A 144,179-nucleotide genomic window follows, 5' to 3' on the forward strand; every position below is an offset into this window, starting at 1 on the left:
GCACAAATAAGAGAAACAAAATATATGATAGGGATAAACTGTATTCTATCAAGATGCAAAATATGATCAATAGGATCATTACAAGATGTTCAATGATTTCCTGTACAGACAAAGTAGATGAGACTGCTTATATAGGCAAGGCTATATGGATATGCGAGCACACAAACATGACATGTGGCTCAATAAGAAACAAGGGTAGGTAGGAATATAGGTGTGGGTAGGTAGGAGAAACAATAAAATATTCCACATGAGGTGGAATGTAACAACAAGATAAGGTCAACACCATAAAAGGTGAAAATTATCCTACACACACTATCCCAATGTGGCAGAAACACACAAGTGTCTCATACCCAAACTACTATTAAATGCATGTACCTAAGTAAACTTAAGTATAGTGCAATAATATTCAAGATGAATAATTGTTTACACCAATAGTATTTAAGCCCCTATAATTCCATGTAATGAGCTTCATGGCTCTTCAGTAAGGAGTATCTCCTTCCCATTTTTGAGCTTCCTATTCCCCCTAACATTCCCAACTATTTCTAACTTTACCTTATTGAACTTTCACCCTCTCTATTTTTTCCCCTCACTGTTTGGTTTCTTTATGTTAGATCATGTTTGTGCTATGCTCTTTTATGCCATTATTTGTGTAGGGTAATCCCCATAACTTCTTTCAGTCTCAAATTCTAAATCATCAGAAACTGGATCTACCTCTTCATGTTTTGTCTCTTCATTATCAATATTCATTATGTTCCCATCATCCTTTCCGCATATATCAACTACTGGAAGTTCTTCTTCCTCCATATTAATGTTCTTAGTTATTGAAACAAGATCTTGGTTTATTTCCACTTCTATGTCTAAGCTTATCTCCTCAGAGTTTTCCACATATTGAGCGCTATGTTCATTTCTTGCCTCGCTCTCCTTTGGTTCAAATTCTTGCTTTCCCGTAACTTCCTTCTACTCATTAATAATATTTTCTACCATCTCCACCTGATCAAAATTGAGCCCTTAATTGATCAAGGTATGCTCTTCAATTTTCTGATAGGATTGGGTGTAACACATTTCCTCCAAAGTAAGATGTTTTAGGGAATCCATCTTGTGCCCTTCTCTGTTAGTGAAATCCACCATCATGTCCAAGTCTTGATTCATTCCTGTGTTCTTGTTATTTGTCAAAGCACTTACCTCTTTTGATAGGCATTGGATTAGATTTCAATTATATTGGTGGCCCTATCAATTTCATCTATCCCATTGAAATCTAACATGTCATGGACCATTGATTTGCATTTAGGGCAAAGGATTAAAAGATCTTCCCTTTCCAATATCTTTGAGTATCTCATTGCTGCAATATTCTGTAGGAATGTTATATAGTCTGGTCCACACCGAACCTTACTCAACCTTGTGTTTCCATGGGTTGAAATGTGGATACCATTCAATTAAGTACATTCTAGAGCTTTCTAAATAGTGTGGCCCACTATTTAAAGCTTTTCCCTTTTCAGTTAGATTGGTAAATTCTACCAAAAACAAACCATTGGGAAGTGATTTCACACATATATGGGAACCCCATTTCTAAGAACATCAGTTTTCAATAGTTCCCGCATCCTCCATCCCTCCACCCCATTTAATAAAAAAAGCCTACATTTTTAAGTCTTTCCCTGTCCTAATTGATTTAATTTTCATCAATTTGAACATGAGGAATAGAGGACATACTGGTTTTATTTAAATTGAGATTCGATTTGACTTCACCGTTGATCTTATTATTGTTGTCTTTCCACGGTTTGCTAGTTCGAATCTTAACCTGTTTCCCTTATTTTGTCAATTATTAGATGAATTTGCATTCAATGTGCCAATTTTCCTGGACCACCCGTTCCTTCATCTTTTAAACCCTTGTCTATTAAGGATTTCCAATAATCTATTTTTTTTTCCCATGAAATTGTTGTTGCCTTCGATTGGTGTTACTGGTATGATCCCTTGAATGATTCTACCAATGTTTGTGCATCCATGGAATATCCCATTTGCCTCAATTTTGGTTTGGCCTTTGAAATCCTCCATAAATGAATTTGGATTGTTTTTATTTATACCGTTCTACTTCAAGATTTGCCAATTCTCCTTATGATCCATACGAAATCTACCCTTGTCTATATATTGATTTTCCATGCTTATGATCGGTGCACATTTGTCAATCCATTGTCCTCCTTCATAGACCCATTGTGGATTATGATTACCCTACATCCTCGTTTAGATTTTCCATATTTGTTTTGGCCTAGTTGCGTAAATCTTCCACAGGAATTTCTTTTCCAAATTCATCATTCCATTTGTTATAGTTGGATTCTCCATTCCATGAACACTCCTACCCTTCACCTCTATTGAATGAGATGGGATCTTACCTTGTTCTATGCCTCGAACCCGCTCACACCTGCTCCTCTCTGCTCTAGCACTCCATCTTTTTTTCTTTTTATTATATCATTTTATTTTATTTTATTTCTAAATGAAACATAGATATTATATATTTGTACAAGGATACATTTGTGGCTCTAAACCCTTTGACTGTAACTTGATTTCAAAAGGGCAACCTTGAACCTATAAGTTAGTCGTGAACCTTTTCTCTCTTTCTTATTTACATGCATAATTATGTAGGAACACGCCCTTTTAACTCACTTAAGTTGATAGAAAATAACTAAAACTAATAAAGGAAATTATTTTGATTAAGCATGTCAATGGTACTTAATTTTATTACACACACACACACTAGATTTAAATAATAGTCTTGCAAATACCTAATTTGTTCTTATTGATGTTAATTTTGATTTCATTCTCTTAATTGAATTTCTTTATTTTTTAAGTTTGGAACTTTAGCAAATATAATTATATAATTTTGTTTATGTAATTATAAATTTTTTAATTGTATTGAAGTTTAAAGTAACAACAAGAAATGTATTATATATTAAATCAAGAGTAAATTATAACATGTTAACTCTCTACCAATCTAATATTTAAAGATTGATAATCAGATGACAACAAAATAGTATAAAGACCATGATAGTATCACAATATAATACATATATGTATTATAGAAAAATAGTAATATAGTAGACTTGAGAGTCATTATAGTAGCAGAAGAAAATAGTCAAAACACAATAAGTAAATAGTAACATAATAATAGTATAAGAATTTGTCAAAAATAGACAAGATAAAGAGCTCAATGAATAACACAATAAGAGAGACAAATATTCATAAGAATAAATTGTATTCTAATCAAGATGCAAAATACTAATCAACGGATCATCACATACAATGTAAGATGAGTCTACTTACAAAGGCAAGGCCATATGAATATGCGAGCACACAAATATGACATGTGGCCCAATGAGAAACAAGGGTAGGCGAGAGTAGGTGGGAGAAATAATAAAATATTCTACAAGGGGTGGATCATCCACCGAAGGTGGAATGTGACAACAAGATAAAACCACAAAAGTTGGAATTTCTCCTACATACATCATCCCTATGTGCACACTTCCCCAAGTGTCTCATTCCCAAACTACCATGAAATGTATTACCCTAAATCAACTTAATTAAAGTGTAATTATGAGACATACTTTACACTAACACCCCGTCTTAAGTGCAACTTAGGGGAATATAGACTCAAATTAATAATGCAAGATGGGTCTCGACTATTAGGCCATGTTAGCTACCCATGTACAAATGCAAATGCAAGCAATGTAATGCAATCTCTCACAAACGGAGAAAAGGGAGAAAACCACGTGGGAAAAAATCCCCTCAAAAGGGAGATGCAAATACAAAAGAAACTTCAAAGAATTATGAGAAAGACAAAACCCCATGTGAGGAAAAAATCCCCCTCATGTTGTTGGAATATGTGCAAAGTTTGATGACATGATGATACTGTATGTTGTCATTGATGTCAATATGCTTAAGTATGAACCGGTATATTGAAGTAAGCAAACTGGCAAGAGAACCGGTATGATGATGTGAACCAGTATATGTGAAAAAGTGAAGCGGTATGTTGGAATGTGAACCGGTATGTGAAAGTTTTGTATCGGGGTTTCATTTGGTATGACTACCGGTTGGTAGTCTCACCTTCAGGGTTTCCGGTTGATGCATTTCAAGTCTGTGTGATTCAACCGATGACATCTTGTGATGGGTTAGCATTGAAATGAAGGTCAGATCGTGTTGCCACGTCAGCCTTGTGCGCGTAAAGGATTTCTTTGAGGATCTTGCATGAAGAAGATTGATCCTATCTACCTCGGGAATGTGCGAAGTCTCAGTAAACGGTGGAGAACGCGTGATGGGTTATCAACTTCCAGAAGCGACAACGAACGAATGATGGAGAACGTCTTGAGATTTGTTCAAGACTATTTTATTCAATGCAATGTGTTTGAACGGTCAGGATTGGCCCGACTATATTGATAACCTAAATGTTTAGGGTTTAGGGTTTATGCTACCGACCTATTTGTTTCCTATAAGGTCGATGATGATTTGCATTGAGAAGTTGTTGGCAAATGTTATGTGTGTATCCAAGTGAAGAGATACTTGACTCTTGCCAGACCGGAGAAGTGTGTTGATACCTGCAGAGTGTGATTGCAGAATTAAAGGAACGAAAGTGGATCTGCCTTGGCATTTTAGTGTTGTTATCATATCAGTGTATTACCTGTTGACTTCTAACCATTTCAGCAGTTGGAAAATCCCTTAACCGGGTAGCTTTAACAGGTTTTCTGTAAATCATTTAATAGGGTGACTCAAATTCATTGAGTTCTTCAAATCCTCTTGCGAGGTAACCTTTAACAGGGTGACTCAAATTCATTGAGTTCTTCAAATCCTCTTGCGAGGTAACCTTTAATAGGGTTCTAACCTTTACCAAGTAATGGAAGCTCTTATCAATAGTCTATCTGATGTTGAGTTTATTGATGTTCAGGAAAAAGACAATCCCAAAGATGTATGGGATACTCTGGAGTCTATCTATGGCGGTGATGAGCATGTGAAGCAAGCTAAGGAAGAAAGCCTTAGAGGAAAGTTTGAAGACATGCGAATGGTTGAAGGAGAGACCATTCAACAATATGGGAAAAGGATTAAAACTATTGTTGGAGACATCAAGAGTGCAGGAGGTACAATGGATGATTCCACCATTGTTAGCAAAGTTTTGGGAACCTTATTACTGGTCTATGCAATAAGGGTTGCTGCTATTCAGGAGTTGAGATCTATTGACAAGACAAAGGTGTCCCTTGATTCTATCATTGCTAAGTTGACCGCATATGAGCTAAACAGTTATGATGGCAGTGTTAAGAAGACTGATTCAACCTTTAGAGCATCTGCTGCACTATCCAAAAAGGGTAAAGAAGCCAGTACCAGTTGTGAACCAAGACAAAGAAAAGATATGGATGATGAGAAGATCCTGATGGAATTTGAGGCTCTTTTGGCTAAGAGACTTCGTAAGGGAACTGGAAAATATAGAGGTAAGCTCCCTTTGAAATGCTTTTCTTGCAATAGGATAGGACACATTGCTGTAAACTATCCTAATGGTGATAATAAGGACAAACCAGAGAGGTTCAAAAACTTCAAAGGAGGAAAAAGGAGAAATTGTCTTGTTGCAGTTGATGAAGGTGTCACTGATGATGAATCAAAAGATGAAGAAAGAGAAGACATAGTATTTGTAGCTGTTAAGGAAGATGTGTCAGACAAGAAGGCTCTTGTCTCCCACTTTGATAATTCCAATGAGTGGATTATTGACAGTGGTTGTTCTCACCACATGACTGGTGACCGGAGAAAGTTTCTATCTCTGGAAGAGTATGATGGAGGTGTAGTCTGATTTGGTAATGATGCACCTTGTATGGTAAAAGGAAAAGGATCGATTTCTCTAAATAGAAAAAGCAGTGCTAATAATGTGTATTGGGTAGAAGGTCTTAGGAATAACCTTTTGAGTGTTGCTCAGCTGAATGATAATGGACTCACTTTGGAATTCAAAGATAGGGTATGCAAAATAAAGGGAAAGAGTGGTGAACTGATGGCCACTGGTATGCAGACCAAAGGTAAGTTATTTCAGTTGAATGCAAATATCAGTCAATGTTTATTGACTAAATATGATGACAGTTGGATAGGGCATAGGAGACTCTGCCATGTAAATTTTGATAACATTGTGAAGGCCAATAAGATCAAGGTAGTTAGAGGATTGTTTGTGCTGAACAAACCGGAGAATCCTTTGTGTAGAGAATGTCAACTGGGGAAAATGTCTTCCTCAACCTTCAAAGGTAAATCTTTCATAGCAGATAATTTACTTGATCTTGTGCATACTGATTTGTGTGGTCCTATGAAAACTAGGAGTGTTCAGGGAGATAGGCACTTTATGATTCTTACTGATGATTGCTCAAGAATGATGTGGGTCACATTCTTGAAAGACAAGTCTGAAGCTTTTGGAAAGGTTAAAGCCTTTAGAGCACTTGTTGAAAAAGAAAGTGGTAAGAGAATCAAATGCCTTAGAACTGACCAAGGAGGTGAGTTCACTTCTAGTGAGTTCAATAAGTACTGTGAAGAAAATGGCATCAAGAGGCAACTGTCTGCCCCCTGGACTCCACAATAGAATAGCCTAGCAGAGAGGAACAACCGGACTGTAGTTGAAGCAGCCAAAACAATGTTGATTCAAGGGAAGGTTGCTCACACTTTTTGGAGAGAAGCGGTGAGCATTGTAGTCTACACTATGAACTGGGTACTCATCAAGAAAGGTAAGGGTAAAACACCTTATGAGTATTGGACTGGTAAGAATCCTGTAGTAAGCTACTTTATAGTGTTTGGTAGCAAATGTTATATCAAGAGGAGTGAACACCAAAGCAAGTTTGATGCAAAATGTGATGAGGGAATATTCCTAGGGTATTCCACCAAGAGCAAAGCTCTCAAGTGTTTTAACAATAGAACTCAGAGAATTATTGAAAGTATCAATGTTAGAGTTGATGAAACCACTGAGAAACCTGAGGAAACTGACAGTGAGCAAGTGGTAGATGAACCGGTTCTAACCTTCTGGGAACTGGTTGCAAAACAACCTAGTACCAGTAACAGTGCTCCTACACCGATAGATGCTAATGCTGATGAAGATGAGGATGAAGAGGAAACGCAAGAGGAAATAGTTAAGATCATTCCTAGGTATGTAAAGCTGAATCATGATCCAAAGCAGATCATAGGAGATAAGGATGCAGGAATTCTTACAGGAAGAAAGGTCAAAGAAAATTCTTGCATGATCTCTGAATTTGTGCCTAAAACATTTAAAGAGGCACATAAAGATGAAGACTGGATCAAGGCTATGGAAGAGGGACTTGACCAGATAGAAAATAATGGTACATGGTCTTTGGTACACAGACCTGAGCACAAAAATGTTATTGGCACCAAATGGGTTTTTAGAAACAAGCTGAGTGAAGATGGCACAGTGATAAGAAACAAAGCCAGACTGGTATGTAAGGGATATGCTCAAGAAGGAGAAGACTATGGAGAAACCTTTGCTCCAGTAGCTAGATTGGAATGAGTTTGAATGCTTCTTGCATACGCAGCCTTCAAGGGATTCAAAGTGTATCAGATGGATGTAAAATCTACATTCTTCAATGGAATACTTGAAGAGGAAGTGTATATAGAACAACTAGATGGGTTTGCCCTATCAGAAGACAGTGATATGGTGTGTAGGATACATAAAGCCTTGTATAGATTGAAGCAGGCACCTAGAGCATGGTATGTGTAGACATCTAAAAATGGTCAACGCTTGCAGAGTCATACTTTAACATTTGCGCATTGCCTTGTTTTAGGGTTTTTGCATCGCATTAACAGTTCTTCTATGTTGCGCACTTGGTCTTTATCATTTGCGAACATCGAGTCCTTCTTCTGCATTCTTCATTTGTCTCGCTTTCGAATTTGGTCTTGTCGATAATAATCTTCAGTCATGATTTTTGTCAATCTTATCCTGTCATATCAATGTGCATGCTCATTTGTCATCATTTTGGACATCGTCAATCCTAATCGATGATAGAATTAGGGTTTTGTCCTCTTTTCAAATCTCGTCAATTTGTCAATCGATCGTTGTCCTCTTGTCAATCTTGTCATTTTGCAATCGATTCGTCATCGATCCTTGTCCTTGTCAATCTTGTCATTTTGTGATCGATTTGTCATCGATCATTGTCCTTTTCAATCTTGTCATTTTGCGATCAATTCGTCATCGATCCTTGTCCTCTTGTTGATCTTGTCATTTTGCGATCGATTCGTCATCGATCCTTGTCCTCTTCAATCATGTCAATTGGCGCCTTTCAATTTGGTCTCTTTATCAATCTTGGTCAGTTTGTCAACCAATCTCAATCGTTCGTCAGCATTGGTCCTTTGTTAATCAGAATCATGATCAAATCGACATCAATTATCTTTTGTCAAGACCTAATTGTTGTCCTTGCATTTCTAATTCATCTTCTAAGGTTTTATGATTTATTCATTTAATCTTGTTTGTCATTTTCCCTCTAGGTTAAATAATTTATTTATTTATCCTAAGTCTTCTTGTCACAATTAAATATTTATTTAATTGGCTAATTAATTCCTCCCTCTTTTTGTGAATTAATTAATGAATGAAAAATTATTAATTAATTTACCTAAATTCCATCAATTTCTAATTTCCTAATTTCCAATTCATCTAATTTTCTATTTTCTCCTATTTTTCTAATATTTCTCCTAATTTCATGGGAATGACATTTCAATCTTGTCATAATTTGTCATAATTTGTCAATCAATCAATTTTGCATAGAAAGTGTCAATTTTGTCATAATTTGTCATATTTGTCATTCTTCATTTGAAATTTCCTTTCAAATCTCTTCATGCTAATCTTGTCTTTTCTCCAATTTATCTATAAATTGGATGAATTTCTTCAATCATGGCTCCCGATCAATCAATCAATCACGCTTCTAGTATCGTTATGTTGTCTTGTCAATCTTGCTTTCATCTCATGCTTATGCACTTGTAGGTGAGATCCACAAACAAAAGCAATTTGAAGGAGAAAGAAGGACAATGGAGAATTCTTGAGGAGACATTTCACATTTGTGATGGTTTGCATTTGAATTGAATGTCTTGTTTTTCATGTATCTCTATTGAATGTTTTTAGGATTGTTATCATTGCAATCTGGTTTTGTGATTGAGCTAGTTTAATTTCGATTTGCTTTGATGATTTCCAAATTCCTATCTATAGTATGAATGCTTACACTCACATCTTGTAAAGATTGGATTTGAAAGAACAAGTGAAGATAGCAATATCTATCTGAAGTCACAAGGAGATCGTATCTTGATCTGTGAAGTGTTTGTTAATGACATAATTTTTGGTGGAGATGACAAGATGACTCATGCATTTGCAGATGAGATGAAGAAGGAATTTGAAATGTCACTAATTGGAGAGATTAAGTTCTTCATTGGACTATAGATTCAAGAAATGAAAGATGGTATCTTTATCACTCAGTCCAAGTATGTCAAAGAGGTGTTGAAGACCTTTGGCATGGAAGACAACAAACCAGTTGGTACACCGATGGTGACCAGTTGTAAATTGTCAAAAGAAGATGACTCGGCATTGGTGAATGAGAAGGAATACCGATCAATGATTGGTAAGTTGCACTATGTAGTACACAGCAGACCGAACATTGCACATGTAGTGGGCATTACTGCACGTTTCCAAAAAAGTCCAAGAGAATCCCACTTGGTAGCAGTCAAGCGAATTCTTAGATATCTGAAGGGAACTATAGATTATGGATTGTGGTATCCATACAGTAATGATTTCAATCTCAAAGTGTTTATAGATGTCGATTGGGGCTAGTAATGTGGACGACCGAAAGAGCACAACTGGTGGTGCATTCTTTCTCAGTGGTAGACTAGTTTCATGGATGAGTAAGAAGCAGAGTTGTATCTCTCAGTCTACAATAGAAGCAAAATATGTAGCAGCATTTATGAACTACACTCAGACAATTTGGATGAAGCATGTATTAAGTGGTTTCAAAGTCCCTGTATCTGAACCGGTAAGTATATTTTTTGACAACACAAGTGCAATTAATATTTTCAAGAATCCGATATTGCATGCTAGAACTAAGCACTTCGAGCTCAAGTATCATTTCTTGAGGGAGAAAGTTTAGAACAAAGAGGTTATATTGGAACATGTTTCTAGTAAGGAGCAGTTAGCAGGCATATTCACCAAGCCTCTACCAAAGGCTACATTTACCTATTTAAGAGGTGAATTAGGGGTGCTGCCCCTTCAAGAGGTGAACTAAAAGTATGTGCTCCACATCAGTCAGGTATTGCATTGTTAAATATTTTCAGGATTGGTGTGTTGAAGGATGCTACTCCTCAGGGGGAGCAGCATAGTGGAACATGGATGTCTGTGCCTCCACTTTGGCATTGTTGTCAAAGGGGGAGAAGATGTGAAGCAGAGAAGATATCTACAGTTTTGAAGACATAATATGGGAGAGATTGGGGAGAAGATGTGAAGCAGAGTGATATCTTTATATATTGCCATCAATGCCAAAGGGGGAGATTGTTGGCATATGTGCAGAGTTCGATGACATGATACTGTATGTTGTCATTGATGTCAATCTGTTGAAGTATGAACTGGTATATTGAAGTAAGCAAACTGGCAAGAGAACTGATATATGTGAAAAAGTGAAGCGGTATGTTTGTTCAAGTGAACCGATATGTTGGAATGTGAACCGATATGTGAAAGTTTTGTATCGGGGTTTCATTTGGTATGAATACCGGTTGGTAGTCTCAGCTTCAGGGTTTCCGGTTGATGCATTTCAAGTCTGTGTGATTCGATCGATGACATCCTGTGATGGGTTAGCATTGAAATGAAGGTCAGATCGTGTTGCCACGTCAGCCTTGTGCGCGTGAAGGATTTCTTTGAGGATCTTGCATGAAGAAGATTGATCCTATCTACCTCGGGAATGTGCGAAGTCTCAGTAAACGGTGTAGAACACGTGATGGGTTATCAACTTCTAGAAGCAACAACGAACGAACGATGGAGAACATCTTGAGATTTGTTCAAGACTGTTTTATTTAATGCAATGTGTTTGAATGGTCAGGATTGGACCGACTGTATTGATAACCTAAATATTTAGAGTTTAGGGTTTATGCTACCGACCTATTTGTTTCCTATAAGGTCGATGATGATTTGCATTAAGAAGTTGTTGGCAAATGTTATGTGTGTATCCAAGTGAAGAGATACTTTACTCTTGCCAGACCGAAGAAGTGTGTTGATACTTGCAGAGTGTGATTGTAGAAGTAAAGGAACTAAAGTGGATCTGCCTTGGCATTTTAGTGCTGCTATCAGATCAGTGTATTACCTGTTGACTTCTAACCATTTATGCAGTTGGAAAATCCCTTAACTGGGTAGCTTTAACGGGCTTTCTGTAAATCCTTTAACAGGGTGACTCAAATTCATTGAGTTCTTCAAATCCTCTTGCGAGGTAACCTTTAACAGGGTGACTCAAATTCATTGAGTTCTTCAAATCCTCTTGCGAGGTAACCTTTAACAGGGTTCTAACCTTTACCTGGGTATTTAGCCATCCCTTAACTGGGTGATCCTTAGCAGGATCGGTTCCTAGCATAACTTATTGTAAAGTCCTTAACCAGACTAGGCTCCTAACAGAGTGGACTTCAGAAGAGTTCAAGAACAACTTGTGGGTATTCATCCCCATCGTAGTTTTTTCTTGTTGGGTTTCCACGTGAAAAATTAGTGTGTTATGTGTGATGCTTTTTCATGTGATGTCTTAGTGTTTTCTGTCAAGTGGTAAAGCATGCTGATCCAGTGATCATAATATTTCTGATGATGTATTACTTGTCTAATCATATGGGTGAAGTGGAAGTGAAATATTAGGTTGTGTGAAGATCTAAGTGTTACCGGTTTATGTGTTTCACAGTCTCACTATGTTTTACTGGTAGTGCCTTGATTTAGATCGATGATATTGTTTACTAGTTAGTACAGTCTTTGTACTCATAGTGGTTTAAGGAAGTTTTTGTCTATACTAATTCACCCCCCCTCTCAGTATTTGTTGAGTACTTACTCCATGCTTCAATTTTCCATGATGCATAATTATGTGGAGTTATAAGTGGAAATTTAGGAGAACCCATGGCAACAAAATGAAAGAGCACAAGATAAAGAGAGAAACAATCACACAAGACAACCCCCCAAATTCACTCAATCAAAGAACCCCCCCAAAAATAAATAAAAATAAAAAAAATAAAAAAATGATGATTTGACACTTTATACTTAGTGCATGTACAATGGACCACTTGCAAAAAATGGTAAAGTTGACTTCTAATTTCAATTTTACAACTACCTCAAATAGGCTATAAGAGACTCAAACCAATACTGCAAAAGATCTAAACCAAGATCCAAGAATATTACAAGTACCAAATAGACCAAAAATGACCAAATAGTGAAAGTATAGTTTCTACTCAAAATGGTGAAAATTTGATAGTACCATGTGAAAGTAGATAAAAAATTATGCACTTTAAAAAAAATGGCATTTGAAAAGGAGGTTGTATGAGCCCGAACGAAACCTCTAAAGTTGCAAAATCAAGGATTAGACAGGTATAATTATGAAAAATTTGTCCACCAAAATTAGAAAATAACCTCACCACTACGAAGAGTGCAAAAAATTATCCCCCCCCCAAAAAATTTCATTGAAAAAGGCCTCAAAATGCCTAAGTTATGGCCCTCCAAATTTTGCTTGCAATATCAAAAAGCTCATTGAAGAGGGGGTAAAATTTTTCAAAAAATGGCTGATGTAGTGCTGATGTCAACTTTTGAAGAGCTTAAATTTGATGGCCATATGACTGTCATGAAAAAAATTCACCACCTTTCTCGCATAGCGTCCATACAATATGAATAACGACATGGCATAATAAGATGACACATGTCAAATGATAAATCCAATGTGACCTGTTGATTGGATGATGACATAGCATGAACAGATGAATCAATGCTTGACACGTGGTAGTAGAGGCTGGGTGGACTGTTGACTGTGCAATTTGTATAGTGACTTGACCGATGATGTGGTAGGCCATACTCTATCATGGATTCTACATGGTCAAATGAGATTCTGCTATGTGGATGATGACTAGGCGTGCAAAAAAGTCTACATGGACCAATTTGTGTTGGACATGTGTCTTTGTCAGTAATGTTGCGTGGCGGTTGAGCTGTCAAACAGATAGAGAGAGTGGCACACAGGTGGTGAGCCAGGTGTATAATGCTACATGGGCAGATATGATATGCCAATGGAGAAGAGCAAGGACCAAAGCGGCGGGGCCTGACAAAAGTCGAGGTAGTTGGCTATTAGCAATAGAGAAAGAACCCGACAAGGGAATGAAGATAGTGCCGACATTGATGTGGAAGATCCGCTATCCAAGGAGAACATGGGAGCCGCTAGGAGGAGTACAACATGGGTGGAGGGATAAGGGTGGTGGGTACCAAAAAATTGCAAAAAGATAATGTTGCGGTATGGGGTTCGGAGGGGTTAAACTCCCCTATAAACAATAATAACTTTTTTGATTTTTTTTTAATAAATAAACTTTTTCAAAAAACTTTTACAGTAACTATTCAAAAATCTGTGAATATAATAATGCAGAAATAAATATTTCAATGAAAATAAATAATATATTTTTAAATAATTTTCTTTTGAAAAATCATACCGTACCTACTCAAATTGGATGAAATTTTCCCCCAAGGCCCAAAAATTGATTTTCACCAAATATAGGCAAATTTATACTCAAAATTCATGAAAATAGCCTCACGGACTCAACGATGAGGTCAAAATCGTTGTAGGATGCCCCCAAAAATATGCAGTTCCCTAGATCTAAAATGAAAGCTTCAAAATGTCTCCAAATAGACTACTCAATGAAGCCCCAATGGCTCTGATACCATGTAAGAATTTGTCAAAAATAGCCAAGATCAAGAGCTCAATAGATAGCACAATAAGAGAGACAAATATTGATAAGAATAAACTGTATTCTAATCAAGACGCAAATTACTTATCAATTGAATCATCACATATAATGTAAGATGAGCCTTCTTATAATGGCAAGATCATATGGATATGTGAGCATATGTGGCCCAATAAGAAACAAGGGTAGGTGAGGGTAGGTAGGAGAAATAATAAAATATTCCACAAGAGGTGGATCACCCACCGAAGGTGGAATGTAACAACAAGATAAGACCACAAAAGGTGAAATTTCCCCTACATACATCATCCCTATGTGCACACTTCCCTAAGTGTCTCATATCCAAACTACTATGAAATGCATTACCCTAAGTCAACTTAAGTAAAATGTAATTATGAGACATAATTTACACCAACAAATAACTATCTTATCTTCATGATCTCACTTGTGTAATCTAAAAAACAAAGACTTAAGTTTGCAAACTTTAAGCTCGAAACTTTAAGTACAACTTAATTTTATCTTAACATAAGAGAAATTAAAGATTTTTTCTGGCAATCTTTTAATAATTGGACTACTAATGTTTTGTGATCAAAGGAGACATCATACCAAATTCTTTTTTATTATTTATTTTCTACCCTCTTTATCTATCTATCTCTTTATCTCCATCTCTCTCTTTTTATCTCTCCCTCTACCTCTCTATATCTTCCTCTTCCTCTTCCTCTCCCCCTCTATCTCTATCTCTACTTTTATCTACAATGGCAAGTCTTGCTGTCACAAAACAAATAGGAACTTCACAACAAATAAACCCAAGAATTAATGATAGGAATTTCAAGACTTTAACAAAGATCAATAACACACATAGGGGTCAATAAGATGAACAATTTCTACAACAATCTTTATTCGAAGCATATGCATCAGTCATTACATTCTCAGATTCCTAGGACCTTCCTCTAACAAGTCTAATATATGCACAATTCAACATTGACATTCCATTATTTTTTATATTGTTTCATTCATTACAAAGCAAATTGGATTCCCTTTAGGAATCAGCTTGTAATCAACTCTTTGTTCTCTTGCTTGGCTGGTCTCTACAAATCCTCCAGTCAACCCTTCTTTTCTTCCCCTATTCTTGTGTAAAAATGACCAACCTCCCTCTCAACCCCTCAACCTACACTTGTAGAAGATGAATAGTCAATTAATAATCGACTAATTATTGATATGGTCACAGAACAATAAACCAATGCATTAACTACGGGTCTATTGACTTCTTGTCAACATGGCAACATGGCTTCTTATTGTTGGTGAAAACACCTATTTATTCAACCAACACAAAATGAAAGCAATAAACAAAATTAGAAAAGAAATGTTGAAGAGAAGAGAGGGAGGTAGATGCTCCTCGTCAAATTCCCCTAGTAGAAAGAAAGCATGAGCTCCAGCTCATGAGGTCTTCCATAGAATGACCTAGTTTAAGGATGTTTGACTCAGTCGGCCATGCAGCATCTTCCAGCAAGTGATCTTTCCATTTGACCAAGTACCAAAAATATCCAATCTTGCATGTCTTCTTTAACAATTGTTTATTCAGAATATAGTCTATGTGTTGCAAAGGAGAGGAAGTTCCATGTAGTTCTTTAGTGACTGAGATGGCTACGTTTGTTGTACCTTCATCTACACCCTCCTTATATGGATATAAATCTGCTATATTGAAGATGGGAGAGATGCCCAAATTAGAAGACAGAGCTATCTCATAAGCATTGGCAAAAAAATTTATGAGTACTCTACAAGGACCAACCTTCTTCATGTGAATTTTTTTGCACACACCAGTAGGAAACCTCTCCTTTCAAAGATGAGCCAGGACAAGGTCTCCAGCCTGAAAATGAAGCTCCCTCTGCTTCTTATCAACATGCTACTTATACTATTGATTGTTTGATTCAATGTTCTTCTTGACTTTTTGTAGATCATGAATGGTTGTAGCAAAATCTTCACCATCCACATTGGGTTTCTCCATTTCACCAAGAAAATTAAGTTCAAACACACCCTATGGATGCATTCCATATACGATATAAAATGGATCTAACCCTGTACTTCTGTTGGGAGAATCATTATAAGCGAACTCTTCTTGTGCTAATACTAAATCCCAATTACCAAGCGTTTTCGCAACTAGGCACCTCAACATATTACCAGGACTCCTATTCACAACCTTTGTTTGACCATCTATTTGGGGATGATAAGAAGAGCTAAAACTCATATTTGTGCCTAATTTCTTCCAAAGGGTCCTCCAAAAATATCCCACAAACTTTGAATCAAGATAAGAATCTATACTTCATGGAATGCCATGCAATTGTACCACCTCTTTGAGAAACAAATTAGCAATATTGGTAGCATCACTAGTTTTCTTGCAAGGTATGAAATATACCATGTTAGAAAATCTATCCACAACCACAAATATTGAATCATTTCCCCATTGAGTTTGAGGCAAACCCAAAACAAAGTCCATACTTACAGAATCCCAAAGCCTATATGGAACCGGTAGTGGTTGATACAAACTCGTATTCTAACTTCTTCCCTTTGTAAGATGACAAACTCTACATCTCTCCACAAATCTCTTAACATCAATTTGCATCTTAGGCTAGTAGTAATGAGTGCTTAGCTGCAAATATGTCTCATCTTGCCCAAAATGTCCAGCAAGACTACCGCAATACTTCTCCTTCAATAGGTTGTCTCTCATAGACCTCCTAGGTATGCACAATTTGTTTCCCTTGAACATCAAACCTTCCTGTAGCATATAATTCATCAATGGTTCTCTATCTCTGGCGATAGGACTCCTGCAAGCTTCAAATGCCTCTTTAAACTCTGCATCATCTGTATACAACTCCTTCAAGCTTTCAAAACCAACATTGTTAGACTGAATTTCTTGCAACAATAAACTTTTCCTACTTAATGCATCAACAACCTTATCCATTTGGTAAATTTTATGCTTCGATACAAAGTTAAAGCTTTGGAGATATTCTACCCATTTAGCATGCATTTGATTTAACTTATGTTGGTTGTTAATGAATTGCAAAGCATGATTACCCTTATACACCACAAACTCTGTGGACAACAAGTAGTGCCTCCACTTCTTCAATGATTGGAATAAAGCAATAGGTTTACCTTCTTGACTAAGTACAACGCTTATAGCCAATCCGCTAGCATCACACTAAACTTGAAACACTTTCTCAAAATCAAGTAAAACAAGTATAGGCTGCTCACTCACTTTTGGTTTAAGAAATCTGAAACTTTCGTCATCATTTTTAGTCTATTCAAATGGTCTTATATTTCCCTTAATAGTCTCAAGAATGGGAACAACAACATGACTGAAATTCTTAATAGACTTCTAGTAAAAACTAGCAAGACCATGGAAAATTCTTACCTCCATTGCACTCCTTGGTGTAGGCCAATCAACAATGGCTTGAACCTTCTCTCCATCCATCTTCAATCCATCCTTAGACACCACAAAACCCAAATAGACTAGTTCAATCTGCAAGAACACACACTTTTTTAGATTTATCTACAACTTTTCCTCATGCAACCTCTTCATTACCATCCTCAAATGCTTTGAAAATGTTCCTCCTTTGATCTGCTAAACACCAAAATGCCATCCAAGTATACAATTACAAATTTACCAAGGAATGGTTTCAAAACCTCATTCATTAGTCTCATAAAAGTATTGGGTGCTTTAGACAATCCAAAAGGCATAACCAACCATTCATACAAATCATCACTAGTCTTGAAGTTTGTCTTCCATTCATCATCCAACCTGATTCTTATTTGGTGGTAGCCACTATTTAAGTATATCTTAGAAAAATACATAGAACCACTCAAACAATCCATTACATCTTCAATTCTAGGAATGAGAAAACTATATCTTATAGTAATTTTATTTATAGCTTTAAATTAGTGCACATATGCCATTCCCCTCCTTTCTTTGGAACAAGTTTTGTAGGAACAACACAAGGACTTAGAATTTCCCTTATCAAACCCTTCTTCAAAAGGTCTTCCACTTGCTTCCTTATCTCTTCATTTTTCGTAGGTGTCAACCTATAGGCTGCCTTGTTTGGAAGGTAGCTCCTGGAATCAAATCCATATGGTGGCTAATGCCTCTCATAGGTGGCAACTCACTAGGCAAATCATATGCAACAATATCTAAATGTTCATTCAAAATACCTTGCAATTCAGGAGGGAGTTCATCAAGTTTTGTAGTAGTAAACACATGCCTAGGTTTAAGAACCAAACAAAATCTTACTTTCTCATTCTTCATTTCATGTATGAATTCCTTGCCACTTACCAACATTACCTTACTGTTGCAACTATTGTTGTTGTCTTCTTCTTGCTCCTTCATAGGCATCAAAGTATGTTTCACTCCATCTTTCTCAGTTTTATAAGTGTTCTCCCTTCCATTATGCACCACTTTCCTGTGAAATTGTCACGCTCTTCCAAGCAATACATGATAAAACATCCATGGGCATCACATCACATAACACATTATCTTTATAACTTCCAATCTGAAAATCAACATAGGCCTGCTCATTTACTAACAATTGATGACCTTTCTAAAACCATGACGCCTTATATGGAGATGGATGCTTGATTCTTTTAAGGTCTAACTTATCTACCATCTTTGTTGCAACAATATTATCCATAGTACCACTATCAATAATCAATCTACAACATTTGCCTTTGGACTTACACTTTGTTTTATATAATGGTCTCCTTTGAACGGGTTCTTGGTTTTCTTTTTGGGGCTTCAACAATACCCTCTTAAGAAACAAATATTCTCCAAATTCAAGTTCCTCCTTGTGGTGAACAGGTGACCCCACACTTTCTTCATCAACATGAATAATTTGGTTACTTCTTTCAAACTTTGAATGTCCTCCTTGAGATGGTTCAGAGCATTCCCAACTCTTGTGTCCATATTGGTTACACTTAAAGCATTTTCTCGCAAACCCTCTACCTCTACCTTGAGAACCACCTCTTCCAAAGGATCTTCCACCTTTATTTTGATAACATCCTCTATCATTGTTGGCTATCCCACTACTACTTCCAACCTCTTCTCCTTGATGGTGTTGTTATCCTCTACTAAATTGTTGTCCCCTTCCTCTAAAACCTCTTCCTCTCTTCTTCTCTTGCTGATTTTTCTTTCGCTACAAGTTCTCCTCTACCCTTAAGGCAAGTTGATAAGCCTCTTCAAGGCTTCTAGGGAACTCAAGACTTAATTCGTCTTGTAAACTATACTCCAAATAATTCATATATCTAGCTATTTCCTCCATATCTTCCTCATTGTAGCCAGACCAAATCACCAACTTATTAAATTCTTCAATATAATATTTGACTGACATGTCTATTTATTTCAAATTATTCAATCTCTTGAAAAGATCTTTTTGATAGTCTCCAGGAAGGAACTTGGCCTTCAATTTTGCAACCATTCAATCCCACAAGTTAATATTTTATTTGTTCTTCCTTCTTCTCTCAAATTGGACAAAGGCCCACCACATAGCAGTGTGGCCCTTCAATCTGGTGTAGGCAAATTTAACTCTCCTTTCCTCTACCACTCCCTCATACTCAAAGTACTTGTCTAATTCATTGATCCAGTCAATTAGATCTTCACCATCGAGACTTCCTGAGTAAGTAGGAACCTCTATTTTGGGTTTGGAACCCACATTTAATATTTGCCTTAATAACCTTTCCTCAAACATTTCAGGTTCTTCATGTGCTTCCTCAACCTCTTCCTGTACTTTCTCTTCCTCTTCCTCTTCATTATCACTGCCATTATCATCAAGGGTTCCTCTTCTCTATACCCTTTCTAAGGCATCCATTCATGCAATCAAATGCTACAACATCTCGAGAACTCCTTCTCCATGTTCCCTTCTGCCTCTTCCTTGGGCTCCTCCTCTGCGCATTCTCCTTGGAGGCATTTTGTCCGCATAACTACACCGAATCTCTTTTAACCTCTAATACCACTATGATGGCAAGTCTTGTTGTCACAAAACATATAGGAACTTCACATCAAATAAACCAGGGAATTAATGATAGGAAGTTCAAGACTTTAATAGAGATCAATAACACACGTAGGGGTCAATAACATAAACAATTTCTACAACAGATCAATCATTATATTCTCATATTCGTACGACCTTCCTCTAACAGGTCTAATATATGCACAATTCAACATCAACATTCCATTATTCTTTATGTTGTTTCAGTCATTACGAAGAAAATTGGATTCCCTTTAGGAATCAACCTAGAATCTACTCTCTATTCTCTTGTTTGGCTTCTCTCTACAAATCCTCCAGTCGGCCCTTCTTTTCTTCCCCTATTCTTGTGTGAAAATGATCACCCCCCTCTCAACCTCGTGACCTGCACTTTTAGAAGATGAATAGTTAGTTAATAACCAACTGTTGATACGCCTGCAGAACAATCAGCCAATGCAGTAATTGTCGATTTGATAACTTCTGGTCACTGTGGCGACATGGGTGCTTGTCGCCGATGACAAGGCCTATTTACTCAACCAACACAAAATGAAAGTAACACACAAAACCATAAAAGAAATGTTGAAATGACATCAATGTACTCTAAAATAACTATACTATTGGCAGGAACTTGCTGCATTGAGTCCCTTGATAAAAATAAGTTAAACATAATCTACGCGACGGACTGCCTCGGCATTTTTTATTTTGTATTTGAACATTTTTCTTATTTATTTATTTTTTATTTGAATTGCTACCTTCGGGTAGCTTTCATTACTTTAGAAAAAAAAGAGATTACATTCAAGCATAGATAGAGAAAAACAGGACTCTAATGGCCTCTATGACCTCCCGCGACCTCTCAATCTGATTTGATGGGAACATGTTCCCATTTACAGATATCATGTATTCGTATGTCTCCAAGTTGTTCCTCATGATTCCCTCCCTCATCACTTTGACGGTGTCCACCTTGGTTCCATCTTTGATCACCTCAATTTCAAAGGTATTTGCAACTAGTTCTTCAAAGGTCGTAGGGTTGAGTGCCTCTAAAGTAGTAACCGCCGGTTCTACCAACTTCGGAACCACCATTCTTCTTATGACTCATTTTGTGGCCTCGTAGTCTATTGTGGTCCTTGCCAAGTTGTATACAAAACATTCCAACAATTCGTTGTTGTGACAATTCTCTCCCTCACACTGATGATGTCTCTTAGCACTTGTTCTATGACATCCCCTTCCACCACGAAGAATTCCTTCATTTGCTCCAGGATGGAATCCTACCCACAATTGCACTTATAGTCCGTAATCTTAATATATTGCCCATATATGTTCTCTATTCTGGCAATTCCGGTTTATCCCTTCCAATTTAAAGAGGAGATACTGCACTCTTCCCAAACGTTCGACCACCATATCTTTATTCCTTATCCAATGAAGATAGGAATCCCCGTGCAAATCTCGCTTGGGTCTTATCTATCTTTCCTATCTTGTCAGATGTGATCTTTTGTCATATCTCACAAGTTTCATACTCCTTCAAATCAGTTCAAAATTCACTATCAGACCACCCCATGCCTTGGGATTCTTTGATATGATATAGTCCTCAACTTGGTCTATTGCGTGTTTGGACAAAAAATCTGCTTAGATATGTTTGCTTCTCTGAAAACATGCCTTATGTCATAATCAAAATCTGTTATGATCTCTCTGATGCCTTCTGTCCACTTTCTCATCTTCCAACTGGGGGTTGTACCTGATGAGATTTCTCGTACTACATTTAGTGATTTAACTTCTATTTCCAAGTTCAAAAGTCCTTCCTGTTTGCACAATGCCAGTCCTTTGAGTAGGGTGGCAAATTTTGCCTCATTGTTTGTACCAATCAACAGTTTGATAGAGCCTCCCCATAACATGTTTCCTCTGTCGAATATTTTTTATTTATTTATGGTGATAATGTGATTTTATTGAATAGACTTGCTTATAAATATTTAACAAAATATATAGAATAATCGGAAAGATATCTTTTTCGAGTATTTCTTGGTTTATTTTATATATATTATTATATATAAGCTAGTTGATGATACACACATAGTAGATAATTATATATTCAATAACAATTTTACATTTCATCCCTACCACCAAGTGTTAATTTATTTATTTCATCAAAATAATGAACCATTACCTTAACCCTAACCCAAATTGGACACAAAACCTTAAATCCTAACCCTAATTGAAACTTTAAGCTTAATCCAAACCCTCTCTCTAATTCTAATTCTAAGCACAACCTTAAAAATTGAAATATAATTGTAACTCTATTTGAAGCCTAACCTTATTTTAACCCTAACTCTATTTGTAATTCTAACCCTAACCTTAACCCTTGTTTTAAAACTCTAATCCTAACTATGAGTAGACCAATTTTCTTGGTGTTATGGTGGGATGAAATCAAAGGAGATTTAATATAGTTTCTTTTGTCCTACTTTGGCAATGCTGATGCACTTTTTGAAGTTTTAAACTTATCTTTAATATATTTTTAACAACAATTTCACCTAGAACAACTCTATAGATTATGTTATGGGTGTGTTTGAAATGGAAGAGAATAACTATTTAAAAGTAGGTATATGGTACAAATAATAAATTGTGAACTAACTTTGTTTTTCTTTTCCCTTCATCTTTGCTCTTTATGGGTTGTATAGTTTAGTATCTAATCATTTTGCATAGCTAACTCTTCAATGGTCAAGTATGCATCAACTACAAATATGTTAGGGCAATGTGAATGGATGGATCAAAGTATTTAGGTGGTAGGCAACGATGATTTTGAGTCCTTGCTTAGGTAGTGAAGTTTTTCAATGTTCAGAAAAATTCATGTTCATATCTATTTTACAAATGGGTCTTATCAACAAGATGTGCTCTTCATCTATGAAATATAATTTGTGTTTCATGCTTCACATATAGGGAATGTGAATAGTATAGATAGTTATGCTATTCTATGTTTTGTACATTAATATAACATCTTCTTAATTTGTGAATTAACTTTGTAATAAATAGATAGAAGAAAATATTTGTTTCAACACCAAGAAACTCCATCAACTAAACAAGTACTAAAGCATATCCTAACATACTACCTAGATACTATGAGCCTATGATATCTTATAACCATTCTTATAGACAAGAAAATAAGATTGTTATTTGTGTACCGATATATTTGAAGGTGTTTAAAAAAAATTAAATTATATGCCTCAATAATTGTGCTAGCCAAAAAATTATTCTTTTTCTCTGTAATGAAGATTTTCTTGAATTAAACTATAAGCTAATTCTAAGAATTGGACTCTATATTTTGCTTATAATTTTCTTTTTATATTTGTTTGATCAAAACATTAACTAAATCACAGAAATTATCCTCTACTTTTTGCAGGACAAGAGCTGCTCCGCAACCCTTTGTTTGATATAGTAAACGTTATTAAAGTCTCAATTTCATTAAAAAGGAGTGGATACAAAGGAAAAGAAATTCGGCTGTCAATTTACCGCTGAAGTAGCAAGAGATTTAGCTACCCACGACTCAATCATCGCCTGAGAATGGAGATTTTGATCGGTAGGCACAAAATGCCCTGCTCTGGCCACAACAACATGCGTGAGATTTGAATAAGAGCGCACATATCCAGCCTGCACGTTTGACACTCGCCATACTTTTCTCTCCGCCCGCCAAAAGTCGGCCAAGTCATTCCATAACAGAGTGCGCATCCAGTCTTCAGTGGATACAACGCCATCCCTGAGATCGAACTGCCCCTGATACAACAAAACTGGTATCTTCAAGAGAATGCTTTCCACCATACATTTAGTGCTCTTCATAATGTCCTCTCGCATCCTCACATCCACGGCGTCACTGCAATCGACCCAGGTAACGTTGGGATTAGCGTTGAGGGCCTCTTTTACAGCGCGCTGGTTAACGAAGAGGCCAAGGTAGTCAGTGCCGTTATCGAAAGAGTTATAAGGAATCGTCCGCCTGATGTCGTAAAGGGATGCAAGGGCTGTTGTGTTTCCCAGCCAACGAAGGGCACGGTTTCTTGCGATGCGGGCGTCGTTCCATTTGTGCTGAGTGGTCAGTGTGACGGCCTCTTGCTGCAAGCTTTCGAGGTAAAGCTTCTGTTGGTAGTCGATCAGCCCCACGGCGTAGGCCACGCTCGCATGTGACTGTACCTGCATTGGTACCCACAAAGTCCATGTCAAATTGTTCTAAAATTATAACTTTCTAGTTGGCATCCTATTTTTTTCGTTTGAATCAAAAGTGGAAATGAAGATTTAGTTCGAAATTTTGGATCAAAATGATTGTTCAAGTATGGAAATCTAAAGCTGTATTGAGTCTTTAAATACAGCAAACCATAGTCTTTAAATAAAAAATCTAGACACAAATAAAAATTTCCAAAGAAAAATCGACAACAATTCTAGGACCATTTTGATAAGAACAATGAGGCGGTAAGGAGTGGGCAACCAATAGAGAAGAGGGAGATGTTCAAAGTGAGCGCAACACATCTTAAAAGGAGGAGAGTAAAATTCCATATGAACATGTAGTTCATGGAGTGATTTATGGAGTTTAAATGAGAAAACAAGATATGTAGATTCAGCTATGTTCATCAGCTACTTTTTTAGTTTCAATTTTGTAATCTTTAATTGCTTTATTCAATATTAAAAAAAAAATTCAAATCACAAATCATGTCATTATTATTACTTTAATAAAAAAATATCAATGTGATAATAAGGAATCAACCACCACTCATTTATAATATAAACACAATGATCCAATTTCGATCTAAAAATTTGAGACAAAAACAAATGAATCAAATTTTTAATACAATATTCTAGGATATTGTTTGAGAAAAAATTGTAAACCAAAGACTCCATCCCTTCAACATGTTGGAGTTGATTATTGAACTCTCCAACTAGAAATCACTTGCAACAAAAACATTTCTAAGAAAGATAGAGGAAAATAATTGATTTCTTATGCAATCCTTGAGAATTCTATTGATTCAAAAAAGAATTTGAAAATTATAATATACAAAAATAAATCCTTATAATAAGGAAAAAAATCCTAAATGAAACACTTGGTGAGGATTATATTAGATCAAGAACTGTGTCCTCATCCTATGACTTGAGACAAAAAAATATATGACATAAGTCCAACTTAATTATGCTAGTGTAAAAAGGGACTTGATTAATTAATTAATTAAATATGTGATTTCCTATTTTACTCTAACACCCCCCTTTAAAAACAACTTAGGGAGAAGCTAAAAATATTAATGATGAAGACATGAATGGGTCCTGCCTACAAGGCTTGATAAGGTACTCATGTACAAATAAATAAATCACTCAACACTAAAGGATAGGAGAAAATCTTATTAAGAAAATCCTCTCCAAAAGAGAGAAAAAAGAAACAAATGCCTACATGTGACGAAAGAACATAGAACTCGACATGTTCCCCAAGTACTGCTTGGATCACATAAGTACAATCAAGATCCTCCCATAGAAGACAAAAGAAGAGTTGATAAATCTCCCTACAAAGAAGTAGCTCTTTTGTCAAAGGTGAATGCACAAAGAAGAATATTGAAGATGATACAAAATTGGCAAACAATGTTCCTCCCCTTGGGAAGAAATATATCCAATTGTAGATGTACAAGAAAATCCCTCAAGTAGATGGGAGAAAAAGAACCATGATGTGTGCCTTTGAAAATTGCTCAAGTGTCCACAATTCTTAAAAAAAAGATGCTTTGTCAAATGAAACAAATCCAAATAATTGTGAAGAATCATGCAAAACAATCTCTAAAAGCAATTACAATGTGATAATAGGTGTGCTATAGATTTGACCGAAAAGGAAGTCCATATCCTCAACAATATCTCCAATATTTACAAAATATTATCCAACAAAACCGAAACTAAGAGCCTAGAGACATACTACTAAACTGAATTGATCGCTAAAGATACAGGAGGTGGAGGAGATTGAATCTCAACACAAGTCTCATGAACCAAGATGGGTGGAAGTACACATAGGATCAAGTGACCAAACTTCTCCTTGAGTATCTAACCCACTCTACATGCATGAGAGTGTGTACTAGTAAAAATTATTGCAATATCATCTTAGAGAGCAAAACGTGAGAAGAAATACAATTGAGATACATATCAATTATCCCAATAGCAACAATGTGTCTTCTCTACAAGTCTTTGATAATCATTGAATTTGTGAAATCAATAATCTTCCTTGCTCCATTATGTGTAATATGATAAATGGAAGCTTGGATATTTGTTGATCTAGTGAAGCAACGTAAAGTACATGATGGAATGTGTCATCATCAATATTAATAGATCATTTCACATAGACATTCATATATGTGTTGATTTCCATCAGCATGTGTAGTAAACTGTAAGGCTCAAATGAAGACAACATACCATGTGATGAAGCTATTGTCCTAGCTAAACATTGGTGTAGAAGCAAAGAGTGCATTGTCTTTCATCTTGTCTATTCTACTTGTCATTCTAGCTAACACTGACTATATAGGTGATGATGTCAAAGAAGATGCACCAGATGACATAGATGAAGGTAACTAAATATTGAACTCTTCTAAATAAAGTGTTTCAATTGATCAATTTGTTTTCCATAATATTGATGCTCATAATGTCCTTTCTTTTTGTAATATGCACATTTCAATCTCTCCTTTGATGATGCCCCCTTAAAAGAAGAAAATGATTTAGAGGTATCTTGTAGATGTGATTCATTTACTTGCTCATTATTTAAATTAAAATCCATGTATTTATGTTTCTTGCCTTTTCTATTTGAAGACCTCGATCTTTTGTGCTTTGAGTTGTAATAAGAGACTATAATTTGGAAGACTTTAATGCACACGTTTTGTACCAAATTTGTTTGGTCCCTAGTGACAGATGAAACAAAATCATCAAGTGAAGGAATCATAAGCGCATCACATAGACCATCTCTAGTAGCATAGAAGGTGAAAAAAATGTACAATCAAGATCAGGCTTGGTAAATATGGAAAAAATCAATTGAGAGTCATGTTTCTCATACCACACTATATCAATTATAATTTGAGAGATTTGAGTTTGGTGAAGAAGTCTTAGATGGTCTCAAAATTTATAAGAACCAATAATTTCATTCTTCAATTGAAAACTTTGCAATATATCTTTCTTCCTAGTCAAGGATTCCAAATGAGTCCAAATTTTATTAGGTGTTGTGCAACACTCAACACGAAAGAGGAGAACATGAGACATATGCATGCATATGCATAATGTGTCAAAGGCTTCGTCACATCTACTATACCATTTTCTCTTTTTTTGTAGCCACTCTTGGTTTTAGTGATGTACTCATGGTCACTTGATAGAAACCATGTTTCTTCATATTAATCTTCATTTATTTTTTCCACCCATAATAAGTGTATGGAGTGAGTAGATTAATATGGGTTGGATCTATGAATTTTATTTTAAAAATAGAAAAATGGGGAGGACTATAAATAGGTGCTTAGTAAAAATTATGGAAAATAGATTTGATAACTATCTAAAGCATTGAAGTAGCTTTCTAATTCCACAAGAATCATGATAAACAAAAATATGAAACAAAATTTGTGGGCTTGGAATCTAAATTAGGTAAATCTGACTTCAACTAGAAATAATCACCAACAATAAAACCTAAAAAAATACTAGCATTGTTGGAAAGTGCTTGAAATCAACATTTTGAAAAATGTCTCATTTATGAAAATCCAAGTTTGTATGCCCAATTTATAAAAAATTCAGGTCAATACTTATCTTATCTAGCTTCAACAGTAGGAATGAGATCTAATTAGGGGATGGCCTCTAGTTGTTTTGATCTAACCATATAAAATGATAAAAAGATCTTACAACATTTGTAGACACCAACCCACAAGAAACATTAATCCACACTCCCAAATTTGTAGGCACACCAACCTACCAAAGACACCAATTGCCATAGGTTAGCCACCCTCTTAAAAAATATGGCTGTTGCCATGTTGGTCAAACATGCTAATATCTTTTTCTCTTTGAAAAATTCCAACTTAAACCAAACCAAGTCATCTATTCAGAAGTTCATGGGGGTTGCTCAAACCTCATGCCAAATTGCTAGTTAAGTATTCATCCATCGAACACCAAAGACAAGGAAAGCATTTGAACACTTAGAAATTTTTTATTATTGGCCTATCGAGGGTCGAGGATTTCCTTTACCTCATGCCAAAATAGGTAGTCATAGCTTAGAGAGAGTTGTCAAACACCAATAATCGATGGGGAGAAAGAAAGAAAGAAACCAATTTTAAAGTCCACAAGGCTAAGGATAGCCTATAGGACAACCTATCCAATCAAAACCGATTTTTGTAGATCAATTCTTTGCCTATGCAAGTTGATGATGAGTGCTCCCAACTTCTTGATATAATCCTTATTGAATAAATTATACCATGTGATAGCGGTTAAGATATTGACAAACTTATCCCTTTTGTCTTTGAATGCATCACACTCTAAGATAAAATGCATTTTAGTTTCCACATTCCTAGAGTTGCAAAAAGTGCAAACCCTTTCTTCCCAAGTATCTTTTGGCCTTTTCCACCGTCCGGTCTCACAACGGAGTTGATGAGAGTTGGTTCTAAGTTGACCAATAAGAATTTCAACTCTCCATGATATATTAGCCCCTATGTAAACTTTTTGAAGATGATCATACGTGGGATTGAACTCATTGATTGTTAAAATCCAAGAAAACAGATTTAAACCAGAATCAAATTGAAAGAGTTAGAACAAAATATTGAAAATAAAATGGACAAAATAACAATACTAGAGAAACTTGATGTGAATGCTCAACAGAAAAATAGTATCAAGAGAAATCTCCCAATGTCCAATATGAAAATACAAGCAAGGTAGCATGTTTATATAGACTCAAGTGAGGGGTGGAGGTGGCAATATCGGTCAATGAGGAGAAACCACAATGCAAAGCTCTCAAATGAATGAACTTGCTCTTAGTGAAGATGTTTGCAATTTGATCTGATGTCAGACAGTACTGAAGAACAAGAACCTACTCATGAATCAACTCTCGAATGTAGTGCATGTGAATCTCAATGTGCTTGGTCCGTTGATGATGGACCGGATTGCGAGAAATCTGAATAACACTCTGGTTGTCACAAAAGATGACTGTAGGCTTTTGAAAGGAAATGCCAAACTCAGTGAGAATGTTCTGAAGCCAAATGGCCTCAGTAGCAGCATTAACTGCTCCTCGATACTCAGCCTCAATAGATGAAAGAGCAATAGCATATTGTTTCTTGCTCAACCAAGAAACTGGACCACAACCAAGACAGAAGCAATACACTGAAGTGGACTTGCGATCCTGAGAATCACCTGCCCAATCTGAATCTGTATATCCCACCAAGTCAATATCCATGCCCGCTATATAATGAATCCCATAACTGTGAGTACCTTGTACATAGTGAAGAATCCGCTTAGCTGCTTTCCAATGCAGCTCATGTGGCTTCTGCATGAACCTGGAGACCAGGCCCACTGCATACGAAATATCAGGCCTCGTGTGAGTCAAATATATGAGGCTTCCAACTAATTGAGGATACAAGGTAGCATCCGCCAATCGTGAAGAACAAGAAGCCTCAATTTTAACTCCTGACATAAATGTAGTCGATGCAGACTTACAGTCAGCCATGCAAAATCTGGAGAGCATATCAAGAGCGTACTTAGGTTGTCTAATGAAGATCTACCAAAAGGTGATTGAGTGATCTCAATCCCTAAGAAATAATGGAGTAGCCCTAAGTCAAACATCAAGAAATGATCATGAAAGGCAATTTTGATTGCCTTGATACGAGATGAGTGACTCCCAGTGATCAACAAGTCATCAACATACAAAACAAGGAAGGTGAGAGTACCATCCTGCTGTAAAATGTAGACGTTTGAATTAGAATGGCACCGAGTGAACCCAACTAACACAAGGAAGGAGTCCATCTTGGCATACCAGGCACGAGGGGCCTATTTAAGGCCATAGAGAGACTTCCAAAGGCGACAAACAAGTGAAGGATCTTGGACGAACCCCTGTGGCTGCTCCATGTATATCTCCTCCTGAAGGTCACCGTGAAGAAAAGCACTCTTCACATCCATTTGATGAACTTCCCAACGATGGGCTGCAGCAATAGCAAGGACAAGTCAGATGGAATTCATCTTGGCAACTGGCACAAAAGTCTCAAAGTAGTCAATCCCAACAACCTGGGAGAATCCTTTGGCGACCAAGCGAGCCTTATGCTTATCAACTGACCCATCTGCAACAAATTTTGTTTAGTAGATCCACTTGCACCGAACAAGTTTCCTTCGCTTAGGAAGAGGGACTAAATCCCAAGTATGGTTCCTCTCAAAGTAATTGAACTCCTCTTGCATAGCAGCATCCCACTCGGGAACACCTGAAGCTTCTCGAAAGGATTGTTGATCTGCAGCTATAGAAAATAAATGTGGATCATGCTCAAATTGAGACCTTGATCTTCTCTCATCTGAAGGATCACCAACCCAATCACCTGCTGACTCCAATGTCAAATGAGCCCAAAGAGGCCCAGTAGCCGAAGAATGAGGAGAATCTGGAGGAGAATCATATCGTTTGAATGATTACCAAGAGAGGAGGAAGATGAATCCTCATCATCATCATCTAAAGTGGAGGAAGACGATTCTTCAGAAGGATAAAAATTCTTGGAAGAACTATCATCATGAAGTCGCAATGTCTCCATAGAAATGAAATATGGAGAAGTGGCAGAAGAAGAAATGGAAGTATCCTCCTCAAAACGAACACTCTTCTCAATGAAAACCTCATGTGTGGTAGGATGGAAAAGCCTATAGCCTTTGACACCATCTGGATACCCAACAAATATGCAAGCCTTGCTCTGCGATCCATAGCCTTGTGTTTCTCTACTGGAATGTGGGCCATGCAGGAGACCCAAACACTGAAAGTATTTGACTATGGGTTTCCGACCAGTCCAAGCTTGGAAAGGAGTTACCTCCTTCACAACTCGATGAGGAACCTGATTTTGGATATAACATGCATAGTTGATGGCCTCTGCCCAATACTGAGGTGCGAATGATCTAGAGTGGATCATACATTTAGCCATTTCCTTCAAGGACCAATTCTTACGTTCTGCAACTCCATTTTGTTGTGGAGTGTAGGGAACTGTGTGTTGAAGTTCAATGCCTTCTAAGATACAAAAGTGCTCAAACCTATGGTTGACATATTCCCCCCCATTATCGATGTGCAGAACCTTGATGGTTTTCCCTGATTGCTTCTCTGCAAAGGCTTTGAATTCTTGAAAAGACTCAAACACCTCAGACTTTTGTTTGAGAAAATATACAAAGGTGTACCGAGAAAGGTCAACAATGAATGTCAAGACATATTTGGCCCTGCTGAAAGAAGGATTTGGAAATGGTCCTGCTAAATCACTGTGAACTAGCTCCAAAAGTTGTGTGGCTCTCCATGCTTTGCCTTTATCAAATTTTTCTTCAGGGTGCTTGCCAAGAATGCATCCTTGACAAACTCCATCAAAAAATTGAATCGAAGGCAACCCTATAAACATGTCATGTTGATTGAGCTGCTGCAAATAGCAGTAATTCAAGTGGCCAAATTGCTGATGCCACAAATGACTCACCTCATCCGAGTGAGTAAGCAATGCAAGTGAAGGAAAATCAGGAACAAAGTGAGAAAAGTGATACAATCTAGATTGATGATTTGCCTTTCCCATTGCAATTGTAGACCCATTATGCATCTCACTAATTACCACTGTGTTTGGAGTGAACTCAACCCGCTTGCTAGAGCTAGTGTGAGTGATTTGATAGACAGATAGGAGATTAGTTGACAAAGATGGAACATAAAGGACATCCTGAAATGTTCCTTCGCCCACGTCAATAGACCCTCTCCCATGCACTTCAATAGGAGTGTCATCACCCAATAGAATAGATGGCATAAAACATCACTCCAAGGAGAAAAAACTATCCTTTGATGAAGCCATGTGGTGTGAAGCACCCGATCCGATAATCCAGGAATTAGGCTGGGAATCAACAAAAACTAGGGCCTTGCCCTTTCCTTTCCCCTTATATGTGTCCTTTGAAGATTGCTGAGATGAACTTGGTTTGATAGAATCAAGCACCTTGATGTTGTTCTTTTCTAGAAGATGAGTCAAATGATCAATTTGCTTCTTTAGACATTTATGTTCATTGTGACCAAGTTTCTTATAGTAGGAACACTTAGTTTTCTCCTTCTTGGGCTTGTCACCCTTTGAAGAAGATGCCTCATTAGTTGCTTTTGAAGTAACTGGCTTTTGTTCTTGCTTCTTTTCTCCTTGGTTCTTTTGTTTCCTTTCTTGCTTAGAAAGCCCATTTTGATCTTTTGTACCTTGGTTGGCAACCAAGGCTTGAGATTTAGAGGACTTAATTGTGCCCATTTGAATAATCTTATCTTGTTCTTGTGTAAGTTCTTTTGCAAAATCATCAAGTGAAGGCATTTTAAAGCTGGTTCCTAAGGCACTTTTTGTAGCATAGAAAGTAGAAACAAAAACTGAATAGTTTGGACCAAGTTTGGAAAGAATGCTTAGAATCAATTGTGAATCTTTCTTATCTATCCCACATGCCTTCAATTGCAATCTTACAGCCTTTAGTTTTGTGAAGAAGTTCTGAATTGTATCAAAATTACATGGATTTATCCCTATTAGCTCATTCTCCAATTGGTGTCCTCTTAACTCATCTTGTTTACCAAACAACCCTTCCAATGTTGTCCATACATCATTTAGAGTTGTCGCAGATTCAACATGAAAAAGAAGATCAGAAGATATAGACATACATAGTGTACCATAAGTTTTATCACATTTGTTAAACCATTTTGGTTTTTCTGCAATTAGTGTTGGTTCAGTTTCAAGTCCCATAGTTACTCTAAACAACCCCAACTTCTTAAGATAGATTGTCATTATTGACTTCCACTCATAGTAGTTGTAAGGTGTGAGTATTGGTACTATATTTTGATCCATTTTAATGTAGAAAGTAAGATTGCTTGTGCATGAAAGAGAGACGAAAAACTCAGAGAGAACACACTGGACCACCCCCCTTAGATATTATAAGGTGGCACTTTATAATTTTGTGCATTTACAATGTTGGAGTTATTTTCCAAAGTTTTACAAAGTCCAAAAAATGGACACAAATACTGAAGGCAAAAATAATATCTCAGAATATGAACATCAAACCAAAACCAAAGTATTCTAATTGAAAAAATATCCACTTTTGACTTAAATATGAGATCATATGTGAAAGTTATAGTGGTTTGAAGTTCACAAAACGAGGACTGCCCTTCAGATCTGCTGATAAAACTTAATTTCTGGAACATTGGTAACTTCTAAGAAAAAATTGATTACACCACTGCAAAGAGCACGAAAGAACACTCCATTTCAAAAAAAATTGCACTGAAAAATACCTCAGTATGACTGAGAACATCTCATTTGAAGATCAGATGCAAAAAAGAAAATTGCAATGGTGAGGGGTCTAGCTGAAGCTTGTCGATGCCATTTTCGAAATATCTGTTGACTTAATGCAAAATTTGGCAATGACCCAGATGGTCTTTTTCAGTTATGAAACAAACTCAGAAAGCGTTTTTCTTTATCACTTGCAAAAGATGGGGCCACAGTGTAAAACAACGTCTTCAACAAAGAAAAAACGACAAGCAAAGCTTCTGGTGTCCGCTCTGCACACATTTTATATGAAAATAGAGGTTTTTGGGTCTTCCAAACATAAAAGAAAGGTTTGTTAGGCCTCAAAACATACTATTTGAAAGTTCCTTCACAAATCTAAGCTTCAAAAAACTTGTTTTACACAAAAAAACATATATGTAAAACAATATTACTGGATCTTCATAAACCTTTGCTGGTTTTTCAGATCGTGCAAAATGGAAAGAAAACACAGCAAGATTTTACAAGATCTTTACAATAATCTAATCTTTGAAAACATGCTTTGATGCCATGTTAAAATAGGAGATAACAGATTTAAACAAGAATCAAATTGAAAGAGTTAGAACAAAATATTGGAAATAAAATGGACAGAATAACAATACTACAAAAACTTGATGTGAATGCTCAACGATAGGATAACATCAAGGGAAATCTCCCAATATCCAATATGAATATACAAGCAAGGTAGCATGTTTATATAGACTTGAGTGAGGGGTAGAGGTGGCAATACCAGCCAATGAGGAGAGACCACCATGATGGTCTAAACATAGTAAATGCACCTCTTCATAGCATGTTGACACCTCAATACCCATTTGTCTTAAGTAAATGTGCTTTATTAACCCAAGCAAGCTTAATTAAAGTGTAGGAAAAACCTAGGAAAAATTAAGGAAAATAAAAACCTACACTAACATTGAGATAGTATTGTTTCTTTCTTCCTAGCCCAATACACCAAATTCTCTTGTAGAACTTATTCATAACGAATCCCTTTACCTCCTTGTTATTTGTGGGGCACATATTCAAATAAATGTTCCATTTCCTCACCCATTATGTTTCCTTGCATCAACATCTTCTTTCTTTTGCACAATATGCCATTAATGACAACCTTAGGCCATCTACCTTCTCTCATTTGTTCAATTCTTTATAAATAGCTAATGAGATGCACCATAGCAATTGTTTCAATAGGGACAACTCCTATTTTACTTAACATGATATCTGTTGGGCCCATATAAAAATTTTCATTCCATATGTGTCCTTGTTTGAAGTAATGCCCGTCTAATCCGTTGGTCAAGTCATTTGCTTAACCTTCCTCATGTAACCCGACCATTGTTATATCGTTTAAGTTTCACTGCGTTGAACTTGAACCTTGAACTTGAACCTTTTTGGTTCAAGGTTCAAAGTTCAACGGGCGTTGTTTTGAATGTTTTTCCTTCCGCGCGGTTTTAAGTCTTCGCTAGTCCTTGTTGGCGTTTTACATTCTTTGAACCTTGAACTTGAACCTTTTTGGTTCAAGGTTCAAAGTTCAAGATTTGTCATGTTAATTTTGTGTCGCGACTGTTTTGCAAGGTTCAGAGTTCGATGTATAGGCTTGTTGGAAGACATGTGACTTGGCGCGAGGTGACGGCACGGATTTTAAGATATGATTAACGGCCACAAAGGAAAGAAATATTCTTTCTTTAATGATTTGAAATTTGTCATATATAGCAAGTATGTGTGAGGATCCGTAGTATCAGAAGTGAAGTGACTTAGCATTTAAGACATGCTCCAGTACAATCATTTTAGAGTAAGGTCACACGAACGAAGAGTAATGGAGACAGTTTATGGTAATAATGGGTAATATTTTCTCGGCTTTAAAACTGAGTAGTTGTCACGTCGAAATTATCATTTTCTTGGGAAAGTTTTGAGGAGTTTTTGGAGCAGGAGAAATAGACTACGATAGAGGTTTGCAGATGACAGGGATGGTAAGCTCCAACATCAAATTCCTTTGAAACCAGGTGTCAATCCTTTTTGGCAGAAGTTAAGAAATTTTAATCCAAAGGTAGTAGAAGCAATTTTTCATGAGGTTGACAAGATGTTGAAGGCCCAAATTATTTATCCTTTACATCATTCCACCTAGATTGCAAACAATAGTTCTTGTTCGGAAGAAAAACGATGAGATACGAATATGTGTTGATTTTAAAAACTTAAACCAAGCAAGTTTGAAAGACAATTACCCCCTGCCTGCAATGGATCATATTTTACAAACTGTTTTAGGGTCCGAGATGATGTCCATGTTGGACAGCTTCTCTAGGTATAATCAAATTAGTGTTGCGGAACAAGATCAACACAAGACAACCTTTATAACTCCCTGAGGTACCTTTGCGTATAAAAGAATGCCTTTCGGGTTGATTAATGCAGGGGCAACGTTTCAAAGGGCGATGGATCTTTCCTTCGGGCATTTGAGGGACAAGATTATTGTAGTCTATTTAGATGATTTGATTGTTTTCTCCAGGAAAAGGAAGCATCATGTGTCATATTTGAGAAAAGTTCTAGTGAGATGTAGGGAGCATGGGGTATCATTAAATCCTAAAAAGTCTGTTTTTGGTGTCACGGAAGGAAAACTTCTGGGACATATCGTTTTACAGGAGGGGGTAAAAGTTGATCCATAGAGGGTAAAAGCGATACAGTAGCTCAGTCTCCCCTCAAATAGAAATGGAGTAAGGTCCTTCTTTGGACAGGTGAGCTTCCTAAGGCGTTTTATTCCTAATTTTGTTGAAACTACTAAATATATTGTAAATATGATGAGTGAAAAAGTAGCCTTTAGGTGGAATGAAGTAGGCAGGAAGGCTTTTGAAGAGATTAAAAGGGCCATCGTGCATGCACCTAGCCTAGTTAATCCAGACTTTAATAAAGACTTTATTATTTATTGTTACACATCATAGCATACAATGTCTGGGATTTTGGTACAGAAGGGTGAGGATAATGAAGAGGTGCCAATTTCCTTCATGAGTATTCCCTTGAAGAAGCATGAGTTAAAATACTCACAGATAGAGAAGCAAGCCTATGCAGTGGTAAAAGTTGTGAAGCAATTCAAGTATTACATACGTCATTCACGTACAACTGTTTTTGTTCCCAATTCTGCAGTAAAAGTTGTTTTAACTCAACAGGATGTTGGCATCAACAATAGAGCATCTTGGGTCTCCAAGATTCAAGAATTCAATTTGGACATCAAGCCCACTAAACTGGTTAGAGGACAAGGCCTTTGTAAATTGATAGCAGAGAATGAGTTTAAAGAAGAGGACAGTCTACCTTTAACCTTGTCCGTCGACCATCAGGATTCTTGGTTCACCAATGTTGCGTATTATCTTATGTATGGAGACTGTCCAGATCATCTTTCTCCTAGAGAAAAAAGAAATCTAAGGTTGAAAGCTGTGAAGTACGTCATCTCTAATAACATATTGTACAAGAAAGGCTTAGATGGCACTTTCCTCCGATGTGTGGATAAACTGCACCAAGAAGCTCTACTGAAAACTTTTCATAATGAAGCATGCGAAGGTCATTTCTCTTCTACGGTTACTGCATACAAAATCCTGAGGAACTGTTACTATTGGTCGGGGATGTTTAGGGATGCATACGCCTAGGTGGCGAGGTGTGAAAAGTGCAAGTTGTTTACAGGTAAACCCCAATTGGCTGCCTTGCCGTTGAGACACGTGGTAATAGAAGAACCTTTTAAACAGTGGGGGTTAGATTTCATTGGTCCTTTGAACCCTGTTTCCAGTGCGGGGCATACTCACATTTTAACAACAACGGATTATTTCACTAAGTGGGTGGAAGTTATCCCTGTAAAAAAAACCACTTCAGAGATTGTGTGTACGTTCCTCAAGGATAATATTCTTGTCAGGTTTGGAGTCCCTCAGAAAATAGTCACAGATAATGCATCAATATTCTCTGCATCTAAGTTAAGCTTATTTTGCTATGATCATGGAATTTCCTTGGCACACACCTTTGATTATTATCCGCAGGGTAATGGTCAAGCAGAATCAAGTAACAAGAATTTGATCAACATCATGAGAAAGTTGGTTAGTGAGAATTTCAAGGATTGGCATAAGAAGTTACATGAACCACAATGGGCAGATCGAACCTCACCAAAACGGGCCATAGGGATGTCACCATTTGAGCTGGTATATGGCATCGGCGCACAACTCTGTCTTCCTTTAGAGTTAGCAGCTTCTAGACTGCAGACAGTGATAGAAGATGCATTTTTTTAGAGCTCTCTTGAAAAAAGAATTATGTACCTAACCAAGATTGAAGAAGAAAGGGAAAAGTTGGTTGACAGGATTACAAAACATCAGATGAGGGTTAAAAAGATTTTTGATCAGAAAGAAAGGCCCAGAAAGTTCATGAAAGGTGATCTGGTGTTATTATGGGATAAAAGGAGAGAGCCGAAAGGTGCTCATAGCAAATTTGAGTCGTTGTGGAAGGGACCTTATGTGATTCACGAGGTAAAGGGCCCCAATTCTTTTAAACTTGCTTACCAAGATGGCTTTGAACTACCCCTGTCCTATAATGGGCAAGACTTAAAACTGTATCAATTGTAAATAGGCATCCCCTGTCAGTTTGTACATACATTTTTGTTGTGTTAGTTTAGGTGTGTCGGTTTTTGTTGTGAGTCAAACCTTCGTTTAAATCATTTTGTGAAACCAGAGATTTTGAGGTTCATTGCTTGGTACTTTAAAGTTCCAGTCCCCATGCAGAGCCACTGTTGGGCCCATATAAAAATTTTCATTCCATATGTGTCCTTGTTTGAAGTAATGCCCGTCTAATCCGTTGGTCAAGTCATTTGCTTAACCTTCCTCATGTAACCGGACTATTGTTATATCGTTTAAGTTTCACTGTGTTGAACTTGAACCTTTTTGGTTCAAGGTTCAAAGTTCAACGGGCGTTGTTTTGAATGTTTTTCCTTCCGCGTGGTTTTAAGTCTTCACTAGTCCTTGTCGGCGTTTTACATTCTTTGAACCTTGAACTTGAACCTTTTTGGTTCAAGGTTCAAAGTTCAAGATTTGTCATGTTAATTTTGTGTCGCGATTGTTTCACAAGGTTTAGAGTTCGATGTATAGGCTTCTTGGAAGAAATGTGACTTGGCGAGGTGACAATGCGTATTTTAAGATATGATTAACGACCGCAAAGGAGAGGAATATTCTTTCTTTAATGATTTGAAATCTGTCATTTATAGCAAGTATGTGTGAGGATCCGTAGTGTCAGAAGTGAAGTGACTTAGCATTTAAGGCATGCTCCAGTACAATCATTTCAGAGTAAGGTCACACGAACAAAGAGTAATGGAGACAGTTTATGGTAATAATGGGTAAGATTTTCTCGGCTTTAAAACTGAGTAGTTGTCACGTCGAAATTATCATTTTCTTGGGAAAGTTTTGAGAAGGAGTTTTTGGAGCGGGAGAAATAGACTGCAATAGGGGTTTGCAAATGACAGAGGAAGGTATGTCCAACAACTTTCTAAATTGTTGCAGTTTGTTTTAAAAGATCTAGGTTAATTGGAGAAAAACACGAGCTAAACATGAGGCCTACTTTGCCCAAATTAATGAGCTTGTCTTCCCTTGTAATCTCTTTACCAGAACTAGGTGATACAGCATTAGTCCAACTGGATTTAGATGATTTTCTAGAAAGAGTACGAAACCCAACCGCAGATCCTATGATGAGAGATATGGCACAGAGCGGATTATTAGAAGCGACCACATTCCCACAGTTGCTCCTTGCCCTGAATTAGTTTTAGAATGTATGAATCACTATGACAAGGGTAATAGATGCATAAGGAAAAATAATGGCGAGGTTTTGTTATCCATCGATAGACAGACAGTAATGGCATCCATGGGTATCCCACACCGGGAACCCTATGAAGATTGGACGATTGGAAAATCTTATGGAATTTTCTCTGAGAAAAAGCAGTATTACAGAACTGTTATTGCACAAAATTGGCTTCAAAGATTCCAAAAAGGAGGCTCAAGGCTGCCAAGACCTCTAACCCGTGAGCATTTAATTCCTGCAATCCGAGACTGTGTAATATTGTTGAGTAGAGTAAAGGGGAATTCCCACTCCTTCTATTGGGAGGACTGGATGTATTTCTTCATCCAGGTCACTCTAGATAAAAATCAGTTCATTGACTGGGGAACTGTTATCGCGGAATGGTTACACGAAGGTTTGAGTAATTACCCTGGGATGTCAAACTTTCATATGTCTTCGTACCTGTTATACATGCTTGCTTGTGTGAGAGAATGGTCTGGATTGTCCCCTGCAAAATGGGTTCAAGGCATAAAAAATTATGAGTATCATCCCAATTTGACTTTAAAAGGGCATGTTGATGATTATCTCTACTGGAATGATATTTTTGCTGGGAGGTTGACGTTTGATTTACAAGGTAACTTGCATAGGAGGATGTCTGCAGAAGCCATTGAACTTGTTAACATCTATGGCAGTTTCTTTACACAGTTTAGTCACTTCACTTACCTAAGGGTTGGAGGATTTAAAGGTGAACCCTTTAGGCTACCCAGGTATGTTTCAGACTCCTGTATTTTGATCGAAGTTTCCAGGCAACTTGCCTATGTCACAAAGGATTATGGCGAGAACTTTGACACAAGTGGGATTTTCCCCATTGACTTAGGCCATTACAGTTGTAGGTTTGTCTCTGATGCTCTGAATCTTGAGCGAAAATTTAAGAGATTTCATTTGAAGACCTTTGTGAAAAGGGATAATTTTGATAGTAAAGGTTTCATCGCTCAATATGTGAAGAACATGGTGCCTGATCAACATGTGTCTCATTTAGAAGATTATTGGGAGGGTTGCCCGGATGAATTTGGAGTAAGGAAAAGGAGTTGGTCCAAGTTAACCTTGAAACAAATTCATGACATGAAATTGCCAATGGACACTTCAGGTGTCACCACTGACGATGAAGATGTACTTGATTTTGAGTTTATGAAGCGGGTACATAATGAACCTCTTCCAGAGGTGGATTGGAGTAAAAAGATGGAGGATAGTATTCAGACACGCACCTTCAACATAATTCGCAGGACAGAAAATTGGCTTAGGAGTTGCCGATTTCATCCGACAAGAGCAACTAGTTCAAGAAGCAAAAGTGGGAAGAGGAATACCGCAAGCAAAACTTCTATTTTAACTAGCATTCTCGTTTTTGTTGCAAGAAAAAGGCAGGCAAAGATTAAAGAAGAGAAACTTGACACCGAGGTTGAACTTTCTATTGGTGGTCGGGTTACCAGGTCAAGGTCCAAGAAGAGTTTTCAGTTGTCGGCTCCCCATCTCATTCTTGATTTGGACGCAGAGGAAGCACTGTGCGATATGGCATCCCTTGTTTCTGATACAGACAAGGTTTCAACTAGCGTAGATACTACTTTCCAGGATTCAGGGACGCTTGATATCCAGTCTCCTGTAGATAGTGCCACACTGCCACCCTCAGCAGGATCTCCACCCATGCTATCTAAGGAATTGACTTTGGCAACCAAGTGGTTAAGTGACTCAATTACCAGGAAAAGGAACGGGGTCCCTATTACGGTATTAATGGAGGATGTTGTGAATAAATGTCTGGGAAAGTCCACGAAGCCCAAAAGGCTAAAAATGGAGGCTATGATTGGTTTCAACGAAAGCACGAAGCATTTGACTGCAGACATTGCCAAAACCGCGTACAACAAAGATGTTGTTACTGCTTCAGAAGCAGACTATGCTATTGAACGAGTTGATTTGGGGGTCGGAACCAGAGCCGTAGATGTGAAACATCTGGAGACTTCAACCAAATGAATTATCTCTCATACATGGAAAGACGAAAGAGACAAGGCTGAGTTAAAGCAAATTTTAACGCAAATGGCTCAGTATATTCATGCTTTGCAGAACAGCCCATTACCGTTGTCTCAAAGTTCAAGGCCATTTAGCCCAAAATCACCTACTAATCAGAAATTCTTTGATGAGGTTCAACGAAACAGGATGATTGTCGAGGTTTTCTCAGAATGGCTCACCTCGATCATGCATCAAGGGACCAATTACATAACGGATTTAGTCCAGATTTTCAAAGATGCTAATGAAGTCACCAAAGAATTGGATTTCGACTTAATCTCGTGGCAGAAAGATAAGACTAAATGGGCAGTGATTTCAAAACAGATGCACGATATTCAGCGTTATGGCCTGATGAATTTTCTTGCTGAAAGGCAAGTGCCAGGGTTAAATGAAGACGTAATGTTTATTTGCAAAGAGAGCATTGAGTGGCGCAACCAGATTATTGAACAAGGCCATAGTGAATCAGCCAGTCTGCGTGGCGAATTAGCAACCTTAAGGACGACCATGTAGAAGGATTTGTGCTCCGTGGATGTCCAATTGCTTAAAGAAGATAGCGAAACTCTGGAAGATACTACAGAGATGATCAACCAGTTTAGCAGCCACATTAAACAAATCAAGGTGGAGAAATCCTTGGCCGTGGGATATTTTATGAGGATTTCCAAAGTAGAATCGATGCACATAGTTTCTCTCGATTACCTGGACTCACACAGGGACAAAGTGAAGATGGTGAAGAGAAAGAAGGAGCTCTGGAAGCAAAGAGTAATTCACATCAGTTTGCCACATGTAACTGTAATTCAAGAATTTTTGAAGGTGCATCAAGAGTGGAGTGCGGCGAAGGCGGTGATGGTGTCTGTCCAAAACACCAACCTGAGCGATCACACTGAGACCGAGCAGACGGCATGAATAGCACTGCTGGCAGTTGTTTGCCAGCGAGTCTAGTCATTTTTAATTTCGGTTATGTAGTTAGGGTAGTTTTCTATTAACTGTTGCGATTTAATTTTACTTTGGTTAAAAACTATTGGTCTGGCGACCTATTTATATGTTTTGCAATGACTTTATAAGGGTTCACTAAGTTTTTGAAAAGACTATCTTTAAAATTGGCTAAAAACTTTGTGTATGTAGAAGGTGGATGATCATCAATGAATGAAAATCTCGTTAATAGTTATCTTTGATTTCAAATCTGTGTGCTTGATATTTGGAATTTGATTTCTGTGAAAATCTATTTCAAAGAAAGAGTTGTTATACTTTCTCTGTGTAGAAAATTATTAGCAAATTTCATCTTTAAAGGCTTTTCATTTTGTTTTAGTGTACGTGTGAAGTCTGTCAACTTTATGTAAAGAGTTATATATGAATCAGTGCTTGCATTCATTTCGTATTGAATGGTGAATGCAATTACCATTTAGTGCTTTCTGGTGACAAGCATTCTATTGATTGTGTGTAATTTGGAGCTGATTGAATATTTATTAAAGGGAGTTGTACCTTTATTCAGAGATTAATCAATATAATGATTTTCCCACTGATTGGTAGGAAATTTTTCTTTCTTTTCTCGAGCCATAATGTACAAAGATTAAATAAATAAAGGGAGACAAACCTGTTTACCAATAGATTTTTGGTGACTCTGCTGTCACTACAGTTATGCTTTGTTCTTCATAAATGGTATTGCCTCATTAAGGGTTTTTGCCTATTTTGCAAACGAATTTAAATTGGGTACAAGAGCAAAGTAACATTACCTCTGAGCTGGATACTCTAGCGTGGAGGCATAGAAGAAGTCGAGCAGAATATGACAGAATAAGTGCTCTTCTTAGCGAAATAGAAAGACAAACAGATCATCCTATGCTAGTCTTCGAAAGGGTAGTTGTTCCTAGGGTTTTCTTTATTCACGTCCCTAATAATCAATTACAGAATCCCAGACGTTTGTTACCCTGATTGTTCCACACTGGACTCTAGGTCATATACCAGATCCCAAAGAAGGGGGAGGGGGGTTTCTGATCCCATCTTTGAAGAATTGCAGAATTTAAATTTCCAACCTACTTTCTCGTCTCAACGAAGGGCAAGAAGTAGACCTCCATCCCCATTACCATGATCACCTGCGTCTCCAGTTTGCCAAGCGTTGGTCTTGCACAGTGTTGCATTACCAATTTCATTTAACCCGACCCCTCTTAATATCATACTCCCAATGGCAACAAATAACCCGTGGGGGGTAGCTGTAGGGCCATTGAATTTAGGTTTGAACCTTAATCCCTTGCCAAAAGCTGCAAGGGATCATTTGCCCAAATTTAGTGGGGATGGGACGGTCACTGTAGATGAGCACCTGAATGCTTTCAAAGTAGCTTGTGGAGTAATAACAGTTCAACATGAAGATGTGGCTATCAGGTTGTTTATCCAAACATTGACAGGAGTGGTAGCTGATTGGTTTTATCACTTGCCGAATAGTGTGATAACGACCTGGCAGGATCTGAAGACAAGATTTGAAGCTAGATTTAAGGTAGCTGAAGACAAACACTCCCTCCTAGCTCAGTTATCCTAGTTAAAAAAGGAGCTTCCTGAATCCATGAGGGACTTTGTAGCAAGATTTGATAAGATCCTACACAAGATTTCGGTTAATCAAAAACCCTCAGATGATAATCTCAAATGCTTTTCAATTAATTCTATGCCCTCTGAAATATGTTTCCTGATTCGTAGTCAAAGGGTTGCAGATTTGAATGCCGCTAAAACTCTCGCAGTTGAATTAGAGGATGATTTGATCACAACAAAAAAATGGAAAAGAGAAGTACAAACATCTAATGCCCAACCCACGACTTCCTCAGATCCTCTTATCCAACAGTTAATGAATGATGTAATTGCCCTTAAGAGACAGACTCCTAAAGCAAGTACTTCCTATTCTCAACCATACCAAGACATTCCTAGGAAATATCCTAATCAACAAGGAGGAGGTGGAGGAAGACAATTACAACTACCCCCTGTACATCAAAGACTTGTTATTGAAGCACCACCCCTCAAGGCAAACTCTTGTGTGTTTCATTTAACTGATGAACATGATGGTTCTTTGTGTCCAGAGAAGGTTCATTTTTCTCAAATGATTAGTAAAGGAGAAACAATATTAGAAGCTGATGAAGGAGGTCCCCAAAATATGCCTGGCGACTCTGAAATTCATTATATGGAATATGTCTCCGACTCAGAAAGGGGAGGAAACATGTTGGTCTCTTTGGAGGATTCCTCATACGCAATTCTTACAAGAACTCAACAAAATTTGAAATCTCAAGATGTTGTAACACCCGTTCACAGCACTGTGAAAGGAAAAGAAATTTTGACCCGTCATGAAGGCATATCAAAAGTTGTTCAAGAGGTCGCTTCTTCGAGTTCTGATTCTTTTACTAACCCTTTTGATATCATTGAATTTTGCAAGACATCTTGTGTTCAAATTACTCCGGCTGAGTATTTGAAATTAAACCCGAAGGAGCTAGATAGATTGGTTAAATTTGTCAAAGGAAATGATGCCCATGCCTTAGCAAGTGAAACCCAAACGCCCATGAGTAGTGATTCTCAAGCACACGAAGATGTCAGTCTTGCTTTAGTAATCCCTGAAGTCTCATCAGAGACTATTCCTCTACAAGTCGATTTGGTTGAACCCAATTTTGAAAATAAACCAGAACCTTTCTCTGTGTCCTTATATATTAATGGGCATAAGTTGAGTAATTGTATAATAGATTCAGGAGCATCTGACAATGTCATGCCCTCCGCCGTAGCAAAAGCTTTAGGTTTAACCCTAACAAAGACCTTTGGAAAATGTTACTCCATGGACTCTAAGAAGGTTCCTTTATTAGGGAAAATTAAGGATGTGCAGGTCGCTTTAGTAGCACACCCTGCCAAGAGAATCAAGTTGACAATCCTAGTGGCTGACATCCTTGCTAGCTATGGCATGTTGTTGAGCCGCACTTTTTGTAAAGACATGGGAGGGGAAATTAGGATGGATTGGTCTCAAGCAATTATCACAGTTGGAAAATAGAAAGTTATTTTGTACCCTGAAACAAAAGCTAAATACACAGTCTTTCCCTCAGATGATCCGAAAGCTCAGATTTTGTATCAAGATTGTGGCTTTGGTAATTACATGATATCGATTGATCCTCAAGACGAGAGTATGGTAATGGATTCAGGTATGTCTGACAAACTCTGGTTTATGGAATTTGATGGGACTTGTTCATCTTCTGGATCAGGGGTCAGGGTTGTATTGATACCTCCCCAGGGCAAGGTCATTCCTTATTCTTTTAAATTGGAATTCCAAAACACGAATAATACGGCCGAATATGAGGCTTTGTTATTAGGTTTGGCTAAAGTGAGGAGATTGCAAATCAAAATGTTGAGGGTAAGAGGTGATGTTGAACTTATTGTTAAACAAGTGGGGTTTATTTGTTGTCAAAAATGAGAGACTGAGACATTATAGGAATCGTGTTTGGGACGCGATCGAAGCCTTCAATGCTTTTTCAATTGAAGCCATTCCTAGGGAGTTTAACTCGAAGGCTGATTCTTTGGTGGTATCTGCAGCCTTACTGGTACGACACCCGGATTTCACAACCGATACTTACAGGGTTGAACTAGTTTATAGACCCAGTGTGCCTAATAATTCTGAATCCTAGCAAGTGTTTGAAAATGATAAATAGATTCAAAACTTTCTACAATGTGCTGACATTTTTACATCCTTGTTTTATGAGGGATCATAGGCGAGTTGTAAAGAGTTTTCTCCCAATACACTAGAGGAACTACATGATGGAGTGTTGCAATTAAAAGGAAATAAAATCCCAAAAGGGTTTAGTTTCTCTTGAATGCCTCTTTGACAGGAAAGATGGATATGTTAAGCAAAGGGATAAAGAACCCCCTGTAATTCAAAACTCTGGTGAGCATGAGCAAATTAACATTGGTACCAATGAGGATCCTAAATTTGTTAATTTGGGAAAATGCTGATCTAAAGAGGAGAAAAGGAAGTTCGTCAATTTGTTGGTTGAGTTTAAAGATGTTTTTGCATGGAGTTACGATGATTTGAAGAATTTCAAGGATGGTAAGCTCCAACATCAAATTCCTTTGAAACCGGGTGTCAATCCTTTTCGGCAAAAGTTATGAAATTTTAATCCAAAGGTAGCAGACGCAATTTTTCATGAGGTTGACAAGATGTTGAAGGCTCGAATTATTTATCCTCTACATCATTCCACTTGGATTGCAAACATAGTTCCTTTTCGGAAGAAAAACGGTGAGATACGAATCTGTGTTGATTTCATAAACTTAAACCAAGCAAGTTTGAAAGACAATTACCCCCTACCTGCAATGGATCATATTTTACAAAGTGATTCAGGGTCGGAGATGATGTCCATGTTGGACGGCTTCTCTGGGTATAATCAAATTAGTGTCACGCAACAGGATCAACACAAGACAACCTTTGTAACTCCCTGGGGTACCTTTGCGTATAACAGAATGCCTTTCGGGTTGATTAATGCAGGGGCAACGTTTCAAAGGGTGATGGATCTTTCCTTCGGGCATTTGAGGGATAAGATTATTGTGGTGTATTTAGATGATCTGACTATTTTCTGCAGGAAAAGTAAGCATCATGTGCGGGATTTGAGAAAAGTTCTGGTGAGATGTAGGGAGCATGGGGTATGATTAAATCCTAAAAAGTTTATTTTTGGTGTCACTGAAGGAAAACTTCTGGGACATATCGTTTCACAGGAGGGGGCAAAAGTTGATCCACAGAGGGTAAAAGCGATACAGCAGATCAGTCTCCCCTCAAACAGAAATGAAGTAAGGTCCTTCTTTGGACAGGTGAGCTTCCTAAGGCGTTTTATTCCTGATTTTGTTGAAACTACTAAATATATTGTAAATATGATGAGTGAAAAAGTAGCCTTTAGGTGGAATGAAGCAGGCAGGAAGGCTTTTGAAGAGATTAAAAGGGCCATCGTGCATGCACCTACCCTAGTTAATCCAGACTTTAATAAAGACTTTATTATTTATTGTTACACATCATAGCATACAATGTCTGGGATTTTGGTACAGAAGGGTGAGGATATTGAAGAGGTGCCAATTTCCTTCATGAGTATTCCCCTGAAGAAGCATGAGTTAAAATACTCACAGATAGAGAAGCAGGCCTATGCGGTGGTAAAAGTTGTGAAGCAATTCAGGTCTTACATACGTCATTCACATGCAACTGTTTTTGTTCCCAATTCTGCAATAAAAGTTGTTTTAACTCAACAGGATGTTGGCATCAACAATAGAGCATCTTGGGTCTCCAATATTCAAGAATTCAATTTGGACATCAAGCCCACTAAACTGGTGAGAGGACAATGCCTTTGTAAATTGATAGCAGAGAATGAGTTTAAAGAAGAGGACAGTCTACCTTTAACCCTGTTCGTCGGCCATCAGGATTCTTGGTTCACCAATGTTATGTATTATCTTACGTATGGAGACTGTCCAGATCATCTTTCTCCTATAGAAAAAAGAAATCTAAGGTTGAAAGCTGCAAAGTACATCATCTCTAATAACATATTGTACAAGAAAGGCTTAGATGGCAGTTTCCTCCGATGTGTGGATTAACCGCACCAAGAAGCTCTATTGAAAACTTTTCATAATGAAGCATGCGAAGGTCATTTCTCTTCTACGGTTTGTGCATACAAAATCCTGAGGAACTGTTACTATTGGCTGAGGATGTTCAAGGATGCATACGCCTGGGTGGCGAGGTGTGAGAAGTGCAAGTTGTTTACAAGTAAACCCCAATTAGCCGCCTTGCCCTTGAGACCCATGGTAATCGAAGAACCTTTTAAATAGTGGGGGTTAGATTTCATTGGTCCTTTGAACCCTGTTTCTAGAGCAGGGCATACTCACATATTAACAACAACGGATTATTTCACTAAGTGGGTGGAACCTATCCCTGTAAAAAAAACCACTTCAGAGATTGTGTGTACGTTCCTTAAGGATAATATTCTTGTCAGGTTTGGAGTCCCTCAGAAAATAGTCACAGATAATGCATCAAATTTTTCTACATCTGAGTTAAGCTTATTTTGCTATGATCATGGAATTTCCTTGGCACACACCTCTGATTATTATCCGCAGGGTAATGGTCAAGCAGAATCAAGTAACAAGAATTTGATCAACATCATGAGAAAGTTGCTTAGTGAGAATTTCAAGGATTGGCATAAGAAGTTACATGAAGCACAATGGGCAAATCAAACCTCACCAAAATGGGCCATAGCGATGTCACCATTTGAGTTGGTATATGGCATTGGTGCACAACTCTCTCTTCCTTCAGAGTTAGCAGCTTCTAGACTGTAGACAGTGATAGAAGATGCATTTTTTCAGAGCTCTCTTGAAAAAAGAATTATGTACCCAACCAAGATTGAAGAAGAAAGGGAAAAGTTGGTTGACAGGATTATAGAACATCAGATGAGGGTTAAAAAGATTTTTGATCAGAAAGCAAGGCCCAAAAAGTTCATGAAAGGTGATCTGGTGTTATTATGGGATAAAATGAGAAAGCAGAAAGATGCTCATGGCAAATTTGAGTCGTTGTGGAAAGGACCTTATGTGATTCACGAGGTAAAGGGCCCCAATTCTTTTAAACTTGCTTACCAGGATGGCTTTGAACTACCCCTGTCCTATAGTGGGCAAGACTTAAAACTGTATCAATTGTAAATAGGCATCCCCTGTCAGTTTGTACATACATTTTTGTTCTGTTAGTTTAGGTGTGTCAGTTTTTGTTGTGAGTCCAACCTTCGTTTAATTCATTTTGCGAAACTAGAGATTTTGAGGTTCATTGCTTGGTACTTTAAAGTTCCAGTCCCCATGCAGAGCCACTGTTGGCCCCATATAAAAATTTTCATTCCATATGTGTCCTTGTTTGAAGTAATGCCCGTCTAATCCGTTGGTCAAGTCATTTGCTTAACCTTCCTCATGTAACCAGACTATTGTTATATCGTTTAAGTTTCACTGCGTTGAACTTGAACCTTTTTGGTTCAAGGTTCAAAGTTCAACGGGCGTTGTTTTGAATGTTTTTCCTTTCGCACGGTTTTAAGTCTTCACTAGTCCTTGTTGGCGTTTTACATTCTTTGAACCTTGAACTTGAACCTTTTTGGTTCAAGGTTCAAAGTTCAAGATTTGTCATGTTAATTTTGTGTCGCGATTGTTTCGCAAGGTTCAGAGTTCGATGTATAGGCTTCTTGGAAGACATGTGACTTGGCGCGAGGTGATGACACGGATTTTAAGATATGATTAACGACCGCAGAGGAGAGGAATATTCTTTCTTTAATGATTTGAAATTTGTCATTTATAGCAAGTATGTGTGAGGATCCGTAGTGTCAGAAGTGAAGTGACTTAGTGTTTAAGGCATGCTCCAGTACAATCATTTTAGAGTAAGGTCACATGAACGAAGAGTAATCGAGACAGTTTATGGTAGTAATGGGTAAGATTTTCTCGGCTTTAAAACTGAGTAGTTGTCACGTCGAGATTATCATTTTCTTGGGAAAGTTTTGAGAAGGAGTTTTTGGAGCGGGAGAAATAGACTGTGATAGGGGCTTGCAGATGACAGAGGAAGGTATGTCCAACAACTTTCTAAATTGTTGCAGTTTGTTTTAAAAGATCTAGGTTAATTGGAGAAAATCACGAGCTAAACATGAGGCCTACTTTGCCCAAATTAATGAACTCGTCTTCCCTTGTAAGCTCTTTACCGGAACTAGGTGATATAGCACTAGTCCAACTGGATTTAGATGATTTTCTAGAAAGAGTACGGAACCCAGCCATAGATCCTATGATGACAAATATTGCACAGAGCGGATTATTAGAAGCGGTCGCATTTCCCAAAGCTGCTCCTTGCCCTGAATTAGTTTTAGAATGTATGAATCACTATGACAAGGGTAATAGATGCATAAGGAAAAACAATGGCGAGGTTTTGTTATCCATCAATAGATAGACAGTAATGGCAGCCATGGGTATCCCACACCGGGAACGCTATGAAGATTTGACGATTGGAAAATCTTATGGAATTTTCTCTGAGAAAAAGCAGTATTACAGAACTGTTATTGCACGGAATTGGCTTCTAAGATTCCAAAAAGGAGGCTCAAGGCTGCCGAGACCTCTAACTCGTGAGCATTTAATTCCCGCAATCAGAGACTTGGTAATATTGTTGAGCAGAGTAAAGGGGAATTCCCACTCCTATTGGGAGGACTGGATGTATTTCTTCATCCGGGTCACTCTAGATAAAAATCGGTTCATTGACTGGGGAAATGTTATCGCGGAAAGGTTACACGAAGGTTTGAGTAATTACCCTAGGATGTCAAACTTTCATATGTCTTCGTACCTGTTATATATGCTTGCTTGTGTGAGAGAATGGTCTGGATTGTCCCATGCAAAATGGTTTCAAGGCATAAAAAATCATGAGTATCATCCCAATTTGACTTTAAAAGGGCATGTTTATGATTATCTCCGATGGAATGATATTTTTGTTGGGAGGTTGACCTTTGAATTACAAGGTAACTTGCATAGGAGGATGTCAGCACAAGCCGTTGAACTTGTTAACATCTATGGCAGTTTCTTTACACAATTTAGTCACTTCAGTTACCTAAGGGTCGGAGGATTTAAAGGTGAACCCTTTAGGCTACCCAGGTATGTTTCAGACTCCTGTATTTTGATCGAAGTTTCCAGACAGCTTGCCTATGTCGCAAAGGATTATGGTGAGGACTCCGACAAAAGTGGGATTTTCCCCATTGACTTAGGCCATTACAGATGTAGGTCTGTCTCTGATGCACTGAATCTTGAGCTAGACTTTAAGAGATTTCATTTGAAGACCTTTGTGAAAAGGAATAATTTTGATAGTAAAGGTTTCATCGCTCAATATTTCAAGAAGATGGTGCCTGATCAGCATGTGTCTCAATTGGAGGATTATTGGGAGGGTTGCTCGGATGAATTTGAAGTAAGGAAAAGGAGTTGGTCCAGGTTAACCTTGAAACAAATTCATGACATGAAATTGCCAATGGACACTTCAAGTGTCACCACTGATGATGAAGATGTACTTGATTATGAGTTTATGAAGCAGGTACATAATGAACCTCTTCCAGGGGTGGATTGGAGTAAAATGATGGAGGATAGTATTCAAACACGCACCTTCAACGTAATTTGCAAGATAGAAAATTGGCTTAGGAGTTGCCGATTTCATCCGACAAGGGCAACCAATTCAAGAAGCAGAAGTGGGAAGAGGAATACTGCAAGCAAAAATTCTATTTTAACTAACATTCTCATTTCTGTTGCAAGAAAAAGGCAGGCAAAGATTAAAGAAGAGAAACTTGACACCGAGGTTGAACTTTCTATAGGTGGTCAGGTTACTAGGTCAAGGTCCAAGAAGAGTTTTCAGTTGCCGACTCCCCATCTCATTCTTGATTTGGACGCAGAGGAAGCACTGTGCGATATGGCATCCCTTGGTTCTGATACAGACAAGGTTTCAATTGGCGTAGATACTACTTTCTAGGATTCAGGGATGCTTGATATCCAGTCTCATGCAAACAGTGCCACATTGCTACCCTCAGCAGGATCTCCACTCATGACATCTAAGGAACTGACTCTGGCACCCAAGTTGTTAAGTGACTCAATAACCAGGAAAAGGAACGTGGTCCCTATTACGGTATTAATGGAGGATGTTGTGAGTAAATGTCTGGGAAAGTCCACGAAGCCCAAAAGGCTAAAAATGGAGGCTATGATTGGTTTCGACGAAAGCACGAAGCATTGGACTGCAGACATTACCAAACTTGCGTCCAACAAAGATGTTGTTACTACTTTAGAAGCCGTAGATTTGAAACATCTAGAGACTTCAACCAAACGAATTATCTCTCGTACTTAGAAAGACGAAAGAGACAAGGCCGAGTTAAAGCAAAATTTAACACAAATGGCTCAGTATATTCATGCTCTGCAGAACAACCCATTACCGTTGTCTCAAAGTTCAGGGCCATTTAGCCCAAAATCACCTAGTAATCAGAAATTCTTTGATGAGGTTCAACGAAACAGGATGATTGTCAAGGTTTTCTCAGAATGGCTCACCTCGATCATGCATCAAGGGACCAATTACATAACGGATTTAGTCCATATTTTCAAAGATGCTAATGAAGTCACCAAAGAATTGGATTCTAACTTAATCTCGTGGCAGAAAGAGAAGACTAAATGGGCAGTGATTTCAAAATAGATGCGCGATATTCAGCGTTATGGCCTGATGAATTTTCTTGTTGAAAGGCAAGTGCCAAGGTTAAATGAAGAGGTAATGTTTATTTGCAAAGAGAGCATTGAGTGGCGCAACCAGATTATTGAACAGGGCCATAGTGAATCAACCAGTTTGCGTGGCGAATTAACAATCTTAAGGACGACCATGCAGAAGGATTTGCACGGCGTGGATGTCCAATTGCTTAAAGAAGATAGCGAAACTCTGGAAGATACTACAGAGATGATTAACCAGTTTAGCAGCCACATTAAACAAATCAAGGTGCAGAAATCCTTGGCTGTGGGAGATTTTACAAGGATTTCCAAAGTAGAATAGATGCTCACAGTTTGTCTCGATCACCTGGACTCACACAGGGATAAAGTGCAGATGGTGAAGAGAAAGAAGGAGCTCTGGAAGCAGAGAGTAATTCACATCAGTTTGCCACATGTAACTGTAATTCAGGAATTTTCGAAGGTGCATCGAGAGTGGAGTGCGGAAAAGGCGGTGATGGTGTCTGTCCAAAACACCAATCCAAGCGATCACACCGAGACCGAGCAGACGACATGACTAGCACTGTTGGCAATTGTTTGCCAGTGAGTCTAGTCATTTTTAATTTCGGTTATGCAGTTAGGGTAGTTTTCTATTAACTCTTGCGAGTTAATTTTACTTTGGTTAAAAACTATTGGTCTGGCGACCTATTTATATGTTTTGCAATGAGTTTATAAGGGTTCACTAAGTTTTTGAAAAGACTATCTTTAAAATTGGCTAAAAACTTTGTGTATGTAGAAGGTGGATGATCATCAATGAATGAAAATCTCGTTAACAGTTATCTTTGATTTCAAATTTGTGTGTTTGATATTTCGAATTTTATTTTTGTGAAAATATGTTTCAAAGAAAGAGTCATTATACTTTCTATGTGTGCAGAAAATTATTTTCAAATTTCATCTTTAAAGGCTTTTCATTTTGTTTTAGTGTACGTGTGAAGTCTGTTGGCTTTATGTAAAGGGTTATATATGAATCAGTGCTTGCATTCATTTCGTATGGACTGGTGAATGCAATTACCTTTTAGTGCTTTCTGGTGAAAAGCATTCTATTGATTGTGTGTAATTTGGAGCTGATTGATTATTTATTAAAGGGAGATGTACCTTAATTCAAAGGTTAATCAATATAATGATTTTCCAATTGATTGGTAGGAAATTTGTCTTTCTTTCCTACAACCTTCCCAACTAAGTCTTTTGTTGAAATCAATTCCAAGGTATTTGTAATTTGTAACTTCTTCAAGAATGTTGCCTCCAAAGTAAAACTTATGCTAATTGTGTTTTCTTCTATTTGAGAAAACCATGACTTTCGTCTTGTTGATGTGAACTTGCATTCCCACTGTCCTACAAAAACACTCAAGAGCAAATAAATGCTCTTGCAAACCAAGGGGAAATTTAGCAATCAAAATGAGATCATCCACATAAAGGAGCAATCTTATCACAAATTCACCCAGCTAAATACCCTCACTATTATGCATGTTTAACCACTCTTCAAGCATGTCAATATATAAGTTGAACAAGATAGGAGATAAAGGACACCCTCGTTTGACCCCAATATTGCTCCTCAAGCTATTTGAAATGTTTTCTTAAGTTTTGAATTTGACTTTAACCTCCTCGTAAAGCCTATGAACAATAGCCCTAAGATGTATAGGAATCCCAAGTTCTTCCATTCTGTGCCAAAGCTTATCTCTAGGGACCGTGTCAAAAGCCTTTTTGAAATCGACAAAGCAACAAAAGGTTTCTTCCTTTTTCTCCCAAATTTTTTCAATGATATATCTCAAAGTAATACCATGGTCAATTGTGGAATCTTTAGGTTTGAAACCAACTTGACATTTTGCACGTTTAAAATTTTCTTCTGCACATTTACTAAATCTATTTTTTATCATGCTACCAAATAGTTTTGCAAATAAAGGATTAACCATTATCGTCCTATTATTAGAGGGGCGGTTGACATCACTACTTTCAAAAACAGGTATGGCTAGACTAGTTGTCCAATATTTAGGAAACCCTTTGAAGGATGATGTTGTTGAAGATTTTCATAATATCAGGTGCAAGGGTTTCCATGCCTCACTTGAGATACTCTTCTTGAAGCTCAACAAAGTCTTTAGCTTTACCAATAGCCAACATCTTAATACCCAACTCGATCTCTTTCATGATGAAAAGATTTGTAGTAATGTTGACCAAGGGTGGGGGGGGGCACCTCAAAATCATGTTCATAAAGTTGCCTTGCATAATCAAACCATTTGTGTAGTTCTGATATTATTTTTAGTTTGTTTATTTCGTGGCTAAAGCTTGGGATTATTTTTGCCAAAAAAATTTAGCTCCTCTCCTTGTGATCATAAAATCGGCTTTCTTTTTCTTTAAAATCTGCTTGTAAATTTTGACGTGTATCTCTTCTTTGTTTAACTCTCTTAAAATTCTCCTAGCCATTTTGCATTTCTCATCAAACCATACATTCACTGGAAAACAATGTCTCACATTTTTTGTTTTTTGTTCTTTTGCACTTTGTGAGAGCTTCATAGATCAAATTTGTTAACTTATGACTATTGAGACCATGAAATGGAATTCTTTCCTCCTTAAAATTCCTCTCCAATGTAGCCTTGAAGATACTCCCATTTTCTTGATTCAAAAGTATTTTGCCCTTTGAATTTGGTCGCTGAGATGGTTGAGTTTTTGCCTTATACTACTTCTTTCTACCCACAAAATACTTAAATAAATTGGTCTATGGTCTGATTTTAGATCCCATAAATGCTCACCAGCCATAACTTCCTCAGTTTTCTCGCATAAGCAAATTAGATCTTTTTTGTTTTGTAGCCCTAAAATTGCATTTTTTTTGTTTTCTATCACTAAAATTGTATTTTTTGTTCTTAACATTGATGAAAGGTTGTGACACTTTGTCTAACACTAGTAAATATGCAATGATAAAAAGAACATCCCTCACATTTTTCCCATGTTTATTTTGGGCTCACTTTGACCCCTTTCATCTTAAATACAATTAATAGAGCCCAAGTGGTGCAGGAACACCTAGGACTTAGGCTTATAGTCCTTTCACAATTTTGTCTTGTACTGACCTTAGCCAAGTCAGGTTCCTAATAAGGACTCCAAGAGGGTCCAAGGAGTGAGTGTGATGTTTGATTTGAGTCAAGTGTAGGTCTAGTTGACTTGGTTTTCTTCCTAGGTTTGCACTTTGTGAATAGGTAGTAGCTTGAGTAGTTGAGATTGGCCTTCTTGATGATCAAAAGTGGCATAACTTGGTATGAGCATTAGAGAGGTATAGAATGGTCTTAGGAATGCTTAAAAAGTCATGAGTAATGACTTGAAATAGGTTGCATAGGTTGGCAAAGAAAAAAGTGGAAAGCTGTAAAAGTTGTCATGACAACTTTTGTCCTAAAGGAGCTTAGCAATGGAGTTAGGGATAACACAACGCCTTGGAATGCCTCCAAACATGGGGAAGACTATTTAAACCTCCTCTTGCACGGTTACCAAGGTTGGAAGTTTGATTTTGTAAGATTAACAATCTGAAACTACTCATTTTCGGACTGTTATCCGAGTTTTGGTCTTATTTTGCATAAAATGTGAATGATAATGGATTGAATCCATTGATCCAGTTATGGATTGAAGTTCTTTGTTGTGTTTCAGTGTCATTTGTTTCATTTCAAGCTTTGTAGTTAGTGTGTATTGGTGTTTTCTTTGTTTTGTTTCCAATCAGCCAGTTTTGGCTTGTAAATAGCAATTTCTTGTAAAATGGTTGCCCCATGAAATCCCTTTGTGCTACCATCACGACCTGTTGGGACATGAAAGGCGTTCCATTGTACAGTGTAGATATGCAGGGAGAAGTTCTGGAAGTGAAGATTGACATGGTTACCACCTTGTTCTAGGCAAGTCCAGGAGGAACCCGGCTAGAGAAGATAAGGTGAAATTTGACAGCATAGTGCAGAGGTAGACACAAAACCTTAGCCTAATCATTTGGAGAGTGTCAAAAGGTCCATACAAAGTTTCCACCACAAGGAGAAGCCTTGACAAGACCTTTAGATGCCCAATTCACTACTTTGATGAACAATTGTCGGTTAAAGGCCTAGAAACCCCACCAAACCCTCATTTTTGGGTTAGGGCATTGTACGACAAGTTGGGAAACCCAAACCACCAAAATCTCTTGGGGATAGGTGAATGATTGAAGAAAAACAAACCTTGTTGCAAGGTCCTTTGGACCGTTTTCCTCTAAACCCTCAAAAACTGGATTTTGGAGGCCTAATAGGGGCTCATTCCTTGTAGCCCTATTTCTAGGCAAAATGGTGAAATCGGTAGGAAAGATAATGAATGCAAACCACAAATGGACCCAAATGGAATTCATTCCATGTTAATTGCTACCTCCACACCTCTGCAACGACTCACAATAGTATGGGGGTGAATTTGACAAGTTGTAAAGATAGCACAATTGAGCATATGGAAGTCACTTGGTAATGGTTGGGTTCGTAGTTAAACACTTGTTGCAAACACCTTGAGATTGGCAAAGGACAAGCCCTAGAAGAGATTGAAAAGGACTTGGAGGTGTTGGAGCAAAGCTAGACCTGGAGAGGTTGGTGGAATTGAGCAACACCAACTAGGTGAAGTGTGAGCAAGCTAGGCAAACCCCATCACCAAGTGGTATATTTCTTTGCAAAATGTTGGCCATTAACTTGAGCGTAGACTAAACTTAGCTTCACACAACTCAAGGACCAACATCTAACTTGTATTAGTTCCATTTTATCTTGGGTCAAACCTGCAAGTGTGGTTGTGAACCACACATTTCAAAATCCAAATTTAAACATGGACCCAAGTTGACATACTTTTAATTAATTATTTCTCAACAACTTAAGCACGTATTGTTAGTGTAGGTTTTTATTTTCCTTTTTCATAGGTTTTTCCTACACCTAAATTAAGCTTGCTTAGGTTAATAAAGCATGTTTACTTAAGACAAGTGGGTATTGAGGTGTCAACATGCTATGAGGAGGTGCATTTATTATGTTTAGACCATCATGGTGGTCTCTCCTCATTGGGCGATATTGCCATCTCCACCTTTCACTTGAGTCTATATAAACATGCTACCTTGCTTGTATTTTCGTATTGGATATAGTTGGAGATAGTAATCTGATGCTATTTTGCCTTGGAGCACTTCACATCAGTTTTCTCTCGGTATCACTCGTATGTTGTTTATTTCATTTGCATTTACAGTTTATTTGATCTATCTCTTTCAATTCAATTCTAGGTTGTAATATGTTTCTCAAATTTTAACATGGTATCAGACCCTGTTTTGGAAGATTAAATCTTTGTAGTGATCTTGTAAAACTCTGTTGTTTTTTCTCTTGCGTTGTGTACGATCTGGAGAATAGAAAGGGTTTATGAAGATCTGATAATCATTGTTATTGTATGTTTGTCTTTCTCTTGATCTGGGTGATTGCAGCATTCCAGAGGATTTTGGGAGGATTTATTTCTATTCCATTGCATTTGGGAGGCTCGAAAAAGTAAAGTTTGATTTTTGTTTCAACAAAATTGGAGATCATTTGTTGCAACTATGAAATGAGGGTTTGCAGCTCAAATCTAGAAGACAGCTTTCAAATGAGGCATTTTGAGACCAAATAAACATTTCAATTGGGTTTGGAAGGCCCAAAAACCCCTATTTTTCATATAAAGATTGCCCATATTTGGACACCAGAATCTCTGGTAAGTTTTTTTTTTGGAGGTGCTTTTTTCTTTTCACAACATTATTTTTCATCAATTTTGTCTTGTTGTTTGCAACGTTAAATGGTTGCCCCATAGCCCTACTATAGCCCATTGATCATGTTGTAATTTTATTGACCGTTTTTGGCAAATATAAGGCACCAAAATTTGTTGTTTTTCGTTTAGGCATGAATACTAGAGATTTAATTTCTCCTTTTTTCACCTGTCAAAGACATAGATTGAGGCTCAAGTTGGCAAGAGGCCAATTTCCCCTTGAAAGTCACATCATTGGATTCTATATTTCACCCTGATTCCAACGAGTGAGTAGAAGGCCATCTTCGTTATTGGCAAAGTGCATTTTTTTATGATTTAAAGTGCCGATATATTAAAATAGGCCATTTAATGGGAATTTGTTTTAGCTATAACTTTCAATCGGTAGCTCGGAATTGAGTGTTGTTTTTTGTAAAAGTGCATATTTTTTCATTTCCCATCTAATGGGCCTATTTTCAATTGTAAACGAACTAAATTATAAAGTGCCAATTTTGGGTGGGGTACGAGGAGGGGGGGGGTCTTTTTGATTGAGTAAAAGGTGGGGGGGGGGGGGGGGGGGGGTCTTTTTGATTGAGTAAAAGGTGGGGGGGGGGGGGGGGGGTGTCTAGTGTGTTGCGTCGATCGTTGCTCTCTCTTTTTCCACACAACAAACAATCTTAATTTCTGCATTAAAATGGATCAAACTATAGTCCCAATACTTACACCCTATAACTACTATGAGTGGAAGTAAAAAATGACAATCTATCTTTAAAAGTTGGGGTTGTTTAGAGTAACTATGGGTCTTGAAACTGAACCATCACTACTTGCAGAAAAGCCAAAATGGTTTAACAAATGTGATGAAACTTATGGTACTCTATGCATGTCTGTATTATTGGCATTTAACTAAACCGGTAAAGATTGTTGTTGATATGCAATCGATAGATGATTGATTGAAGTGATTGAGAGTCATGTTTGATAACTAAGTTCTCGTGTTGTCATTGATGGCAACAATGTTTTCTAGTCATATAAGTCTTAGAAGCCAACCGATAAGGTTTAACCGATACAGAAGACAGTTTGATAGAGAATTGGCAATTAGGACTTTAACCAGTAAACAAAGGATAGTGTTACATTCAAGCAACTGGTACAGATGATGCTTGAAGAGTTAGGTGATGTGGTTTTAAAGCAATGTTGGAGATAGGTATTTGGAGCTATGTTCATGACCGCATTGGCAGATTCAACCGGATGAGCGAGATTTCATGTATAGAGCAAATAAAGTGGAAGAACACTTAACCGGTAGTGATATAACTCACTTAAATCGGTAAAACGGAACAAGTTTTTATTTCTTATGTTGGTGGCTAACATAAGCAATGTGCAATGCAAGTTTGTCTAGATTCATTGAACCTAGGAAATTGTTCCAATGTTGTAGCCGACTAAAAGTAAATGTTTATAAAAAGTGTGATGAGGTATCAAGTCACTATGTGAAAAAGAGAGAAATCATTAGCGAATATTGTGAATGTGAATGTGTGCTAATTAGGGAAGCTTTGTAATGAAGTGTCGTTGAAGTTTTGAGGATCTGAAGTGGATCTTATCAGATACAGAAGGTGTTATATGAAGATCTTTTCACTGTTGTTTACCTAACAGTTTGCAATAACTAAATCCCCTAACCGGGTAGGTCCTAACAGTCCATAATATGTAAATCCCCTAACAGGGTAGCTCTATATCAGAGTCTTAAATCCTCACACGAGGTTGATCTTAACAAGTCAAAGCTTCTAACCGGGCTTATTATTGAAATCCCTTAACCGGGTTACTCTTAACGGGGTCTGCTCCTAATAGGGCATAATTGTAAGACCTTAACCGGTCAAGATTTCTATTCTGCAGATAGTGAATCTCGTGGGTACCAACTCCCAACGTGGTTTTTCCCTTTTGGGTTTTCCACGTATAAATATCTTGTGTTATGTGGAATTTTCTTTATTGGGTGATTGCATATGTGGTGATATTTCTTATATGCTTGATAAGTTTCAAGTTAATTAAATTGGTGATCAAATTCTTACTGTTTTTGCTTGCACTGATTCACCCCCCACCCCCTCTCAATGCCTTGTAAGTTTATCATGTATCTCCTGATCTTCTTTTACATGTTGAATTTGCTACAACTCCAAATGATGTATGGGCAAACTTAGAAGGGTTGTTTGATAAACAAGATGAATTAAAGAGACACTAGTTGGGGAATGAGCTAATAGGGTTAAATCCATGTAATTTTGATACAATTCAGGACTTCTTCACAAAACTAAAGGCTATAAGATTGCAATTGAAGGCATGTGGGATAGATAAGAAAGATTCACAATTGATTCTAAGCATTCTTTCCAAAGTTGGTTCAAACTATTCAGTTTTTGCTTCTACTTTCTATGCTACAAAAAGTGCCTTATGAACCAGCTTTATAATGCCTTCTCTTGATGATTTTGCAAAAGAACTCACACAAGAATAGGATAAGCTGATTCAAATGGGCACAATTAAGCCCTCCAAATCTCAAGCCTTGGTTGCCAACCAAGGTACAAAAGATCAAAATGGGCTTTCTAAGCAAGAAAATAAACAAAAGAACCGAGGAGAAAAGAAGCAAGAACAAAAGCTAGTTACTTCAAAAGAAACTAATGATGCATCTTCTTCAAAAGGTGACAAGCCCAAGAAGGAGAAAACTAAGTGTTCATATTGTAAGAAACCTGGTCATGATGAGCATAAATGTCTGAAGAAGCAAATTGATCATTTAAAAAATCTTCTAGAAAAGAACATCATCAAGGTTCCTGATTCTATCAAACCAAGTTCATCTCAGGAATCTTCAAAGGACACAAGGGGAAAGGAAAGGGCAAGGCCCTAGTTGTTGTTGTTGCTTTCCAGCCAAATTCCTGGATTATTGACTCGGGTGCTTCGCACCACATGGCTTCATCAAAGGATATTTTTTCCTCCTTGGAGTCATGTTCTATGCCATGTATTCTATTAGGTGATGACACTCCTGCCGAAGTACATGGGAAAGGGTCTGTTGACATGGGTGGAGGAATATTTCAGTATGTCCTTTTTGTTCCATCTTTGTCAACTAATCTCCTATCTGTCTATCAAATCACTCACACTAGCTCTGGAAAGCGGGGTGAGTTCACTCCAGACACAGTGGTAATCAGTGAGATGCATAATGGGTCCACAATTGCAGTGGGAAAGGCAGATCATCAGTCCAGACTATATCACTTTTCTCACTTTGTTCATGATTCTCCTTCACTTGCATTTCTTACTCACTCAGGTGAGGTGAGTCATTTGTGGCATCAACGATTTGGCCACTTGAGCTATCGTTACTTGCAGCAACTTAGTCAACATGACATGGTTATAGGGTTGCCTTCTATTCAATTTTCTGATGGAGTTTGTCAAGGATGCATTCTTGGCAAGAACCCTGAAGAAAAATTTGATAAAGGCAAAGCGTGGAAAGCCACACAAATTTTTGAGCTAGTTCACAATGATTTAACAGGACCATTTCCACATCCTTCTTTCAGCACGACCAAATTTGTCTTGACATTTATTGATGATCTTTCTAGGTACACCTTTGTATATTTTCTCAAACAAAAGTCTGAGGTCTTTGAGTCTTTTCAAGAATTCAAAGCCTTTGCAGAGAAGCAATCAAGGAAAATCATCAAGGTTCTGCTCACCGATAATGGGGGGAAATATGTCAACCAGAGATTTGAGCAGTTTTGTATCTCAAAAGACATTGATCTTCAACACATAGTTCCATACACTTCACAACAAAATGGAGTTGTAGAACGTAAGAATTGGTCCTTAAAGGAAATGGCTAATTGTATGATCCACTCCAGATCATTGGCACCTCAATATTGGGCAGAGGCCATCAAATGTGAATGTTATATCTAGAATCGGGTTCCTCATCGAGTTGTGAAGGAGGGAACTCCTTTCCAAGCTTGGACTGGTTGGAAACCCACAGTTAAACACTTTCATGTGTTTGGGTCTCTTGCATGGGCCCATATTCTAGCAGAGAAATGCAATACTATGGATCCGCAGAACAAGCCTTGCATATTTGTTGGGTATCCAAATGGTGTCAAAGGCTATTGTCTTCTCCATCCTACCACACATGAGCTTTTGATTGAGAGGAGTGTTGGTTTTGAGGAGGATACTTCCGGTTCTTCTTCTACCACTTCTCCATCTTTCATTTCTATGGAGACATTGTGACTTCATGATGATAGTTCTTCCAAGGATTTTTATCCCCCTGCTTCTTATGAGGAGTCTTCTTCCTCCACTTCAGATGACGATGATGAGGATTTACCTTCCTCCTCTCTTAGTCATCATTCAGAGGGCGATGATTCTCCTCCAGTTTCTCCTCATTCTCCAGCTATTGGGCCTCTTTGGGCTTGTTAGAGATTGGAGTTAGCAAGTGATTGGGTTGGTGATCCTCCAGATGAGAGAAGAACAAGGTCTCAATTCGAGTATGCTCCACATCTCTTCTTTGCTATTGCTTCAGATCCACAATACTTTCAAGAAGCTTCAAGTGTCCCCAAGTGGGATGTTGCTATGCAAGAGGAGTTTAATTCCTTGGAGAGGAACCATAGTTGGGATTTAGTCCCTCATCCTAAGGGAAGGAAACTTGTTCAATGCAAGTGGATCTACCAAACAAAATTTGTTGCAGATGGGTCAGTTGATAAGCATAAGGCTCTCTTGGTCGCCAAAGGATTCTCCCAGATTGCTAGGATTGCCTACTTTGAGACTTTTGCACCAATTTCCAAGATGATTCCCATCCGACTTGTCCTTGCTATTGTTGCAGCCCATCACTGAGAAGTTCATCAGATGGATGTGAAGAGTGCTTTTCTTCATGGCAACCTTCAAGAAGAGATATATATGGAGTAGCCACAGGGGTTCGTCCAGGATCCTTCACTTGTTTGTCTCCTTCGGAAGTCTCTCTATGGCCTTAAACAGGCCCCTCAAGCCTGGTATACCAAGATAGACTCCTTCCTTCTGTCAGTTGGTTTCACTCAATGCCATTATGATTCGAATGTCTACATTTTGCAGCAAGATGACACTCTCACCTTCCTTGTTCTCTATGTTGATGACTTGTTGATCACTGGGAGTCACTCATCCCGTATAAAGGCAGTCAAAACTACCCTTCATGATCGTTTCTTGATGTCTGACTTAGGCCTATTCCACTCTTTCTTAGGGATTGAGATCACTCAGTCACCTTCTGGTATCTTCATTGGACAACCTAAGTACGCTCTTGATATGCTCTCGAGATTTCGCATGACTGACCGTAAGCCTACACCAACTCCATTTCTATCAGGAGTCAAACTTGAGGCTTCTTGTTCTTCAACCTTGGCAAATGCTACCTGTCAATTGGTTGGCAGCCTCATATATTTGACTCACACGAGGCCTGATATTTCATATGCAGTGGGCCTGGTCTCCAAGTTCATGCAGGAGCCACATGAGCTACATTGGAAAGTAGCTAAGTGGATTCTTCACTATGTATTGGGTACTTACAGTTATGAGATTCATTATACAGTAGGCGTAGATATTGACTTGGTGGGATATACAGATTCAGATTGGGCAAGTGATTCTCAGGATCGCAAGTCCAATTCAGGGTATTGCTTCTCTCTTGGTTGTGGTCCAGTTTCTTGTTTGAGCAAGAAACAATCTGCTATTGCTCTTTCATCTACTAAGGTTGAGTATCGAGGAGCAGTTAATGTTGCTACTAAGGCGATTTGGCTTCAGAACATTCTCACTGAGTTTGGCATTTCCTTTCAAAAGCCTACAGTCATCTTTTGTGACAACTAAAGTGCTATTCAGATTTCTTGCAATTCGGTCCATCATCAACAGACCAAGCTCATTGAGATTAACATGCACTACATTTGGGAGATGATTCATGAGCAGGCTCTTGATCTTCAGTATTTCCAGACATCAGATCAAACTGCAAACATCTTTACCAAACCCTTCACTGAGAGCGAGTTCATTCATTTGAGAGCTTTGCTTGGGGTGCGACGGGTGTTCTCTTTTGTTGGGGGGGGCTTCTTAGTTCCTTCTTTCTTTCTCTCTCTCTCTATTCTAGGGGGGGTGTACTCTCCTTTGATGGGGGGAGCTTCTTCTTTGTTGGGGGGGGAGGACTATATACATGGGTACCTTGTCAGACTTCATTTGTTGAGATCCATATTTTCACCCACCTAAGCTATGCTTAAGAGGGGTTGCTAGTGTAGTTTATTATTTTCCTTTTTCCTAGGTTTTTCCTACACTTTAATTGAGCTTGCTTAGGTTAAAAAGCATGTTTACTTAAGATAAGTGGGTATTGAGATGTCGGCATGCTATGAGGAGGTGCATTTACTATGTTTAGACCATCATGGTGGTCTCTCCTCATTGGTTGGTATTGTCATCTCCACCCCTCACTTGAGTCTATATAAACATGCTACCTTGTATTTGTTGGCATATGATGAAGCGGTGACAATGTATGTTGTCATTGATGTCAATAAGTGCAGGTGAACCGGTATGAAGGGATGAAGTGGACCGGTGTCAGAGTTTCACTAAGTGTGACTACCAGTTGGTAGTCTCAGCTCTAGGGTTTCCGGTTTGGCAATCTAGCTTGTGTGATGCAACCGGTAACATTTTGTGATGAGTTGGCTAAGAGATAAGGATGAGATCGAGATGCCACGTCAGTTTTATGCATGTGAAGGATTTCCTTGAGGATCTTGCATGTGAAGATCGATTGCATTAAATGTCTACCTCGGGAATGAACATTCTTCTTAGCGGTATGTGAAGAGAGCGTGGTGGGTTACTGATTTCCATATGCGGTGAAGAATGGACGATGTGGAATGACTTGTGATCTGTTTGAGATTGTTTTATTCTATGCGAAGTGTTTGAACGGTTAGGATTGGACCGCTTGTAATTGTAAACCTAAAATGTTTAGGGTTTAGGGTTTATGCTACTGACCTAATTGTTGTCTATAAGGTCGATGATGTTTGTTATTGTTTGTGTTGGCAAATGTTGTGTTTGTATCTGAGTGATGAGATACTTGCCAGACCAGTGAGTGGAAAATTGCAGAGTGTGATTGCAAAGTAGAGGAGTTGAAAAGGATCTACCTTAGTATGTAGTGTTGTTATCAGATCAGAGCTTTACCTATTGTCTTCTAACCATTTCAACAGTAGGAAAATCCCTTTATCAGGTAGCTTTAACAGGCTTATTGCAACTCCTCTAACCAGGTGACTCAAGATCATTGAGTTCTTCAAATCCTCTAGCGAGGTAACCTTTAACAGGGTTTCAACCTTTAACAAGGTATATAGCCATCCCTTAATCGGGTGATCTTTAATAGGATCAGTTCCTAACATAACCTTATTGTAAAGTCTTTAACCGGACTAGGCTCCTAACAAAGTGAGCTTCAAAAGAGTTCAAAAACAAGCTTGTGGGTATTCAACCCCACCGTGGTTTTTCCCATTTGGGTTTCCACGTGAAAAATTTGTGTGTCATGAGTTGTGCATTTTTCATGTGATGATTGAGCAGTCTTTGTTTAGGTGAATATGCATGCAAAGCTAATGGTTATGGTATTATTGATACAACACATGCATGAGTATATTGGTGAAGTAGTTATCAAGTGTTGAATATTATTTGAAGCATTCAGTTTTATTGGTTTAGTTGTTTGAAGTTTTATTGTGTTTAACTGGTATTGCCATGGTTAAGTTCAGTGATGAAGACAACCGGTTAGCATTGTTTTAACTTGATAAGTTGTTGAGAAGTTTTTGTATGTACTGATTCACACCCCCCCCCCCCCTCTCTCAGTACTGATTAGGGTATTTGTTGTTCATCATTATTCATCAGTATTTTCATATTGGATATAGTTGGAGATAGTAGTCTGATGCTATTTTGCCTTGGAGCACTTCACATCAGTTTTCTCTCGGTATCATTGTTATGTTGTTTATTTCATTTGCATTTACAGTTTATTTGATCTATCTCTTTCAATTAAATTCGAGGTTGTAATCTATTTCTCAGATTTTAACACGTATAATATTGAAATGTTAGTGTTGAAGTGTTATATAAAAGAACAACTACTAATTTTGAGCTATTCATCCATATGCATCATAGAGCAACCTATCATTTGAGTATTAGAACATTTTAGAGAATTGCATCAATATTTGAGACTATAAGGATAAAATAACTAAGAGCTTCATTTACGTTTGGCATGTCTCTAAACTTGTTCAAAACTGTTAAATCAATCCAAGAGTTTGAGTAAGGCATAATAAGTTGTCTCCTACACTTGTGCAACAAACTCTAACAATGTCTACACCAAGCATAGGCAATAGAGAAAAATAAATTCTTAAAGACTAAAGGTATAGGGATCAAGGTCACAAAAAAGAAGCTTAAAACTACAAATTTATGGTCGAAATTGTAGTTGCAAAGGTCAATTCCATAGGTAAGGGAGTGAACCATGATAGTCATCTCTTAGTTTGTTAGGGTATCATTCTATCAAATGTAATGAAAAATCAGGAAATTGATATATATTACATTAATATATCTCCATATAACAAATGAAGCTAAAAACCTTAAACCTCTTTGTCAATTTCGTGAAGTGTGTTTGTGTAATGTTTTAAAACTCAATTATCTAGTCTAAGGTACTCATTACAGTTATTTATTCCGGCTGATTAGAAAAGAAAACTTTAAAGAAATTATTTTATCTTTTCATTTTGGTAGACCCATTTAATTTGACATGCCCTAAAGTTTGGCCAAAGAGTTACTTTGAATCTTATTTTTAGTGCTATGTATCGGGCTCTCAGCAAGACGTTTACCCCAACGACCAAAGAGTTGAAAAGGGATGTGGCTAAACTGGCTCCAAAAACCGCAATGTCATACGATGCAAAAATTTTGTGTTATGCAAACATAAAAATTGCAGAATAGGCTCAGAATGGTTGTGGGGCTCAACAAAAGCGTTGTGGTCGTTGTCCCCCATGTGTATAACACGAAGGTTATATTATGTGTACGCCAATGTAGTCGGGGAGTTTATGTAGCCAAAATAGCTACAACCGTTGAAAAGCCATGGAGTTCCTAACAAGACCATAGAGTTGAAAATAAAACAAATATTCAGGACAAATAGAAATCAGGTGACAACACTTGGTAGACTATCTAGCTCTGATTGTTCAACTCCTCCATGATGGACATATAAGGTTGTCAATAGAATTGGTTAGGAGGTTAGGAAATTGAGGAGGACGAGATAACAAAATTGAGAAGAAGCCAGTTGGAATGATCAAGGATTTTGGGACATTATTGATTTTGGGTTATTTTGTGGGAAAATTCTTTTATTTGTTTAAAAATTCCATTGCTAGACTATTGTTTTGAATTAGATTTTACTGTAAATCTATGGAGTCAATTACTTGAAAGGTTTGATTGTAATCATAAGGCTACAATTGAAAGATTGAAATCCTATTATTTATGTGTGAACACTTTTGATTGTGGCTACATGGTAGGGTAGTTTAGAAGAAAACCCTTACCTCAATTGCACCAAATAGTATCAAAGCAAAGTTGTTCTTGCTAGGAAGTTGTTGGTAGTTACTTTAAGGTGAGGTGACATGTATTTTTCAAGCTCAAGAAATCTATCACATGTGTGAAGAGTTCTAGAGTTGCAAAGAGCGAAAAGGGACACTGAAACTTATGAAGGTAAGTTTGATTTTCACAATCTGTGGATAGAGGGATAAAGGCATTATTTTGATTTGTTGCGAGACATTAAGAAAATTCCTCTAAGGAGAAGAAACCTTAGATTAGAGGAGATATAGAACAACTTCGTGTAGAAATGACAAATGACTTGAGGAATTTAGTTACAAGCCTAAATGAAATCTTGACGATGCAGAAGACCATATGAGTGGTGAAGAAAGTGAGGTTGATGAACGTGATAAAGAAAATGGACAACTAGTAGATGCTAGAAAAACTTATTCTTGAGATCTCTTGCCAAGTTTAGTAAGGCAACTAAATGGAGGTGTCTATTTTTTTTGAACATTGAACCTTGATGAATTGGTAGATTATATATGGTGAACTAAAAGAGCACTTTGATTTGAAAGAAATATGTGACCCTTAGAGGGTTAAGTTGGCACAAACAAAACTAAAAGGACATGCTACACTTTGGTGGAGAGAATTGAAAAGGGAAAGAGTTGCAAATGGTGAGACAAGGATCACTGAATGTATTTAGATAGCAACCAAGTTGAAAGAAAATTTATGCCTAGAGACTATGAACTAGAGTTGTTTAGAAAGCCACAAAACTTCAAGCAGAAAGACGTGGGTGTGAAAAATTATGTAGAGGAGTTTCACAAGGTAATTAGATCTAGACAACATCATATGGATAAGTTGAAGGTAACTAGATACATAAATGGATTGAGATTTAATATCCAAGATTGGATGGGCATGTTGAAGAGGCTTGCTAGTATGCCTGAAGAGAAGATATTCAAAAGGCAATAGAATAATTCCCAATGTAGAGGAAGATTCTTAGCAAAAAAAGGACAAGCAAGCAACAACAAAGGGAAACACATCTGTAAAGGAGAAGCTTAGCCTAAATGGAATAAAGAATCATCACAAGGACCAAGAGGATATGGTAGCAGTACTTAGCACTTAGGTGTTTTTAGGCAAATGTTTATAGTGTGGAGAAGCTTGATATAAGGCATTTGAATGTCCACAAATACAGGAGGGTAGCAAGAAAAGCACAACTAGAAATCAACTAGCACGAGATGATGACAAAAGTGTGGCATCACCAAAATCCGAGGAGCTAGAGAAGGGATAATCTCTCATGTTAAGGAGAGTGTTGATGAAACCAATACAAAAGAGAATGGACCATCTCAAAGAAGATCTTCTTTCCAAACTATGTGCAAATCTAGAGGTAAGTGTTGCAAAGTCATTATAGGTGGTGGTAGTACTAACAACCTAGTTTTTAAGGAAATGGTGGAAAAACTAGGTTTATAAAGGAGAAAACATTTCAATCCATACAGAAGGATGAAGTTTTGTGTGATGTGATGTCAATGAATGCATGCCATGTGCTATTGGGAAGGCTTTTACAGTTTGACAAAGAGGTTATCTATCACGGTTGAAGAAATTTATACACCATCATGAAGGATGGACATAAACATGTCTTGAGTTCTCCTAAAGAGAAGAAGCAAGTAAAAATAAATAGTTCTATAGTTTGTTGAAATACATGAAAACAACTAATAAAAGAGACAAGGAAGGTTGGGAATATTTCAATGAATGTTCCTACAAAGAAGATAACGGTTGAGAATAGTGTAAATGGTAATGGAAAATTTTCTCAAGGAGGTCATGGATCAATTCTACAAAGTAGAACAAGTAGTGGTGACTTGTGCATTGAAGATGGAGAAGAAGAGTGGAAGAGTTTAATTGGATAAAGAGGAGATTTAGATACAAAACAAGCATGGGATTATCATCCCATGCACTTTGAGATGTTTGAGTTTCCAACTCATGGAACATTTTTCTTACTTAGAGTTTATGAGCAGGAGCATCTGGGTCCACAAGTGATCCTACATCATCCAAAAGTAATTTTAGTTTTTTCTTTTGTTTGTTAAATGGTAGAGCTCGATTAACCACAAACACTTATTTTCCCTCGCAACCATAGACAATTCACCATTGTCTTCCCCGAGCACTAAGTATATATATCTTGAATGAGATTGCACATCTCATTATATATGTGAGAGGTGTCTTTTCACCAAGGGTCACCACTCTTCACATGTGGCCCCATTAATTTAATAATTATATTATTACATAATAATATAATTATATCATCTCACAACAACAATAATAATATGATTTATTATCTCACAATAATAATATAATAATTATATTATCAATCACGATAATTGTATCATCAATATAATTATTATAATATCAATAATTATATTATCACACTAATTATAATATAATTATATTATCTCAACCTTTTTGTTATCTATGTCGGCCTGAAGGAATCCGACCATAGCTACAATAACATTAACACTCTCTCTTAGTTAGGGAGGAATCCTTCTCAATATTTATATTTAATGGAGCACTTCTTCATTAGGTCAGCCCAAACAAGGATTTGACTTTAGCTATAAACATCAACACTCCCTCTTAGCTATGGAGGACTCCTTGCTCATATCTGTGTCATGAAATGACATCCACCATGGGTACTCCCAGAGGGTGGAACAAAGTTCGTCACGAATGGACATAATGTGATGACATCCATCATGGCTACACCCATGAATGAAAATAATATAAACACAAGTGCCCAACACAGAGCCACTCAACCTGATGTCGTCATCTCATAATTATGGTCACCATGGCTACTCCAAATAATTGAAACACCAAATATGTAAGGTCGATAGGCCATTCACATAATTGGTCTCAGTTAGTCGACCTATAGGATTACTACCAACGCTATATATCAACACTCCCTCTTAGCTAGGGAGGAATCCTTCTAGATGTCTACAAGACACGTTACCTCATCATGATGTTGACCACAATGACTACACCCATATGTGGAAGGGAAAGATATCACCTCTTTGTGATATCAACCATCATGGTTTGTCCATAGATATCACCTCACATGATATCCACCATTATGGCTTATATATAGATATATCCTCACGCAATATCCACCATTATGGCTTATCCATAGATATCACCTCACGTGATATCCACCATTATGGCTTATCCATAGATATCACCTCACAAGATATCAACCATTATTGTGAGATCGTCACCTCACAATGATATTCACCATGGATCATCTAGAGGGTAAACACACAAGTACAAGAAAATCACCACGGACTCTCTCACATAGTGTTGTCATGGCGTCACACACGTGACATCCACCATGAACCATATCAGAGGGTGGAGATAAGGGCTTACACCTCAAGTCTCTCTCAATGGAGAAAAATGCATTAACAAGGGTTTGCACCTCAAACTTCTCCCTCACAAAGAAGAATGCATTAACAAGGGCTTGATGATGATGTGGCTCCCTTTGAAATAGATATTAACCTCCTGACCTCCTCATCTAAGGTTGCTTCTGATGAAAATGTCAAGCTCCCTCTGAATGTTAATACCTCCTCTTTGAAGAAACATCTTCAGCTACCAACTTAGTCTCATGGCAACAATTATCAAGTTCTTCCTTCCTTGAATGCAATCTTATGCTTCTTGGTCTGTCCTGAAAGCATTTCAAAGAGATTACAAATAGTTCATAGAACTATTCTATCCGAAGGGAAATACCAATGCTAGAAGAAAACGAGATTCAATATCCCAATGAATTAATTACTACAACAACAAAAAAAAATCATCAAACACGGAATACTTATCTCTTTATGATGGATCTCAGAACCTTTATCCACTTCCATTATAGGAGGGACACGAATGGAGTGATCAGGCCGAACTTTCAACTCAGGTCGATAATCGCATCACTATCAATAACAGAGTCATCTTTATCATTTGAAATAGGAATCACATCTAGGGTGGAGACAATTTTCTTCTCATATGCAATTACCAACTTCTTGGATGCAATAGCCAACTTCTCAATCGTAGCATCAGTAGGCTAATATTAGCCTCAGGAATCCACGACTGATACATTATCATGGATTGTCACCATTGACCCGAATGACCTGAGCATTGACCCACCCTCCTTCATCATTGGCCAGGAATGCAACGATGGGCACCACGTCAGTGACCTGACCTAGACACTCAAAGGGAACCTCTTTAGCAATGCGTTCAACTAGGTCATCACTCTTTCCTATAAAGAACACTTTAGTAGCTACCACCCCCGGGACCAAATAGTATTGAGAAATCATTAATTCTGACCTTTCTTTCTAACTGTTCAGTAAACCCACCGGTCGAACCATACACTGATAAAAACTGGGCACCTTCCTAGTTGTTCCCGCATACATAAAGAAGTTTGGCTATTAGTAGTTCCGATTTGTAGAGTTTATATCACCAATAATTATCAGTTGCTCCTCATTCACCAATTGTTGTAGAAGAAAGGGTTACAGTTTGTCTTGGGCTATGAAATGATTCCACAAGAAGGTTATGTATTGCCTATGCACCCAACAACCTATCCAATACACTCCACAGACTTGCGTCAATGAATTACTAGATATCATCAAAATATTGAATCAATTGAATTACGTAACCATGATTAAGCATCCTACAACCAAGGAAAACCTTCACACGAAGACTATAACTCACAAACAGTTGGAAGAGTTCACACCACACAACCAGATGTCTGAGTTTGAAACCTAATTCCTATACTCGGTGATTGTAAGGAAAATGGTCTTGCCATTCTGAAATTCGCATTGGCAATAATAATCCGTGATAATACCAAGTCGTTTGAAGAAGTAAAGCCATGGTTATACTTTACCAAATTGCAATGGCTCTATTACGGAAGAATTGAAAGAACTTGCGCCAACAGAGAGAATGTCGACACAACTACCTTCATGGTCAATTATTACCCAATATCAAGGACATTCAGCCTACCTTTGCCAAACACAAACAATTCATGATTTCAAAGGATCTAGCGAATGTGAATAGACTCATAATTCTAAACCATAATCTCCCGCTCGAAGACAATACGACTTTATCTACCATTCTCGTCTATGCAAAAGTGATGAACAACATCCATGACTCTTCTAAAAACTTAGTAACATGACTTAGCACATGTCGTCATGATGGCTACTCGATCTTTCAGACTACTCTCATTGGCCATTCTGGGGAATTTTGGAACTAGGGTACAACCCCTATCCCAATGTTGATATCAAATCACTAGCCTATGAAGATAATACAAAATCGTTGTCTTAGAGAGGTTCGCCTTCATCATAATTAGATCGCTTCAATAATCAATTTGTTGATGATGTAAAACAAGGAGTTGAATTTGTACTCGAGTTGAACTTGTTAGACAGTTCAAATAACCAGAAGACAACTAAGAGGGGGGGGGGGGGGGGGGGGGCGGTCACAGATTACCGAAACTATCAGAAATTTAAAACTTTAATACCAGAACCCAAAACATTAATACTGGAATAATAGTTGAACCAATTAAGCATAAACAATAATCACAGAATAAAAACCATCCACATGACACCAAGAATTATACGTGGAAAACCGAGTAAAGGGAAAAACCACGGTGGGAAGCCTACCCACAGTGAGATAATACTTCTACAGTATGTGAATTACAATTGAGGGGCTTGCACTTGCAGGAAGGCCAATAGCCTAGAGCACACTGCTCATCACAAAAGGAGCCCCACTAACTACATAGAAATCCAGACTACAATCCAGAGAAGTGTTGAACTGCAAAAAGATAACATCTCCTATGCTTGAGTACAATTCTAATTAAGCTCAATACCGGAGGACTGAATACTCTTACATAAACCCAATTCGATCTCCAATGATCGACCAAATCCTCTGCCTAAATGATATTACATTATTCGCACATTACATTCCTTGACCATGACCTCTAACATAACCATGATGATCTACAATGAGATCTTACATATATATATACAAACCCTCGACCATAAATAATTAGGTCAGCCACCAGAAATAAACCAATTACATAATTACAAACCATGTCGGTCTTAGACCAAACAAATAATATCCAACACATAAGACATCTCGGAAACACATTGAGAGGTCCAATCTACACGTTACATTAAAGTCAGTCCATAACCTACACCAACCGGGACCCAGTATAGGTCCACACGCTACAACAATGATCTCCATCCGCCAAGTCTCGAACATGATCACCAACAACATCCTGAAACTCCACCAGAAGCTACACCAACACCACTTATGCAATTCATCAAAGATCTTCATCAATTTTTTTGTCGGTGAAACCCTCGCCGAAGCCAGAAACTAAGCTTCTAAGCAAGCAAGATAGCATCTGATCACCAGACCAAAGCCAACTAACCGAATATGAGCACGAGTATCATGAACAAGTCAATTCCATCACCAAACTATATCGGAGCCTACCGGATCATGTCGGATCCAACAACCAGAATCCACTCAACCTACCGGGACCAGAAGGGTGTTGGTAAAGCATCCAAACAGCTAGTGTTGCCAGCAATGACAAAACATCAATGCGACACATAATCAATTCCACCAAATGGCCAATAGAACCCATCTTGTCACTAAAAAAGAGCAGGCACATGAAAGAATTTGCTATGATACCATGTTAAATGGTAGAGCTCGATTAACCACAGGCACTTATTTTCCCTCCCAGCCATAGACAATTCACCATTGTCTTCCCCGAGCACTAAGTATATATATCTTGAATGAGATTGCACATCTCATTATATATGTGAGAGGTGTCTTTTCACCAAGGGTCACCACTCTTCACATGTGGCCCCATTAATTTAATAATTATATTATTACATAATAGTATAATTATATTATTTCACAACAACAATAATAATAATATGATTTTATTATCTCACAATAATAATATAATTATTATATTATCAACCACGATAATTGTATCATCAATATAATTATTATAATATCAATAACTATATTATCAATATGATTATTATAGTATCAATAATTATATTATTACAATATTATAATAATATAATTATATTTTCAAACTATTTATAATATAATTATATTATCACACTAATTATAATATAATTATATTATCACACTAATTATAATATAATTATATTATCTCAACCTTTATGTTATCTATGTCGACCTGAAGGAATCCGACCACAGCTACAATAACATTAACATTGGTTTCGGTTCAATTTTGTTTAGTTTTGGTGATGGTTGCTAGTTCTTGCTTCTAGAAGAAAATTTGCCAAATATTGAAAGAATCATTGTGTGAAGATAATTTGATAAAAAATTGATTAAGTTAGAGGTCACCTTACCAAAAGGTTTAATGGGTCTTGCCATTAAATCTGGAAAAATTCAAAAGTTTGATAGAGTAAGTTATTTGTGTCACTGAACTCCAAAAATATATGATTACATAAAACCTCAAAATAAAAAAGCCCAAACCAATTACCTATTAGACTACCAAAGGAAGTTGTGACCACTAATGATAAAAGGAGCAATGTTTGGGTTCATATCATACCCCAATATCCCGACAAGAAAGCATGCATGTCAAGCTATTGATAATATCTATGACCCAAACGTCCTTAATAAAGAAGGCAGGGGTGCATGGAGATTCTCGACATCCTCGTGAACAAGCGTTGAATTGAGGGTGCATGGAGATTCTCGACATCCTCGTGAACATGGAGATTCTCGACATCCTCGTGGACAAGCGTTGAATTGAGATATCAACAATGTTAATAACCCAACGACCTCGACACCTCGACACACGAGGAACTTTGTCGAGTTTTCAATAAAACTCTTTAAGGAAAGAAAGCAAGGGTTTCTTTAGATCTCCAACACCTGACCCACCAAGCTACGCATTGGGCTCTTGGTACGACACTTACCCCACTGACCACAGATATAAAAAGGGGCATGGCGTTCCTTACAACCCCTAACCCTGACAGGACTGAAATGTTACTGGGTTGGAGTCTGTGAAAGAGTCCATTATCGACGAAAGGCCCAAACTTCAACCTTGACTGTTGTAAACAAAGCGAATGTTCGGGCCACACGAACAGTTGACGGAGCAATCATGTGACAACACATGGCAGACTCTTCGGTTTCGACGATTCAACTTCTCCACGATGGAGATATAAGGTCAACAATATAATTAGTTAGGAGGTTAGGGAAGTAAACAGGTCAAGATAAAAGAATTGAGAAGAAGTATGTTCCAGTTCTAAAAGATTTCCACAATTCATCACATAAATCAAGAGAGCATTTCTGGATTCGATTGTGTGAAAGATTTTTGCATCAACGTTTCGGATCACACTCTGTGATCCATCATTTGACTCTCTTCATCCTGATGATGGATCAAAGAGTGTGATCCGAAACGTTGATGCAAAAATCTTTCACACAATCGAATCCAGAAATGCTCTCTTGATTTTTAAGAAGCATGTTGTAATGATCACGGATTTGGGGGCATATTGATTTTTTTGTTATTTTGTAGGAGAATTATATTAGTTTAGAAATTTCGTTGCTTAAAATTTTACTGTATATTTATCAAGACAATCATAAGGTCAATTAAATGCAATATATAAATAAAATTTGGGATGTGAACAATTTTGATTGAATAGGAGAGGGTAAAAAACCTTTATCTCAGCTACACCATTCATTATCTCTAATATTGGAGAGAATCTTATTTTCCTTTTTTACACATGTTTTCATGATTATATCTTAGTGTATTATTGCATGCATATCATATAATGATAATATATGTCATTATTAAATGTTTATTGTGCTATTTGATCATGTCTTTTAAATATTATTTTTTCTCTATTCTTTTAATTAATTGCATCTTTTGATTGATGATTCCTTCACAACCTTACACAACTCTATGATGTTTAAGTGGCCCCTTTGTAGTCCTACATTTCCTTTTCATGATGGCTCTTTTGAAACTACTCATCACTTTTTGGTTGATGGTTCTTTTGTAGCCACGTGCATAACTTCATGTTGACCGTGATGGATATTTCATAGTACTACAATTTGATTTATTGGTAGCTCATTTGTGACCCCATATCACTCTTTGTTATGGCTCTTTTATAACCCCTTTATCTCTCTTTTTATTTTTATTTATTATTGTTGACATTGTTAAGTAGTTTTTTTGTGCTTATTTTAGATCTTTATTCAATGCTAGTCATAGAATTTTGTGCTTGGAAACCTACCATATATTTTTATATGTGCATGTTATTTACTTTCATGTTATTGTTTATTTACGTTGACATGCATGATTCAAGTAATTCACATGTAATTCAAAGTGGGTGAAAAATGTAGGGATGAAAAGTAAACACCTCACATTTTTTTCCATTCATTTTATACTAGTTTTGACCCCTTTGTCTTAAATGTATTAACTAGTACTTAAGCGATGTATTTCTATGTAAAAATTTGACAATTGACTTGAGCTTAGATTGAGATTGCACTTTATCATCCTATGAATTTGGATTTGAGTTGTATTTTTTCATTTTCTATCATAGACACTGGTGTGAACCTAGTTAAGAACTATGTATGTGGTTAAATTTAAACATGGACCCTAGTCGAATTATTTCCAATAGTCATTGCTTACCAACTTGAACACAAATATTCGAATATTGGCCCTACGACATTGTATAAAAGAAACCCTAATTCATTTTAAATATTTGTCCATTATATCTTAAAATATCATATCACTTGAGCACTAAAGCATTCGAGAGCACTATATTCACATCTAAGATCATAAGGACAACATAAGCATTTGCATTTCTGCTTAGTGTATCTTCTAACTTGGTTAAGATTACTAAATAGATCTAAGGGTTTGATTCAAACAAAAGGAGGGGAAAGTTGTCTTTCATGACTAGCACAACAAACTCTAATAATGTCTTTAGACATTACGAAGTCCAAACAATAGAAACACATAAATTCTTGAAGATTACAAACGTAAACATTGAAATTGCAAAGATGTTCAAAATCATAGATTCAAGATCGAAATTACAAATATATAGATTAATTTTGCATGTGTAAAAACAAAACATAAAAATATATAAGTTATTTCTTAATCTATCACAATATCATGATTTCAAATAATAAAAAACAAAAATTTGGAAAATTAAATACAAATTACATGCAATGTCTCTATATCACAAACATAACCAAATATCTTACCCCTCTATATTTACTTTATATTTTGAAACACAATTGTTTAATCTAATAAAAACTAATTTATGGGTTTGCTGATCGCATTAATTTTAATGTCCTTATCCGCAAAGGGTGAAAACCTAGTTACAGGCCACAGAGTAGAGTGATGAACTTACCTGGACGACAGGGTGTGTCAAGCCATTGCCGATCGCCGCGCCGTCGATTCGTAAGGATCCCCCCTTCTCCACCTTCTGTAGCATGTAATACGCCAGCGAGGGCACGTATTTCCCTGCGTAGCTTTCGCCCGTCACGAAAAACGGCCGGGATTTGAACAGAGGATTGAGATGATAGAATGCTTGTAGTGCGCTGTACAAATCCTTGGCAATTTCTTCCTGATTGCTGGGAATATCTTGGTCGGTGGGGGCAACGCTGAAGCCACTTCCGATGGGATTGTCGAGAAAGAGAAGGCCAAAAATACGGTTCCATGGGGCCGAATTTTTGTGCAGGCGGAGATCTTGAGCGACTCTCCAGGGGCCTAATTCGTACAGATTGCCAAGCAGACCGGAGCAGCCGGGGCCCCCCTGAAGCCACAACACGATCGGCCTCTCCGAAAGTTGGAGTGCCGGTTCGATTGCTTCGTAGTATGTATAGAACATTAGGGCACCGGGCTTCTCTTTGATGCGCAGGTACCCCGATGCCGTTGGCAGGGCCTCTTTGGGAAATACATGTTCTGCTGCATTTGTGATTGTCACCAGCGCTGCAATTAGTAGGGCAACTGTGCTTAAAGCTGTCCTGCTTATCTTCTTCATTGTTGGATAGAAATGAATAGAAGGTCAAAGGTAGTTTAAAGACTAGCTACCCAATTTAGCGATGATTTCCTCTGTTGAAGGCTAAAGACATTCAGAAGCGCCAGTTTTATACATTGGAATTTTGGACTTGGAAATGTTAAAATCAGATGGAGGGGGCACACAACGAATACAAAAACGTGGATGAAATAAAGGATATGATTTGTACTTACTTGGTGTCGGGTAGGCAGTCTGCAAATCAGGCGAGGAAGCATTATTTAGAGTAAAGAAATGTATAATAATAATAATAAAGAAATTATTTTAAAATATAGAGTTTGCAACAAGAAACTATGGTGGTGGCAGAAATGTTGTTAAAAAAAGAGGGCTTTAGAGTCTTACAAAGATAAGTTCATGCAGTTCATGCAGTATAAGAGGATTTGTGTAGAGGGTTTCACTCGAGGAAGAGATAAAAGTGAAGATGAAGGTAAATAAAAAGGTTATTTTGAAGAAGAACAAGATGGAGTAGGAGATCTCGAGCAAATTAGTTTGTTTAAGGACATCTCGAAGATTGGAAAAAAAGTCAATGATTGAAGTTTACACATTGTTTTGAAAAATCAATCAGAATAGTTGATCAATTGGATCAATGATATGGAGGAATAGTTTGAGTATGAGGAAATGGAAGACCCTCAAAAGGTCAAGTTTGCAAAGACAAAGTTGAAGGGTCACACTAGTCTCTAGTGTCAAAGGAAGTATGTATATAGAAAGAAACAAGCGAAGATTTTTTTGTTTAGCAAAATGGGATCATGTGTAGCTATAAATAATAATAAATATATAAATTTATATACAGTAAATAAATGTATATAAATAATAATGAAATTGTTTTAATAATAATTTTACAAGAACCAATCTCTACATGTGTGGCTATAATTATAAATTTGCATATTTGACTTTGTGTTATGGCTTTGATATGCACTATCATCTTTGAAAACATTCTTGTCTATTATATCTAACCTTGATAATATTTAAAGATACTACTATTGAAGTTTTGTGCTAAGAGTTTTCCCTTTACCAAACCCCTAGAATATATTTAAAGAATGGAACAAGTTCAAAGCAAAACTAGAGAACCATCCAAAATGTCAAATTTGTTCTTATCCATAAAATGTTGATGCTATTTGATGCTTTAATGCTCCAATGATGATATGATTATGTGATACTTCAATGATCCTATAATTATACAATAGATGCATAACAAATGATTTGTTTCGATAAGATTCAATTGAATAAAATGAATTGTGTCTTTTCATGAAACCAAAATTAGTACATTTCTAGCACACAATCCTTTCCATGTTTCTATTTTTTTGTTTCCCCTCTTAATTTTTTTTAGTTATTTTATCTTCTTTCAATTATCAAAATGTTGGCATTGTGTTGTCATTGATGTCAATTGGTATAGGATGACTATCGGTATAAGAGATGTATGTGCAACATTGTCATGGAGGAGTACATAATGTGATATCTTTGATATCACCTTATGTTGCAGAACACCGGTAAGGTAAGGGAGAGAATGTCATTCAGATGAATGACCACTGGAGTCACTGGTACACAAGTGAGTGTTTGACTTGTGTGGATGAAACGGATAGGATTACCGGTAAGGAGAGGATGTCAACTGGTAAGTGAAGTGATGACAATGAGCAGGATGCTTGAGCTGTTGTATGCGATGAAGAGGCAAAATGTTACCTAAATCACATCAACACAGGAGGAGAAGGACGTATAGGTCACCGGTATGTTGCGTGGTTGCAGAACAACAGGACTTCCACTGGATAGAGGTGCAATCACCATGTGAAGAGATGACTGACAATGAATGTGCCCACACCGGATCACATGTGCATGTTTGAAGATATGTTGCACAAATAGGGAAGCCACATGAGTGCATTGCAAGATGCAGATGACAAGGAATCACTCCACTAGTAAGTGGAACTTATCTCCTATTATGCATAGTATGCATGTCATAGTTCTGTGAGATAAGGAAGAAGAGGTAAAGGCGGGTGTTTGAAGGCTCAAACCAGATCTACCAGTGAATCAAAGGAATGTCTCAAGTGCACGAGATCAAGGATATGCACTGGACCGACAGAGAAGACATGTTGTGTTGTCGGTACAGATGAAGAGTGATGGGTTTGTCACTTTGACAAACCAATTGAGACATGGTCTGAGCTGATTAGGAAGAAGGCAATGTTGAGCAGATGCGGATAGAGGACAATGGTCGGATTGAAGATGGAGTTAGTTCAAGGTTGATGACATGGTGTCATCAAGGATGTTTACTGGTATGTAAGTCCACCAATAATATGGATAAGGTGCAGATGCAAAAGACTTCCCATCTAATGAAGATGTGCATAAGGTAGGTTAGCAAGTGTGCTGATCAGTTGAGTGTTCCACTTGAAGAGAAGCAGGGTGCAAGGTTGATGACAGACCGGTTTGAGGGTTTAACAGACAAGGTTAGTAAGCCGATAGATGAACCCAATAATGGAGTTGGTCGGTGATCCCATTCATACCGACACAGATGTTCTAACTGAGGTGGATGTCAACATAGATACCATGTGGAGATGAAGTGACACACATGCAGAGATCATTGAAGTGTCGTGTAGGGATAGGTGTTTCTACAGGTGTGCATTTAATATGGAGCCCATGATTTATGGATCGGATCACAAGAGTACGGCTCGAGGAAGAGTGAATGATAGAGAAAGATCAGGGAGTTGGTGGCACCTGAATTGAAGAAAAAAAATCAAATTGTGAAAAGACCTCGAGAAGAAAACAACAGAGATATTAATGGCATTTTGATAGATGCAGGTCGAGATACAGGGTCGTGTTTTCTATTTTTAGAAAATGTGTATTGGAAGACACGTTAATGGTGATGATGTGCAAATAGTTGTCTGGGCGATCAAATCGAATAAGATCTGATTGGATTTGGTTTGCCTCGAGGTTGATGAGGAAACCCTAACCACCTATGATTTGAATTGGATTTTGGCGGGAAAACCAGGTTATAAATAAGGAGGCCAAAATCATTGAAGGTTGTTGTTGAAGGAGAGAGTATTGTCACTAGATGAGAGAGTGTTGTTGCATGTAAAGATAAATCAGTCAAGTGCTCATCAAGGATAAAGATAAGAGACTCAGTGTGAGGGAGAACCAGGTTGAAATGTTCAATTGACAGCAGAGGTGCAGAAACGGTAGTGTCCATACTGGCAAAGAAGAAGTGAAGGAAACTGCAGAGAAGGCAGGCATAGAACCGACATAGTGTAGTACTGATGGAGAGCAGTAGATCAGTGGAGAGAAAAGGCAACCAGAAGAGAGAACTAGCAAAGAGAGAACCGACAGTGAACTGGACAAGAGATCCAACAGAGAGATTTGAAGAAGTGTTACAAAATCCATTTGTAACAAGCCTATTAACTTGTAAATGAATATGTTTTGTAATCACTGAGTTGGAGCTCGGTGCAGGGGTTGTAGCTCCTTGGGTTGGTGCTCTAAAATCAGAGGTTGGTATTCCTTGGGTTGGAGCCCTAAACATTGTAATCAGAGATTGATTGTGAGGTTGGATTGGAGCAATAGTCTCCAACAACATTTCTCACCGAGGTTTTTCTCATCTTGGGTTTTCCTTGTATATGCTGGTGTTATGTGATGTCCCTCTTGTGTGAATGCATCTGTGAGTAGTCTCCTCACTAACCAGTAAGCCTGCATTGAGTTAGATCTAAGAACCAGTATACTCACATAGGAGAGTTAAAGGGAAAAGTTTGAGAACCACTTATTCACCCCCCTCTCAGTGGTGCATTGTGTCTAACACAAAATGCAATTCTATGAAAATGAAGTAGAATTGAGAAAGTTTCTACAAAAATATTTAAATAAGAGAGTTAAATTTTAGTGATCATATGGAAGGCCAACTATGGCTTTTTTATTTGTCAATAATCTATTTACATAATGTAGTGGTCCTTCATAATTCATCAATCATCCATTGACAACTAGAGATTATTGTCCATCGAAAAATATAAATGACAACTAGAGTAGAAGAGGGTGAGTGACACATGAAATTATTTATGTTCACCTTGTCTCTTAAAACCCCAACAAATTATCACTCAATATGATCTAAAGACATTTTTAATTTTTTCTTCTTGTAAATTCATTGTTAAAGTTGGAGCATATATTAGTATCTCATGACATTGTCCTACAAAATTAGGAATCAACACTTTTAGAATTATTTGTTTTTCTTATAAATCTTTATAAATATGGCATTTGTAGCCACATAATCTAGGAAGCCAAGGAGAAAGGTTGTAATGTTTAAGTCTTGGAGACATTTAATTGTTAAAATCATATATGAATATTGTTGAGTTATTGATTCTATAATTAAGGGTTCTTGAGGGATGTGGATAAATGGTCTTACTACTAAGAAATGACCCACTTATGAGGAGAATTTAATAGTTCAATTTTCTCATTTATCTTTAAGCATATATAGATATACAATTCACAGGTTAATCTTAAGATATTATGTTTTGTCTTTAATTCAATTGCGAGATAATTTTTACTCTTTTGATGCATGAAGTTATCTTTAATTAATTGAATTATATTAGTGTTTGACATAATATTTATAATTAATATTTCTCAAGCTATTAAAGAATGTGTAAAGAGTGAAAGATAGTATAAGATCAATTTTGATTTTAGTTGTTTGCTAAATAATTTCGCTATTTTATGTAGGAGATAAAGGTGAACTCTCAACACCCTACGATCAACTACTAGACCAGAATATCTTTCACAAGAGAGAAAATAGAAATAATAGCTTGCTTCAACATTTTCAAAAATAAAAGGTAGACAACAATATGAGAAGCTCCAAATATACTATAAATCAGACCTAACAATGTTTACCAAATGGAGATAAAATCAGCTATAACAATGAAAATAAAACATCATAGGAAACTAAACACATAACACAATGTTTACATGGAGAAACCCTTTTGGGAAAAAAAACCACTAAGAAGAGATGATCTTGTATTAACATAAATAAGTGATTACAATACAATTCTAGACTCCTCTTCAGTATTTGAATCAATAATATAACTCTTACAAAGAAAAACTTGAAAAACTTGATGAAACTTCACTCTAAGCCTCTTGTTCTATGGGAAAGCGATAAAACCACAAAGAATGGAATCCCAAACTAAAAACCCATATCACCCACCTTGGAATAATCTATTTGCAGCTCATAATGACCTCTTATAGATTCTCTTACAACTATCATAAGGCATCTTTCATGCATGGGTGCTTAGGGATCAAGATATCAAATATTCTATCATATATGTTGTCATATTTATCATAGAATCTTATTACAAGTGTCATAGTTGTCATAGATTCTCTTACAACTTATGATAGATGTCATAACATCTCAAATTAGTAGATTCCCAAGGTGGATGCCTAGAAAGATCAACTTTAACATTTTACCATTGTTGTGATGTTTGTCTAGTGAAAGTAACTTGAGTTAACTCGGTAACTCACAACCAATAAATAACCAATTATCAAGGCCATTAAAAACATATTTATCGTATCAATAAAATATTAATTACTACCATCAATGAAACCCTCCATCCCTTATGGGTTAATTACAAGCTATATTAGGAATAATTGATTGCATGGATCTACAAGGTTGATGGCACCTAAAACCCAACATTGCCCATGGTCTTCCTACACCAAGTAATTTTTTTAGTGCTCACAGGCTTGGTAAGTGCATTTGCAACATTCTCATAAATGTTAATCTTTTTTAACTCAATCCATCAATTTGCAATCAACTCGTGAACAAAATGGTACTAAACATCCACATGCTTAGCCTTTGCATGGTACATAGTATTCTTGGCTAAATTAATTGCACTCTGACTATCATAATTAATTTGACTATCCTTACAATAAAAACTAATGCCTTTATAGAACCCTTGTAACCAAATTACCTCCTTAGAGACATGGGTAGTAGCTATATACTTTGCTTCAATGCTGGATAAAGTAATTGTACCTTGCCTTTTACTCATCCAACTTATTGCTTCTCCAAACAAAGTACACACATACCCAATAGTGAACCTTCAACTACCTAAGTCACCTTCCCAATCTATATCAATAAATCCACATATGTCTAATGTCTCATCCACATTGTAACTCCTAAAATATTCTAAACAATAATTAGAAGTACCTTGAAAATGTCTAAACATCCTTTTAACATGATTCCAATGCTCTCTACTAGGGTTAGACATAAACTTGCTTAAAACTTCCACTACTCATGCAATATTTGGTCTAGTGCAAACCATTGCATACATTAAACTTTATACAACACTAACATAAGGCACATTAGACATATCCTCTAAATAATCATCATTATTAAAAAAAGTGTCCAACAAAATCTCAATGCCAACCTATAAAGGAATTCTTATTGGCTTACAATCCTACATACTAAATCTATTCAAAATAGTGCCAACATACTTACTCTACAACAACCAAATATTTTGACACCCAATCTCTTTTGATTTTCATGTCAAGCATATACCTAACAATTCCCAAATCCCTAATATCAAATGTTCGTGAAAGTTGAATTTTTAGCTCACTAACCATTTCCTTAGAATTAATGATAAATAACATATCATCCACATACAAGAAAAAAATTAGGATATGATCATCAATACATTTAATCTAAACATAAGGATATTCACCTCTAACAAAACCCAATTTCATGACAAATGAATAAAATTTTGATACTATATTTGGGGGAACTATTTTAAACCATAAAGAGATGGTCTCAAATAGCAAACCAAGTGTTCTCTCTTTTTTACCTCAAATTTTTTTGGTTTTTGTATGTAAATTTTCTCTTGCAAGTCTCCATGTAAAAATGCAGTTTTAACATCTATTTGCTCAATCTCAAAATAATTAGTTGTAACAATGGATCAAATAAATCTAATAGAGGACAATTTATAAACAAGAGAGAAAATCTCACCAAAGTCAACTCCCTCTCTTTGAGAGTAGCCCATAGTTGTGAGTCTAGCTTTGTAATTTTTTAATGAACCATTTGCTCCAAATTTCTTTTTTTAGACCCATTTATTGTAATTCCCATCAAGTAAACCCTAGAGAAACTTACCAAACTAGCTATCTAACTAGACAACTTAAAAATTTTGTTTATAAAAAAAAAGAAATAACAATACATTAAACTAAAATGATCACACCATCTTAAGTGCACAAGTGTACATTATCTATAACATTTAAACTTTATTCCTTAGGGTATCTTAAAATCATTACTTAGATACAACCAAAAGTATAGATATGTGCAATTTAACAATGATACATGTTGTTTTCTATACATCAGATAATGTATTTCATTACAAATAACATAGGAAAGTAGTAATTTAAACAATAGGATTATAATCATGAATAACTACACTTCTAAGATATCAAGTCCATTAAATTATACACCAATATCCAATGTTCCTAAGTTAATATTCCTAACATACTAGATAATCCACACATCCCTAAAATATAGTCAGTACCAATTACACTTAGAATGAACCACATGAAATCATCTTACATTTCATAATACATCTTATGCATAGTTTACATTACAAATATACATCAATCGTTACATACAAAATGTCTTGATACAATGATCACATGAATGATATACAAATACAAGTACACAGATGGATCTTATCAATATCAGAGAATACATATTCCTCTTAAAACACGACACTAGAACTAAAGAGAAGAATAACCATCCATCAAGATCATGAACAGACCACCAAATATCCCAATGGAAGAAGGCATCAACCACTCGACCATGTGGAACAAAAAAGGTCCATCCCTTGTACTCATAAGAATGACATAAGGCCCCACACACATCACTTGACCTAGGTTGAAACCTATACATCCAAGGGAAAACAAATATACATGAGGAACAGACACATACAAGAATCGAAACACCGCAAGGCATAGGCTCAACCACAAAATACAAACTCACCAAAGGATTTTGCACAACACAAAGGTTAAGGTCCAAGGAAACACATAGGGAAGAGTGTCATCACATGCCATCAACATGGGTTTCCCTGGTAGTCCGACTCCACTCCAAACTCTAGACCCCGATGCCTATATGATGCACATGTGGAACCAAACAATCCTTCCATGGAGGCAAGGAAGTTCAATCTACCATACATGCCTTCCCAATCTCATCCTGAGCCTAAATGAGCACTCTAGGCCATCAAATCTCATCCTCTATCCATACGAGCACAAAAGGAATAACTAGGGCACCAACAATTATCTTATTAATGTGTGTTCAACCCAACCTAATTCATTTAATTTAATGTTATCACTTGATTAAACAACTCTCAATGAGATTTCTTGGTAGCCACTCGAGGGCCCCGACACCCACTTGAGAGCCACTCCCCCTAATATGCTCCTAAAACCTAGGGTACAACATAAACCATAAACATAAAGGAATCTCACATAACCACATAATGCTTAATCGCTTTGGTTCTAAAATAGAATCTGAACCACATCATTAAATATGTACCACAAATCATAACTCAATTCCAAATACTCACAAGTATACTCATGATTCTGGAACCAACAAGCCATAATGAACGAACACTTGAAAAAGAAATAAAAATTAAACAAATTAATCTCAATCAAACATCTAACCACTAAAAAGAGTCACAAACCCTAAACAAGCCTCTGGTCTGACCTGGACTAACATGTACTTCAAGAACCAAGCCAAAAATGAAAAGTGAGAATTAGCACTTTTGATAATTCTTTCAGCGCATATGACACTTGTTCTAGCACTTTTAAGACTTCTTTTAGCACATTCAAGATTTCTTTTAGCACATTCACTAATTATATTAGAAGATATACCAATTATTTTGGGGATACAATAATTATGTTAGTGCATATATTAATTCTTCTATTCTAGCGCATCCACAACAGATGTGCACACATAACACCAAAAAACATTTGAGTCCACCAATAGACTCTTGACAAACACAAGACTCAAAAATTGACTCATAGCCATTTGAGATGGGTAAAATTCCTACCCAGAAAACACAATTTTACACTCTATGACCAAAACTTAATTCACAAAAGTACATACATCAAAACAACCCTTCCTACCAGCAAAACGAAAGTATCTTAAACATCTATTTAACAAATTAAACAAAATGAAAATCAGAATCTTCCTAAAACTTCAAAGTCAACTTGCAAACACTTAGCAAAAAATCTTTTATTTTCTAAAAGCAAAATGCATGAGTATAATAAAGACTCTAGAACACCAACCTAGAAGAAAGAAGAATAGAACAAGGAGAGTTGATAAGAAAGATGATCCCACACATTCAATCCTTAGTACACAAATCAAATCATAACAAATCAAACCTTCTCCAACACACATGCACAACAACTAAATCTGGGAACTCCAAATTCGTTCACAGTCAAATCAAACTTCCTTCAAACCCAAAATCATAGCTTCCCAAAACAAAATGTAGACCCCCTAATACTCCTTCAAAGTCCAAGTTGAAGATTCCCTCTTTGAAAACCAAATCCAAACTCTCAAAACTCCTACAACATTATGAATTTCCAGTACTTGAGCAAAAACCACTATTCCCCAAAACTTAAAAACCACCCCAAAATCACCAAAAAATACATGCAAAACCAAAACAAAACATCATTTCCTCTCGAATGAGAACCCAATTAGCAACTTTCCATTCAGAAACACAATCAACCCAATCCACAAAATGAAAAAAGAGAATAATATCAATTACTAATTACAACTCCCAAATAATCATAAAATGCAAATAAATAATTAAATCTACATATAAACATAAATACTTGAATAACATGATCCACAAAATAGTATAAACATTATATTATAAATCACCACAACCTTAAAACATTAAAACCAATAATTAAATTAAATACATTGTACCCAAAACACATGAAACCTACAAGATGACTTAAGCTTAAATACTGGAACTCACAAGACAATGACTAGGGTTAGAATGTGGTAAGGCCTCATGTCACCTCCTATCAACTACCATTGGAATTAGAGGCATGCTCAAACATGTGAATCTAGGTGGATTTGATGCCTAGTACCTGTATCTTGAATAACACCAAACATATATACACAACATATATATCTATAAACATAAGATACACAAGAAGGTGAAAGAGAATCACACCCCACTCATATATGAGTGACGTGACATCATACCTTTCACATCCACAATAGTAAGACATCATAAAAAAGACATAACAAAATAAATAACATCAACATCATCTGCATTTAATGTAGACATTAAATTAGGTTTAGCACAAGATAAATCATCATAAGCAATGAACATGAACCACATCTCTGGTGTAGGAGCACCTCATCAACAAGATATTAATGACCCTGAGGATGAAGAATAGGATCATTAGGATGTGTTAGAGTGTCTTGTGTTTCATATATGTAAATAAACCCCACCATATAAGCCCATGTCACCAATTAGGCAATTTGAGAAGCCAATTGGGACAATGTGGTAAAGAGGGGTAATAGATGGTTTAGATTCATGTTTAATAGGCTTTAGACATGTTTTGTGTGTTTTTAGTTGGTCCATGTGTGTGGATCCCAACCTTAGGAAGTACGACAACTTTTTGAGCAAATTGCAAAAAATGCAACTTTTTGTAATTCGGTTGGGAGAAGCCTTTCAACTGCTCCAACCTACTCCAAATTTGGTGGGAAACCATTGGAGAGTAGTATAAGACCTGTGGGCTTGATTCCCAAGGTTTTTGTTGTTGGAGTTGGAGTTTATGAAGCAACAATACTGAAAACAATACAGTTTTCCCATAAATTCTGAGTTTGCAGGGATTGTACGTGACTATACGGATTGAATTGAATCCCACCATCCATGAAGTAGATAGGAGGATGAAATAGTTTTCTTTTGGTGGTGGTTTTAGGTCTCAATCATTTGGGAGTAGAGAGACATATTCATTCTATTGACTGTAACCCGAAAACTTAGCTTTTGGAGAGGGTTTTGAACCAAAATGGCTTCACCTTGTACTCCAGTCCATTGGAGGACTCTTCCTTTGGAGGGATGCATGATAAGACTTTGTATTTTATTTTTTTCATGTTTTTTATAGGGGAGATCTTGTTGTGTGGAGAAAAGAATAGATTTAGGTAGGCATATCTATGTGACTACCTAGGACAAGTTTTAGGAAAGTCATCATAATTTATCTTAGCGATGGATTCCAGGAGTGCAACCCTAGAATTATAAGTTTATCACTATCCCCCACATTCCCATTAAGTTTATTTTTTATTTGGTCCACCGGTAAAGGTAGTTGCTTTGGAAAATAGGGCTAATTGCCCTTATTAGGTCTCCTAGCCTCTAAAGAGAGCAAACCTTATATTTGTAGATCTGATCAAACCATTTTGGGGATCAGTATAACTTCCAAAAGGGTGTTGGAAATGATAAGTTGTTTATAGGGGTGTGTGGAATATTTTTGAGTTAAAGCCAAAACATCGGTATAAAAGGGCTACTAGCCGAAGGGGTAGGTTTACAAAGGAGGTATAAGGATTTGATACCCAAGATCAAAACTAGTGTTTGAAAGAGATCTTAGATGTTGTGTGTTGACAAATTACAAATCTCAAGGAGTGGGGATCACTACTAAAGCTTGTTAGAAGAGTTGAAGCCTTTTATTCATCTTACCGGTAAAGCTTGTTTGAAGAGTTGAAGCCTGTTACTCATCTCGAGTAGGCATAAGACTAGGGAATGTGTGTGTTGTTTCATCCAAGGTGTAGAGTCCTTCCTTGTAGGGCCCTTGTGAGTAGTTGAAGGGTCACTATCCTAGCCTTATTTGGGTTGGACATTAGGAGTTTTGGGTAGGCCACTGCATCAAGTGGTATCAGAGCGAAGGAGTGTCCTTTGGAAGAGAAGGAGAAGACAAGATGTCAGAAGAAGAAGGATCCCATGAGGAACCTTCTAGAATGACTAATGCAGAATTGAATGTCTTGGTGAAGAAGCAAATGGTAGAGAGAAAAGCAGTCAGGGCTAAGAATCAGGACTTGAGAAATGAGATGGACCGGTTGAAGGATAGAGTGGAGAGGGGAGAGAAAGACTCTAGAGAAGAAGGGGATGACGAGGAGATCCCTATGCAGGAAGAGCTAGAGGTACCTGCAGACCAGAGAGCCCTACTAAGTGTCCTCAATTCCATGGAAAGAAGAACAATGGATGTGAAGATGGATCTGCCAGTATTTGCAGGCAAGATGGAGTCTGACACCGTGATGGAGTGGATAGACTCCTTGGACAATTTATTTGAGAGTGAAGACATACCAGACCAGCAGAGGGTGAAGATGGTCCAATACAAAATGAAAGGGGCTGCACTAACTTGGTGGACTTTCATCCAAGATGAGAGGGTGAAAGAGGGAAAGAGAATAATAGCTACATGGAAAAAGATGATTGCTTTGGTGAAAGAAGCCTATGTTCCAATGGATTACAATATCCAACTACATAGGAGGAGACAAAATTTGAAACAAAAGGAGATGGACGTGAGTTCCTATACTGAGGAGTTCATCAAGTTGTGTGTGAGTACTAAGGTGAAAGAGAGTGAAGATGAGAAGGTGGCAAGGTATCTCAATGGGTGGAGGTTTACAATCCAAGAAGACTTAAATCTCCAAACCTCGGAGACAATCCAAAAGTGCTTTCAATTGGCACTCAAGGTGGAGGAGAAGTTGAAGAAAAGGAAGGATCAAAATGGCAGAGGTAAAAGGAGACAACAAAGAGGAGGAAGAGGTCCTTTCAGAGGTAGAGGAAATGGTTTTAGATACCAGGAAGACTCAAATCAAGAAGGCAATAGAGGAGAGAGCAGTTACAATCCAAGAGGAAGCTTTAGGGGTAGAAGACCACCCTCTAGAGGGAAATCCCAAGGTAGAGGACCTCCTAGGTGCTACAACTATAATCAAGAAGGGCATATGGCCAATAGGTTTCCGAAGAAGGATTCTAGCTCCATGGGAGAAAGGAGAAGCAATTTGGTGCAGGAATCTGATTGTCAAAGTGTGGCAAGTGCAAGCACTTATAAAAGTATAAATGATCCTGATAGCTATGGATATCCTGAAAGAGGAGAGGATCTAATGATGAGGAGAGCAGTAACCACCATGAAGGTACCTGACAAGGAGCCTACACAAAGGAAATCTCTTTTCAAAACCACTTGCAAGGTAGGAGGAAAGGTATGCAAGGTTTTGATAGACTCGGGTTCCACTGAAATTTTTTTATCACTTGAAATGGTAGAGAAGCTAAAACTTAGGAAGTTGCCTCACTCTTATCCCTATAAGGTTTCATGGTTCACCCAAGGTCAGCAAGCGGTGGTGGAGTTTCAAATTGGATCTTACAAGGATAGATTGCTTTTTGACATAGCCAAGATGGATGCATGCCATCTCTTATTTGGGAGACCATGGCAATATGACTTGAAAGCTCATCATGATGGTTTAAGGAACACCTACTCAATCACCAAGGATGGTAAGGTGATAGAACTCTTGCCTCTGAGAGAGGAAGAGGTGGAATCAAAAGGGAAGGATACAAGAGTGCTGATAATAGAAGGTAAACAGTTCATGAAGGAGATTACAGAGAAAGGTACAATTTGCTATGCCCTCATGCCTAGTCCCAAGGTGACAAGGACAAAGTAGTTTGCAGAAGAGAAAGAAGGAGGACAAAAACACCTAGACCCAGGGGTCAGACAGTTACTCTATAAGCATCAAGGTATCATCTTAGATGGAATGCCAAGGTCCCTACCACCGGTAAGGGACATCAGTCATTGTATAGATCTGATCCTCAGATCTGAATTGCCAAACAAAGTAGCCTACAAGCTCACCCCAAACCAGAATGCAGAAATGGCAAGGTGGATTGAAGAGTTGCTTGAATCAGGACTGATTGCCAAAAGTCTAAGCCCATGTGCAATACCAACAGTTCTTGCACCCAAGAAATAAGGCATTTGGAGGCTTTGTACAGACTCAAGAGCCATCAACAAGATAACCATTAGGTATAGGTTCCCAATCCCTAGAATAGAGGATTTGCTTGATTTCTTAGGGAGTGTTAAATATTTTACAAAAATGGATCTAAAAAGTGGATACCATCAGATTAGAATAAGGACAGGGGATGAATGAAAAAAAACTTTTAAAACTAATGAGGGGTTATATGAATGGAAAGTCATGCCATTTGGGTTATCCAACGCACCTAGTACCTTTATGAGGTTAATGAATGAAGTCTTGGTGGAATTTATAGGAAAATTTGTCATAGTATACTTAGATGAAATCTTGATCTTCAGTCACACAAGGGAAGAGCACCTCAAACACATAGATATGGTTCTCAAGAGGTTACATGAAGAGCAACTAATGATCAATTTGGAGAAGTGTTTATTCATGCAGGAAGAGATCATCTACCTGGGTTTTGTAATCTCCCAAGGTGAGTTGAAAATGGATCAAGAGAAGGTGAGTGCTATATTGTCTTGGCCTACACCTAAGACTATGAATGATGTCTGAAGTTTCGATGATTTAGCAACTTTTTATAGGAAGTTCAGAAGAGGATTTAGTCATGTTTGTGCACCCATGCTTGACACCATCAAGGGAGGACAAAAGTGCAGGTTCAGTTGGACCAAAGAGGCAGATGATTTATTTGAGACATTGAAGAAGAAGGTTGCAGAACAACCAGTCCTTGCCTTACCAGACTTCACCAAGATATTTTAGGTGGAATGTGATGCAAGTCACATGGCAATTGGAGTAGTACTCAGTGAGGAAGGAAGGCCTATTTCTTTTTCAATAAAAAGCTAAATGATGCTAAGAAAAGATACTCATCTTATGACCTGGAGATGTATGCTCTAGTATAGTCCTTGAAGAAGTGGAGGTTCTATTTATTTCCTAAGGAGTTCATAGTGTTTATTGATAATCAAGCACCTAGTTTCATAAATAGCTAAGAGAATCTTAACCACCGGCATATGAAGTGGGTAGAGACCCTACAAGCTTTCACATTTACCCTCAAACACAAGAAGGGAGTTAGAACAAAGTTGCAGATGCTTTGAGCAGGAGAGTCTTAACTGTCAACCAAATCAAGATGGAGAGTGTTGGTATTGATTCCTTAAAGAGTATGTATAATGTTGATGAAGACTTTGGAGAGATTTACAAGGTATGTGAAACTTTGAGTGACCAGTATCATATTGAGTTTTCTCAGTTTCTAATACAAGATGGATTGTTGTTCAAGGGAGTGCAGTTTTGTATTCCTAAATGTTCCACGAGGTTGAATATTATTAGGGAGAAACATTGTGGAGCTATGGCAGGTCATTTCGGTCTTGACAAAACCCTAGACCTTGTGAAGAGATATTAAATTTGGCCTAAATTGCAGGCAGATGTGAGAAAGTTTGTGGAGACATGTGTCATATGTCAGAAAACCAAGGGGAAATCTACAAATGTAGGTTTATATCAGCCTTTACCCATTCCTTATAGGCCATGGGAAAGCATAAGTATGGACTTTGTGTTGGGTTTTCCTAGAACAAGGAGAGGATTTGACAGTGTCTTTGTAGTAGTAGAAAGGTTTAGTAAAATTGCTCATTTCCTGCCATGTAAGACTTCTTGTGATGCATCATATGTTGCAGATATATTCTTCAAAGAGATAGTTTGGATACATGGATTGCCGCTAAACATTATTTCAGACAGAGATGTGAAGTTCATAGGTCACTTTTGGAGAACTCTTTGGAAGAAGTTGGGGACTAACCTAGCTTTCTCATCAGCCTACCATCCTCAAACAGATGGGTAGACTGAGGTTGTCAATAGGTCATTAGGAAACCTATTAAGGTGTTTAACAAGGCAACATGGAGAGAAGTGGGACAACATTTTGTCATAGGCATAATTCTCATACAATGACACCATAAATAGAAGTACCGGTAAATCTTCTTTTCAAATTGTTTATGGCATACACCCAAGGGGAGTGTTGGAGATAAGAGATTTACCCAAAGAAGAAGTCATTATTGTAGATGGTGAAGCCATTGCATCAACCATTAAAGAGGTGCATGACCAAGTCAAGTCTCATCTCCAACAATCTACGGTGAAGTATAAGGCTCATGGTGGTAAGAAGAAGAGAGATGTATAGTTTAGTGTTGGGGATTTGGTATGGGTACTGTAATACCCTAAAAATGGTCATCTAAACCATGAACACCTAATCTCGACAACGTCACCAAGGTCCTAACCAAAGACAATTAAATCAATCTTGAGCACACAATTAATTTCTTAAATCATCAATGTCACATGGCAAAATTAATCACCCAATATTAATTAAATATTTATTTAATTAATTGATCATTCCAAGTAAATCATTTTAAATAATTATCTTATTTATTTTATTAAATATCCTAGCATATTTAATTAAATAAATCAATTTTCCACAAATCTTCAAAAAAGGAAATAAATCAAGAAAGAGGAATTGGAAATTATGAGCACAAATCTTCAAAAATGGAAATAAATCAAAAAATGAATTAATTGACCAAAAAAGAATTAAAATTTGAGAAAAGAAATCAATTGGAGATAATCTTGAAAAACAAATTAAAAATTGATAAATAATCTCAAAGAAATCAATTAAAATAATTAAATATTAAATTTGAATGAAATAGAGAATAAATCAGTTTTTTTCTTATTTTAATCTTGATGTTAGTTCAACTTCCTTTAAAACTGAGAAAAGCATCCAATCACATCAATTCACCTAGATTGTGCTTCCTCTTGGAAAATCTTGACTGCTCATCATCATTTGATCTCAGCCTTTGGTTTCTTTCTAAATTTTCTATAAATTCAGGCTCTCATCTCTCATTCGAAAAGATGCTGGAGAATGTATTGTTATTATACTGTTTTTGCTCTAGATTCATTAAGAATATTGCATATTAATTATTTCATATTGATTAAATCATTTAGCTTAATATTGCTTAAACCTTGTTAGATTAATCTTGCATCCATCTAGTTTAATATCATGCTCATATAGATTAAAATCCTTCGTCTTGGTGTAGTCTAGTAACTCGTATTGCTAATAATCTAAGAGTAATCTTATACTCGCATCTTTTAGAAGGCAATGGGTCGATTTGTTATGGTTTTATTATTCATGTTTATATATGTCTAACCATGCATGTAATGACTTGATTGAATTGTTGTGCTTACAGATACAAATTCTTATTCCACTTTTCACACACACAGGTATGATAAAAGTATTCTGTTGTTCCATTTTATGAGAATTGTCATATGATTCTGTTCTCTGTTAGATTAAAAGCAAATTTCACTTTTTGGGGTTTTTCTCGAATTAAATTTTGATTACATTGACGCTAACCCTGAATTGTCTTTTGTCTACCTGAGATTTTCACAGCCTGACCAGTTTCTTGTAGGACGCTTGTCAAAGAATCTATCAATTAAAAGAAAGTTTCTTGCAGGACGCTTGCCTAAAACTGGTTATCATCCTCTTGAGCATAAACAACCTTGATAGTGTACCTCTGTTGTTGCATTGCACGATTTTGTCGATCATCTTTAAGCTAGTTCAAACAAACATCTTATCAAACCTAAGTTAACTAGATAATGTCTTACATAGGATAGATCATTCCTGAAACTAGACCAAATATTAGTTACTTCTCTCAATCACTACGTTAAACGAACTACTAGCTACAATTTGATCTTGACTTCTGCAACACATCTCGCTCTCGGTCCTATTGGTTAAAAATGCCTATTCAAACCAGAAGCTCTTGCAATAAAATAGACAAAGCAAAAGAAACACCCTTTTCATCAAATGACAATCCATTCTATAAAGAAAACCCTTTTCACAATAAACCGTCCTCATCACAGATACCAGTTTACGACATACCAATCTTTGGTCAGCCCTTATCTCCCACCATGTCTGGAGAAAGGCAAGAAAGAGAAGCTAGTAAATGAAACACTCACGACGATTTTAGCAATCATTTCACTGATAGTGATTCCTCATCAACTGAATCTGAGCTTCCTGAACCTCCTAAAGTCGAAGTACATAGATGTCAGAATGATAAAGAGTTCCAAAAAATGATTGGTGCAGGAGCACCCATGGTGTAAGGAAAATATATGGTCAAAGTCATCATTTGAAATATAATTAATATTTGAAGGTCATTTATAATGTATTTGAATCCATTTGGAATGATTTGTAAGGCTTGGAAGCCTAAAAATGTAAGCAAGTCCTGATTATGTCCTAGTTGTCCATATAGGCCCTTATAGGTCAAGATGGTCAAAATTGTATAAAAGGCCATGAGAAGGCTATCAAGTATGTAAAAGGTATTAAATAGGTTATTTGGACATGTTTAGGGGGATTTTACAAAGTGTGGAGTCATTTTTACAAAGTGTCACAAAGTTGTCAAGAAGATGGAAAGTTGTTAGATAAAATGAAGCAATGCAAAAATGCACTACAAGTTGTAAAAATAAAGATGAAAGGTCATAAGGGTAGTTGGATGGTTTATAATTGTCAAAAAAATGCATAAAAGTAATGTATTTGGTCATTCAAAAGGACATAGAGAAGGAGGAGAAAGTTTTGGAACAATTGGATGTGTTTAAATCTTGCATTTTGTTAGGTTTCTTGTGTTAAGTCTCTGTTTCCAGGCCTTGTATAGTCATGTACAGCCTGGAAACTCTGTAATATAGAAATGGTTAGATACAAGGGTGAATCCTCTTCTCATTCTTTTTGTTTGGATCAATTTCATAAAAAAATGAAGAAGATATGCACGTTTTGGTGAAAGTGGTTGTTTGAAACTTCCAGGTTTCCTAAGAACAGTCATGTTACAGCATTTGGTACGAATGCATATGGAAGAGTTAAGACCTATAAGTGGATTCATTGGAAAGATATGTTAATAACCTTTCATTTTATTTTTGTGAAAGTTATCAAGGTTTTGGTGGAAACCGGTTTTAAGCCATCTTAAATGGAGTTGTTGGAAAGGGTTTGTAATTATCTTGTGATTTCACCATTGAAAAATTAATGGCTTGCATATTATGAAAGTAGACTCAGAGGGTTTTAATTTGAGTATGGTCTTGTTTTCATTTTGTTAAGTATTTGTTGAGATATTTGATGCCCTAGTAGGCTAAATGGTGAATTTTTCTGAGTTGTTTATGACAATAAAAATAGGTCTCAGTACGGGGGGCATAACTAAAAAATGAACTATTGGATTGTTCTCAATTTTTGATATGACTTTAGACACCTCATGTTATACAGCCTCACCAAAGTGATCTTCCAAATATGCTTGGGTTTGAAAGTTAGTAATGTCTGTGTGAAGGTATAGAAAACTGTTATGTGAATGACAATCACTTTGATGATGGTGAATTGGATTCTTTCAATGAACAATGAAGTTTAATAGTTTGCAAAGGTATAAATGATTGGATATGTTTGAGATAGATTTAATGAACCCCTATAGCATGCATGAAAGTATGACTATTGAGATGCGATATATTACCTTGAAATTGGTATGGTATATAAGTTTGATGGCTTAGTACCTTGATAAAGAGAGTTGGATGAACTTGAAATGGATTTGGGTGAAAGTAATATGATAATATGAGGAATTTTAATATGTCTATGCCTCTGATATTGAAGATATTGTGTTGAAGTTTGAACTCCATGGCTGATTTGGGGTTCTTAGCTGGTTTTTCATGATGCTCTGCATCAATGATGAAGGTCATCATGGCTAGGGAAAAAGAAGACTATTTCCTAGAATTAGCAAAGCAAGGCGCCAAACTCCCTACTGGTTATAATGTGGAGGCCCTCGTCACTAAAGAGGAAGAGACACCATGGGGAAAAATAAGCAAACAAATGCAAGCATTACAAACTGCGGTCACAAGAATAGAAGACAAAGATAAAAAGCCAAAACATTATTCTCTGGACACAATATGCCCATTCCCATTTGACAAAAACCTTTACATGTGTCCATTTCCTTCATGAGTTGAGATCCCAAAATTCAACAAATATGATGGTACCTCAGATCCTCAAGCTCATGTCAGAGAGTTTAGTGTTGCTTGTATGGAGTTCATGCATGATCAAACGTACCTCATGCGCCTTTTCCCAAGGAGTTTAGGGGGTCAAGCCATGGAATGGTTCTCAAGTCTACCCAAAGGGATAAAAACATTTGAAGAACTAATCCAACTATTTTTGCAACAATAGTCATACAACATTCGACATCCTATGACTATGATAGATCTTTGCAATACTAAACAGAAAATAGGAGAGCCTTTTCTCACTTTCCTTCAACGTCGGAGAAAGATGTTCTCTAGGTATCCACGACCTATCCCAGACTCTGAGAAAATGGATATATTTGTCAATAACTTGGTCCCATAACTGAAATACAATATACAAATGCAAGTACACCCATCATTTAACAAAATGGTAGATAATTCTATTCGGATGGAGGATGTGCTCATAAAGAAAGGGGATATCTCACTTTGGAAGGAAACACAAGGTTCTAGCTCTAAAGAAAAGAGTAAATACTAGAAATGTGGCAAAGATAGCAACAAGAACAACATTAATGATGGAGTGGTAGATACTATCCAAGCAAAAACAAAATCCACAATATTTAACTTGGCCAGTGGCACGCAAGCACTCAAGGCAGCTAAAACTACAATAGAGAATCCCCCAAAGAAAACAAGAGAGTGGTTTAAAGACAAACCTTGGGTTTCAAAGCCTAAGCGTGATTTTACTCCTCTAGATGAGTCATATGAATTGGCTTTTAAAACTTTATTGACAAATAATCTAATAACATTGCCAGACAATTCTAGACCATATGACCTAGAAATTAGACCCAAATTGTGGAGAGAAAATGAATACTGCGACTACCATTGGAACAAGGGACATAACATAAACAACTGCATGAAACTCCAACATGAAATCCAAGATCTCATTGATGCAGGCAAGATCGTTGTTGGAAATCACGCGACTAATGCTGATCATAAGGCCTTTAAAGATCCCTTACCCAATAATGAACAAGGAGATTCCTCAAAATCCAAGGGAGGAGCTAGAGTCAATTATACCTACACTAACAACGATAATGTGATCAACATGATTGAATCTATTCAACCTGAATATTGCAATGTGATCATAGTCCAGGATCACTAAAGTCAAGCACAGACTGCTAATGCCGTGACACGCGCTCAAAGGAAGATTACTCTCCCAGGAGCTAGTTCCTCAACTTTCGATCAAACAACATCAAATCTACCAAATAGACAAATAGACACAATCATGGCTAAGTCAAAACAACTGGCTTCATCATCTTCTCTTGGTTATAGTATTGTCAAACAATTGAAGAGAACCAATGCTCAAATCTCCATTTTGGAACTGCTTAAGATCTCTTCTACTCATAAAGAGGTCCTGGACAAGGCTTTGTTTACCACCAGTGTCCCTAAAGATTTAGACTTAGATTGGTTTCAATCTATGGTGGGTCACCTTACCTCACCTCATTACCTCACTTTCTCTAAAGAAGATGATAACTCACTGAGTCACCCGCATAACCAACCATTACACATTGAAGCCATGATCCATAAACACTACGTTAAACATGTTTTGATAGATGGAGGCACTGGGTTGAATATTTGTACCTACAATCTATTGACACAGCTGGGATTTTCTGAAAATGTTATTGATCCAACAAAGAAGATAACAATCAAGGCTTATGATGAAGAAGAAAGAACTTCTAAGGGTCTTGTATTATTACCAATCAGAGTAGGACCTATGGAAAGAGATGTCATTTTTCAAGTCCTGGATCTTCATCTTTCATACAACATCTTACTGGGTAGGCCATAGATTCATGAAATGAAAGCAGTACCATCTACGTATCATCAATGCCTGAAAGTTCCTTATAATGGAGTAAAATTCAGTATTCCTGCTGATACAAGCTATACCTGCAATGCATTAATGCATGGTGCTGATGCTTTTGTTCCTAATAATAGAGTAGCTTCTGCAGCTGAAAGTTCAGAATCTTTGCTGAAAGATTTAGAAAAGAAATTGAAAATCACAAACATTGGCATGGATGGCTACAAGATAGAGCCTATACTCTCACTAATTTCTCTTCCTCCATCATCAAGATAGTCGGGAAAACCATTAGAGGTTATGAAGCCACAAATTTCAACTCCAAAAGCCATTTATGATGATACCTTTATATAGTCCTCTACTTCTCTTGCAGGTGAAATAGAAGGGGATGATGTCCTCAAATCACTTTTCAAAGAAGATAGTGCAAACAAAGAAATACGACATTATGAGATTTCTCCGACACAATATGGTCAAGGCTATAAGATGCTTGAATGCATGGGATATTTTGGTACTGGTCCTCTAGGAAAGCGTCAACAAGGTATTGTTGAACCCATTCAGTTACAAACTAAGTCTGTCAATGATAAAGCTGGACTGGGATATGATCCAAGAAAGCAATCATATCAAAAGCACACGTCCCACCATTAACGTAAGTGGAAGAAAAAGGTACTACCTTTAACAACACAAGAAGTTAACACTCACCAAAATCAGGAAGAGTGTGACAATGAACAAAAAGAATTGCCCACCCAGAGAGAGGAAAAAGATGGTAATCAAGTTCCAGTTATATCAGCGATAATACCACAGGAAGTATAAGTCCCAGAGGATATGAGAGACGAAGTATACAGAATCAGAGAATTGTTTGCACCACTAAAAGTTCTAGTCACATATACTGGCAGACAACAAATAGATGATTCAGAAATTGATTCAAATGAGTATGAATGGGGTCCAGACCACATCTCAGATGCATCTACTACAGAAACTCTTGAAGAATCCAGTGATATCATAGATGATGTACAAGAGATGATATGCCTAAATATGCAAAATGAAATAGAAGAAATTAGACTAAAAAGACAAGAAGACTATGAACAAAAGCCGGAGGAAGAAAGGACACAAGCAATTTCTTCACCTACTAACTCCCCCTCTAATGAGGTAGGACAAATCAGGTACGAAACTACAAAATAAGAATTAGAATCTACAAAAATAGAAATACTCATCAGTCCAGAGGAAGCTGAATGGAATAGATGATAGGGATCAACAGAACCATCAAGGTTATGTCCACAAGTGTGTCAAATACAAGTAATCAATGGACCAAATCATGAAGGAACTTGCAACATCAAAGATGTGGGTGTTGATACTATATATACCTTTACGAAGGCACTTGAAGATGAGTTAGCAACTTCATCCTATGACTCTGATGACTCAGACATGAGCTCTATTTATAACAACAACTATTCAACAATGGATTATGACTACTCTGTCATGAATGATGAGATACTATCTGTTGATCCTGTTACAATTACACCATGGTATGTAGTCCAGTCTAAAGTAGGTGACGATGCTAGAAGTAGGTCGGTTGGGTTAGGTCCAATAAATACTAACAAGAATTTTGATAATCATGTTGTAACTCTTCCTGATCTCAAGACACATACGCAAGGTAGTCTTTTGAAACTCGACTGGTTGGTCCGAAGTCATGATGATAGTACCGTGAACTCCCTTGAGCCTATTCCAACCTTATCCTTAATGCATCTAGAATGGATTGATTGTGCTCTTTATAACCAACCCTTGAATGTACCTACTTTTTCCAATGACTATACATTAGCCTACTATCTCAATGTAGTCGAACCCATGTACTCTTCCACCAGCGTACAAAATGAAAACATGACTGAAGCGGATATCAAGTATCTTAGTCGCAAAAACAAGAAAAATAAAAATAAAATATCTGATGGCAAAAACCACATTGTAGCGGTGCCAGAATCTAAAAAAGAGAAAATAAAGGACGTACCTAAAGGTGAAAACCTCTCTGAGGCACTTGAAGGTGAGATACTTGATATACTGTCGAGTCACTTCCAGGAGAGATCTTCCATATTGATCAAGCCAACTCATCCAGTGAACATTGCGAGTGAAGAAATGCCACACATCATTCATTTAGCTCAATCACTATCAACAGAAGAGTTAAAATATTTCAACAACCTTTTTTTAGAAAAGAAGATCAACTTTGCATGGACATACTCAGATATGCCAGGACTAGATCTTGATCTCATCATGCATCATCTCTCTATTATACCAGGAGTTAAATCAGTCAAGAAAAAACTTTGAAAGATGCATCCCTATGTGGCACTGCTAGTCAAGGCTGGACTAGAGAAATTACTAAAAGCTGGATTTATCAGAGCTATAAACAATGCAGAATGGATATCAAATATAGTACCCGTATCAAAAGCGGACAAATCTATTAGAGTTTGCATAGACTTCAGGGATCTCAACAAGACATGTCCAAAAGATGATTTTCCACTGCCCAACATTAACATGATAGTAGATATGACTGCTAGATATGAGATGTATTCATTAATGGATGGATTCTCTGGTTACAATCAGATCAAGATAGCACCTGAAGATCAAGAAAAGACAACTTTCACATGTGCATGGGGAACCTTCTGCTAGAATGTTATGCCATTTGGTCTAAAGAATGCGGGAGCAACTTACCAAAGAGCAGTAACCACTATCTTCCATGATATGATGCATAAAAACATGGAAGATTATGTTGATGACACCCTAGTAAATACTACAAAGAGATCTATGCATATTTAAGAGCTAGGCCTCATACTAGATAGAATGGAAAGATTCAAGCTCTGATTAAATCCTAAAAAAGTGTATTTGGAGTAACATCAAGAAAATTGCTTGGTTACATAATTTCAAAAAAAGGAATTGAGTTTGACCCTAAAAAGGTCCAAGCTATAATGGAAATGCATCCACCCAAGAATATCAGTCAGATGAGAAGTTTACAAGGCTGTCTTCAGTCAATAAGGTGTTTTATATCTCAACTAGCAGACAAAGCTCAACCCTTCACGAAGGTATTAAGGAAAGGGATTCAATACAACTGGGATAAAGATTGTGAACAACATTTATAACAAATCAAATAATATCTTTCCAATCCACCCATATTAATGCCACCGATTCAAGGTAATCCACTGGTCCTGTACATATTAGCTACAAATACTTCACCGGGGGCACTTCTAGCACAACAGGATGACAATAAAAAGGAATGAGCTATCTATTACATCAACAAAACATTGGTGTCGTATGAAATGAACTACACTATAATAGAGAAAGCATGCTTAGAATTGGAATTGGTCTTTGCATCACAAAAAAATGGCACTATATGTTGGCACACTCTATTAAGCTGGTAGCCAAGATTGATCCACTCAAATATCTTCTTAGTAAAGCAATGCTTAAAGGGAGAGTGGCCAAATGGGTCATGGTTCTTACAGAATTTGATATTGAATATGTGGAACGTAAAGCCATCAAAGGATAGGTTATTGCAGACCAACTTGTTGATGCTCCACTTGAAGACAATCAACCTCTGCATATAGAATTCCTAGATGAATCAATCATGCACCTTACTGAACAATCATGGAAGATGTTCTTTGATGGGTCTTTCACTCAACATGGTTCTGGTGCTGGGATACTTTTTATTACTCCCCAAAAATACTCAATTCCAAAAGCTTACAATATTCTCTTCCCTTGCATGAACAACATTGCAGAATATGAAGCTTTGGTAAACGGGATCAAGCTGGCCATCGAATGGAAGATCGTTGAATTACACATCTATGGAGATTCACAACTCATCATCAACCAAATCAATGACCCATATCAGATAAGAGATGAGAAATTGATGCCTTATAAGAGAATGGTGGATGATCTCAAGAAATACTTCACCTTCGTATCATTTCAATAGATCCCCAGAATAGCAAATAGAGCAGCGGATGTAATGGCCACTTTGGCATCTATGCCACAGCTACAGGAGTCTAATTTTTGCTTTGAATTCCTGGTGGAAGAGTTACATTACCCTTCCTATGATTCTCCCGAGTCCTAGGTAGTCTGTTCTATTATTGGACACGACTCATCTCGATATAGCCACATTTACTCTTACCTTCATGACCAAGTTGTCCCTACTAATCTTTCTCGAAATGAACAAAGGAACCTAATTCGAAATGCATCATGATATGTCATCATTGCTAATGACCTATTCAGGTAAGGTTTATATAATACTTTGCTTAGATGTCTAGAAACTAAGGAGTCCCAACGCGTATTATCTGAGGTTCATGAAGGTGTTTGTGGATCCCATTCGAATGGTCTAACTTTAGCACGACAAATACTAAGGGTTGGCTACTACTGGTCAGACATGAAGAAAGAAGCTATTAAATTTGCTAAAACCTGTGAAAAGCGTCAACTATATGGGCACCTTATCCATGCTCCTGCAAGAGATCTCCTACCCTTTGTGACACATTGGCCCTTTCAACAGTGGGTGTTTGATCTAATTGGCCAAATATATCCTGCATCATCTAACGAACACAAATTTATTATCACTGCCACTGAGTACTTCACTAAGCAGGTAGAAGCAGTTACGCTCATCAAAGCAAATGACAAATAGGTAGCTCTCTTTATTCTTAATTATATCATCTGCAGGTATGGTATACCTTCATCCATTATATCTGACAATCGAGGACAGTTCAAGAACAAAGATCTAGATGAACTCTGTGAGAAATTTAAAATCAAACAACACTGGTCCTTAGTATATTACCCTCAAGGTAATGGACAAGCAGAGGCATCTAGCAAAAACCTACTAACTATCTTGCACAAAACAGTGAACAAATCCAGGAAGGATTGACATCTACAACTCAATCCTGCATTATGGGCTTATAAAGCAAGTATCAGAACACCTACTAGGGCTACACCTTTCTCTTTGGTGTATGGGTCTGAAGCAGTATTACCTATTGAAGTAGAAATATCATCTTTAAGAGTTTCCTTGTAAGGTCTTGTTACTAATGAAGACTATAGAATATCTAGATTGCAAGAGCTCGAATTGCTAGATGAGCGTCGACAAGTGGCGTTTGATCATCTCAGAGTGTATCAGAAGAGAATGTCCAAAGGATATAACAAAAAGGTTCGACACCAAGATTTTCAGGTTAGTGACTTAGTTCTAAGAGAAAATCCTAAAAATCAATAGTTTCGAGACAACAAAGGGAAGTTTGAACCCAACTGGCTAGGTCCCTATATCGTTACCGCAGCTTTTGGCTCTGGTTCTTATCAACTCTCAACATCAGAAGGAGAACAACTCTGTGAACCGATCAACACCATCCATCTGCAAAAATTCTTCACTTAAATATTCTCTGCTCTAGTAGCTTATACAACGAAAAAAGTCTTGAAAAAAAAATCCTAAAAATCAGAAAAAGTCCAGAAAAAATCCTAAAAATAAAAAAAAGTCCTGAAAAAAATCCTAAAAATAAAAAAAAGTCCTAAAGAAATTCAAAAAAAAAGAGAAAAAGAAAGAAAAAATGAAAAAAAGGAAAAAAGAGAGAAAATGCCCTGGTGAAAACCTGGTAAACAGGCACCTTGGTAAAAAATATATGAATCTCTACCAAGTAGGTGAAAACTTGGCAAACAGGCACCTCTTGTACTCAAGTGCTCCATCTATCAACGCAACGTTGGCATTCCTGGTTTCATGCATCTTTGCTTTCGCTTGTACATATTTCAATCACTTTTGTGACATCCTAGTTCGTTGGAACCCTCATGGCTTGAAACCGATCATTGTCATAGTCTTAGGTTAATTAACAAGAGCACATTACCTCTCCTAAGCAGTGTCAACCAAGTCATCTTTATGTCAGTGAAACTTGGTCATCCACTCTGAGTCAGTTACCTGTCTCCTGACTACTGAAGAGTCTTATCACCGAGTTAACAAGCAAAACAACATAATGGAAAATAATCACTAAACAGTTTGAGCTGTGCATGGAAATTTTCTTTGTGTGCTGTCTTTTATATTGGTTTTTGATTATTATCCCTCTGAGTAACTCAAGAAAGTCTATCTTGACTAAGAGGAGCAAGGATTGGGGGCATAATATTTTCTTTGTTTTCTACTTGTAGGAATGATCCCAATGATCTAGAAACATCTAAATTAGTTGGGTGTCTATGATAAGAGCCTTCACATCAAGGTGGAATCGCCTCACATACCTCGACTCCACTTATTTGAATGCTACAGGGAGGTTCCCATCATTTCTTTGTTTGTTTTGAGGGAATTTCTTTATCATGCAATCCGAGTCCCTGCGAAATCTGTCCAAGGATATGAATGAAAGAAAAAAAACAACAACAAGGTCATTGTAGACAAGATCATTAAAATTGCACGTGAAAAGAAAGGAACTCTACTCTGCCTGCTATAATTGTAAAACGTTCAATGATGACAATTAAGCTTTTCAAATCCAGTGACTAGGTTTAGGTTGCATTTTGCATCTCATCTTGCACTTCATTCTGCATCCTATGAATTTAGAGTGATTTCGGTATGGTAACAATGATTTATTTATCTTTTGAATGAGAGTGGGAAACTTCATCATTTCTTTGCTAAGTGGTCTCTTTTCATCATCATTTCTCTGATCGAGTACTTGTGTTTTGAGATGTTAGCTGCATACATAAATATTTAATATAGATTCATACATTCACTATCATTCATTTGCATTCATATTATTGCATAGAAAAATGAAAAAATTGCGTTATTCATTACTCATTTGCATTATCATTTATTTGCATATGAAAAGAAAGAAAAATAGACATCCATATTCATTTGCATTCATACATTCATGCTGAAAAGAAATGCATACATATAGAATAAAGCATATAAAGACATCTCATAAACAAATCAACACAAGTACAATGAAGTCCAATCGGATCTCATATATATATATATATATATCATGTCAAATCTAAGGTAAAAAATGATGTCAAATGACATATACAAACTCCCATCAGAGCAAGAATCGTATAGGCTACAAAAAATGGGTGTGTCTACAAAAAATATCTAAGCTACAAAAAGAAATAATCTAGCTCACACCCTCTCCCTCATCGCCTAGTGGAGGAGGAGGAGCCTGATGACCAGGATCTTGATGAGGCACCCGAACTCCCTCTGACTGTGCCATATACTACAAGTAGGGTATCACCTGCTACGCAACAGGAACCGCAACACTATATGCTTCCACATAGTAGGTTGCCCTACTAGTCTGGTGAAGGACCTCCTGTTGAAAGTGCTCTATCTCTGCTCTCATCTATACTCTCAGTGCTGTGATTTGGCGATCACACTCGACCCTAAGATCGGCCAGCTGTCAGTCTTTCTCCACCAGTTGAGTCTAAGCCACTTTCAACTGTGACTACAACTCTGCCAGGTGTGCCCTCATCGACCGCCCTGTGCCAGCCCCTTGCTCTCTAGCAAGCTCTCCACTCCCATATCCACTCGTGGCTCCACCCTGCTCATCCCTCGACTGTCGAACATATCTCAAAGTTGCTCACTCCTCCTCAGTCCCACCCACCCTCACTCCTACATGTCCTAGGGATCCACCCTCACCCCTCTGCTGTCCAACATCAGCTGGCACCTTGCTACTGCTAGCACCAGGATCACCACCTATCTGTCGTGGAGCCTTAGCTCTCTGTGCCTGTCCTTGCCTATGACCCTGTCCCTATCCCTGTGCCGATGCGAGGGCATCATCCTCAAAATCCTCAATATGAGAAGCCTGCTCACCCAGATCTATGAATCGAGGGAATGGATGCTACTGAAAATAATCTCTATACTGGGGCAATACCCCTGCATCCACTACATCATCCATATAATCCCACCTCAGGTGATGTAAACTAGTCATCTCCTGCATCGCCAAAGCATAAGACAATCGTGGAGACCATCCCTGTCTCTCCTCATCTATGTAACGCGCATAAGTGGTGTACTCATGCGAGATCCCCTAAGGTCGGCCACACTGCCTCATCACTCGAGAAATGATGAATTGTTCCACAATAGTCTGGGATCTCCCGATCAGTGGGCGTGTAATAAAAAGGTCCCTGTGAACCATCTGCCAGTCATCCCATGACTCTAAGCCTCTGTACAATCTCCATACAATGGCTATCAGGTCATCTCGCTGCCGTCTCCAAAAATTTGTCTTACCTAGATGGAGCTGTGTAATATATCCAACATACCTATATATAATCGGTTGCCCGAGCTCTCTACTATCATCTACTATGGGCCAACAAATGGGAAGGTGCTCCCAAGCCCATGCCTGCAAAATATATACACCAGCGGCCATGCTCCGCCCATCTCTATACACGATCTCATGCATCTCTCGATACATGTGGGCCAATAAACACAAACCCCAACCAAGTCTCTGAGGGGTCTCTATCAATCTCTCTAACATCTGACCCCATCCGCACTAGAAGCCCTGCTGCCCTCTATCTGGCATCAGAAAACAACCTATGAACCCTGCTAGAACACATGCCAAAGGAAACTCCTCGCTGTACCTACTCATCAGTATGTCCCAACTCATGGAACGAGTCAAAATGTTAGAATCACTGAAGACATGCCTCACTGCTTGTAATCTTGGAAGGTGCCATGAATCATAATCCACCTTATCCCCAACAAAAGGGATACAAAGGATCCTATATAAATCCTCGGGAGTGATAATCAACTCCCCCACTGGCAGATGAAACATGTTATGCTTCGAATCAAAACACTAAACCAATGTCGTGAGCATTCTGTGATTCACACGGATATCAGGTAATCTTAATAGATGAGTCAAGCCACATAAATCAACATGAGCCTACTCAACCTCAGATAAATGTCTAACTAATGCCATAGTAGGAGGATAAACACATCTAAACAACACAGAAGGTAATCAAACTTGCAAAAACCCAACAACGAAGCATCAAAAAGCATTCCAAATGAGCCTACAAGAGAAGTACAACATCACGCAAATCCAACTAAGTCAAATGCAAAATCAAAATTTCACATTTACACCTTCAAAAATGCTTACCGTCTCTCGAATGACAAAACACAAATAAGGAGCAGCTCATACGAGCCAGGAATAGCTCTAGTATGATAAAACAACCTCAAACGACAAACTTTTAGACCCCGCATGACAAAATGGTCTTTTAATAGAATTGTCGTACGATACGAGGGTGCACCCCGAACGACAAAGCTAATGGGTTCAAATGATGAAAGAAATTTTACCAGTTACTCATATGAGACAGAATCCTGTCTGGCACGATAAACTGTGATGTCCAACCCCAAACATGTGAAAAACTTGCAAAATGAACAAAAAAATTCAAAATTGAAATCATAAAGAGGCTTAAGATCGATCACTTACCGCTGGCTCATAGTTTCGGGGTTGATTATGTCTCCTCTGGTGCTCAAATTGATGCTGATGAGTAGGGACCACCATTTTTCTTCACAAAAGGCTTTTTGAATTTTCAAACTTGGAGGGTTAAAATGAATTGAAAATGACACTTTTGTCCCATATAGAGCCAAAAACCTAATTTTTCAACTTGCTTCGATGGACATGAAAATTGTACCCTTAGCTAATTTGACCATCCTGAGTCCATTTTCAGGACCGAAATCGAAATTTGAGATCATTTTGCTAGTCAATTTTAGAATTTGGACCACTTAGCGCTCTTTTCATCAAAAGCTCATTCTCTCTTCTAATTGGGCTCAATTTCTTGCTAAATTTTCAAATATTCCTCTGAATCATTTGTGCTCAAATAAATTATCATTGCTAAAAATTGCCTATCATCATGAACCCTCACTATCTTTCAATTTTGCTCCTGAGGGGGCATACTCATGACCTTATGACCTCACATCTTCAAATGTCAAGAAAATTTTCAAATCTTCATTGCAAGTCGAGAAGCTAATCTTTTCTAAACATCAAACAAGACCTCATCGCTAGGGGCATCTCAACTTCATTGCTTTATATCAAGTTGAGATCTCTTGATCATCTGAATCAAATAAATCGCTAGGGGCATTTCAGTTTCATCGCTTCAAATCAAGCTGATATTTGTCTTTTATCTGAATCAATCTCTTAATGTTAATCAGTTTCATCGCTTTTCATCAAGCTGATTATTCGTTTAAACTCAATCAAGGGTTTAAAGAGTATCTTCAATCACACTCAATCTAAGTAGGTGTTTAGTATTCATTTCTTGATCAAGCTGAAAAGTTTATCTTCATTGTATCTTGATCAATCAAGTTCAAGATCGATTTTTATCATCACTCACTGTGTCTAGATCAATCAAGTTCTAGATCAGTAAGATCCACTTCTTGATCAATCAAGTTCAAGTTTGGTATCTTTTGTTTTCTATCATTCCTAAATTCAATCAAGTTCGGGAAGGGTGTCGCTTTAATCAAACTTCATTTAGCTTCGTCGCTTCGAATCAAGCTAAACACCTCACTTTCATCTAGTTCGTGATCAATCAAGTTCAGAACTGGCATCTCGTAGACATCAACTATTCTTTGAACCAATGCGCTGCTTGCACATTAATTCAAAGAGGGGCAAATATAATACCCTAAAAATGGTCATTTAAACCATGAGCCCCTAATCTCGACAACGTCACCAAGGTCCTAACCAAAGGCAATTAAATCAATCTTGAAAACACAATTAATTTCTTAAATCATCAATGTCACATGGCAAAATTAATCACCCAATATTAATTAAATATTTATTTAATTAATTGATCATTCCAAGTAAATCATTTAAAACAATTATCTTGTTTATTTTATTAAATATCCTAGCATATTTAATTAAATAAATCAATTTTCCACAAATCTTCAAAAAAGGAAACAAATCAAGAAAGAGGAATTGGAAATTATGAGCACAAATCTTCAAAAATGGAAATAAATAAAAAAAGGAATTAATTGACCAAAAAAGAATTAAAAATTGAGAAAAGAAATCAATTGGAGATAATCTTGAAAAACAAATTAAAAATTGATAAATAATCTCAAAGAAAGCGATTAAAACAATTAAATATTAAATTTGAATGAAATAGAGAATAAATCAGTTTTTTTTTCTGATTTTAATCTTAATTTTAGCTCAACTTCCTTTAAAACCAAGAAAAGCATCCAATCACATCAATTCACCTGGATTGTGCTTCCTCTTGGAAAATCTTGACTTCTCATCATCATTTGATCTCATCCTTTGGTTTCTTTTTGAATTTTCTATAAATCCAGGCTCTCATCTCTCATTCGAAAAGAGGCTGGAGAATGTATTGTTATTAAACTATTTTTGCTCTAGGTTCATTGAGAATATTGCATATTAATTATTTCATATTGATTAAATAATTTAGCTTAATATTTCTTAAATCTTGTTAGATTAATCTTGCATCCATCTAGCTTAATATCATGCTCATATAGATTAAAATCCTTTGTCTTGGTGTAGTCTAGTCACTGGTATTGCTAATAATCTGAGAGCAATCTTATACTCACATGTTTTAGAAGGCAATGGGTCAATTTGTTATGGTTTTATTATTCATGTTTATATCTGTCTAACCATGCATGTAATGACTTGATTGAATTGTTGTGCTTACAGATACAAATTATTATTCCACTTTTCACACACACAGGTACATTTGATGAAGGAAAGACTACCGAATGGCAAATACACCAAACTCATGCAGAGGAAGATTGGACCATGTCAGATATTGAAGAAGTGTGGACAAAATTCCTATGAGATCCAACTTCCTCCTGATCTTGGATTATCACCCATCTTTAATGTGTGTGATCTTACAATTTTCAAAGGTACTGATAATGAAGAAGAGGAACCAATGCAGGTTGCAACAAACAATGACATTCCAAGGCAAGAATCACCCAAGTTGAGAAAAGTGTTAGACACTAGAGTCACAAAGAAGACAAGGAACAAGAAGTACATTGAGTACTTGGTGGCTTTGCAAGATAAACCAGACTCTGAGGCAGTTTGGATGATAAATGAGCAAATATCCAATCATGGTGCATATTTACAAACCTTGATCTCAAGTGGGCTTGAGGTCTCTTCTCCCGGGGAGTATGGTACAGGAGCACCTCATCAAAAATCTATTCATGACCCTGAGGATGAAGACTAGGATCATTAGGATGTGTTAGAGTGTCTTGTGTTTCATATATGCAAATAAACCCCACCATGTAAGCCCATGTCACCAATTAGGCAATTTGAGAAGCCAATTAGGACAATTTGGTAAAGAGGGGTAATAGATGGTTTAGATTAATTTTTAATAGGTGTAATACATGTTTTTTGTGTGGATCCAAACCTTAGGAAGTATGACAAATTTTTGAGAAAAATTGCAATAAATGCAACTTTTTGTAATTTGGTTGGGGGAAGCCTTTCAACGACTCCAACCTACTCCAAATTCGGTGGGAAACCATTGGAGAGTAGTATAATCCTTTTGGGATCAATTCCAAAGGTTTTTGTTGTTGGAGTTGGATTTTATGAAGCAATAATACTCAAAACAATTCAATTTTCCCAGAAATTATGAGTTTGTAGGGGTTGTACGTGACTATACGGATTGAATTGAATCCCACCATCCATTGAAGTAGATAGGAGGATGAACTAGTTTTATTTTGGTGGTGATCTGAGGTCTCAATCGTTCGGGAGTAGAGATAAATGCTAATTTTATTTTGGTGGTGATATGAGGTCTCAATCATTCGAGAGTAGAGATAAATCTTCATTCTACTGACTGTAACCCAGAAACTCAGGTTTTGGAGAGGGTTTTGAACCAAAATGGCTTTATCTTGCACTCCAGTCCATTAGAAGACTCTTCCTTTGGAGGGATGAAGGATAAGCCTTTTAATTTTAGTTTTTTCATGTTTTTTTATAGAGGATATCTTGTTGTGTGTAGAAAAGAATAGATTTAGGTAGGCATCTCTATGTGGCTACCTAGGACAAGTTTTAGGACAATCATCCTAATTTGTCTTAGAGATGGATTATAGGTGTACAACCCTATAATTAGAAGTTTCTCACTACCCCCTACATTCCCATTAAGTTTATTTTTCATTTGGTCTACCGGTAAAGGTAGTTGCTTTGGAAAATAGGGCTAATTGTCCCTATTAGGTCTCCTAGCCTCTAAAGGGAGTAGACCTTATATTTGCAGATCTGATAAAACCATTTTGGGGATCAATATAACTTCTAAAAGGGTGTCTGAAATGATAAGTTTTTTGTAGGGGTGTGTGGAATATGTTTGAGTTAAAGCCAAAACACCGGTATAAAAGGGCTACTAGCCGGAGGGGTAGGTTTATAAAGGAGGTATAAGGATTTGATGCCCAAGATCAAAACCAATATTTGAAAGAGGTCTTAGATGTTGTGTTTTGACAAATTCCAAATCCTAAGGAGTGGGGATCACTGGTAAATCCTGTTAGAAGAGTTGAATCCTTTTACTCATCTTACTGGTAAAGCCTATTTGAAGAGTTGAAGCTTGTTACTCATCTCGAGTAGGCCTAAGACTAGGGAATATGTGTGTGGTTTCATCCAAGGTGTAGAGTCCTTCCTTGCAGGGCCCTTGTGAGTAGTTGAAGGGTCACTAGCCTAACCTTATTTGGGCTGGACATTAGGAGTTTTGGTTAGGCCTCTGCATCAATCTCCTAAATAGTGAATAATCACGAAGCTATTCAAAAATAACTTCACTGATTAATCCAGAGTATAGAATCAACATCATCATAGTAATCATAACAAATCCACTAATATCAAAGAGAATATCAATATAAAGAGTCAAACAAGATGCAAGGAGTATCAAGAACACAAACAAGTCCATAAGTATCTAACATAACCTATCATAAAGGATGAATCAGGAAAGGGCACTACATTTACAACTTGTAGTGTCATAAATTGTACTAATTTAATTATGAGTCCAATTTCACACTCTTCGTAGCACTTGCTTTAGTTTTCCACTCCCCTAAGCATTTTTTACAACCATTTATGACCTTGAATTTAACCCCAAACTTAAGAAGATGGGTCCTATTCTATTTTAAACTTCAAAACATCTTAGTTTTCATTTAATTGCCATAAATTCAAAAATTAGGCTTGGATCCAATATTAGGGTCCTAATACCTCACATCTCGCTTTTCTGGAGCCTATTTTTGGTGGGTCTATGGAGAGTAGCTCCTTAGACCAAGCAAAATTTCTCAAAAAATAAGGGGATTTAACATGTCATCCTTAACATTATAGAATTTATATTGATTTTTAAATATGAACATTTAATGCTGGCATTTTTATCAATATTAATCTTGTAACTCATATATAAGCAAGTTAACTTTCCTATTTTGAGAGACACATGATATCAATTATTATGTTATCCCTATGATGCAAAATTACTACTAAATATCAGTCTACAAGTCTAAATTTTTTGAGGAATGATCAACAACATAAAGTCTTCATCAATAATCACTCACCATGATGGAAGCTTCAAGGAATGTCAAAGGATGATAGGGAATCACTAACTAATGATTAGATTGTACCTCTCCTTGAGGGTTTGGCATAATTTCATGAATCATTTTGAGTAGGGTTCATGTTTTTTCTTATGCATTTGATAACTTGCCGCAATATAAGACATACCACACACTTTTATCTCAAATCCAACTTGCATATCGGTTGAGTTTGGAATCATCAAAATAGGGTCTTGACTAAAGCAAGCCCCTATATAGCCTCAACACCCCTTTCCTCCCCTTTTGTACATTCACAAGTTCAAATATAGGTTTTAGACCCAGTTTGCATGTATAGGAGCATAGAGCAGATTGAGATAGATATCACTAGAAAATTTTAGTAGAAAAGGCTTGGTCTAGGTCCTAGTGGCATAGACTTGTGAATTTGACCTAAAATTTGGAGGGAAATCTATTTGAGTATTCCTGAAACTAGGTCTAAACATCTCCCATGATTTAGACACTTGTTTGACCATGGTTCGTAGCTCATCTAACTGACAATTTTGAGTTATGCTTGTTGTCAGAGGTGCACCTTGGTTTACCAGTTTCATTTTTGTAGTTCCTATTAGTTTTCTGTTAATTTATCAATCTATTTAATTAGTCTATATGCTCATTTATAAATTCTTTAGGACCTAATTAGTTTGCATCTAAATTAATCAATCAATCTTCTATGCAACAAAGGGAGAGATCCCAAGTTTCTTGACTCTCTTTTAGTAAGAGTCGGTCAAGCTTATATACCTTGTGATTCATATTTAAATATTTAATGGAAGAGAGTTTGGTTCAAGTTAAAGTTAATAGTTAGATATACCTCTCTCTTTTATTCATAAAAATATTTTGGTGAACTTGACACCTTTTAGATTTCCTTTTGATTTTAGAAAAGAAAAAAAAATAATCTTACATGCCTTGTTGTGTCTTTCATTGTGTGTGTTTATATTACATTAGTGCTTTGAATGCTTTATTCCAATAGATTGAATCATTTGATTGCATTAGTAAGATAAAGTTTTTCTTTTCATAGATTAGAAAACCAAATCTTTGAAAATAATAACCAAAACCTATCTTCGAGAATGAAAGTTATCTAGTCATGTTGGATCCCTTTTTACAATATTTTCATGTCTTTAATGAGCCTTTAGCAATGATGACTTCCATATGTTAGATGAAGCCCTTGATGAATTCATCTCTATTGAGTTATCCTCTATGTATCTCAAGCCAACCCTTTGCCAAATATTAGTCAACATGATACATGTGATTAATTATAATTGTGAACCTAAGAAGCCTAAGATTTCCATGCATCCCCATCCTCTTGTCCCTCAACCTCAAGACAAACTAGTGATTATTGTTAAAGTTGTTAAGAATCCAAATGAACCTCCTAGATCCATCTTTTTTACAACTAGTTATGCTTTTTTTTTTTTTTTTTTCTTATGTTCACTTAGGAGTGTTTATTTTAGTTGTGCACCTAGTTTAGCTTGTATGCATCTAGTTTAGCTAGAGTTTAGCTTTATTTAGATATTAATGCTTGTACTTTAGTTCTAAATTTAGATTCGTGTTTTCTTTATAAGCACCTCATTGTACAATTGTAATTTATTATGTTTTATTTGCTTTTGATAATATAGCATTCATTTGTGGAAGGTGTTTTGTTTGTTGTTTGATCTTGCAGGCTTGTATTGCAAACTTCAACATGGTATCAGAGCTCATTCTTTAATTCAACATGGTATCAGAGCTTTGAAACTTCAATATGGTATGAGAGCTTTGAAACTTTAACATGGTATCAGAGTGCAGATTCGGTAAACCCTTTCTCAAGCTTTGTGGGTTTTCTTTACTCAGAAGAGTTGCAGGGTCCTAGAATTTTTTTTGTGGATCTAGTTGTCAAATTTTTTTTTATCAACACTGGAGCAAAACAGACATCACCATCGTGTCCACAGTGTTGAAAAACCCTAAGATTGATTGTTGTTTCATCAAATTTTGAGCAACTGAAAAATTGGGTCAAATTTATTAAGGGCACAAAATTTGAGGCAAAATCTCGAGGTAGCTAAACAATTTGAGCACTTTAGCATAAAACAAAGGTTACCATTGTGCTCAAGAGGCTTGAGAACCCTTAAATCGCCTACAAAATTGTCAAAATAGGAGATTGAAGAATTCTTTGCAAAATATTTCTAAAAGTTTCCATTTTCAAAAAGTTTATGTTTTTGGAAAGTTTCCATTTTCGACAAATTTTCATTTTTGAGAATTTTTTATTTTTGAAAATTTTCTATTTTTGGAAAGTTTCTATCTTTGGAAACTCTCTATTTTCAATAAGTTTCTATTTTGGGAAACTTACTATTTCTGAAAACTTCTATTTCCGAAAACTTACTATTTTCAAAAACTTACTATTTCCAAACCATAAAAAAGTGTAGTTGTTTTTTTTCCTGTAACTTCATCATACAGAATTGAAATCAAGTAAAGGAGATATCGTTGGAAAGCTAGTTCAAAGGGCTATCCAATTTTTTAGGTGTTTTTTTATCAAATCATGTTGGCATTATTGTCATTAATGTCAACAATTTCTGCAAGGATTTGTAGGGATGCCTTGAGGCATTATTGTCATTGATGTCAATAAGTATTGTAGGGATGCCTTGAGGATGCAGAGGAACAAGTGTTGTAGGTTGCAGAAGATCATAATAATACCAATAATCATTTTGATCTTCTAATTTAGTTTGTGATTGGATCGAAATAACTAGGCCGATACCGATTTGTGTGGGGGAAGTTTCTATTGACATAAATCAAGCCGATGTTGGGTAGTGAGCTGTTTATGTCATATTTGGATAACTATGCTGACTAGGAGACCAAGGATATATATTGGAATAGCTATCATGGGTGAAATGATGAATTCTCACTATGCTGATAGACCAAACTATCTTGACATTTTCTTATCGAGATACTCTAGGCTAATGCGGACACCAACGGATCACATAAAAGATCGGGACAACTATCCTGATTGAGGAGAATGAAGAGAAGACCCCTTTGTAAGATCATCATAATAATGTATGTTGATATGGAGAAGATCTTTGGAGTTTGATTTTGGAATAGCCATGTCGATGCATGCTCAAGTTGGGTCATTGGAATAAGTGTGTATTGATGGGTTAGTGCCCAGAAGCTAATCTAACAATGTTAGTTGTTCCGATGGGTTTGTGTTCGAAATAACCTATATCGATGAAGCTTGTCACTGTGGAGTTTTCTCTTCGGAATACATATGCCAATAAAGGTGAGTTGACAGTGTATCATCATAATAACTTGTTCGGTCGATCTAGCATGATTTTCCTATGTCAATAGTAATAAATATTCCGATGAGTGGTTGTTCGGCTTATAGTCTTCCAGTTTAGGGTAACCTATGCTGATAAGGTGTGTCATCATGGAGACTATGTTTGGGATAGCTTATGGTGACACATGAAATTGAAGGTGAATATTTTATTAGAGTAACTAATGTCGATGAGAGGGATTCAAAGGCATCAAATGGCCATCAGGATAGGTTGTGAAGGCAGAGTAGAGGCAAGATGTCATCTCGATAGTTAAAACTATACCAATGGAGCTTTGAGAAACTAACATCAGGATTGCTATAGCAATGAACATGAGCAAAGAGAAATTAAAAGGACAAAATAGATTGGAATAGGCATTTATAGTCAACCCGATATGTCTGCATAACACGAAGGTTAGTCACAACATGAAGTTTGACTAATCTGAGTAGCCCAATTGTCCACATGGATTTTGATAGACCGCGACCATCTGACTTGGATGAAGAACATGAAGACATGTGGCTTCCTGAGGTCACAGAACAAATCAGATTTGCAGATGTTGATGATGGTGGATTTCAGTAGAAGTAGTTGTCGATCCTTTCTAGGTAGGTCAACAGAGGATGAAGAGTGGATGAATGGCGAACCATGTGGAGATTTTTTGCAGGGATCGAGGTGATTGAACAATTTGTCCTGAAGGATCCATCATCCTTGAGGTGGAAAATTCCCTCCATTACAGATATATATCAGAATAGGTACCATGGGCAGAATGATGAATTCCCACTATGATGATAGAGCAAACTATCTCGACATCTACTCATTGGGATACTCTAGGCCGATGCAGACACCAACATATCACATTCAAGATCGAGACAACTCTCCCAACAAAGGAGAATGAAGAGAAGACCCCTTGTAAGATCATCAGAATAATGTATGCCAATATGGAGAAGATCTTTGGAGTTTTATTTCAGAATAGCCATGTTGATGCATGGTCAGGTTGGGTCATCGGAATAAGTGTGTATTGACAAGTTAGTGTCCAGAAGCTAATCTGATAGTGTTAGTTGTTTCAACGGGTTTGTGTTTGGAATAACCTATGCTGATGAAGCTTGTCACCATGGAGTTTGTTCTTCAGAATACCTATGCTGATAAAGGTGAGTTGACAATGTGGCATCAGAATAACTTGTTCAGTCGATCTAGCATGATATTCCTATGCTGATAGTTATAACTATCCTGATGAGTGGTTGTTTGGCTTATAGTCTTCTAGTTCGGGGTAACCTATGCCAATAAGGTGTGTCATCATGGAGATTGTGTTTGGGATAGCTTATGGAGACACATGAAATCGAAGGTGAAGATTTCATTGGAGTAACTAATGCCGGTGAGAGGGACCAAAGACATCAAATGGCCATCAAGATAGGTTGTGAAGATGGAGTAGAGGCAAGATGTCATCCCGATAGTTAAAACTATATTGATGGAGCTTTGAGAAACTGACATCAGGATTGCTATGGCGATGAACATGAGCAAAGAAAAATTAAAAGGATGGAATAGATCGACATAGGCATTTATAGTCAACCCAATATGTCTACATAACACAAAGGTTAGTCAAAGCATGAAGTTTGAATAATCTAAGCAGCCCGATTGTCCAGATGAATTTTGACCGACCGTGACCATCTGACTTAGATGAATAACATGAAGACATGTGGCTTCCTGAGGTCACAAAACAAATCATATTTGCAGATGTCGATGATGGTGGATTTCAGCTAGAGTAGTTGTCGATCCTTTTGGGGTAGGTCGACAGAGGATGAAGAATGGATCAATGGCGAACTAGGTGGATATTTTTTGTAGGGCTCAAGGTGATTGAAAATGGCAGAATCAAATCTGTAAGGTAGATTTAGATTGCTAAAAATAGCAACCCAGTACAGAGAACATCCAGGAAACCAGAGAAGAGTTATTTAATGCAGATGGTCGATTTTGGAGAGAAAATCCAATTTGCTACTGACCAGATCTCTAAGGACAAGAATGAATTAATTTATAAATTCTAGTTGGAGGGAAAAAAATTCTCTGATGAAGAATTGATAGAGAAAAGCATTAAATGCGATTGGAAATAGGTAGTTGTTTCTGTAGAGACAGGGATAGATGTGAAGTACTGAAGAGAGGTATATTGTAGTCATAAGTTATAGCTGGTCAGATTGAGTGTGGTGGCCGCAAAGAAAAGTGAAGGGGATTGAGAATGGTGAAGTTGTTGTTCTATTGTAATCAGTGATTTCTTGTGAGGCTGGATTGGAGCATTAGACTCTAGCAGCTATTCTCACTGATGTTTTTTCCCACATTGAGTTTTCCTCATATATCTAGTGTTATGTGATGTTCTCTTGTGTTTGTTTGTGCTTGCATTACATTTGTAAAGTTTACACACTAAACTTAAAGTATTGGAATACACTGATTCACCCCCCCTCTCAATGACCTTTTGTGTTCTTCAATTGGTATCAGAGCCAAGTTCCCCTATAGTTAAAAGCTATCTCTAGCTTGGTTAGATTCTGGTTTGTGAACACAATGGATATGAATGAATCCTCATCTTCTAAAGAACCTATCTTTGATGGCACCAACTATGCTTTCTAGAGTAGAAGAATGGAAACCTATTTGTCTTCCCTAGGATTTGATGTCTGGATGTTAGTAAGAAATGGTTATACTGTCCCTCAAGCTCCTCCTATTGACCATGATGCTAAAAGGGAATATGAGAATAATGCTAAAGCTAAGAATGCAATATTAAGTGGTATGTATGATATAGAGTTTGTCAAATTCATGCATTTCACATCAGCAAAAGAAACTTGGGACAAGTTGCAGAAGATATATGAAGGAGATGTAAAAGTGAAGGAGCCTAAGCTGCAAAATCTTAGAGCTCAGTTTGAAGGTCTAAAAATGAAGGAAGAAGAGAAGATTGTAGATTATTTCCAAAGGGTAGAGGAGAATGTTAACATCATAATATGACTCAGAGAAGAAGTCAAAGATCAAGTTATTGTCAAAAATATGCAGATCTCTTAATCCAAAGTATGACACAAAAGTCTCTGCTAGTGAGGAAGCTAAAGATTTAAAGAATTTCTCTATGGATGAATTGTTGGGCTCTTTGTCTACCTATGAGATGAGAACAATAAGTGTCGAACCTTTAAAGAGAGAAGTTGTCTTCAATACCACATAGAAAGGAAAATAACAAGCTACAAATGAAGATGAAAATGACTTTGATGCTGCTGAAGCTAACTTTGTTAGAAAGCTCAAGAAAGGATCAGTCAAGTATAGAGGAAAGCTACCTTTCAAATGTTTTGATTGTGGTTAAATAGGATATTTTTCTGCTAAGTGTCCCTATAAGAAGAAGGAAGATAATTATGTGGAAGATGTCAGGGATAAGGGTAAAAGGTCTTATAAACCGAGAAGAAGTAACTTTCAAAGAAGAAAGTTCTTTACTCAATTGATAGTGATGTTTCTGATAATGAAAGTGAGTTGGTTGAGGAATACAATGATGATGAAAAAAAAACTAGTTTCTTTATGGCACAAGAGATCCTTAATGACAAATATAGTGGTGATCAATCTGAAAAATATAGATGACAATGAGGAAGAAGATGCAGATGTTGTGGTTGAACTTGAAGGAGAATTGGTTTGTGCTCTTTAAGAACTCAACAAAGTAAGGAAAGAGCTCAAGAAATACAAAAATTATATCATAAGGGAGCATGAATTACTAAACAAGAATATTGAAGAATCAAATAGCAATCTTGCTACCTTAACCACTCAGTTGGATGAAGGTAGAATGCATGAAGTGACTAAATCAGATTTAGAAAACAAGGAGAAAGAATGTCAAAAGATGGAGGAAGAAATTGTGAATATCAAAAAGGATCTTGAAAAGTGCAAAGATGAACTCAAGGTGAGAATCAATTATGAGGGCAACATTGAAGAATTGGAAAAAATGTTGAACACACAAAAGAACTCAAAAGATACAAAAGGAGTTGGATTTGATGTTGATCAATGTTCTACTAGTAAGGACTCAACAAATAAAGAGATACATTTTGTCTCTTCAAGGAAGAATGTAAATGAACAAACCTTCACTATTAGCAAGTCCATTGAGAAGAAAACTTATGTTGTTGTTACAAAGAACAATTATGCTGATCCAAAATGAAAAGCCAAGATGGATGATGGAGGTTTCACAAGAGTCAAAGATATGAGGAAGAGCTCAAGAAGACTGAATTATGCTGCTCCAAGGAGACCAATAAGAAATAACCTCAACAATGATTGGTATGTACCTCAGTTCCATGCCTATTGTTATAAATGCAATACTTATGGTCATACAATTGCTTAATGTAGACTCATGCGTAGGTCCTCTCCTACTTATGAGAGTAGAAACAATTTTGATAATCTTAGAGATATGAATGTTATTTGTTATCATTGCAATGGTATGGTTATAGAAGTTATGAATGTAGGAGAAAGGTATCTTAGTCCTACAAGAGATTTTCAATTGCATCTGTAGACACCCAAAATTGTCATGTCTAATTAAATAAATATTTTATTTATTTAATTATCTAAGCCTAATTCTTCTATTAATTAAATAAATCCTTATTTATTTAATTAATTCATTTTATCCTCTTCTAGCTTTATTTCTCATTTAAATAAATACATTTATTTATTTAAATTATCCTTTTCCTAAATGAAATAAATATTTTATTTATTTAATTGATCCCATTTCTTCTATTAATTAAATAAATCTTTATTTATTTAATTAATTCATTATCTTTTTCTACACATGACACATGTCATTCATCTCTTAATTCCTACACTACTTACCTCTTTCATTATTTTGCTATTTCCTCTACCTACCCTCTAATCCTAGCCGACCTCCTTTTACACCTCTCAATCTTATCCCTCCATTTCATATTGTGTCTTCTATTTAAGGAGATGCTTTCTTCATTTTCAAACCCTAATCACTCAGGCTAATGACTAATCTTGATCAATTGGCTACACTACGATCCTACTTGCAACCACATTCCGTTCTTTGTTGAGCTCTTGTGCACATAAAATCTGAGAGCAAATATATCAAGCAAGATCAATGGAGATCAAAACCCTATTGGACATGTGATGGTATAATCTTTGTGATTTTGTTTTATTTTGCATTGTCTTAGGTAATCTTCATATGTTATGGTGGATCTTTGCTATTGTTAGGCTAGGGTTTTTGTGGTTGGATTCATTTAGCCTTTCAATATTGTTATTATTGTTATCCATTTTCACCATATACAACATCATTCAATGAAATATAAAATGCTATCATAGTCAAAACTTGGGCCACATTGCAAAACATTGTAAGCTTAGGAAATATAAGCAAAATAAGACAATGTCAACATTTGAACCTAATGCAAAATCATAACCAAATGGGACAGTAGAAAAGAAGAAAGAAACCAAACAAGTTTGGGCTGAAAAGGACAAGGATAAGGTTGAGTCAAGTTTGATTGTTCAAACTGCTCTACATACAGAAAGGAAAAATATGTGGGTAGTAGATAGTGGCTTCTTCAACCACATGACTGGTGATAAGAAGAAATTCATTAAGCTTGAAGATTGGAATGGTGGCTTAGTGAGGTTTGGAGACAACTCTTCAATCAAGATAAAAGGGAAGGGCACACTAAGCATTGATGGAAAGTTAAAAGCTCATGATGAATATTATGTGGAAGGTCTAAAAAATAATTTTTTAAGTGTAAATTAGATGTGTGACAAAGGATACATGTTCACTTTTGACTCTAGAGGATGCAAAATCGGAAAGGAAAGCACTGGCAAACTTGTTGCTGAAGGCAGAAGGACAAATAAAAATGTGTACAACTTGAAAAAATGCTTTGAGTCCCAATGCATGTTAGGACACATTGATGAAAGTTGGTTGTGGCATAGAAGGCTTGGTCACATTAATTTTGATAATCTTGTTAAAGTGAGCAGGAGAGGGTATGTTAGGCACATACCTCAGATTATCAAACTAGTTAGCACTTTCTATGATGAGTGTCAAAGAGGAAAGAAAACTAAAGAGAGTTTCAAGACAAAGGAGTACTCAACTACAAGGCCTTTAGAGCTTGTGCATACTGATTTGTGTGGGCCTACAAGAACAAGAGCCCTAAATGGAGAAATATACTTCATGATTCTCATAGATGATTTCTCAAGAATGACCTAGGTCACCTTCCTACAAGACAAGTCTCAAGCCTATGGAAGATTCAAAATCTTTAGGAAGATGGTTGAGAAGGAAAGTGGATACAAACTAAAATGTTTAAGATTAGATTATGGAGGTCAGTTTACATCAAATGAATTTGAACACTACTGTGAGAGACATGGAATCATGTTGGTAAATAGACTTGTCTCTCACAATTTGTTTAACTTTTATACTCTTAGCCCAAGAAATGAAAGACAAATTTCACCATACAGTTGGAAAATCATTGTATTGATTAACCTCTGAATTAAGGTACAACTCCCTCAAATAGATATTCAATCAACTCCAAATTACATACAATCAATATTATACTTTTCACCAGAAAGAACAAAAAGGTGATTGCATTCACCAGTCAATACCAAATGAACACAAGCATTGATTCATATATAATTATTTGTGTAAAGCCAACAGACTTCACATGTATGCTAAAACAAAACAAAAATATTTAAAAATGAATTTCACTGATATTTTCTGCACATATAGAAAGCCATGACAGATTCTTTCTTGAAATAGATTCTCACATAAATCAAATTTCAAACACCAAACACATATATTTGAAGCCAAAGATAAACTGTCATTCGATTTTCATTCATAAATGATCATCAACTTCCAACACATACATAAAGTATTCAGCCAAAATTAAAAGAGATAGTTTTTCAAAAACTTAGCGGACCCACGTAAAGTCATTACAAAGCTTATAAATAGGTCACCAAACCAATAGTTTAACCAAAGGTAAAATTAACTCTAAATGAGTTAATGAGAAACTATCCTAACTGCATAATAGAAAATGAAAGAAAGCTAGACACGCTGGCTTATGACTGCCAGCAGTGCTAGTCATGCAATCAATTCAGTTTCAGCCGGATTGCCCAGATTGCTATTATGGGCGAATACCATAACCACTTTCACTGCACTCCACTCCCTATGAACTCTTGAGAATTCCTGGATTACCGCTACATGTGGTAGGCTGATATGAATTACCCTTTGCTTCCAGAGTTCCTTCTTCCTTTTCACTAGCTGCACTTTATCTCTATGAGTGTCCAAATGATCAAGACATACTGTAAGCATCGACTCCACTTTAGCAATCTTTTATAAAATCTTCCACGGCTAAGGACTTCTCCACCTTAATCTGTTTAACGCGATTGCTGAAAAGATTGACCATTTCTATTGTATCTTCCAAGGTCTAGCCATCCTCTTTAAACAACTGAACATCTACACAACGCAGATCCTTTTGCATGGTTGTTCTTAGGGTTGTTAGTTCCCCTCACAGACTGATAGATTCATTATGTCCTTGCTCAATGATTTGGTTATGCCACTCTATACTTTCTTTGCATATGAACATTATATCTTCATCTAATCCTGGCACTTGTCTTTTAGCAAGGAAATTCATTAAGCCATAGCGCTGAATATTGTGCATTTGCCTTGAAATCATTGCCCATTTAGTCTTTTCTTTCTGCCATGCGATTAAGTTAGCGTCCAATTCTTTGGTAACATCATTGGCATCTTTGAATATTTGAACTAAATCCGATATATAATTAGTTCCTTGATGCACAATCGACGTAAGCCACTCAGAGAAAATATTTGCGATCATCTTGTTCCTTTGAACTTCACCCAAGAACTTCTGATTATCAGGGGATTTTAAATTAAAGGGAGCAGTGCTTTGGGACAATGGTAGCGGGCTATTCTGTAGAGCATGGATGTGTTGGGCCATTTGCATTAAACTCTATTTCAACTCTGCTTTATCCTTTTCATCCTTCCAACTGTGTGAGAGAATCCTTTTGGTTGAAGTCTCTAAATGTTTCACATCAACCGCTCTAGTTCCTACCCCCAAATCAACTCGTTCAATAGTATAATCAGCCTCTGAGGTGGTGGAAGCATCTTTATCGGATGTGGGCTTAGCAATATCTACAATCCAATGTGTTGTGCTCTCATCAAAACCAATCATGGTTTCCACTTTCAGTTGCTTAGGCTTCGTGGCCCTTCCTAGACACTTACTCACAACATCTTCCATTAACACAGAGATAGGTACAACATTCCTCTTCTTGGTAATTGAATCACTCAGCCATTTAGGAGCCACAGTCAGATCTTTGGATTGCATAGGCGGAGGTCCTCCTGAAGTTAGCAGCATAGCGTTATCTATGTTAGATAGAACATCAAGTCCCTGTGAATCTTGGACATCACCATCAGCATCGGTTACAACTTTGTTAGCATCAGAAATAGGGGTTGTCATATTGCCCTATACTTCTTTGACGTCCAAATCAAGAATGAGATGAGCAATAGGTGGCTGAAAGTTCTTCTTGTATCTTGATCTAGTAACTCAGCCACCAATGGAATGTGCATCTTTAGAGTCAAGTTTTTCCTCTTTAATCTTAACTTGCTTCTTTCCTACAATAGAAACAAGAATGTTAGTTAAAACAGTGGATTTTCTCGCAATCTTCCTTTTTCTACCCTTATTTCTTGAACTGGTTGCCTTTCCTGGATAAAATCTGTAACTCCTTAGCCAATTCTCTATTTTATGAATTATACTAAAGGTGCATGCCTGTACACTATCTTCCATCTTTCTACTCCAATCAACCTCTAGAAGGGGTTCATTGTGTACCCATTTCATGAATTATGGATCCAATACATCTCCATTATCAATGGTCACACCAGAGGTATCCATTTGCAACTTCATATTGAGAATCTGCTTTAGAGTTAACCTGGACCAATTTCTTTTTCTCACTTCAAATTCATCTAAGTAGTCTTCCGAGCAATCTTCCAATTGTGGCACATGTTGATCAGGCATTATCTTTTTCACATAATGAGAAATAAAACCTTTGTTGTCAAAACTATCTCTCTTCACGAAGGTTTTCAAATGAAATCTCTTAAATTCTAACTCAAGATTCAGTGCATCAGAAACAAACCTGCAACTGTAATGGCCTAAATCAATATGAAAAATTCCTATTGTGCTAGAATCTTCACCATAATCCTTTACAACATGGGTTAATTGCCTGGAAACTTCAATCAAAACACAGTAGTCTGAAACATATCTAGGTAACCTAAAGGGTTCACCTTTAAAACCTCCTACCCTTATATAAGTGAAGTGATTAAATTGAGTAAAGAAGCTACCATAGATGTTAATTAGTTCAACAAATTCAACCGACATTCTCCTGTGCAAATTACCTTGTAACTCAAAATTTAATCTCCCAGCAAAAATATCATTCCAGTGAAGGTAATTGTCAACATGTCCTTTTTGGGTCAAATGGGGGTGATATTCATAGATTTTTATACCCTGAACCCATTCTGTATGGAATAGTCCAAGCCACTCCCTCACACAAGCTAACATATAGAACATATATGAAGACATATAAAAATTTGACATCCCAGGGTAATTGCTCAAACCCTCATGCAACCTTTCTGCAATTACGGTGCCCCAGTCAATGAACCGGTCTTTGTCGAGAGTGACTTAGATGAAGAAATACATCTAGTCCTCCCAATAGGAGTGTGAATTTCCCCTAATTTTGCTCAACGTTATTACCAAATCCTTGATTCTAGGAATCAAATGCTCTCGGGTTAATGGCCTTGGCAGCCTTGAGCCTCCCTTTTGAAACTTCAATAGCCAATTTCATGCAATAATAGTTCTATAATACTACTTCTTCTCAGAATAAATCCCATAAGACTTTCCAATAGTCCAATCCTCATAGGGTTTCTGATGTGGGATACCCATGGCCGCCATTACTATCTCTCTATCAATAGACAACATAACCTCACCATTATTTCTCCTAATGCACCTGTTAAGTTTTTCATAGTGATTCATGCACTCTAAAACCAACTTAGGACAATGGGCGACTGGGGGAAATGTTGCTGCTTCCAATAAACCACTTTGTGCAATATCTTTCAGCATAGAATCAACAATTGGGTTCCTTACTCTTTCTAAGAAAACATCTAAATCTAATTGAACTAGAGCCGTATCTACTAGCTCTGGTAAGGAACTCACAAGGGAAGAAGAGCTTGCTAATTTAGGCAAAGTTGGCCTCATGTTTAACCCATAATCTTTCCCCAATCAACTCAAATAAAGCAGAAAACAGGTAAAATAGAAACAAGCAACTAAACAATATACCCAGATCTTTTTAAAACTACAACAATTAAGAAAGTCGTTGAACATACCTTCCTTTGTCATCTGCAAAACCCCTGTCGCAGTCTATTTCCCTTTTGCTCCAAAACTCTCCTTAAAACTTATGTTTCACAAATGACAATCTTCGACAAAACAATTGCTCAATTTAAAATAGCCAAGAAAATCTTACCCATGGTCTCCATAAGTTATCATCATTACTCTTCACTCGTGCGACATTACTCTGAAATGATCGCACATGATCATGCATTTAATAACAAGTCACCTCATATCTGAAAACACAGATTCCCATGCCATACTTGCTATTAATGACAACTTTTGAATCATTAAGAAAGAATATTCCCTTTTCCTGCCACCGTTTATTCATTCCTCAAAATCCGTACCGCCATCTCATGAAAAGTCATATGATTTCCAAGAAATCAAACATTAAACTTTGAACCTTGAAGAACAACGGCGACACAAAAACATATACATGACCAATATTGAACTTTGAACCTTGAACCAGAAAGGTTCAACTTCAAGTTTCAACCAATGCTAAACACCGACAAATACTAAAGAAGACTTATAAAGTCATGCGGGAAAATAAACTTTAACATGACGCTCGTTGAACTTTGAACCTTGAACCAGAAAGGCTTAAGTTCAAGGTTCAAGTTCAACACAGTTAAACTTAAAGAAAACAACGAAGACTGAATTGTACAAAAAATTCAAGGCACACAACCCGACCAAAAGACTAGTTAGGGACATGACTCAATAAGGCGGTATTAGAAAGGAAATTTATATGTACCGCCAATAAATCAGAAGACAATTTTCAAGAAGTGATGAAGGTATCTTCTTCGGGTACTCTACTCACAAAAAGGCTTACAAGTGTTTCAACAAAAGACTAAAAAGGGCAGTTGAGAGTGTACATGTAAGAGTGGACAAAGATCTACATAAAGGAAAATAGAGCATAATAAATCAAATTAAAGAATCACATAATGAAGATGAAGAGCAATCTGAAAGTGAACAAGAAGAAGTACCCTACAAGACTCCAAATAGACATGCGCAAAAGAATCACCATGAAGAGCAGATCATAGGAAACAAAATGGAGGGAGTAAAAACTAGAAGAAGACTTGCAAGAAATAATGAACAAGTAAAATTTTTCCTTATGACTGAGCTGGAACCCAAAACATATGATGATGCCAACAAAAGTGAGAAGTGGGTGAAGGCTATGGAAGAAGAGCTGCTACAAATTGAAAAGAACAAAACATGGGAATTGGTTCCTAGACCCATTGATAAAAATATCATTGGGACTAAATGGGTCTATAGGAACAAGATGAATGAAGAAGGTAGAGTAATAAGAAATAAAGCTAGATTAGTTTGCAAAGGTTATGCTCAAGTAGAAGGCATAGATTTTGAAGATACATTTACACCAGTTGTAAGGCTTGAAGCTATAAGAATGTTCTTGGCATTCTTAGTCCATAAAGGATATAGAGTCTACCAGATTGATGTCAAGTCTGCATTCTTGAATGACAATCTTGGAGAAGAGGTCTACATAGAGCAACTTGAAGCTTTTCACCTGCATGAAGATGAGAACTTTGTCTGCAAATTAAAGAAAGCACTATATGGTCTGAAACAGGCACCTAGGGAATGGCATTCTACGTTGGATAAGTACCTCCATCAACAAGGTTTTAGAAAGGGAAATGCTGACAACAACCTGTACATTAGGGTGGATGGAGACCACATAATCATATATGTGGTGTATGTAGATGACATCATCTTTGGAGGTAACAAGGACATCTTATGAAAAGAGTTTTCTGACCAAATGCAGTTTGAGTTTGAGATGTCAATGCTTGGAGAGCTGTCATATTTCCTTGGTCTGCTGATTTCTCAGTTAGATAAAGGAATTTTTATATCACAAACCAAGTATACAAAGGACATGTTGAAAAGGTTTCAAATGGAGGACAACAAACCGGTTAGTACTCCCATGGTGATAGGATGCAAATTAAGCGAGGATGATGAGTCACCTAGTGTAGATCAGACCTTGTATAGATCCATGATGTTGAACACAATGTACCACTGAGAGGGGGGTGAATCAATGGTTTCCAAAAAATATTTCACCTTTTGATGCTAAGAGTGAGTACCGGTTAGCAAAGAAAACACAAGTAAACCTACCAGTGAGATAATGAAAGACTTCACAATGGAATCACACAAAGGCACATCACATGACACCGTTATATATGAGGAAAACCCAAGATGGGAAAAACCTCGGTGAGAAAATCTACTAGAGTTTACTGCTCCAATCCAGCCTCACAATAAAAACACTGGTTACAACCTTTTAGGGCACCAACCCAAGGAGCACCACTCCTGATTTAGGGTACCAACCCAAGAAGGACCAACCCCTTATTTAGGGCACCATCCCAAGGAGCACCAACCCCTACTCTAAGCTCCAACTCAATGAGATACAATAGATAAAATCAATACAATAATTATAATATGATTACAAATGAATTATGTAACCTCACCTTTTCTCTACTCTTTGTCGGTTCTCTTGTCACCTTCTCTAACTCTTCATATACTCGGTCTCTGCCTTGTCTTCTCCACTCTCTTCCTCTGCTCACCTCTACTCACTACAGCTCCCTTACCAGTTCAAGCTCTACCAGTTTTCTGCCTTTCCACCTGGTTACTGGTTAATTCCAGAGTATCGGTTAAACCCTACTCAATCCTTGCATGCTATTGCTACTTCTTTCCTTTTGGTTCTAACACTACTGGTTGTCTTGACTGATGCACTTCTTGCAGCTAATCGAAATCTCAGACCTTTACTAGTTAGTCCCTTGATAAGTCTTCTTATCGGTTGCACCTCCAAATGCTCATTTGCTTAACTCTCATAGTTAGATCAACTCTTTTCTTTCAATTGGCATCACACCTTCTGGCAACATCCTCCAACAATCCCATTTCATCGATTTTGACTTGCATATTTACAAACAAGTCTGCCCACCATAAACCAATTCAAACTTCATGCGGTTAGGGTTTCTTCATCGACCTCGAGGCAAACCAAATCTAATCAGATCTCCTTTCAGAGATAGATCACTTGCAAAAAATAAATCAAGCTCTACCAATCTCATGACTTCCAATACATGTTTTCTAAGTTTAGAAAACATAGACAATCTATTGGAAAGGCACTTGGTCAATCACCATAAATGGTTCAACAGATTGCACCACCAAACTCATTCTACACCTCGAGATTTCACATCGATTGATGCCTCCCTTCAATCACCTCTGTTCGACCTTCCTCGAGCCACACACCTCTACAACACATCCCATGATTTACGGGGTCTGCATTAAATGTCGACCGAATCTACAACAACCTCGTCAGTGCAAACTCCATCTACTACTGCATGCATGTCCGCTACCTCAACTCCATGTGGCACCTTTGTCAACATCCACCTTAGCTCACTATGGTGATCCAACATGGTCACTGACAAATTACACACAACCGGTGTATGCTTCATACTATCAGTCCCTCTTTGCCTACCGGTTTTCTTACCCTGCCAGTATATCTTGCCTTATTGGTTAACCTTCATAGCTTGCTGATGGATCATTTCAGCCTGATCATCACACATACTTGTTCTCATCTCCATGCTGCCGGTGTATCAAATTTATCAGTCATTGTCCTTTCAAATCAACATGTTCATCTTCATCTGAAAAGAGCCTTTCACTTGTGTACTTTCTAGCATACTAGTATCCCTATTTACCGGTGGACACTACATCTACCTTCATGTCAGTAACATGCATGATAACATCATGAAAGTAGTCTTCAACTATCCTTGCATCAAAATGCATCTGTATTCTAGTTGTACTCTCTGTCTGTAGCTGAACCTTCCCTTCTCCTTCATCTGGTAGGTTTTCCTCTCTATCAGTTTGTCAAAGTGACAAACTCATCACTCCTTATTTGTTTCAGTGGCTCATCTGCTTACTCTACTGATCAGGTGTGCATCACTGATCGCACATGCTGGAGGCTTGCACATATCATTCGGTTGATGGAGGTAGATACACCGTGGTTCACAATCTGCCAATCACCAGTGGGAGAGGAACTATGTCATCTATTGGACAATGGTGTGACTTCCCTATTATTGGGCAAATACAATTTCCCTACAATCCTCAAGCAACATTCCTTCTTTAGTCTTCTCTTCTTCAAGGGACAACATCATTAACCAGTGGGAAACCTGCTAGATGGCATCATACTAGCATACCAGTGACCTATGCACTCTGTAGTTTTACTAGTCATCATTGTACCGGTTAGTACCAACATGTATACTAACATGTTTATCCACTTGTTCACCGGGTACCGGTTTCTTTATTCTCAACAACAACTTGTATATCGGTGACTCTAGCTTGCATACCGATTGGCCTCAATTGCACACTGTTGGCTATTTTTTATGCTGAAAAAAAAAATCAACAACCAGTATAATATACAACCAAAATTTGAAAGGCAGCCAGCCTCAACTATGATTTCAAAGGACTAACTGGACCAACTTAACAAGGATATTTAATCCTTCTTCTCTTCAAGCTCTGCAAGGCCTAGGCAGGTTTACCTATGATGCACTTCAAATACAGTCTAAACTCACACACAACATCACCATTAAAGCAAAAATCTCAAACATAGCTCAACAATAAAGAACGTACTGCAAACGAGCTACATTCACATGGACTCTCAACCACATTGGAGCTTGAGATAGGTGGGACACTTCCACACAACATAAAACATAAAAATATATTCTGATTTGATCTTTTTTTGGTGTTTTGACAATCCTTTGATGTTACAAAAGACCAGTGCCTTATCCAAGCCATAGAGTCATTCATAAAACTGAAAGAGAGATCTCAATTACAAGTTATTTTCCATATTAAATTCTCATGTATTAATGCCTTACATTAACACAATCCTTTGCTCTATCACAAAACCATACTCATATATATCCAATATACACACTCAAAAGCATTAATGCTAGATTTTAGGATTTAAATCCTTCCTTGAAGAATACCCAAAAGACACACATTACACTCTCAGAGAAGACTGAAAGAAACAAATCCAAATTACCCTTGATAAAATGAAATTGTATGAATTTGCATGGTATTTTGGAGACAATTTTGTGGGAACTCACACATGCCCTGAATATGTGTAAACCTGCAAACTGAAACAAAACTTACAGTAAAGACAACCCTGAAAATCCAGAAGAAAACACACTGTTATTTGCAAAACTGAGAAAATGCTAGAACTGGAATCCAAGAAAATCTGAAGCCTTTCTCTCAGAATTTTGGAACCCTTACAATGAGAAGAAAATTGGAATAAGAAGGGGAGGGAAAGTTCAGATCTCATCAGAATAAGCCAAGTGTCCCCTTTCTCCAACTAAAATTCATTATCTTCTTTCCCATGGAAACTGCTCCCAAAATATCCCACATTTGTTGAAACTAACTCCATAACTGTATTCTTCATCTCGAGAGCTTTCCGAAAATATATAATAATTCATATTTTGGGCAAAAATAGACCTCTGGGCGAATTAATCATTTTTGTGTGCACAATCATTTAAATTTTTCTAATTTTCTATATAGTCTGCACTATACAATTCAACTTTGATTTTTCCCTCTTTTTTGGCCTGACGCCATGCTAGGTGGCAGCCTTTGATTCACCGATAGGATCCATTAGGCGCCACCTTGGATGACTCTTCATCACTTCACCACATGTCCACCTCGTCACTGCCATTGGGTTGCTTGTTCATCGCCATGTCATCACCATGCGTCTGCCACCTGTGCACCATGTCAACGCCACGTCAGCGCCACTAGATAGGACTCGTGAGCTGGACCGCCATGTCATCCTGCCACTTGTCTTTTGCCATTTCGCAATGGCTAACCAGCGTGCATCTTTGGGCTCCGAAATCATGCGCGTCGTAGATCACCACCGAACTTGCATGATCTTTACCCTGCTCATTTTCACAGAATGATTTTCGCCATTTTGTATAGGGTAACGAACGAGCATCTTTGGCTTGCGAAATCACGTGCATTGTCGATCTTCTCTGAACCTGCTCACTGGTTAAGCCATCTGTTTCCTGCAAAACTCATCTACCTCAGGATCCATGCTTGTGTGGGGTCCACTTGTCATCATTTGTCAGCCTCCTCGGTCACCTTGAGAAGCGCACCCATGCGCGTGGGGTCTACCTTGACCTAGTCAAGACCATCCATCAAAAGCCTTTAAGCTTTGACATTATACTTGTGTGGAGTGTTGTATTTAAACATCAAAAAACCTCATCACCCAGCCAATGTGGGATAAAACCTTATGCCTGGAAATGCATCTTGAAGCTTTGTTTGAGTTTTAATGGTGCCTTTGACCTACTGTGAACTGCATTTGTTTGAAAATTTTCCAAGCTTCCTCACACACCATTGCGCAGGAGGAGGGAGGATCACATTCTGACCTGCAAGTGCATTTAGTTGGAAAACTTTCTCTACCTTCACATGCCACATTTTATATTGTTGAAGGTTTCAATGCCTAGAATTTCTTTAATGTCTCCTCACCATAGCATGCAGGGAAGATACTGGAAAAGGTAGTGGCACTTGGGTTTACACCTGCCATGCAATTTTCCTTCAAATTTAATGTGGCCTCCAAACAACCGCGTAGAAGAGTGGAGTTCTAGTATTATGCCAATTACATTAATTTGGGAATTTCATTGTCTTTTACCTCAGACTCACACATGGAGGAGGATTAGTCTTGGCAATACACTCTACCACTGGCATTCATTTACTGAGAGTTTCTGCTTTTAACCTTGCCCATTTACATCCACGCAGGGAGGAATTGCTAGGAAGTTTCTATTTGTTGAAGTTTAATGTTGCCTCTGTGATCACCACTCCATGCAAGCTTATACCAATTACCATTTGCTGTAGGTTAAAAACCTCCAGTTACCATTTGCTGCAGTCTGAAATTAGAGGACTGCTATTGAATTTGATTTGGAGGAGATCTACAGCCACATGAGGGAGGAGGGAAAATGTTTGCTTGAAAGTTAAAATAGCCTCCAAACTCCACAGTAGAGCGGGGAATTTGGCATTGGAGTGTTATTTGCTGAAGTATTGCTTCAATTTCAAATGGCTCTTCAGCCCAAACACCACGCGAACAACAAAAGGAAAGACATTTCATTATGCAAATTGCAAATTGCTGAAAGTTATTTAAAAGCATAGCCCTCCACCATTTGAATTTGCTTGAGACTTTCTATGGTCTTCAACTCACGTGGGAGGATTGGGCCATGGTTATGGAATTTACTTTACACCTGGCAATCACACTTGCTTTAGAAACTTCCATGCCCTTTCAACAAATTCCATTTATTTAAAACTCTTGCATTTGGCACCTCACACCGCACAGGCATAATTCAACTTAGGATAAATTTGCCAAATAAATGATTGTGAGCAACTATTACTTTCAGAATCCTATTATAAAAGCATTGGAATCCATTCCATTTATTTTGTTATGAGTGCACCACATTATTTTAAAACCACTTCACCATAAAATTAGTGCACTAGCATGAGCTAGGTCGGGCCCCAAAGTGGGTCCGACTAAATTTTTTTTTGTTTTCATGCAACTGACCTTTAAAATGCCTTAGACACCTTGAACGTACCTCTGGAAAGGATCGGCACCATTTTCGGATCATCAAACTGAGTTTTGCAACTTTCAAGCGCTTGCGCCACATTTTCGCATTTAATCGCGAAGACGTATTTTTCAAGCTGGTCAAAACACCTTTCTGGACCTCACCATTTGACAGGCATGTACTATGATATACAAGGATGAACTCTGCCAAGCAATTTCTCAAGATGAATCCCGAGTGAAGAGATATTAATTGTCGAAAATGACCAACTGGCTTTGTCGACCTTGCGGACCTGAGGAAGTCAATGTTCTGGCAACACATGATGCCTTTCTCAAAAATATTAAACGACCTCCGTAGACCCTCAAATTTGAAACACAAGTACCTTGAAGTACATATTAAATCTTTGAATTCTCAGGTTGACAAAAAGGATGACTAGGTGCAAACGGCGCGCTCATGAAAACGGCTACTTTAACTGATACGACAATGAAAGTACAGATCACTGAAACGGATGGCTCAATAGACCCTTTTGAAAACCGATCAAATGGATTGGCAGAGGCTTGAAACTTGAAACATTTCTTGTCATTTATACCAACATTAACCCGAAAGAAACATTCTAACATGACACTCACTGAAGCAACTTTTATACTTATGCAAAATAGGGCTCCGACTAGCTGTCGAAACAGGGACTTGTCAAACCATACAAATTGCAAACATATTGAGCTTTGAAAATTGAGCAAATGAATTCATGAAGACTTGAAATTTTGCACGGAGGCACACTTTTATGCATATAATTCAATCCATTTTGAAATTATTCATGACGATCAACAAGGCAAAAAATATAAACAGTCAAAGTAGGCTACTTAATAAAATCTGCATTTGCACCTAAAATGCACTTTCAGCTCACCCCTTGAAAAGGGTACCTCATAAAATGATCCAAACTGAATCCTGAAAGTTTCACATCACTGCATAGGCCAAATTAAAGGTATAGGACACAATTCCTAAGCCTTACCCTTTGAAAATCATCTGTCTCCATTTTACCCTCTCTTTAACTAGGCCATTCAAATTGACTCATCTGGAAAAGCAGAGCAAATTTTTTGAAATGGGCCTCTAAACTTGACTCAATTTTAATGAGTCCCAACACACACACTATTAGTTGTCATCCTTGTTAATAATACCAGATGACATCAATGACAACATTGGACATACATCTCCCATACTGGTTGCCATCCTATACCGGTTGACATCAATGACAACACAATGCCAACAATCTCCCCCTTTGGCATTGATGTCAACACATGTAGTATCTCATATGCTATAGAATCTCTCTCCCCCTTTGACAACAATGGCAAAGGGAACTGACATCCGGTATACAATAGACATTATTTTTCCCTCTTCCTACTGGTTGCTTCTCCTTTTTTGACCGCTATGCATTGTATCATCTCAAACAACAACACTTGAGATGGAGGGTTCAGACACCAATTGAATCCAATCCTATATACCAGTTTGATACCAATGGTACACTCTTTATCTGTGGAGGTTACACTGACATGAAACTGTTAGTAACAATCAAGTCCCAATCTGATATATTCCCCCCTGTGTAGGTAACTCTCCCTCTTTGTGCTCACAACTGGTTAAGTGAGCCCTTTTCTCCTATCTAACAGGTCATTCTACCTGTAACCCAGACTGCACTTCCTATCACTCAGTGGCTTAATGACAAATGAGCACATTCTTTTCCTATTCTATTATACTCTTGGGTAACTTGATTTTGACTTTGATAGATAGACAAATTGAATAGACACCTTCCCAAAGTCACTGACATACCAATATGGACAAACAACTGCTTGATCTGCCACTGTGTTTAGTATGTCTGATATCAATCAGAGAGTATGACTATGAATTCCCCCTAAACCACAGATATCTGGTTTTCTAATCATGTCAGCTCCTAATCCGATGCTTCAATTTGCACCTTGTACTGGTAAAAGTGAGCATCTGTGAACTGCAGATGATCTACCACTTCCATGAGGTCCATCACAATCTTGTGACATCCTCTTCCATGACCACAATACCAACGTACATCAGAAACATGTCACCTATCCAACAAGTTGACTCATCAGGATGTGTACACATGAGATCAATTATCGGTTCAACACATTTCCAGACAATGCTTCTCCAATATTGCCCAAGGCAAATTTATTCTTTCCAAGCCACTAGAGCCACTGCAGTGCTACCAGAATGCATTACAACACATGTTCTTCACTATTGGTAACTGTCCCTACTGACAACATATTTCACATGTCGGTTTACTGTACCAATCCAATATTTCTGCTAGTATACTTTGTCCACTGGCCCTCCTTCCGGTGTCACATCCCATTTTGACACTTGTAGTAGTGATCCATCTTGCCCATGTGAATATGTAGCCAAGATACTAATTGCACACACTTTATCATCTCAACTTTTCCCTCATGTTGGTAATTGCCCGTCCTTAATCTTTGTCCTTCTCAACATTGGGGGTGAATGAACTGATCAACATGTATCTCCGCCTAAGGATCTGCATCTCATTTAAACATTCAGAGATATCACCTGTGCATTGAATGCACACTGTCAGTCCATGGTCATGTTCTCTTCCTTCTTCCTCTATACCTATTTTGACTCCCTCCTCTTCTCATTTGTAGCCTTTGGAGCAGGTCTCATCATCTTCTGTTGATTGGTCTTTGCTTTACCATGTTTTACAGTATGACTAGATACATTTTTGTAGAAACATATTGTGTTCATCCCAACTGGATGATTGGAGGACCTTCTATTAAACTAGTTTGATCTAATTTTTCTGATCATGTTGTTGTAATTGACTACCGGTTGCACTTGACTTCTTGATCCTATAGGAACACTTCTCCTTCGGTTCCATATCGGTTTTCTACTCTCATATACTCTATAGCCACTTCCATATTGAGCATAACTATCATACAGACTGCCATATTACTAAACTTTCTTCTTCTTACATTCTTGACTTCTATGGCCAAGTCCATTACAATGATAGCATGTAACATTTTCTTTTCTTTTGAGAAACAAATGGATTTTTTTAGCATAACTGGGAGAGAGTATATGCAGGTTTCTACATTCTGATGTTCTATTTTCAAATGCATTACATCTTTTACAAACTGAATTGCAATTCCTAGGAAAAACACTTTTTCTATTCCTAGACATCATTTTGCACTCCTCTGACCTATGGCTATATCCTTTACAAGAAAAATAGTAACCAGAGAATGAAGAGTTATTACTTACAAATTCATTCTACCAAACATGAGGTGATTTGACCAGTTTGGCTTCTCCACTTTTGCTTCTCCGAAATGCTGCATCTCTTTGTCTTCCACTGATGGGGGGTCTCTTAGACTGCCTTCTTGCAGTCTTTTTTCCGGTGAACCTATCTTCTCTTAGCTTTCTTTTCCTTTAGGATCTGCATTATTTGTTCTTGTTGCACCGGTCTTCATTTTTAACCTCAAGGCCTCACCGGTTGTAGCTAGGTCAACCTTCTTTCTTGGTGCACTTAAAACTATGAAGGTCTGACCCTTGTTATATCTATTAGAGGAGAAAAACTGAATGTCCTTGTGAGAGACATCCTCACTTGTGGAGCATTCACCAACAACATATCCTAATCCTCTAGTATCATTGGAGTGTTTTTGTTTGCTCAAAATTTTGCCAAGGCCTCAGTGCTGCCATCATACCAGATCCTTACCTTGAGCTCATCTTGACACTTCTCAAGGTCTTTCCTGATGCTCTCCATTTATCCTTTTAGGTCTCGACTTTATTTGTCCTTTGTCTCCACTTCTAGCTGTAGATCCTCACATCTTCTCTCCTTGTCATCCAAGACTGATTTCAGATCATCAGCCATACCTTTGGCCTCTTCAAGTTGAGTTGTCAACAATCTGATGTTCTTGTTTGATTCCTCAAGACATATTCTCAACTAACTGCATTCATCATGAACTAATTTTTTATAATTCTTAAACTCATTTCTAACATTTTGCTGTTCTTCTAGTGCACTTACCAGTTCACCTTGAAGGTTAACATCAGTTTCATCTTCACTATCACTCCCAAATACATCTTGTGAGTGGGATTTATCAGTATTATCACCTTTTGATGTGTTCTCCTCACTTTATGTTTCTTGAGCCATGAAGAGGTGGGTTCCTTCTTCATCATTTCTACTACAATAGCTGGCTGATCTATCTTCATCATCTGCAAATTTGTTTGTTTCATTGATCTTCTTTCTTCCATAAACCGGTTTTGCAGTGTTAGGTTCATTGCCATAAAGCTTCTTCAACCTATCCCACAAACCCTTTGCTGATTTGCATCTGTCCACCTGTGAGTAAACATCGTTCGATAGCCCACAGAGTATAGCCTTCATTTCTTCATCATTATACTAGTATCTTTTTTCTTCTTCTAAACTAGTGGGAGGACTGACATGACTAGGGAGACCATTAGCAGCTGACATCCAAATGCCATAACCTAAAGAGGATAGATAGACTTCCATTCTGCAACACAAAATGAAATAATTAGACCCATTAAACATTGGAGCTAGGATTGACTCAAACTTAACCATTGTGTCCTAATGTGAGAATCTACCCAAGTTGGAGAAAGCTTATCTAACTGGGAACCTAGGCTCTGATACCAATTGTTGAACACAATGTACCATTGAGAGGGGGATGAATCGGTGGTTTCCAAAAACTCTTTCACCTTTTGATCCTAAAAGTGAGTATCGGTTAACAAAGCAAACACAAGTAATCCTACCAGTGAGATAATGCAAGACTTCACAATGCAATCACATAAAGGCACATCACATGACACCGGTCTATACGAGGAAAACCCAAGATGGGAAAAAACTCGGTGAGAAAAGCAGGTAGAGTCTACTGCTCCAATCTAGCCTCACAATGAAAACACTGGTTACAACCTTTAGGGCACCAACCCAAGGAGCACCACTCCTTATTTAGGGCACCAACCCAAGGAACACCAACCCCTGATTTAGGGCACCAAGCCAAGGAGCACCAACCCCTACACCGAGCTCCAACTCAGTGAGATACAATAGATAAAATCAATACAATAATTATAATCTGGTTACAAATGAATTATGTAACCTCACATATATGTCTCTTCACCGGTCCACCTCTGGTCTACTCTTTGTCAGTTCTCTTCTCACTTTCTCTAACTATTCCTCTACTCATCCTCTACCTTGTCTTCTCTCCTCTCACTCTCTTCCTCTGCTCACCTCTGCTCACTGCAACTTCCTTACCAGTTCAATCTCTTCCCATTATCTTCCTTTCCACTTGGTTACTTGTTACTTCCACAGTATCGGTTAAACCCTGCTCTATCCTTGCCTACTATGGCTTCTTTCCTATTGTTACTTCTTTCCTGTAGGTTCTAAGACTACAGGTTGTCTTGATTGATGCACTTCTTACAGCTTATTGGAATCTCAGACCTTTACCGGTTAGTCCCTTGCTAAGCCTTCTTACTGATTGTACCTCCAAATGCTCAGTTGCTTAACTCTCACAATTAGATCAACTATTTTCTTTCAACTAGCATCACACCTTCTAGCAACATCCTCTAACAACCCCATTTCATTGATTTTGACTTGCATATTTACAAACAAGTCTTCCTGCCAAAAACCAATTCAAACTTCAGGCAGTTAGGGTTTATTCATCAACCTCGAGGCAAACCAAATCCAATTAGATCTCCTTCCAAAGATCGACCACTTGCAACAAATCAATCAAGCTCTGCCAATCTCGTGGCTTCCAATACATGTTTGCTAAGTTTAGCAAACATAGACAATCTATTGGAAAGGCACTTGGTCAATCACCATAAATGGTTCAACAGATTGCATCACTAAGCTCGTTCTACACCTGGACATTTCGCATTGATCAATTCATCCCTTTGATCACCTCTGTTTGACCTTCCTTAAGCCGCACACCTCTGCAAGACATCCCATGATTTACGGGGTCTGCATTAAATGTCGGTTGACTCTATAACAACCTCATCGGTGCACACTCCATCTACTACTGCATGCATGTACGCTAGCTTGGCTCCATGTGGTACCTTTTTCGACATCCACCTTAGCTCACTATGTTGATCCAACAAGGTCACAAACCAATTACACACAATCGGTGTATGCTTCATACTAGCGGTCCCTCTTTGCCTACCAGTTTTCTAACCCTGTTGATATATCTTGCCTTACTAGTTAACGTTCATGCCTTCACCTTCCTTGTGCTGGTGGATCATTTTAGACTGGTCATCACATATATTGGTTCTCATCTCCATGTTGCCGGTGTATCATATTGATCGGTCATTGTCCTTTCAAATCAACATGTTCATCTTCATTTGAAGAGAGACTTTCACTTGTATACTTTCTAGCATACCGGTAGCCTTGTTTATCGGTGGACACTACATCTGCCTTCATGTTGGTAACATGCATGATAAAATCATGCAAGTAGTCTTCAACTGTCCTTGCATAAAACTACATCTACATTCTGGTTGTACTCTCTATCTGTAGATAAACCTTTCCTTCTCCTTCATCTAGTAGGTTTTCCTCTCTGCCGGTTTGTCAAAGTGACAAACTCATCACTCCTTGTTTTTTCTAGTGGCTCATTTTCTTACTCTGTTTATCAAGTGCACATCACTGATCAGACATGCTAGAGGCCTACACATATCATCCAGGCAGTGGAGGTAGATACATAGTGGTTCATAATCTGCCAATCACCAGTGGGAGAGGAACTATGTCATATGTTGGCCAATGGTGTGACTTCCCTTTTATTGGGCAGATGAAATTTCCCTACAATCTTTAGGCAACATTCCTTCTTCAGTCTTCTTTTCTTCAAGAGACAACATCATTTACCAATGGGAGTCTTGTTAGATGGCATCATACTAGCATACTAGTGGCCCGTGCACTCTGCAGTCTTACCAATCATCATCTTACCGATCATCATCTTACCGGTTAGTACCAGCATGTATACTAACATGTTCATCCACTTGTTCATTGGGTAACTTTTTTTCATTCTCAACAACAACTTGTATATCGCTGACTCTAGCTTGCATACCAGTTGGCCTTAAATGCACACACTGTCGGTTGTCATCCATGATAGTAATACCAGATGACATCAATGACAACACTACACATACAACTCCCATACCGGTTGCCATCCTATACTAGTTGACATCAATGAAAACACAATGCCAACACATGATTGGTTGTCTATTGTATCTCATAGCTTCAAGGCCTGATATTATGCAAGCATTATGCATGGTAGAAATATTTCAAGCTACTCCAAAGCAATCACATGTGAATGTAGTTAAAAGAATCTTCAAGTATTTGCAGGGAACACTTACTTATGGCTTATGGTATCCAAAGAAAGGGGATTTCACTTTAGAAGCCTTTACTGATGCTGATTGGGAAGGTTGCATCGATGATAGGAAGAGCACCAGTGGTGGATCTTTCTTCCTTGGAGACATATTGGTTTCATGGCACAACAAGAAACAAGATTCTATTTCTTTATCTACGGTTGAAGAAGAGTATATAGCTGCTGCCACATGTTGTTCACAGGTTCTCTGGATGAAGCAAACACTCAAGGACATCCAAGTAGAGTATGCAAATCCAAACTCCATCAAGTGTGATAATTCAAGTGCAATCAATATCTCCAAGAACCCGGTTATGCACTCAAGGAAAAAATATATAGAAATTAAGTATTATTTTCTCAGGGAGAAGGTTGCAAAGAAGGAGGTAAAGGTTGAATATGTTCCCACAAGTGAGCAGGTTGCCGACATTTTTACAAAGCCTCTTTCAAAGGATACATTTGAGTATCTAAGATTCAATTTGGGTGTTGTTCCACCTTCCTTTAGCACTTAAACATATTGTTGGGGTCTGTGGTTCAAGGGGATTATACCGTTTTTTTATTTTTCATCCTTGAACTTCATGATTGTCTTTGGGG

The 144,179-nt window shown here is 37.2% G+C and overlaps 1 protein-coding gene across 1 annotated transcript; it reads right to left on the reverse strand.

The window, feature by feature from the left end:
* Positions 1–23,254: 23,254 nt before the first annotated feature.
* LOC131069250 (serine carboxypeptidase-like 50) lies at positions 23,255–78,975 on the reverse strand. Its single transcript, XM_058004615.2, has 2 exons — positions 78,121–78,975; positions 23,255–24,116 (listed from the first exon to the last, which is right to left on the reverse strand). Exons 1-2 carry the CDS (start codon positions 78,751–78,753, stop codon positions 23,436–23,438), a joined length of 1,314 nt encoding a protein of 437 aa, XP_057860598.1. The 5' UTR covers positions 78,754–78,975; the 3' UTR covers positions 23,255–23,435.
* Positions 78,976–144,179: the final 65,204 nt, after the last annotated feature.

This window comes from Cryptomeria japonica, chromosome 6 (genome assembly GCF_030272615.1).
Source record: "Cryptomeria japonica chromosome 6, Sugi_1.0, whole genome shotgun sequence".
NCBI classification, from domain to species: domain Eukaryota; kingdom Viridiplantae; phylum Streptophyta; class Pinopsida; order Cupressales; family Cupressaceae; genus Cryptomeria; species Cryptomeria japonica.

Coding starts and splice junctions, on each gene's coding strand:
- LOC131069250 (XM_058004615.2), bottom strand. CDS start 78,753: ATGAAGAAGATAAGCAGGACAGCTTTAAGCACAGTTGCCCTACTAATT. Junction 24,117..78,120: donor TGACACACCCTGTCGTCCAG/GTAAGTTCATCA, acceptor GTACCAATGCAG/GTACAGTCACATGCGAGCGT.